This window comes from Zalophus californianus, chromosome 9 (assembly GCF_009762305.2).
Source record: "Zalophus californianus isolate mZalCal1 chromosome 9, mZalCal1.pri.v2, whole genome shotgun sequence".
NCBI lineage: Eukaryota > Metazoa > Chordata > Mammalia > Carnivora > Otariidae > Zalophus > Zalophus californianus.
Window position 1 is genome coordinate 10803682 of NC_045603.1, and position 124317 is coordinate 10927998.

At 57.6% G+C, this 124317-nt stretch overlaps 1 protein-coding gene across 4 annotated transcripts; it reads left to right on the forward strand.

Annotated features, from left to right (window-relative positions):
- The first annotated feature begins 27016 nt into the window (after window positions 1-27016).
- On the forward strand, window positions 27017-94162 carry ELFN2 (extracellular leucine rich repeat and fibronectin type III domain containing 2). Of its 4 annotated transcripts, XM_035721853.1 has the most exons (4): window positions 27017-27176; window positions 75168-78992; window positions 93116-93258; window positions 93591-94162. In XM_035721853.1, the coding sequence occupies exon 2, from the start codon at window positions 75645-75647 to the stop codon at window positions 78093-78095; it is 2451 nt and encodes an 816-aa protein (XP_035577746.1). In that variant the 5' UTR covers window positions 27017-27176; window positions 75168-75644; the 3' UTR covers window positions 78096-78992; window positions 93116-93258; window positions 93591-94162. The 4 variants fall into 4 exon arrangements, 2 of the variants coding, with proteins under 2 accessions (XP_035577746.1, XP_035577745.1); XR_004819326.1 differs by lacking the exons at window positions 93116-93258; window positions 93591-94162 and adding an exon at window positions 36419-36587 and having other exon boundaries at window positions 75168-75293; XR_004819325.1 differs by lacking the exons at window positions 93116-93258; window positions 93591-94162 and adding an exon at window positions 36422-36587 and having other exon boundaries at window positions 75168-75293.
- The last annotated feature ends 30155 nt before the right edge of the window (window positions 94163-124317 follow it).

The window sequence follows — 124317 nt, forward strand, 5'->3', positions numbered from 1 at the left end:
TTATTTACCCTCTGTTTTTCCTTACATTGACTCTTTTGTACCTAAAGACATTTATTTTATTTATTTTTTTTAAAGATTTATTTATTTGAGAGAAAGAGAGAAGCAGAGGGAGAGGGAGAGAGAATCCCAAGTAACTCCATGCAGAGTGTGGAGCCCGACGTGGGGCTCAATCTCACAACACCGAGATCACAACCTGAGCTGAAACCAAGTGTTGGATGTTTAACCGACTGTGCCACCCAGGCGCCTCAAGACATTTATTTTAAAAAGACATTTTATATGATCAATTGGATGGGCCAGATATATTTTAAGTAACACACATAAAAATAAGTATATCAGGGGCATCTGGGTGGTGCAGTCGGTTAAGCATCCGACTCCTGGTTTCAGCTCAGGTCATGATGTCAGGGTGGTGGGATCAAGCCCTGGGTCGGGCTCTGCACTCAGTGCAGAGTCTGGTTGAGATTCTCTCTCCCTCTCCCTCTGTCCCTCCCACTCATAATCTCTCTCTAAAATAAATAAATCTTAAAAAATGAGTATATCATTTTTAAACAAGTTAATATTATCTAAAAAGAAACTTATGTATTGTTAGTGATATTCACACCACCTTTTAGGAGATCATGAATTCATTTATTCATTATTCAGACATTCACTCATTCTTTTATTCATCTGTCCCACATTTCCTGAGCTCCTCTGATGGACCCTGCGCGATACTGGGCATCCTTCCTGCCCTCTTGCTTGACTATGCCTGGTGTCCACCCGCCACCCAGGAGCCTCCATGCTCCCAGGAACGAAGCCATTCTCAACGTCTTCAGGCCTCAGGACTTTGTGCTTCTTCCACAGATGCCCACTCTTCCCTTCGCCAAGACAGGCAGTCCTGGAGGTGTGTGTGGAGTGGGGCTAGCTACACCCCTGGGTGGGATCCCAGTGGGCAGGGCAGACTATCACCACCAGGGGGCACTCCTGCACCACTGCTGGCTTCTTGCCAGGGCAGGCTCAGGGCAAGGTGGGTCGGACAGGAAGGTGAGGATGCCTGGGGAGCTGCTGTGGGGGACCAGGCCAGGCTTGGGAAGAGCCTCATCAGAGAAGGAACATGAAAATGGGCCCGCTGCACTCGGATTCTGAGAAAACCTCCCCTCAGTACGCAGCATATCTACCAGGCTCAGCAGAACATGACCAACTGGCTACAGCAGGCATCAGTGAAATGATTCTGCCATTTGGTGAAGGGCAAGGTCGCCCCACATGCAGATCCAAGTGCACCATGAGCACCAGACAGCATGCCTGTGTTCCTCAGTCTTTTGCTGATTATTTTCAGGGAGAGGAGAGGAGCAGAAAACAGGATGGAAGGCCATTGCGGACCTCACCTGGGGGCGGGGGCCACCCTCGTCCCCAACTTCAGTCAGGAGCACTGGTCCTGTGGACTGGACCCTCTGAAACAGTTCTTCCCCAGTCCCCTGGGCCACAGTTTTCCCTTCTATAGAATGGGACCGAAATCATTTCCGACCCGTCTGCCTCTCTTGAGTGCATTGAGGAGAAAGCCTCCACAAACAGCAGAGAGCAGGTTGAAACAAAAACAAGAGAAGCTAAAACGGAACTTGGCTCCCCCCTCCTGCCCCTCCCTGTTATGGAATTTGTGCAAATCTGTCATCTGTGTGAGTGAGTCTGTGCTTCACCAAGCCTTGCTGGAGCTGGTAATTAGGTGCGGTGGTGGCTCCTGCCTTGCCCTCTGATGACTTTTCTCTAATTGCTCTAATCTCTGTTTTCATGTGCTCACTGGAAAATGAGAAGAGCCTCCAGCGGCTCCCCAAGGAGGGGAAGTGAAGGGTGTGCCCTCGGCAAGGGGAGGGGAAGGCTGCCGCCCTGCCCCTCGGTGCGTAGCCCTGTGCTGCGGGCTGTGGGGACAATGGCAGACACGGTTCCCTGTTCCTGGGTTCTTAGAGTTCCAGGGCTAGGAGGGACGTTAATGGGGGAAGTACGGGAGGGTGACAAGTTTCCTGGGTGGCCCGGAGTGCTGGGAAGGGGAATGGGGGGGGCGGAGAAGAGGACCTGATTGGGCTTGGCTCCTGGGAAGACTTGGGGGCTCCTGTGGACGAGGGGAGCTGAGAGCCTCGGGGGGAGGGTGGAGTGCCTGGCTAGGGGCAGGAATGGGGGGCTCTGGGTGGGGGCAGAGAGACCCTGGTGGTGGGGAAGGACCTGGTGTGAGTGTCCTCTGTGCAGCTCCCTTGTTTCTGGGAGCACAGGGCTATAGCTTTCTCCAAGACAGGACGATTCCGTGTGGCTTCGCCGGATTTGTCATACCTTTGGGAGGACAGTTCAGTGTGTATCCGTGTTTAGTATGTTGCCTCCGACTGTGTGTCTGTGCATGTGTTGGGGGGGGGGAGGGAGGGAGAGAGGGAGGGTGGTTGTGTGTACCACAGGTAACTGTGGGCTCTGATGAATTCAGCTTCCAGCCCTGAAGAGTCTCCTTGCAGAGCCTCTGGGAACCCCACCCTGGGACAGAGGTGGCTGGTGCAGCTGGGGGCGGGGGCGGGCTAGCCTACATAGCCGCTTAAGCCCTGACTGCTGGGATAAAGCGATTATTGGTGTGTGGTGCATGCGTGCGTGCGTGTGTGTGTGTGTGTGTGTGTGTGTGTGTGTGTGTGTGTAGGTGGGTGAGACTGAGCTCACAGCCTTTAGCGGCTGTAGGTTTCTCAACTGCCCTGAGAAGATCCAAAAATTTGCCTGTGGCTTTTCCCTCCCTTTCCCTGCTGAGATTCACTCCCCGCTGCTGACCTGGATACGTGCATTTACTCCCATTTACTCCAAGATGCTATGTTCCTAAATTGCTTCTCCTCCTAGGGCCTCTCCAGCTCTAATGGTGGGATTTCAGTCAGTGTTGGAGGGGAGATAGTTTGGGATATAGGGAGCTCCCCGGCATTGCCTTCCTGGCGCTGCCATGGACAAATTGAGATTTCTGACCTTGTGTTTGACAACTGATTCACCTGTAATCACACTTATTTTTCCTTGCATAAACTGAAGCAAGAGGAAAAGCGTTGGGTTGCACCTCCTGTGCCAGGAGGCTCTTCATAGGGTTAATTCTAATAAGAGCAGTCAGTGTGAAGTCAGGGGATGAAATGTTCCAGAACTGGTGAGTAAATTCAGTTTCCTGTAACACACATGCCTAAAGAAAGAAAGTTCTCAGCACGAACATGACGACTGTGGCTGACAATCAACAGCCCCTCCTGTGTGCGTACCAGGCACCACTGCAAGTTCCTCCCAGGTCAGCCTCTGGAATCCTCACCCGATGGTGCCCATTTTACAGATGAAGAAACTAAGGCACAAGGAGGGCCACAGTTCATGGAGCAGGGATTTGAACCCTGGCTGTCTGGTGCCCTTGCTGAGCCCCCAGCCGCTGTGCCATGCATTGTAGGACAGCAGTATAGGGTGGTCAGAGCATGGCTGAACGGTGCCCCTTCTTTTTTTTTTTTTTAAGATTTTATTTATTTATCTGACAGAAAGAGAGAGAGAGAGCACAAGAAGGGGGAGCAGCAGAGGAAGAAGCAGGCTCCCCACTGAGCAGGGAGTTGGACGCAGGGCTCGATCCCAGGACCCTGGGATCATGATCCGAGCGGAAGGCAGATGCATGACCGATGGAGCCACCCAGGCGCCCCAACAGTGCCCTTCTTGCAGGAGAACCACAAACCTTAGTTTCACTAGGGAACATCTTGCCAACTACCCCATTTCACGTGGCAAAGACGGAGGAGAACAAGCTCAGAGGAGAGTTTTACTGTACCTGGCTGGTGTTCTGTTGGTTTGTTTGCTCTTTGTGATTTGTCAATATTCTGGCTTCTGCTTTATCTCTACAACAGGCTTGCTGTCCAGGTCAGCACTCCGCCGGCTCGACAGCACTTGTGTGATGAGCTCTAGCTGCAGTGATCCGCACAGAGTGCCCCGGATGCCGGGCTGCAGGGCCTGCTCCAGGTCAGGCCAAGGCTGATCCACAGTGTCTGGGAGCTGGGGTTTGACCACTGGTCTTTGGGGCATCATGGCTATCTGAGAGGGGTGCAGGGTGTCTGCGGGTGTGAGAGGTTGGGTTGCACAAAAATTGCAACCTCAGGAGGCTTTCGTGTATCAGGTCAGGATTGCTTCCCACTGCGGATAACAGAGACTGGAAGTAATGGTGGCTTGAACCAGATTGAAGCTTATTTCTCTTTCACACAAAGGATGTCAGGAGGTAGGAGAGTCCAGGGCTGGTGGGGGGGGGGGGGCTCAACAGGGTCATCAGGGACCCAGGCTCCTTTTTTCTCTTAATCCCACCAACTTTAGCATGTGGCTTCCATCCTCAAAGTTACCTCATGTTCCAATGTGGCTGCTGGATCTCCATCATCACATCTGCTTCCTGGGGTGGTGGGTATAGACCGGCCGAGTGTTTCCCTCTGTCCCAACCTAACAATTTATGCTTGCCCTCATTTGCCTTGCCTCACTGCAGGGGAGGCTGGGAAATGGAATCTTTCAGCTGGGCACATTGCCATATGAGTTTTTTACTAAGGAAAATGGAAGACAGGACATAATGAGGGTACTCTGCAGTCTCTGTCCCAGAGTATTGTCGCATCCTCCTATGCACCCTGAAGTGAAGGCTGTTGCTTTTCCAGGTGCTGTGACTGTTTCGGACCAAACAGCTGGAGAGGGTTAGGGGAAGGAGCCCTAGCAGCAAGTGCCAGCACCCAGGCCCTGCAAGGGCTTGCTAGTTTGGGGTTTTATCTCCCCTTAGTGTCCTGTAGTAGTTCCAACCTTGCGGGAGGGGCTCTGTTGGACAACCACGGTGGGGTTGCGGGGCGGGGAGAGGAGAAGGCTGCCAAGTAGGGGACTCTGTGCCTTGCAGGTATGTTCTAGAAGGAACCGTGATGACAGTGGTGATGGTATAGCTTGGCACTGGGTTGGAGGTCTGGGTGGTCCACCCAGGAGGGCAGGATAGGGGTAGCTTGGAGTCTTGAGGATGTGGGTGGCCAGCAGACGGTAGCCTGTCAAGGAAGACCTCTTGACGCTCCTGTAGGGCCAGCCCCAGATGGCCTAAAGTTCCACCGAAAAAGTTTATGTACACACCCCCCTCATTCTGCCAGGCCCTGAGAGGGGGTCACAAGGGTTGTGACAATCCAAGGGAACATTTCATTGCCAAAGGCATCTTTGCCTCCATGTCACACTGATCCTCTCCACAGACTGGTGAGGTTGGGGGAGATTCTTTCATTTTTACAGATAGGGAAACTGAGGCTGAGAGTGGGTAAAAGATGGGCTCAAAGTCACACTGTGGCAGAGCTGGGTTGGGCCCTGGGTCCTTTGAGTCCCAAAGGGGAGGGGGGATGGTCTGAGTAAATGTTCTGAATGTAGTGTCTTTTCATTTCTTTTTTACTTTAACTTAAAAAAAAATTGAGGTATAATTTACACACAGGAAAGGAAAGTGTAGATTTTAAGTGTACAGTTCAATGAATTTTACCTGTTTGTCAAACATTCCCAGCACCCCAGAAGGCTCCTTATGTCCCTTCCTAGTCACCAGCCTCTCCTCTCCTAAAGGGCAACCACGATCCTGACCTCTATCACTAGAGATTGGTTTTGCCTGTTCTTACACTTCATACAAACAGAGTCATGCAGTGTGTTCTTTTTCTTTTGGCTTCTTGGACTTAGCATAATGCCTGTAAGAGTCATCTGGGTTGTGGCATGTATGTCTGTAGTTGAGTCTTTTTTATTGCTGAGTCGTATTCCACTGTGGGCTATGCCACCATTTGTCTATTCATTTGTCTGTTGATGGACATTTGGGTTGTTTCCTGTTTGGAGCTGTAATGAGTAAAGCTGCAGTGAGCATTCATGTTCACATCTTTGTGTAGACATATGCTTTCACTTCTCTGGGGCAAATACCTAGTTGTGGAATGGCTGGGTCAGAGAATAGATACATGTTTAACTTTGTAAGAAACTGTCGAACAGCTTGAACCATTACCACTCCCATGTGTACCCTTCCTATATTTGATATTTTCAGTCTTCTCAATTGTGGCCATTCCTGTGGGTGTGAATGATAACTTGTTGTGGTTTTAATCTGCATATCTCTGATGGTTGATAATGTTGACTGTCTTTTCATGTGCATATTGGTCATTTTGATATTTTCTTTCATGAAACGCCAGTTTGTATCTTTTGCCTGTTTAAAAAAAAAGTGGGGTTCTTTCCTTATTAATTTGCGGTTCTTTATGTATGCTGGATAGTAGTCCTTTGTCAGATACATGTATTGAGATATCGTCTCTGCATCTGTGAATTGGCTTTTCTTCCTTTTAATGGTGTCTTTTGATGAATATAACTCTTCATTGTAATGAAGCACAGTGTATCATTTTTCTTTTATGTTGTTTTGTGTTGCATTTAAGAAAGCTTTGCCTCCCCAAGTGGAGTCATTTTAACACATTACTCCACGTGGCCTCATGCCATCTGTCTGCTCTCTCTGCCGCCTCATCTCCTATTAGAAGCGCCTCTCAGAAGCAGGGGGTGAGGAAAGCAGAGATGGGATGAAAGACCTCTGATAAAATGCGGGGTTAAAAGCCTGGATTACTCGCCTCCCCAGGACATGAGATTTGTGTCCCTCACCCCCTTCCTTCCCCTGTCCGGATTTGGGTTTAGGCTGTGCTGCAAGATTAAAACCAAAGAGATTAAAAGATTACCTCTGGCAGGGAAGGCAAATTCTTCCTCTTTGCTCCCTGAGTCAGTGGGGAAGGTCGGAGAGGAGGTGGGGTGCTAGTGACAGAACCACTCCACCTCTAGGGAGTGGTTTCTTCTTCCTCCTCCTCTGGGGAGGCCTGGCTCGGGCCACCCCCACCAGGTGTGGCCTTGGGCACACACGCACCTCTCTGGGTCTCAGTTCCCAAGTTGAAGAGCAGGTGTGGGAGCTGAGCTGGGTAGGGAGCACCAACGTGAGCTTTAGTGGGTTCTCAAAGCCTGGTGATGTGTTAGGAATGCAAACTTCAGGCCCCTCCCAGACCTGCTGAGGAAGAAACTCTGGGGAGTGGGGAGGAGGGGCAGCAACCTGGGTTTTAAAAGCCCTCCAGGGCATTCTGATGCGCACACTAAGGCCTGGGTACCGGCACCTTTAATTATGGTAACAATGGCTAATTTTTAGAGCATCTAAATGTGCTCATCAGTGACTCTTCTAAAGAGTATGTACCCACTCATCCTGTGATAGAGGTACTATTACTCACTCCACTTTACCCCAGAGGGAACTGAGACACAGAGAGGTGAAGCAGCTTGCCCAGGGTCACACAGCTACTAAGCGGCTGAGCCTGGATTTAGACTTGGGGAGCCTGGCTCCAGGCGCTGAGCTGCCAACCACTGTTCATATGGTTTTGAATTCCCAGCGCTGTGCATCCTGGACCTGCACCGAAGTCCACAGTCTTTATCAGCTGCTCCAAGGAGTGGTTGCTCCAAAGGGCTGACTGCCCTGGGGACCCCTGGCTCTCAAGGTTCTTTCCCTGCCTCTCCCCAGGGTCCGCTGAGTCTGCTTTGACCCCGCAGGGCAGCTTCCCACTTCCTCTTCCTGCTTCCTGGGGAGCTGGCGGCTGGGAAACCCCTGGGCTGAGGTTGGGGGAAGCGGATGTTGTGAGCTGACCCCAGCTGCACTGTCAACCAGACCCAGAGACAGAGGCCTACAGCACGCTGGGTGAAACTCGCTCGTGTCTTGGGTCATTTCCTCGTTCAGTATTTAGTGATCCCAACCAGAGAGAAGTCAGAGCCTGCAGAAAGCCAGAGGCAGATAGAAGGGGCCGAGGGGAAGAGGAAACCTGTCCATTCATTTTATGATTCTTCCTACAAGTCCCCTCCTGCACTAGGGATGGTCGAAAATACCAACCCTGATGCTGGAAAGTGATCAAGGAACAGCCAAGGCCCAGATGCGGAGGCTGATTTATGGGGGCTGTGCTGGGGAGCTGGAGTGAGCGTGCCGGGTGGGAGGGGGCAATCCATCACTGCTTCCTAGGGGAGCAGAAAGTCCCCCCGCCTGCCTGGCCCCTACGGGGGGTGAGCCTGCCTTGCCCTCCACCATATCACCAAGGCCCCTGCTCTCAGGGGGAGGTGGCATTGCCTAGGAGCTTGGGGGGCCCTAGCACTCCCCCCACTTTTCTGCCCCAGTTTTCTTGGGTCTAGAGCCCCTTTGAACCTTTGGGTGGGGGCAAGGGCAGTTGGGAGGGGAGGAAGGACCCCCCCCCAGATAGAACGCTGGTCAAGTCCCTTCTCTGTGACTCAGCTTTCTCCTCTGTAAATGAGGGCCTCAGCCCAGCCGGGCCAGCCGCACAGGGTGGTCGTGGCGGTGAAGGGGTATGGCCGGGAGCTGCCAAGCTCTGTCCCACCTGAGACAAGCAGGAGGTCGGAGCGAGGAACTTGCCTCCGACGGCTGTGCTCCCAGGCGTGTGCTGGGCTCTGCGTGGGGAGATGTGTGTCGGGCACACAGGGGCGGCTGCAGTCCAGGGCCCGTGCAGGCAGGCGTGTCCACCTGTGCAGCTACATGATGGATCCAAAGCTGCGGGTACATGCGTGGTGCATGCGTGTGTGTGCACACGTGCATGTGCAGGCATGCGCGTGTGCAACCACACCGATGGCCCGAGCTGCCTGTGATCCCTTTACTCCTGCCAGCTGGGGAGGACCCCTCTGGGGTGGTGGTGGGGGCGTGGCTGGGTGCTTATGCCCAGGCCCCATCCAGCTGGTTATTTATTGATTAATTCTGCTGCCAGCTGATGGATGCCAAGCCGGTGCCAGGCGCAGGCCCTGGGCTGATTTACATAATTAAAAACCATCAGTAACAGAGCCAGGCCTCACCCGCCAACTGCTTCCTCTGGCATGACAACAAGCTGAGCCTCCCTCCTCCACCCCCACCCTTGCCTCTGCACCCCAGGTCTTCCTCGCCTCCCTGACCCCCTCCCTCTCCCGGCCCGCCCCGGGTCAGCCTCCCGGCCTGGGCCACTCCATATCAGCCCCTGTCCAGTCTGGGATGGAGAGATTGTAGTGTTCTGGGATTCTCGAGTCACTGACTCCAAGATTCTATTAGTCCATGGTTGTAAGGTTCTTTGATGGAGAGTCTCAGATTATAAGATTCAACTGTGATCCTCCAAGTATGTGATTTTTCAAGAGTCTATTACTCTATGTGACAAAGGGGAAAAATGTTTGCTCTCAGCAGTCCTGCCTGCTCTCGAGGAGGTGGGGCTGCTCTCGGGAGAGCCTGGCTTTTCGCAGAGGCCACCATGGTGGGTGGGTTATGTCCATCACTGCTTTACAGAAGGAAGGAGCCATTTGTCACAGCCGAAGGCTCGGGGCAGGGGCGGGTGCTGGGGAGTCTGGGCAGAAGGAAGGAGGACCCAAGGACGCCTCGGGGAGGGGCAGGGAGATATCCCTGGTGGAGGCCTCCCCTCTAAGAGGGACTTCAGAAAATTCTGGATTCTGCGGAGCATGTGATGTCAACCCCCTTGCTGGTATTGCTTCCAGTGTCTTCAGAAAAGGCTCTTGCATCTAGAGAGGCAGTTTGGGGTGACCAACATGGGCTCCTCCACATCCCAGCTGTGTGATCTTGGGAAGCTACTCAGCCTCTCTGAGCTACAGTTACCTTCTCACCTGTGAAATGGGGCTTGTTGTAAGGATGAAGTGTTAATCTGCGCGGTGCGCTTAGTAGTCAGCCAGCATATGGTGAACCCCTCATGAATGGTGGCTGTTATTGTGTGGGAGTCGGTGTTTTGGGGAGACCTTCAGTGGGCTCGTTAGACTTGGTGAAAGCAGAGACTCGCTGGGGTCTCTACACAGGAGGGTTAGGTCTGCTTGTTTCCGTAGGCTGGCTCCCAGTGAGGCAGGTGCTCAGAGGATGTTTGTGGAATGAATGATTTTCTCTTTTCTCAGCCCTTCCCGAACATGGCACTGGCCTCAACCAGCCCTCAGCCGCTTCCCCTCCAGCTACCCTTCCTCCAAAGCTGTTTGGGGAAGACACAGCTGACTGACCCCACACCCAACACCGCGGTCTGAAGGTGCACCCACAGACCTTATCCCACAGTGCCCCACATCTTAGTCTGAGCGTGACAGGACCTCAGCATCTCAGTTTTCTGATCCAGAACTGCAGAACTGAAGACCCACAGAGCAGTCTTGCACCCACCCATGACATCTTGGGCTACATCATGGCACAGGTGAACCACCAATCTTAGGTAATTAAGAAACGATTTGTCATAATTAAAAAAAAATCTAAATAAAATATGTTTAAAATTAATGGTAGAACGTAGGATGGTACAGCCGTTGTGGAAAACAGTTTGGCAGTTCCTCCAGAAGAGAAATATTGAGGGGCACCTGCGTGGCTCAATCTATGAAGCATCTGACTCTTGGTTTCCGCTCAGGTTGGGATCTCACTCACTGGTCTTGGGATCGAGCCCCGCCTGGGGCTCCGACCTGGGCAGGGAGTCTGCTTGAGGATTCTTTTCCCTCTGCCCCTCCCTGCTACTCATAGATGGTCTCTAAAATGAATGAATAAATCTTTTTTTAAAAGATTTTATTTATTTATTTGAGAGAGAGAGAATGAGAGATAGAGAGCACGAGAGGGAAGAGGGTCAGAGGGAGAAGCAGACTCCCTGCTGAGCAGGGAGCCCGATGTGGGACTCGATCCCGGGACTCCAGGATCATGACCTGAGCCGAAGGCAGTCGCTTAACCAACTGAGCCACCCAGGTGCCCCATGAATGAATAAATCTTAAAAAAAAAAAAAAAAAAAAGATTCTCTCTCTCCCTCTTTCTGCCCCTCCCCCTTGTGCTCAAAAGCTCTCTCTCTTAAAAAAAAAAAAAAAAAGTAAGCATAGAATTACCATGGGATCTTAGCAATTCCACTCCTGGGTATAAACTCAAAAGATTTTGAAAGAACTCTGAAAGCGGAGCCTCAAACACACCCCAAAATTCACAGCTGCATTATTCACAAGAGCCCAAAGGTGGAAGGAGCCCAAATGTCCATCAACTGATGAATGGATAAACCAAATACAGAACATATATAAACATATGAAAAGTGTAAAACAAACATATACAATGGCAGATTATTCAACCTTAAAGAAAGGAATAAAGTTCTGATCCATGTTACCACACGGATGAACCTTGAAGGCATAATGCCAAGTGAAAGAAACCAGACACAAAATGGCAAATTCTGGAGGATTCCATTTAAGGTGAGGCACCTGGAATAGTCAAATCCATAGAGACAGAAAATGGAATGACCGTTAACCGGGGGCTGGGGACAGAGGAATGAGGCGTTAGTGTTAAATGGGCACAGGGGTTCAGTTGGGGAGGGTGAGCAAGTCCTTGAGATGGACGGGGGTGCTGGTCGCATAAGGATATGAATGTGCTTGATGCCACTGAATCATACACTTAAAAATGGTTAAATTTCGTTATGTTTATTTTGCTACAATTAAAAAGTGACTTTCTTGCACTGGAAGAGGTCATTATGTTTGTCATCCCCTGTCTTTTCTATTTTTTATTTTGATTTTCCAGGCCCCCCTGTTCCGGGCACATAGTAGGCCCTCCAACATGACTTGCCAAGTGTGTGAAAGAGCCGGGCCTCCCCATCTAGCCCGATGACAAGCTAGCTCATCCAGCAGCTCAAGGCTCCCAACCAGGCAGCTGCTTCTCTTGATTTCACCAGAGCAGACAACCCATCGCTCAGCCACAGATTGGTGGGGACGGGGACAGGTGCCTGATGGTGGTCAGGTGGTCCTGGGCTTTGAGGATTGGACACAGCCCCTGAGCTGATGAAGAAGCGATTTCACACAGAGGCCTCTTTATGGTGCCGTCAGAAGGGAAGATGCCATGCTCGGCACACTCCGGAGCTGGAATGCTGTCAGGCCCAAAGGCCCAGACCCCGCTTTGGTTGCGTTTCACGCCGGGAGACATTTCTTCTTATGCGGCAGCAGCTCTTGGATGTGGCTTTTTTTTTTTTTTAAGATTTTATTTATTTATTTGTCAGAGAGAGAGACAGCACAAGCAGGGGGAGCAGCGGAGGGAGAGGGAGAAGCAGGCCCCCCATTGAGCAGGGAGCCGGACGCGGGGCTCGATCCCAGAACCCTAGGATCATGACCTGATTGGAAGGCAGATGCGTAACCGACTGAGCCACCCAGGCGTCCCTTGGATATGGCTTTTAATTTGCTCATTGCTGCGTCATCGATTTCTCCCCCTGAGCAGTGGAGAGAATTGCCAAGTACTGGGACCGTCAACGGCTGTTGGGGGAACCAAGAAATTTGCCCCCCAGTCAGTCTTTCAAAAACCCTGATATCTTTTTATCAAACGTGAACATTTGATAGAGTCTCATTATTCCAGGTGCAACTGTATAGACAAGTCAGGTTTCTTAAAATCAAAGGAATGGTTTTCATTGGCATTATTGTATCACAGAGAAAGACTGTGAATCTTGGCCCTCATTAAAAAAAAAAAAAACCAACTTGTTGTGCACCTTCATTCAACAGCGAGAGTGGCTCAGGTTGGAAAAGCAGACTTTTGTTCAGCCCATCTCTTTTGACAGCTGGCTAAAAAGACGTCCACTCAGTGGCCTTGGCTTGATTGCACTTATAATAGTCTCAATTTCTCTTGGCACTGAATGAAGATCTGGAAACACATTGTTGTCTGCTAGCTGCTCACGGTGAATAAGCTTTGACCACTGGCATCCCAAGCAAGTGCCTCCATCCACATAACAGTGCCCTTCCTAGCAGCCCACACGGCAACGGAGAGTCGGTCCTGATCTCTGTGGCCCTTTCCGGTCTACGTCGTGGCTCACAAGTAATCATCAACTTAACCAAAGAACGTCCTCCTCTGCAGCACCAATGTTGAGTGATGGACAGGACCAAATACATCGTGGAGGACATTTCCTTCATATATGTACAGATCAGGCTGCGTCTGTTGGAAAAATTCCAACCACCAATGTTTTAGTAAATAAAGATGCATTCCTGAGAATATAGATCTGCTATAAGAAAAGCTTGAATGACAGAGATTTAAGTAAGATAGACGTTTACTTCTCTCGGATATAACAGTCTGAGCATGATGTGACCAGCGCTGATCGGTTGCAGGTTTTCATTGTATTACCTGCCTCCCTCAACTTGTAGCTGGCTCCACTGTCTGGTTTAAGATGGCCGTTCCCGCTCCTGCCATTGCAGCCACATTCCAGCCTGTGGGAAGGGCAGAGAGACAAAGGAGAGGTATGCACTTTTCCTTTAGAGGGCATGAATAGGAAATTGCACTCCTTGTCTCTGCTCTCATTTCATTGGCTAGAATCCAGACATATGGCCACACCCATCTGCATAGTAAGCTGGGAAATGTAGTCTTTATCTGGGCAGCTATGTACTCAGCAAAAAAATTTTTTTTCTTTTCTTTCTTTCTTTCTTTTTTTTAGAGAGAGGGCACGTGGGAGTGCACATGTGAGCGGTGAGGGGGCGGGGTGGGGGAGGGGCAGAGGCAGAGGGAGAGGATCTTAAGCAGGCTCCATGCCCATCGCAGAGCCCAGCATGGGGCTCGATCTCATGATCCTGAGATCGTGACCTGAGCCAAAATCAAGAGTCGGACACTCCACTGACCGAGCCACTCAGGTGCCCCCAGATTTCTATTTCCGCAGAAGAAAAAGAGAGTAGATATTAGGGGACAACTAGAAGTCTCTTCATTCATCCAGTGAATGGTGTTGAGCCCCCACAGCAGTGATGGTTGAGCAGTGAACAAGAAAACGAACATCCTGGTTCTAATGGAGTTGACACTCGAATGGGAGGAGAGCACGAGGAGAGGGTTTCAAGGAGGAAGGAGCAGTCTGCTGTGTCCAATGTGGTTGTTTCCCTCACCCGACAAGGAGCCTGGAGGTGGGACAAGATGACTACCACAGCAGGCTCCAGCATTATGTCAGTGTTCCAGGCGGGGAGAAGGTGGAAGAAAGGCCCACCAGTTGTGTCTGACTTCTTTTAAAAGGAAAAAAAAAAAAGCTTTCTTGGAAACCCACCAGCTGCTTTCTGCTTCAATCTCATTGGTCAGAACGAGGTTGCATGCCTACCCCTAGCTGCAAGGGAGGCTGGGAAATCAGGATCAGAATTCTCAGGATGGGCTGAGTGCTGGGCACATTGCCCATCAAATGCAGCCGGGTTCAGCTAAGAGCAGGAAGGAGGCTTGCTGCGCGTGTCAAGGTCTGAGCTGCCCTGTGCACCAGTGGTTTTGTGCATCTGTACGGGGAGGTACCTGCCAGCGCATCTGTGGGATAACCACCCACCTTCTACATTGTTGGTCGCTGATTTTACGGACCACCCCCACACTCCCAATAGTGTTATCGGATAAGAGAGAAAATAATTTTGCCAGCCGCTAAACCTGTCCGCTCTGACTTGTCACTCACCGTGTGGCTGGCTCTGTAACTGTCTCAACAATAGAATAGCTTCTACCTGGCTTCTCTACGAGGCAAGCACCTTTGAATAATGCCTCTGGGCTTCTGGTCCCTTCTCCGCCTTTAGGGATGGAAGTCATCAATTTTGTACTGGAAAGCTTTATTTTGTGCTTGTTCTAGAAACACTCCAGTGGTTTCCCAGAGTGATGGCTCGATTGTTTTGTTGGGGGGAAAGATGTGCAAACTTCAGAGGCTCCTCGCCGCCGCCAGACGAGCCGACATGAGAGACCCCACGCTGGTCGTAGGTATGACGTGACTTCGGTTTCAGCTATTTAGGTTGTCCTTTCTATTTTTACTTTTCCTCTTTCCCTGTGCAAAATCCTACCTCTCCCAACCAGCATATTCCACAGGCGCATCAAAATCCTCTTCACAGTGGATGTTTATGCCTTTTTCTGAAATGTAAATTTACATTAATATTCTCATCCCTACTTTAGTGGTTCAACAAGCCATTTTTGTCTTACCAATCCATTTTCGTTATTCAGGGCGATAACCCGACAGCAAATGCATTTAAGGGCTTCCTATGTGCCCGGCACTATTCTGAGTGCTTTATATACGTTGTGACAGTTTGAAAACATAGTCCCAATTTTGGGGGACACTTCTATTAAGAAGTGGCATCTATGTCCCTTCCCCTTTAATCTGTGCTGGCATTAGTGACTCACTTATCACCAGTGGAAAGTAGGGGAAGTGATGACTTGTGATTTCCAAGGCCAGGTACGAAAAGGCCGTGTAGCTTCTGCCTGGTTCTCCCGAGACGCTTGTTCTGGAAAAAGCCCGGCTCCCTGATCCTGCCATGATGGAGGTAAGCACTTTGGTCACCAGCTCCAGCAGAGCTAGCTGCCAACCTAGGGCACACACCAGGCGCCAGTTCTGTGAGTGAGCCATCTTGTACATGCTGCAAGCCCAGCTGGGCCATCAGATGATGGCAGCCCCAGAATGTATCTGACTGCACCCCCACGAGAACCCCAAGTGTGAGGTGCTCCGCTGAGCCCTTCCCGGATTCCTGACCCATAAAACTATGAGCAGAATCAAATGGTTGTGGGCTTTTTTCCCCATCACTAGAATTTTTAAGCCAGAACAGGAACCCAAGACATAGAACTAATTTAGTTCTCGAATTTTCAGATAAAGACATTTAACCCCAGAGAGCTTAAGCAAGTTGCACACGTTTTCACGGCAGAGGGAAGAGATGTGTGCCGGCAGGCTGATTCTAATAGTCTGCCACTTGACAACAAGGGGGTGGGGAAGCAAAGTTAACAAACGAGTAGTAACGCACAAAATGCAAAAATGTGTGCCAGGCAGGCTGACAGCACCCTGTTGAGGGAAGGTTGGTCCCTTTGGACCCACCATCCCCGACTGATATACTTTGGAAAACACATACCACTTTTAAGAACCCAGCGATTTCTACAAAAATCGCCATTAATTTTACATTTCAAATTTGCACAATGTAAGTGGATGAAATTCTTCCACCTGTTATTTTCTCCTCTAAAACTTCCACGCTGCCTAGGGGCGTCAGGGTTTTGAGACCGCAAGAGGGAAACCCTGACCCCTCGCCTCTTGGCATCTCAGGTGTGGGAGCTGGGAAGCTTCCTGACAAAAAAATATTAAAGCCATAAAATGAAAGGACATCAAATTTAACTGTTGGAAGCACCTTGGCTTTCATCTCCTCCAACCTTCCACCCAGGGCAAGACAAGGACAAGCCACGTGAGAGCAAAGCAGCTGCTCGGTAGGATGGCCCCAGTGGTGCCCGTAGGCAGCTGGGGATGAATGGCCAAGGAACCGTAGAGAAAATATGGCTGTCAGATCGCAGGGTCCGGGTGGTCACCGAGGGCTGGGAACTGGCTCACCTTCATGGGCATGTGACCTGTGCTGTCACCCCTGCCTTGAAGGACCCCACACTTTAATGGCCTGCCTCACTATCTTGAAAGCCTTAATCATTTTTGAAAAAGGGGGCCCGCAAAGTATGTAGCTGGGCCAGGATGGAGAGGTCTGAGAGCTGGCGCAGGAATGAGCATTTCAGGGGAGCAGGGCAGGCAAAGCCTCGGAGCCAGGAAGCCCGGAATCAGCTCGAGAAGCGGTCACTTGCCCAAGACCACTTGTCAGGCAGTGATAGCACAAGAAACTGAACCCAGTCTTGTTGGATTTCACGGCACCTGGTCTGAAACACTTTGCTCTCCTGTCTCCTGGGACAGACCTCTCACCAGAGCTGCCTTCTCGACTATTCCTACAATCTCAGCCTTCTCTTCCAGGGAGCCTTCCTGGATTGCTCTGGCCTAGTCACACTTGCCATTCCCTCCTTCCTTCATACTTCCTACCTAGCTGAGCCATGGTCCTTGTGTCAGCCTGTGTCCTTTCCCTGTCCCTCCTGGCTAGAGTCTACTGTGGCTTCCAGGCTCCAGGCCAGTCCGGACAGGGCCTCGCACCTGCAAGAAGAATTTTTGGGCTCCGGCTTCTTGCTGGAAACCTCACATGTAGATTCCATGGTGCAGTCTTTCTCACCTTCCCATCCCTAGGGCTGGGCTCCTGCCTCAGTTTTCCCGTCTAAAACGCCAAGGAACTGTGGGATAATGGGAGTCAGACAGGCCTGGTTCATATTTTGTCTTGCTAATCACTCTAAAGCAAGCAGCTCAGCTTCTGCAAGCCTCAGTTTCTCCATGTGTCAAATGGGAGTAAATCCCCACCTTACCCAAGTGCTCAAGGTTGGCAACACCAGTCATGTGGATGTCACCTACCCCCTGATACACAGCAAGGGCAAGGGCATCACAGCTCTGTGCTCTTCTCCCGGTCCTGGGACCCATGATGTGAGAAAACATCAGATAAGCCCCAAGGGACAGGCTACAGAGTACGTGACCGGTACCCTTCAAAACTGCCAAGGTCATGAAAAGCAAGAGAAGAAGTAGAACCCGTCGTAGAGCGGAGGAGACGAAGAGGACGGAATGAGTGAATGTGATGTGGTCTCCGGGACGGGATGCCGGAACAGAAAAAGGACGTTAGTGGACAAACGGGCGAATCTAAGTCGAGTCTGGAGTTTAGTTAATAGTAATGTACCAATGCTAATTTCTTAGTTCTGACAAACATACCGTGGTTATGTAAGACGTCAACATCGCGAGAAGCTGGGCTAAGGGTACACGGCCAAACGCTCCTGCACTACCTTTGCCTTTTTTCTCGAAACCTAAAATTATTCCAAAATAAGATGTTGATTAAAAACCAAACAAAACCTGCACTGCTGTTATTGCTTTTGTCTGCCCAGGGTCCCTCCCCCTGTGACAAGAGTGGGGATACCTGACCCAGGCTGGGCCATTAATTTGCCATCATCCTGGCCACAGTGATTGGTCCAGGGGGTAAGCATGTGACCCAGGCTGGGCCAATCAGAGCCCTTCCCTAGAATTGTTCAGCTTGGAACGGGAGGAAAAGCTCTCTCAGTCTCCCCGTCAGCCTGGGAGGCTGTCAGCCCGGGGTTGTGGGTACTCCTGGTTCCATTGCAGAGGGACTATGGCCCGAAAGAACTAAGCCAGGGAGAGAGAGAGAGACAGAGAGAGAGAATGAATGCTGATGGCATTCAAGATGGCCTCCTTCTCCTTCCCAGTTTTCCTCAGGCACAGCGTTCCCAGCCTGCCCCGTTCTGGGAGCCAATATATCTTCTTTTGAGTTTAAGTCAATTCAAACTGGGCCTGAGTTGGGTTTCTGTCACTTGCAACCAATGAGCCCTGATTAATACCTTCCTCTCAAGTTGCTGTGAGGATTTGACGGGTTGTATATAACGGCAGGAAGGGAGGCCCCCTATACATGGTGAAGGATGTTGGTATCTTCTCCAAGGAGTCTGGGACCTGCCCCGCTTGAACTCCAGCCTGCTTGGCTGTGGCCCTGACACCTGCCTCACTCCGCTCCTGGTTCGCACACAGCCCCCTGACTTCACAGGTCCTCCCACCTCCAGGCCCTGTGTGGGGACCCCTCCTCCTGGTGCTGGGAGCTGAGTGTGCTGCTCATTGGGCTCTGCTCTGGGAAAGGCACCAGAGGGGAGGGAGAGGGAACTGGGCCGCTGGCAGAAAATTTCCTCCGCAGAAGTAGGGGGGAAAGCCCCACATCGGTCTGGCCGGACCCAGTGAAACCAAGAGGTAGCTGGTGTTGGGAACGTGGACGCTTGTCTAGTGCTTGTTCTGAGGATAAAATGATGGAGCTGTGGGGACCTGGTTCCACGGGCTCCAAGCAAGAGGTGCCGGGACGGGGAGAGCAGGAGATTTGAGAGAAGCTTGAGGGAAACCACGGGCAGAACAATCAGAAGGATTTGCGCGCGTGAGCAAGGGCAGAAGTCGCTCTTTTATCTGAGGTCTGGGCTGTGGGCCAGGAAGGGAGAGACACCATCCGGGAAATCCAGGGGATGTAGACAGGGCATGCCGCCACCTTTCCTGGGCACCCAAGCTTGGGCTGGGGAGGACCTTGCAGAGCCTGAGGAGGGACGAGACAGGGTCCTGGGTTGCCTTCCTGGGTCTCAGTTGCCCCCTGCTGCTCTGGCCATGTCACGCGTCTGTGCCTCGTTCCTTCTGGGTGCGCTGCCTGCCTGCCCCTCCGCACCTGTCAGGCTGGTAGGGAGCTGGGGCATCTCTTCCTGTGCCCGCTCTCCTTCTGCCCAGGGCCCCCACCCCTGGCCCCCAGGGCAGAGCTGAATTCACTCACCTTCCCATTCTCCCAGACATTTGCTTTCCTCCTCGGATGACTCTTCGTTCCTTCTTTCCTTCCTTCATTTGTTCCCTCAGGCACGAACTGGATCATTTTATTCCACAAACGTTTTGGGAGTGCTAACTGCATGATGGCTTCTGATCGAACAGAGGAGAAGAGGATGGACCCCGCCTTTGCTGGTGTGGCAGAGACGGGGAGGGATGGGGCTGGGTTTAGGGTACACTTTGGAGGCAGAGCTCATAGGGGTCGTGGATGGCTCCGGTTTGTGGGGAGCCCCGGGCGCCATCAAGGTGGCACCGGGGTTGGGGTCTGAGTAACTTGGTAGCAGGCATACACCCTCCATTCCCCACAGAACCTCGGGAGCACACAGCTACTCTCCTGCCCACAGGGACCTTCAGACACCCAGATTTTAGACCGAGAGCACATTGAGTATAAAGGCTGAGAATGGGACGACCAGCCTCAAATACCCCAAGCGTCCTGGGCTACAGCATGGCTCCCTCAGCAGGAAAACCTGGGCGGATCATGGCATTGCTCCTTCCCTCTGGGCAGCCTTGGTTAAATTGCTTAGCATCTCTGAGCTTCATCAGTGAAATGGGCATAAGAGCAGTAAGTACCTCCTAAGATAGCTGTCATTGCTCGCTGAGAACTTAATTCATGGGAAACACTTGGCATCGAGCCTGAAAGAAATAGTAAACGCCCCAATTTCGAGCTATTATTATGATTCTGGGTAGAATGTGGCCAGGTTGCAGAAAACTCCAGATGCTAGAGTAAGGAGTGGCACTTTATCCCATGGAGTCAGAGCCGGGAAGTTTTTGAACAGAGAAAGAACAGGAGGAAACCAGCCAACCAGCGTCTCCCCGGTCCCTGAAGCATCCTGAGTCTTGGGGCCGGCAGCAGGAAAACGGTGGCGAGCCAGGCCACGAGGCTGGTGGCCTCCAGCCTCCCAGGGGCCTCCGGCTGCCCCAGTTCTGGACCCAGGCAGTAGAATGGAGTCTACCCCCACCCCAGCATCCCTCTGGGCAGAGCCAGATAGATGGTTTAATAACGCACGCAGGCTGCCTGGCTGACCTTGTGGCCGCTGAGCCAGCAGAGACTCACGCCACTCCCCTGCTCTGGCTGCAGGACCGAGGCCTGAGGTGCCGGCAGAGTCCCTGGACGGCAGAATTCTGAGGCCCCATGTAAGGGTGCTTAGACCGGAATGGCAGACACCTTGGCCGCATGGGGCTCAGCAGCCTCTGGCTAGTGGGCAGCAAAAATCCGGTAGATGCACAGTGCCTGGACCCCCCCTTATCCCCTTCTGGATCTCCCTGGGGGGTGTCTCAGAAGTGACTCCTGGCTCTGAAGGCTGCGAGAGGTGGTCTGTCACATGCATGCAGACCCTACCTGTGTTGGAGCAGCCTCAGCCTCTCAGCCTGACCCTTGTGCCACTGGGTGGGGCCGCTCATGAGGGCCCTCCCACCCAGAGCACTCCCCTCTGTGCCTGGTGAGTGCCTGGGCACCTGGGGCACAGACCAAGTCGGACAAGGCCAGATCTGGGAGTTGCTCACCTTCCAGTGGAGACACCAGGTAGATCAATGGGGGTGGGGGTGGGGTGGGGATCTCATTCCTTTCTTGTCCCAGGGTACCCTCCAGGTCTGCTTTACTGAGACTGGTGGGGAGGCAGGCTGGCCAAGCTCACCACCCAGGAATCTCAGCTCCAAGCCAGGCAGGCAGGATGCCATCAGCACCCTTAATGAACTTCCCTGGGGGCCCTCCCATAACTCGATCTGTGGGTCAAAGGGTATCCCCGTGGACACTTCAAAATATCCCCTAGAGTGTGGCCTTGGCCTCTGAGCCTCACAGGCACCCTCTCCTGGGGGATGCACACCCAGCCAGCCTCTAGTGTAGCCTCATCAGGGACTTTATGTACATTCTTCCTGCCCCATTAGCCTTGAGCTGCCCTTGATTCGTAGATATGAGGACTAGAGACTCTCGGAATCATAGAATCCTATGGAATTAGGTTCTCCAGCTCCAGTATCTATACTCCTAATTCTGTTTTCGCCTCTGCTAGTCTGGATGCAGAACACAGAACTTTCTCAATTTCCCCCCAATATAATTGATTGACCTCAAGCCCATTGGCTCCCAAGATGGCTCCCGAGGATACCTTCCTCCCGGAATTCATATCCTGTGTCCTTCTTTTCGATGGTGAGGGGGGCGGACCTGTGTAATCAATAGGAAATTGCAAACATTGAGGATGTGTGACTTCGGAGGATAGGTCATACAAGACCCCGTGGCTTCCTCTTTGCTCTTGCTCTGGGGGAAGCAGCCGCCATGCTGGGAGGATGCTCATGCAATCCTGTTGAGAGGTCCATGGGACACAAACCGAGGCCTCCTGCCCACTGCCTGGCACCAACCTCCTCAAGCCCCAGCCCAGCCTCCGGATGAGTGCGGCCCCAGCAGCAGCCTGACTCAATCTTAGGAGATTTCTCAAGCAAGAATCACCCACTCCCAAATTCCTGACTGCAGTAACAGCACAATAATAACTGTTTTTTTTTTTAATTCTGATATAAGCCACTGAGTTTTGAGGTAATGTGTTAACACAGCCACAGATGGCTAATATGATAAACATGTAGACTTCTCTATTTTTTTTGTCAGTAAATAGTGTCACACCTTTCATAATGCTAAAAGGAAACAGCCGATGACCTAGAAGTCGATAACCATCAAAAAATCTCTTTCACAGCCAAATACAATGAATTCAGATAAACAAGAGTACAGAGTTTGAAAATAGCAAACACTCACTAAAGTAAATTGCTGCAAAATATCCATGAGCAAAATAATTCTGGGTGAAAACGTGAGAGGAAAGAATTAATGCAATATGATTAATATGTAGGTGATTGTAAATTAATACTGACCATACAAAGAAGAGCATGTAGACATCTCTAGAGGAAGCAGGGCAGGGAAGGCGTTTGGGGAGGCTGAAGTGGGGAGGGGGGATTATATTGCACACTCCACGGCAAAATGACTTAAAAATCCTTTTTGGAAATGTGTGTGTTCTCCAAAATCCATTCATGACCAAGCCTCCTCTGGGGATTTTGCTGCATGCCTCCTCTCCTGACCAGTAATCTCCTCTCCCCCCACCACCCACTTTCTCTCAACCCCCAGCTCCGCATCCTCTCATCCTTATTAGGACTGGGAATTTGCCCCCTGCCTTCAACCTTGCATACCCTGACCTGTCACAGTGCCTAGCAAAACAAAACCCTCCCAACGTAAAGGGCCTCCCTTCCCGAGAAGCTCAGTCTCCACGTCTTTATATTCCATCGGGATGGCTCCATGGTGGGCAAGGTGCAGAGATTTTAGGAAGGGGAGCTTCAGTTTTCCCTTCTGGGTCCTGTGTCTCATCACTAGGTCTTGTCTCAAGTGATTGTAGCCTTGGTTCCAGCATCGGAGACACAGCGGAAAATCTGCTTTTTGGTTTGGATCTCAAACAGGAATGTGATGCCTCATACATACTCTGCTATCTGTGTGTTTCACTAAAAGCATCGCTTAACCTAATTTTCTTAATCAACTCAAAATGCCATGTAGACCAAGTGAAAAACAATTCATCTAAGTACAAAGGGTGGATCTTGCTGTTCACCTTAAACAGCACGGGCAGCTTTTAGCATTCCTGTGTTCTTCTGGCTCTTACCGCTTCACTCTCTGAGCCCCGCAGAAAGGAAGAGCTTCCAGAAAAAATGTCCTCATGGCGATGTGGCCAGGGCTGTGGGCTCATTTGGATGTGGTCAACTCAGGGACAAGGGGCACTCAGTGGTGGGCTGTTAGAGGCAGCTCCCAGGCACCGCTGGGAGATTCCAGAACAGACAGGGTCTGGGGTCCAGGATGGGGGTCCAGGCAGCTGGAAACACCTGTCTGTCATCGGGCACTAAGGCTTCTGGGATGGTTCTGCTTCGGTGGTTTTTCCTGTCCACGTGTCACTCCTCTGATAGCTCAACTAGCCCAGCAGGCGGGTTGGGGGGCATCTGGATTCGCATTCCACCAAGACCCCACATGGCGGTGGGGAGAGGGGCCATTGCGGTGTTGGTGGGAAGGGAGCTAGACGCTGGGTTCCCAGAACAAAAGCCCCCTAATGTCCACTTCGGTGGCTTATTAGTGAGAATAATGTATGAAAATCGCTCTGCACAGTGCTTGGTCCTGAGTGAGCCACCATACACAGTAGCTACTATGATGGAGGTGATGGGTGAGGAGTAAGTCGGGGGAGGACACGTGTGAGAATGAATAATAGTACGATAGGATGCATGCTGTCATTCAGACCTACACAGAGTGTTCCAGGAACCAGTGGAGGAAGAAGCAACTTGGCCAGCTCAGCTTAGGGGTAGTCAGGGGAGGCTTCACAGAGGAGGTGGCCTTTGAGCAGTACCTGATGAAAGACTGGAAGTAGAGAGGGGAGAGGGAATATGAGAAGAGGGAAGGCATCCAGGCTGAGAGAACAGCAGCATCAAAAACACAAATGGTATGGAGATTATGGGGTGAGAGTTTCATGGCATGTTCTGGAAGGGGCAGGGATTGGAGTCGCTGGGACCCAGAGCATGTGTGGGGTGATACGAGAGGATGCTGGAGGGGTAAGTAAAGGCCCAACTGCCAAGGGCCTTACTTGGGCAAGTTAAGGAGTTGGGGTTTGATTCCCTAGCAGAGAGGGCATACCACTGGTGCCCATGGCTGCACCCAAGGCAGACAACACCAATTGATCATGACACTGCCTGCAATGGGAGAATCCAGGCAGCTGTTGCCAATCATCTGGCATCGTCATGAGAAATGAAACCTACTGCCTCCCTGCGTAGGGGCTATTGGAGGGTGAGGAGGAAGGTTGTCGCAGGTGTCCAGGTGTCCAGGTGAAAGACAGCAAGGCCTGACCGAGGACAGTGACTATAGGGATGGACATATTGCTGCCCACGTGTGTCTCAACCTTACCTGTCCATCTAGAGAGATTCTAGGCAGTCTCCTTATCACCCCTGCTCCCTAGGCCTGGCCAGGGTGCTGGGGGAGCTGTGTGTGTGTGTGTGTGTGTATGTGTGTGTGTGTGTGAGAGAGAGAGCTCCCTACGGGCTCTATTTTAGCGAGGAGGTCGCTGTCCTTCTGGACCTGCACTATCCAACATGGTAGCCACTAGCCACATACAGCTATTTAAACCTAAATTAATAAAAATTAAAAATTCAGTTCCTCGGCCACACTAGCCACAATTTCAAGCACTCCACCGCCACATGTGGTTAGTGACATTGGACAGTGCAGGTAGAACATTCCCACCATCACATGGCTCTCTAAATAAATAAATAAATAAATAAATCTTTAAAAAATTTTTTTAAAAGGGGCACCCGTGTGACTCAGTCAGTTGAGCGGCCGACTCTTGATTTCTGTTCAGGTCATGATCTCAGGGTCATGTGATCAAGCCCTGCGCAGGGGCAGGTTCCACACTCAGTGGGGAGTCGGCTTGTCCCTCTCCCTCTGCTCTTCCCCCTGCTTGTGTGCACTCTCTCTCTAATAAATAAATAATCTTAAAAAAATAAAACATTTCCACCATCACAGAAAATTCTATTGGACAGTGCTCATCTAGAGAATGCCCAATCGGGTGTCCCAATAGTGTGGTCCACCATGACCCTCGGTGAGCCCAGGCCAACTCTCTCTTCTATTTAGTGGCAGTGACTAAGTTAAGAGTTTGAAAGTCTTTCCAGTCTATGTCTGCCTACTAAGGACAGTCTCCAGGGAGAGATTCTTAGAACATTTTAGAGCTCAAAAGCACCCCAGAGCTAAACCAGCTAGACCTGGAGGTCCCAAGGTAAGGGAGTGCTCATGTAGTGAGCCCAGCATTGTGTTGGGGACAGGGCTGCTTTTGTTATTCTCATTTCACCAAAGGGAAACTGAGGCTCAGAGAGGGGTGTGACCTGTCCCTTGGCAGATGGCTGGGAAAGTCATCCAAGCAGAACCAGAAGAGGCTGTTTGGCCACCCACTGCTTGGTATGTCTTGAGATCATGGCTTAGTTCCTTGGGCCGGAGCGGATTAGGTGGGCCTCACCAGTGCCCACCTCTGAAGAGGATCTGCTCTCAAGAGCCGCACGGAGGTAATACTGGGGTGGGGGGGGCGGGGTGGGGAGCTCTCTGCAGTTGCGCACTCTATCCGCCAGAGGGCGCAGGAGTCGCTGTGTCTCCTCCTGAGGTGAGCGGGCCGGTGGGGGAAGGTTCCTCTCGCAAGGACTTTGGCCTGGGACCCTGCTTCTTGCCCCAGCTCTGTACGGGGAACATGCAATGTGTTCCGAACAGCCCTTGCCCTGTAGGAGGGCTCAGTTCAGAGGGCAGAGACAGCGTAATGACTTGTAGGATCTGCAGTGAGGGGCCTTGAAGGGTGGGTAGGAGTGTGCTAAGCAGCCTGGGGTGCAGTTGTGGAGGGCAGAGGTGCAACCCTGTTGTCTGTCTCCTACTTGGGGAGATAAAGGTGGCCTGCGTTCCAGGTCTTCTCTGTCCTCCCAGTCTCATCCTGGACCTGCTTTCCTGGTCCCCGTTGACAGGAGGGAGGAATTTCTGAGCAGACGTTCTTGTTGCACCAGTGATGCCCAGCTCTGTGGAGATTCCTGCACACACACACACCAGGCTGTTTCACGCCTCTGTGCCTTTGCACAGGCTGTTCCCACAGCCTGATACATCCCTCTCCACCTTCTTCAGCTGACCAACTCTTACTCATCCGTCAAGATTCAGCTCGGGCCGTGGCTCCTTCCCGGGAGTCGCTGCCGTTCCTGGCCTGGATGGGATGCTCCTGCGGCGAGTTCCTGCGGCCCGGATCTCACGTTCTGCTGTGTACCACCTGAGGACAGGCACTGGATGGATGCCTGTCCTCAGTGATGGAGACGCGGAGCGTGTGGGTTTGCGGATCGTGGGGGCCGAGAGAAGGCGCGCGTTCCTTCGTGTGCACGGGACACAAGCCGAGTCTCCCCACCAGGTGCTTGTGTGCCCAAGTGCAGGAGTAGAGGCCCGGATGCCAGAGCTTTCTTTCTGCATCTCCTACCTCCTCCCCCTAGCTTCTACCCTTTTGCGGGTGGCACAGGTGTGTGGGGGTGCTGGCCAGGGAGGGGCTAGGGCCGAAGAAGCGTCTCCGGGGGCGGGGGGGTGAAGGGTAGTGAGCCGCTGCTGAGAGCCCCTGCACAAGGGTCGAGATCTGGAGTCTAACACTGTCTCTGAGGTCAAGTTCGCTGTGTGACCTTGGGCGAGTCACTCCTCTCCCCCGAGCCTCAGTTGGCTCGCCTGTAAAATGGGAACGCAGTAGCCGCACTTCTCGGGTTGCCCGCGGTGGAGCACGGGCGGCGGGCGGCGGGGACGAGGTGAGGAAGGGGTCCCGTGGAGGTGGAGTCGGGGGGTGGGGCGGGGGGGGGGGGGGAGGCCGCGGGCGTCCCCGGGCGGGCGCTGGGGGGCGCTGCGCACCTCAGGCGGCCCGCCCCGCGGCAAGTTTGCCTCCAGCTGTTGAATGCGCTCGCGACGGCGGCGGCGGGACCCGGAGCCCAAGGGGTGAGCGGGGCTGGGGGCCGGGGTGGGGCCGGGGGGGGCGGGCGCCCGGCCAGGGCCGGGGGCTCCGGGGTCCGCGCGGCCGCCGCCGCCTCCCGGGCGCTGCAGCTGCGGCGTTGGAGCCGGGCGCGGCCCCCGCCCCGCGGCCGTGTGTCTGTGCGTGCGCGTGTGGCGGTGGCAGGAGCCAGCCTCGAGAGGGGGCGGGCGGGGTCTCGCTGCGGACAGGCCTGCGGAGGGAGCCGGGCGCCGGGGCGGGCCCGGGCGGACGGACAGACCGCCGGCCGCGGCCCCTGACGCACGCTGCGCCCCGGCCCCCTCCCGGGAGGCGGGCCCCGCCGAGGCAGAGGCGCGGCGACGGGGAGGCGGGGGTGGCGGTGTCTGCGCGCACACGCTCGCTCGCAGACACACACACACACGCACACGCGGGCCACGCCACAGACACACGACACGCACCGAGCCCTGGCCGGGCGCCGCGCGCACTCGCACCCGCGCTCACACTCACACTCACACTCGCGCGCAGGCCCCGCAGCCGCCGCCGCCGCCGGAAGCGGCGCTCGGCCCGGATCCCGGCTGGGCTGGAGGTAAGTCAATCCCTCCGGATCCGAGCGCCCGCGGCCGGCGGAGGCGGTGGGAGTGAGGGCTGGAACCCGGAGGGCACCCCCCTCCGCCGGTGGGGGTGGGGCTTGCCGGGGGACACATCCTGGGGCGTGGGGGGGGGAGGATGAGACAGGGAAAGCCACCCCCAGGGGCTCCGGGGTCTGGGGATCGCTGTGAGACCCCCGGGGGACCACCCAGTGCGGGGGGTACTGGTGGTGGTGGGCGGAGGCGTGGTGTGAGGACGCGGAGGACGGTCGGTGAGGTGAGCATTTTTGGGGGGTGGTGCGGAGGCTCGATGGTGGACGGCTGTACCAGTCAGTGCCACACCGCACCTCTCTGCCCCCATCCTGGCGAATCGGGGACTCTAGCCCCCTCTCTCCCCGAGTGCTGCCGGGGTCGAGGAATTCATCTTCCTAGCTGGTAAGGGGGGGTTTGATTGGTGCTGCTCCAGGGGGAGGGGGGCAGGGTGGGGCTTTACCCCCTTTACCCGCAGGAGGGCGATGGATTTGCTAAGAGGACCAGATGCGGGGAATGGGGTCCCCTAGGTGGGTGGGGATCCTTGCAAAGGCTTTGCCCCCTTCTCCGTGGTGCTGGTGTGGGGCAAGCAGGGAGACAGCCCGGGGAAGCAGCAGAAATCGGCATAGACTGCAGCTCTGGCAGGGAGGGCCACTGCCGGGCTGCGTGCGTGCGTGTGTGTGTGTGTGTGTGTGTGTGTGTGTGTGTGTGTTTGCATGTGTGGACTCCAGCAACTGGCAGAAGATGGGGGCAGGGGGGTGGGCGTGTTGGCTGGGGGGTGGTGGTGTGTGCACGTGGGGAGGGACGTGTGTGCCCTGTGTGTGCACACAGTGCTGTGTGCACGCATGGACCCTGCTCGCTCTGTCTGAACACACACACACACGTACACACGCGCACACATGCACACACACACACACTGTGGCCCAGCAGGATTTTCTTGGAATGTTTGGAGAGGACAGAGCTGGTCTGCATGTCTGTGTGTGCACTCGGGGAGCGTGTGTCCAGGACAGAGGCAGCCACAGTGTGTCAGGCATGCCCAAGGAGAGAGGTTAGAAGGGGATGGTGGCGCTGGCCCTCGGCTGAGCTCGGGAGGAACATGGGACTTGAGGGCACTTTCTGTCGCTGTGCGCTCCGTGCTTTGCCCCTTTCCCCGAACCCTTCCTAGCCCAGTGGCAACCTCTGGAGGGCACTGCCTCCATCCCCCTGCCCCCCCTGCCCAGACACAGGTGTTGGACTGGAGTATGTGTGTGTGTGTGTCCGGGTTGCGGATGTCGCTGTCAGCAGGCCAGGCTGTCGGAGGAGGAGAGAAGCAGGCGGGGGGGCGGGGGGGCGGTGCTGGCAACACCTGGAGGAATGTGGTAGAAGCTGACAGCCCTGGGCTGCCCGATTTAGTCATTGAGGGACATTTTCATACAAGGAGCCGCATCACGGGTGCGGGGCGGGGAGGATTTGCCTGTGTACATGTGTGTCCATGGCTCACACACCTGCGCCCGTGGCCTGGGGGGCACCTGTGGGACAGATTGTGTCTAGGCCAGCGGCAGGGCACATGGGCCTGCGCATGTGTGTAAACGTGTGTCCTGTGAGGAATGCACACACACGCACATGCACACTCAGGCCCTGTCTGTGAACGCCTGTCCGGAGTGACTCGAGCTGTGTACGTGGGTGGCGACCTCTGGGCCATCTGCCCCTGAGCAGCAAGAAAGACGAGTAATTGAAGGGGGAGGGGTCTCTGGGAGAAGTGTGCGTAACGTCAGCATTTGTCTGTGGGTGTGACGTCAGTGAGAAGCTCTGGGTGTGACATCAGCTCCAGGCTGCCAGTGACGTCACTGGGACAGCAGGGTGAGGGGTCACCCTCAGCAGCCGGAGTGTGTGATGTCAAGTGGGAGGGCGTGTGGCTGAGTGTGGTTCTGTGCCCTGTGTTGTGAGCCGTGAGAGGGGGAGGAGGATGGAGCCCCTGAGTGAGTGGTCCCTCTCCAGATGCCCCAAGTGGGTGTGGGGCCCCTCTCCTGAAGGCCTCTCCTCTGCCCCCCATCTTTCAGTGGGATGCCTCTTCCCCTCCCCCGACAGTCCCTGTTCTCCACCAGCCCCAGCCAGGTCATGGAGATACGTGTTTGTGAGCGAGGCTGTGTGAGCAAATTTATGTGACAGCACAGCCAGGGGGACAGGGCCCGCTGGTTCCAGCCCCATGTGGCCACTCTGTGCTTTGTGATTTAGGCCTTCCTGTCACCTCTCCGGGCCTCAGTGTCTCATGTGTAACCTGGGGCAGGGGTGGTTGGAAAGGTGAGGGGTGTCACGGGAGACGGTGAGCCTCCGGGGTGCCGGGTGCCTGGCCCATGTGGGGGCTCTGTCTACCACGTCCCTGGCCTCCTGTCCTCCAGCTCGGAGTCGAACTTTGTAAAGAACTTCTTTCTGCCTCCTCGGATCCTCAGAGCTGTCCTGTGGGGCGGGCCGGCCGGCTGCTATCATGTGACACTTGACAGATGAGCAAACTGAGGTCCGAATGGTAAAGCAAGCTGTCTGTTGATTGATTCCTTAGCAAGCATTTGCCCCCATCTGCCTTCCCCAGCTCGGTGGGTGCGTGCTGGGAGACACACTGGATGGGCAGGTCCCTTCCTGCAGGCACTTTCATTGTTTTTATGGCAGGACAGGGAGCTCTGTGCGGTGGAGGTGGGGAGTCCCCAAGGCGGAGGGTCCACTGGCCACTGTAAGAGGCTGCCTCGACCCCCAGTCCTTCCACCCTACAAGCTTCAGCGATAGGCAGGGTGACAGAAATGGGTGCTTCCGGCTGCTGAGCCTTTTCTAGCACGCTCCATGCCCGCTCCCCAGTGTGGCTTCCTTGTTCCCTGAAGTCTGCGGGACGTGTGCTTTGGAAGCAGAACCAGTTCCAGTGACACCTCGGCTGAGCGGCTGTGTGTGACAACAGGGGTCAGCCCTGCTCTCCTCTGTCTGCGAGGCAGCGGCTGCTGTCTTGCAGGCTCAGTGAGCAAGTGTGAAAGTGTGGCATCCACGCACAGGGCCGGGAGATACCCATCACGGTTACCCTCCCCCATTCCAGCTACAGTGCCCCCCGGGCCCAGCTCTGTCCCCCCACAGTTGGTGGCGGTGCCCTGGGCCATGCAGAGCAGAAAGCCAGGAAGCAGGGTCGCCTGGAAGCCCGAGCCTCCTTAACCGGCAGTCCAGAAGGTTAACTCAATCCTCTGCCTCTCACTGCCCCGTCCAATCCCCTATTAAATTAACCTTCTCATGGCTCAGCACCTGGGGCAGAGTCACTGCCATTATTACCGGAGGCCCTTATTCCTCAGGGGGTGGTGGTGGGGTTCTGGGGGTTGGAATAATAGAGCCCCTCCCCCTCTTCTCTGCAGACAGTCCCCAGGGAGGCCGCAGAGAGGCCCTGAGGGCTAGGGAGCCACCCGGGCAAGCCGAGGCTGCTTGGTGACACTGGCAGCAATAATTACAGTGATAGTAATAATAATAATAATGCTATGAGCTAATATTCACTGAGCCCAAGAGCCAGGCCCGGGGTGAAGCTCTTTGTAAGTGTTTAATCCCCACAGAACCTTCTGCAGCACAGCTATTCTTATTCCTCATTTCCCACACAAGACACAGAGAGGTTGCAGACCAGCTCAGGGCCACACAGCAGCGGAACCGGGACCAGAAGCCCCACAACAGCACCACGAATCGGTGCACTCCTCTGCCAGGGGACCTTTGCGTCTTCGGGTGTCCCTGAGTGAGGGGCCTCTCTGGGCCTTGCCTTGTTCATCTGTCAGCAGGAGAAGCAGTGGGTGTGACGCTGGCTGCAGGGACAGAGGGGCACAAAGGGTCTCAGGCCTGGTCCACATTCCTTCTGTGCTCCCTGTCCCCCAGCGTGACCTGTGACATTCCCGAAGCCAGCAGCACGCTCTCTTGTTGTCCCCCAGCACCGAGCACAGCGCCGGCACCCAGCGGGTCCTCTGGGGGGGGGGCGCCCCTGGGTGATGGAGGGGACACTGCTCCCAGGTCAGTATCTTCCCCAGGCTCGGAGGCTGTCACGGCCTCAGCTGCAGTCCCCCTGGGCCACTCTACCGTCCTCTCCCTCCTGTCTCGCTCGCGGAAAGATTAGGGCCCCAGGGTCCAAATTCTGTCTCTTTTTAATGGTGTGTGTCTTGGGCGAGTAAGTTCCCTTCCAGAAGGCCCTGCTTCCTCAATATAAAGTGGGGATAACGATGCCGGGTTCCTAACTTTTCCAGTGTGGTTACATAAGAGAATGTCAAGTGCGGAGCATTGTGTCTGGCACATAGTAGGTGCCAATTAGATGAGTTCCCTCCCCCTTCCCATCTGTCTCCCTTATTCATTCCTGGTTCTCTGGAGTGGGTCCTGGGCTGTGTATGTGTGTGTGTGTGTGTGTGTGTGTGTGTGTGTGTGTGTGTGTGTGTGTCCCTCCCTCTCCTTTCAGTTTCTACGTTCACCCCCTGAAATACATAGAAACTGTTTCAGGAGCCGGGCTAGGGGGCCCCGCAGAGGTGTGAGTGGGGCCTGGGAGCTGCCTGTCCCCACAGCTGGAAGGTGCAGAGGGGCTGGGAGGGGGCAGGGCATATCTGTGTGTGTACCTGTGCGTGTATGTGACCGTGTGTATATGTGTGATGCTGCATGGGCCTCTGCACGCTGGTCCTCACCTCTCCCAGGGGGGAAGGTGGGGAGCAGTTCTGAAGGGCTGCCTGACCAGCCTGCTCAGGGCCCAGACCCAAGACTCAGGCCTGATTCAGTTTCCCTCCTTGGCCGATCTTTGTCCTCTGTCTCTGAAATTCTCCTGGGATGGCGGAGAGACACAAGTGATGGGGTTGGCAGCCCACCTCCCTTGCTTTCTGCGCTTCTCACTACCAGGGTCAGGGCAGGGGAGGGTGTTCATGGTTCTGCTTGTTTAGCTGTTTCCTGTCTGTCTCTCCTACTAGTACATCAGCTCCACACAGGTGCAGACTAGTAGGCCCTCAAAAATGACCTGTGCAAGTTCTTCTTATCTACGTACTATTGAGGATGGACTGACGCATTTTGCAGTCAGTACACACACACACACACACACACACACGCGCGCGCGCGCGCACGCGTGCGCGCCCACAAGCATATCTCACCCTGCTGGGCCCGGGGCTCAGGCAGGAACGCACACAGAGGAGTCACATGGAACATCTGGAAGAGAGATGGGACACGTGAAACATCTGCCAAGTGCCCAGCGTGGGGCCTACACACAGTAGGGCCTGGGTCACAGGGGGGTTCTTGGTTGTCTGTGGACCTGACCCTGATGGGCTGGCCGAGCAGGCTGCAGGGCAGGTGCTGAGCCAGCCTGGGGAGCAGGATGGGAGAGGCGGGGCCCACTTCTGCTCAGGGCAAGGCCGGATTCCCGTGACCGCACACCTGCTGTGTGCCAGGCGCAGGGCTCAACGCCGGCTATTATCTTGTTTAATCTTGGCTGGAGGAGGGTGAAAGAGGGCCAGCCAGCGTCTGGGTGGGGGCAGGCCGGGTGGAGAGACGGTGGGAGCCAAGGTCTGGAGGTCGGAAAGCGTGGGGTGGATTTTGGGAAGATGAGCCTGGAATGCAGCTGGGGATCCATTACACGGGACAGGAAACTTTGGGCTAAGAAAGGGAGCGTTATCCTTTTTGTCAGGGAGCGCCAGAGTCTCTGGGTGTTTGTTAAAAAATGCAGATTCTTGGGCCTCGTTGGCTGAGATTTTGATTCAGGAGGGTTGATGTGGGGCCCAGGAACCTGCATTTTTAATGCACCTCCAGACTATTAATTCACCCATGTTTGCTGGTTGGAGGGCAGCTGAGGGGGCTGCATCTTCCGGATTTCCCACACAGGTGGGGAGACAGCAAAGGCATCGGCCTTTTTCAGAGAAGCCTGGGCTCAGAGAAGTGTGGCCCCTTGTCTGCGGCAAGACCAGGCCAATACTGACTAATAATCTCCACGGTCACCGACTGCTGTTCTAAGCTTGTTCAGTGGCCCTCCTTAAACCCTCAAAACAACCCTCTGCTTCATTCCTGCTGCCCAGACGAGGAAACAGAGGCAGAGTCTGCGGTCACGGGTTCAAGTTCGCACAGCTGGTAAAGGCATGAAGTGCCGTGGGGATGAAGTGAGACTGGAGAGGGCCGGCCTGGCATCTTGGAGAGACCATGCCCTCCCTGTCCCTTCCTTTGGTGCCAGGGTGCAGGTGGAGCTGAGCCTGGAGTTGTGCATGCGAGCAGAGGCCAGGGGCTGCCAGGCGGTGGAGGTGGGAGCAGAGAAGCCGGAGGAGGACGGAGAGCCGGGAAGGCCTCCCGGAGGCGGCAGCGCAGAGTTGCGTAGCTGTGGCCCGAGGCCGGTCATCTGGAGGGCGCTCTGGCGGAGGCAGGTCCCGATCCCGCGGGCGGTGAGGTGTATCCATCCCCGGTGCGCGTCCCGGACGGGCCCCCAGGGCGCACCCGCGCGCAGCCATCCCTGCCCTCCCACCCCAGCGGGGCACGTGCACGCCGGCGGGTTGGGCGGGAGCGCGCTCACGGAACCCCCTCGCCCCCCGCCCCGCCCCGCGCCCGGGTCCGCCAGCCTCCCGCCCCGCGCCCGCGCCGTGGCCCGCAGCCCGCCGGGTTTCTGCCTTACTTCCCTGTGCTTAGAATTTGCAGCCGCATGCCTTGCCGCTCGCAGCCAATTTCACGGCCTCTGGACTCGGCACGGTGCGCGGGATCGTAAACCCGCGGGGGCCAGGCAGGGGCTGGCGGCAGGCCGCGGCGCGTGCCCCGGGAAGGGGGCGGAGGGGCGGCCCGAGCGAGGGCCTGCGACTTGTTGGCGACGGGGTGTGTGTGTCAGATGGGTATGGACGGGCTGGGAGGGCGGCGCCGCGGGTGTGCAGGCGTGGCCCGGCGTGTGCTGGAGGGGGGTCTGGGAGTGGTTCCCCGTGCGTTGGTGTGCCGGGGGCCCGTGCGCGTTGGCGTGGGAGGCCGTGTAGGGGCCCCCGTGCCTGTGGGCATGTTTGTCTGGGTGTGTATGGCGAAGCCCGAGTGCGTGTGGGGGGCCGTCCACGGTGAGTGGGCGCCAGTGCGTTTCCATGGGTGTGTTGAGGGGCGTGTGTGCCGTGGCCGCGGGCATGGTGGCACAAGTGTGAGTCGGCGTGTTCAGGTGCGCACCGCTCTATCGGGGTTCTGTGGACAGCTGTGGACAGCGCCTCTGGGTCTCTGTGCACGCGGCCGTCGGAGGGGCTGTGGAACTCGGGTGTTAGTTGCTGCCTGAGTGTCCTGGGGGGTGCTGGTGTGCGTGAGGGTGTTTGCTGGCCACCGGGCTCAGGGTCCAGTGTGGAGGAGGGATTCCTGGGGACCTGGGCCTGGGAGCCCTTTCCAGGCGCCAGCTGGTGCGTCCTTGTCCTCTGCTTTGGAGCGGGGCAGCACAGGGCCCCAGGGCGCACTTCTGTTCGCTGGCCGCCGGCTGCCAGCACTAGGAGGGTCTACGTATGTTTATGAATGGCAGTGTGGAGGGGGCCAAGGCCTCCTGCCTGTGCGGGAGGGCTGGGAGGACCGTCTGGGCTGGTGGGGGGTGCGGGCCAGGCAGGGAGAGGGGCCTCTGGGGGAAGAGAGTGAGTGTATGCGTGTGCATGTGTACACACAGATGGAGGAAGGTGGGGTGGAGGCACGTCTGTCTGGAAGTGTGTGTGTCTGTGCCGGTGGAGGTCAATAGGTGCATTACTCTTAGGGTGTGTGAGTGCATATGGCGGCATTACACCCAGCAGGGCACGCGCTGTGGGCACACTGGGAGAAGGCGTGTGTGTGCCCAAGAGTCATCAACGGGAGATGATAAGCTGGGCGGGGTGGGGGGGTGGGGGGCGGGGCGGGGGGGCGGTGCTTGTTCCCTGCAGCAGAGGGGCTGGGGCCCAGTTGTAGAAGGAGTAGGTCGGGTTGTTGTTGGGGTGACCAATAGGAGGGTGGTGTGGTTGCCCATGTGGGAAGGGAGGAGCTGTGTATGTGAGCACCTGCCCACAGGGAGTGGGAGGGTGTGGGGGGCGTCCCCACCTGGGTATGCTGTGCATGTTCGTGACTGAGTGGGGTGTCTGGCTGGGATGTGGGAAGAACCTCCAGGCCCTGGGGCCCTGCGGAGGTCAGGAACATGGGTTAGGCTGGGGTGGGGTGGTAGGAATGGGGTCCCTTCAGCACCCAGAAAATCCACCCATCGTTGTTTGCCCCTCCTCCAGGAACCAGGGAGGGATTGAAAGAAGTCCTGTGGTCCCAGCCCCTTCCCTCCTCTCACTCCTGAGCCCAGTGGGGTAGGATGGGGACCCAGCCTTCCATCTCTCTTCCCCATCATCTTTCTGATTCCATCTCCCAGCCTCCCTCCCCCCCCACCTCCCCACCTCCATCTCCTTCATCTCCCAGCTTCCGTCTCTCCACTTCCCAGCCTCCATCTCCCTCACCTCTCTGCCTCCATCTTCCTTATTTCCCAGCCTCTATCTCTCCACCTCCTAGCCTCCATCTCCCTGTCTCCATCTCCCTGTCTCCATCTCCCCCAGCTCCCAGCCTCCACCTCCCAGCCTCCATCTCCTCACCTCCATCTCCCCCACCTCCTAGCCTCCATCTCCCTGTCTCCATCTCCCCCAGCTCCCAGCCTCCACCTCCCAGCCTCCATCTCCTCACTTCCATCTCCCCCACCTCCTAGCCTCCATCTCCCTGTCTCCATCTCCCCCAGCTCCCAGCCTCCATCTCCCCACCTCCATCTCCCTGTCTCCATCTCCCGCAGTTCCCAGCCTCCACCTCCCAGCCTCCATCTCCTCACCTCCATCTCCCCCACCTCCTAGCCTCCATCTCCCTGTCTCCATCTCCCCCGGCTCCCAGCCTCCATCTCTCCACCTCCATCTCCCCACCTCCATCTCCCTCACCTCTCTGCCTCCATCTTCCTCATTTCCCAGCCTCTATCTCTCCACCTCCCAGCCTCCATCTCCCCACCTCCATCTCTCCACCTCCCAGCCTCCATCTCCCCCATCTCTCTCCATCTTCTGCCTCTATCTCCCTCCATCCCTCCCCTCTCTCTGCCTCCTCCCTCTCTCTCACACTGATATTCATTTGTGGTATATTCGGTTGCCATGGGAAACCTAAGAAAGAAGTGAGTGTACCCTTCAAGACTTCAGCATTTTCCCTCCTCCCTCCCTCCTGCTGCCCCCCTCCCCCTCCTTCTCTCCTCCTCTCCTCTCCCTCCCTCCCCTTTCTCCCCCTCGCTTCCTCGCAGAAGCAGAGGACCTGGGTGAGAAGCTGCTGCCGCCGGAGCTGGACCAGGACCCGAGACCCCATTGCTCTTGCTGCTGCTGCTGCCGGCTGCCGCCGAGGGGGGCCTCCCTGAGACCAGGCCAGGGATAGAGCCTTGTGGGCCGGAGGGCCCCCTTAGCCCTCAGACATCGGTAAGGACAGGGTCCTTCTGACCGTGTGCGAGTGTGAGCAGGGCTCACATGACCTGGCCTTGCGAACTGTGGCGTAGCTGGGCCTGTCTCCCGTCCGGCCCTCCCTGCCTTGCTGGGGGGCGGGGGGGGGGGGGGCCCGCCCCCAGCTGTGGGCGTCCCCACCTGCCCCTCCCCAGCTTCCCTTCCTCAGGGCCTATGAGGCAGCTGGCTGAGTGGCAGGCCTTTCTGGAGGCCGGTACAGGCCCACCGTGGTGGGTGGGAGGGAGTCGCACTGCTGCCCCTTGGCCCGGCGGGGCCTGCCTGCACCCCAGTGGGGTCGGGGTGTCTGTGCCCAGCCTGGGAGAGCACGGTCTCCTCTCCTCCCTGAGGTGCGGTGGGGGGGGGGGCTTCCCACTGTAGAAAGGGGCAGACCGAGGGGCTGGGAGTGAGCTGGGAGCAGAGACACGTGGGGCAGAATCAATAGCGGGTCTGGTCTCGGGCGTCTGGAATTCCGTCGGGAGGGCGGTCAGAAAGCTGGAGGCCTCAGACAGGCTGGAGCTCTTCCGTCTGGGCTGGGGCTGGTGGCTGCCCCCGAGGGGAGAGACTGTCACTGTCACCACGGCTGTGTTGGTGGTGGCCACGTGGAGGGAGCTGTGGTCCGGGCGGGTACCGAGTGGTTGCCTTGGCGAGGGAGCCGCCTCTGTGGCATTGTGGTCTCCATGGAGAGAGGAGGAGACGGAGGGAGGAGGCTGGCGGTCTGGGCACCGTGTTGGTGGTTGCTAAGGAGAGCGAGATGCCGTCTCTAGGACGAGGTGGTCCCCACGTGGAGGGGCTGTGGCTGCCGAGGTGTGGAGGGCCCCGGGGAAGGGCCGGTGCTGGGTGCGCCGCTAGAGGGGCCGCGCAGGGAGCGAGGGGGGTGGGGGGGAGTCCGTGGAGGGGGGCTGGGGGGACAGGGAGGAACTGCGGCCCTGGGCTTGGTTCTTTGGGGAGGACGGAGGCACAGTGGGTGGGTCTGAGCTGTGCCCTTCACTTCCAGGCTCATCCTGCTCTTCCCTCCCACTTCTGCGGCCAGGCGTCCCCACCTCTGCCTCCTGGAGCCTTCCTCCTCCTCAGGGCCTTTGAGTGGACAAGTCCCCCCCATCCGGATGCATGTTCTCGCCTTGTCCCCAAGTGCCTTGGTCCCCGTCCCTCAGGTTTGCTGTGCTCCAGGATACCCGGCATTGATACCTGCCTTTGAGGCATCAGATAGGGGAGGTAACTTGCCCCAGGTCGCACAGCAGGCACGTGCGCAGGGGGGCTGGGATTGGACCCCTGGGCACCTGTCTCCCCAAATGTCCAAACTCACCTGCCCTGACTCCTCCTCCCCTGGGAGCCTGCCCCTCCGAGAGTCATCTCTCTCTCCCCTCAGTCCCCAGGTACTTCTCCGAAGCAAGCATTTCACTTTGATAATTCGAGTAGGAAGCAGCATGGGACGGCAGAGTTCTGGGTTTGAGTCCTGACTCCGGCACTTACCGCTGTAGGGTCTGGGGCCTCAGTTTTCCAATCTCTAAAATGGAGATGACACACATGCATCTTGGGCTTGCTGGTCTCTGGGGATTGCGATGCCCCTGGTGTGGTTCCTGGCGCATCGTGGACCCTCTGTAAGCGTTAGCCACTGCCACCGTCATAATTCCTTTCAAAAATGATCTAAAAATGATTTTCTGACGTGCCTAGGGAGGACAGAGGTGATGTCTCACTGGAGGTCTGCCACCCTGCGCCCTTCCCTGTGACCCTTAAGCCCCGGAGGCGATGACCTGACAGCAGGAAGTGGGGCTGGAGAGGAGAAGGGTCACACGGCACCTTGGTTGCTGAGCCAGCATAGAACCAGGTGTTGCTGGCTCCGCGTTCCATGCTACCTGCCTACCTGTTCCAGGGGCCCGTGTGCGCGCTTTACTCACGTGGGCCTTGGCTCCCCAGCCACTGCCTGAGCCCCCTGCCCCCTGGCTTCCTTCACGGGGCCCGAGCGTCCCTTCACGGGCCTGGGGCACGGCATGTCAGGCGAGTGGCTGGTGGTGTCCTGGGAGTAACGGATTCAGGGCAAGTCCTTCCCACCACCACAGACCTGAATTCAGAGTCTCCCTCTGCCACTTTCTAGGTGGGTGGCCCTGGGCATGTTGCTTAGCTTTTTGGGGGCCTCAACTTTTTTCTTTGTACGATGCATGTGATAGGGACGCGGCTTCACCTTGCCTGCGAGCAGCGGGGGACAACAGTAAAGCCCAAGGTTTGCCGCCTGGGAGGGGCTCCCTGGAGCGGCAGGTGCTCTTTCGAACCGTGAGCCCTTCCTCACCGTTCCAGTGACCTGCGGGAAGTGGGGGGAGACATGTCCGGCATGGCCCCAGATGGCAGAAGGGGGACCAACCAGGCACAGACCTCCGTTCATTCCAAGAGACTTTCTGGTGGTCAGCGCCGTCTTGGGATCGCCTTAGGGGGGAGAGGCAGTGAGCGCTCTGTGACCCGCGAGGCCACACAAGGCTGGCAGGACCTCGGGTTGGGGATGACAAGACCTCGGGCTGTGGGGTCTTGGGAGCCTCAGCTTCCCTACCTGCAAAATGGGAGGAATAAGAATGAATCCACGTGTGTGGAAGAGACAGGCTTCCCTCGAAGCTGCCTGGCATCCTGTTTTCCAGAAGAGGAAAGCAAGGTGCAAGGAGCTCATGGGGTTTATAGCAGCAACACCACCAGCTCCTCTTTCTGGAGCTTCTGCTGTGTGCTGGGCGCTTCCCCTGGGCTCCCATTGCACTGAATTCCTCGGCCTTTGTACGGAGGCGGGGTGGGGGGGTGGGGGGGTGGTTGTGGCCCCTCCTGTGCTCAACACTGCTCCCCAGTGGGCTGGCCCCTGTCCCTGTTCTGGTGCTGTGTCGCCTCCCCAGGGAGGCCCTTCCTGAGCGCTCTGTCTGTGACCCTGGGCCTCTTCCCTCTCTTTGTTCCTTTAGCCCCTAACACAACCGGATGCTATTTTGTTGGGTTTTTTTGTTGTTTTTTTGCTTATTTATTATTCACCCTTCCACCAGCGTCCGGTGTCAGCGTATGAGGGCAGGAGCTTTCTTGATCTTGTTCCCCGCTCTATCCCAAGTGCCTTGAACGGGGCCTGGCACAGAGCAGGCGTTCAGTAAGTAGGTGGTGACTGCATGGATGGCTAACCCTGCCGGCCACCATGGGACGCCAGTCTTGTCATGCCCATCTCACCCACAAGAGCAGCGAGGCTGGGGAGGGAGACCTGGTCACCTGGCCCCGGATATACAGCGGGAAGTGCGTGGCAGAGCTGGCCTCCGAGCCGCGATTGTGTGGACTCTGGGTCAAGGGCTTTTTCTGCTGCTCTATACCACCTTCACCACCTTGCTGGGGGCCTGGCCTTTCGAGCTAGGGAGTTTGGACTTCACTCTGACCGCAGAGGCAACATAGCAGAAAGACTCTAAAGTGGAGAAGGCTCCTGCCCTAAGGAAGAGCTTTTGGTAGCGGCCTGAGTTGTCAAAAGCCATCAGCTCAGTGCTTGCTAGTTGTGTGCCTCTAGGCAAATTACTTAACCACTCTGTGTCTCAGTTTACTTGTTTGTAAAATGGAGATGACGTCTTGGCTTATCTAGATGGCCTTCTGGGAGGCAGTGGGTTTGGAGCTTCGATTTGCAGGCTTGACTCCAAGGCCCTTTCCCTGGGGTAGAAAAACAGCCTCTGCTCAATTACCCCTGATTCAGTCCTGCGAGGCCTGGGAGGCCCCACCGCTCATTCCTGAGGGGACTTGAGCTTCTGACTTCTGAATAGGAGATGTTTAAAGTCCTTGGAAAAGGCCATTTTCTGCCCTGGCAGCCTGGGCTCTCGCCCTGCCCGTCCTACCCCCCAAGAAGAGAAGATCGAAGAAAGAAGAAAACTGGTTTTCTTTGAGCACTTAGTGCATGCCGGGGACATTCCTGTCTGCGTCCGCATTCACGGTCACAGCAGCCCAGGCAGAGTAGGGCTTCTTATGCCCATTTTACAGATGACCTGCCTCAGGTGTGGGGAATTTCTCTATAGGGCAAGAGCAGGGATTTGGACCTGGGCTCAGAGGCTCCTGCCTGCACTGTGTCGGGCAGGGGAGGCACGACGGAGGCGTCTGGGGTTGGTCTGCTCTGGGGTGACACAGGGCGTGGGCTGCTGATCCTAGCCTCACCAGGACCTAGCTTAGAGAGCCCTGGCCCTGATTTTGGAGGCTGGACCTCGAGAGAGGCTGTGGCGTGGACAGCCTGCTTCCCCCCCGGCCCCAGCCCGGCTCCCACCACCCCCTCCACCCCCAGCCTCCTGCTGGCAGCGACATTAGCCCAGGGAATAGATCTGGCCTTGTGTGCGGTCCCAGTGGTTCACTCAAGACCCCATTTGTTTGGGGAGGAGAAAGGGGGGTCTGTGGTGCCCAACAGAGGTGGGATTCATGGACAGGGCCCGGGGGAGGGAGGTAGGCTGCCTGGTACAGGCCAGGCCTGGGGGAGTGCCAGGAGGGAGAGGGAGAGGAGGAGAGGTCCCGCTTGTACCGTCGGGCAGAGGGTTGTACTCTGAGTGGGGGGCTGTGTGGGTGGAGGCGCAGGAGGAGGGAGGTGGGAGTCTCACCCTCATTACTGCCTCTGGTGAAGGAGGGGGAGCATGGTGGCCCTGCCCTCAGGGAGTCCCTAGTCTTCCAGGGCTGGGGCGGATTCTAGACCATCAGTATCCTTGTCTGAGGGAGCCATAGCCGTGACTTCAGGGAGTCCCCCGTCTCCCAGGAGCCCTAGTCTGAGGGCAGAGGCTCAGTCTGCTTCATGAGTGTAGGAAGAAAGCACAGTCCCTCTGAGTGGAGGCTCCCTGAGTTCTGGGAAGACTTCCTGGAAGAGGCAGTCCCTAAGGAAGGGGTTAGATTTAGGGCAGGGGCTCCAGGAGGATGTGTTCTGTGGTTGGAAGCAAGGCACAGTGTGTTCCATCCTGATCCTGAATGGTCCTGAGTCTCTGTTTGCTCTTCGGTGAAATGGGGACATTACCTGCTTAGTGCTGGGCTCCTGCAGGGGATGGAAAGAGACAGGGTTGCGGAGAGGACTGTTTACACGTAGCAGGCCCATAGGGCTGCTGGGGGCGGCATGGTTGGTAAGGCCCAAGGCATTCTAGAAGTTGCTAAAGATCCATCCCCTCTTCCCTTGCCTCCACACTGGGTCAAGTTCAACCATCCTAGCGTCAAGGTTTACAAACACAGGAGAGAGGGCAGACTCTGTGCTGAGCCATGAGGGGGAGCCAAGGGCCATAGTTCTCCTTCCTGCCTCTGACTTGCTGTGTAACCCTGGCTCATCCGACACCCTCTTTGGGCCTCAGGCTAAGACCCAGCTCCTCTTCCCGAGGATACCATCTGAGGTCTGTGGGGAGACAGAGACCGTCCTCTCCCTGCTCAAGGCTGCACTTTAAGGATGGAGGTGGGAGCTCGCCAAGGATCCCGAGCATCCTGGGAAGAGATGGGCCACGGAGGGGTTGGCAGAGGAGAGCAGGCACCCCAGATGATGGCAGCTTGGGAGCCCTTGAGCTAAGCAGAGACTGGAGGAAGGAGGCCCTTCTTGCCTCTGTCCGACACTGCAGGGTGTTGACTTGGGGGTCGGTGGGTCAGAGCAGAGAAAGTCCTGGGGCTGTTAGATGGGGTGACACAGTGGTCAAGCCTGTGGGCCCAGGCCTGGCTTCAGCTCCCCATTCTACCCTAACAAGTTGCTACGCCTCTGCAAAATGGGAATTAAAATAGTACCCACCTCTGAGGATTGTTAGTATAAAGAGCTTGGCCCTACTCCTGGCATACAGTGAGTGCTCAATACATGCTGACTCTGCTTGTTGTTGGGGTTCCTGGTGGCAGGAGCAGGTAGGCAGGACTTCAGCGGCCCTCCCAGCCACCCCCTCTCAGGCTGTTGGGGATACGCTGTGGCCTGCGGAGTCCTGAGGCCTGCGGTGCCGGGTTAGGAAATGTTGGGGTGTCTGCCTGTCCGGCCCCTCCCGCTCTCCCCAGTACCTGCCGGACAAGGTGTGGACGTTGCTGCTGTGTTTTGGAGCAGATGGCCTGGGCTCCCTGCCAGCTCATTCATCTCCTTGCTGGCTGCATGGTTCTGGGCAGGTCATCTCCAAACCTGAGGTTCTTCATCTGCAAAATGGGATCAAGGTTCTTCATGAGGATTAAGTGAGACGAAGCAGGCGGGCAGCATCATTCACTCCTCTACAGGCATGCGTGACATGTGGCACTTATGGCCCTTGTCACTGCCCTGCTCCTCCCCTCTCTGATCCGTTGGCCTTGGTGGCTGCAGAGGGGGAGGGGGCTTTGGGAATGGGGTTCCTGGCTTGGCTGAGACGGCAACTGACCCGGATACTCCGTTCTGGATTCTGCATTCAGGGGGAGCTCCAGGGAGGAGGAACGGGGCTGTCCTCAGAGACCGTCTGGGCCCGTGGGGCAGCTTGCGGACAGTGAGGGGCCGGGAGAGAGGTGGGAGCTGGGCCTCGGCAGGGCATCAGGACCAGGGAGTGCTGGACGGTCAGACCCCGCAGGGTCTCCATCCCTTTGCCCTGCCTTCCTGGGCAGGCTGACACCCAGAGAGGCACTGGCCCAGGGTCGGTGAGTGGCTGGGCTGAGGGTAGAACCTGGGTAGAACCCAGAACTTTCCTCTTCTGGGGCCCCTGGGCCGCTTCTGAGCAGATCGCCCCAGGGCCCGAGCGGAGCTTTCTTGGCCCTGCCTCTCTCTCTCACTCCATCTGTGTCTCCCCGTCTCCTCTCTGTCTCTCATCTTTCCACTCTGCCCATCTCTGGGCAGCTTTTATGTCCCTTCCTTGGGCCGCGCAAGGAAGGTGGCTGGCTGGCTGGGTGGGTGTGTGCACGTGCGCAACTGGGTGATTTTTGTGTGTTCGTTGAGTGTGGCAGTGTGCAAAGGGGAATGTGTGAGTGTATACACCGCTTTCTTTCTTTCTTTTTAAAAATATTTTATTTATTTATTTGACAGAGACAGCGAGAGAGGGAACACAAGCAGGGGGAGTGGCAGAGGGAGAAGAAGGCTCTCACTGAGCAGGGAGCCCAATGTGGGACTCGATCCCAGGACCCCGGATCATGATTTGAGCTGAAGGCAGACACTTAACTGACTGAGCCACCCAGGTGTCCCTATAACACCCACTTTCTAACTAAGGAACTGACCCTGTGCTCTCTGAGTAGAAAATGGAGGGACAAGCTGGTGCCCCTGCTCCATCACTGGTGGGGCCCTTCCCCGTGTTTCTGGGCCCCCGCAAATACACGTGCACCATCTGTTCTTACTCCCATGGGATTCACCTCGCAGCCTCTACCCCTTCACGTGGCCCCTGACTCTACACGCTGGGCCTCTCCCCTTGGGGACAGAGCAGGGGCCTGCCTTGGTCTGCCTTAGCAGAGGGTTCCCTTGCAACTGTTGGCTGAGGGCTTCAGGGAGGACCCCCAGTTGTGGGTGGGATTCCTGCCGGTGGAGCTCCCTGGGACCTGGGCTGCCCCTGGGGCAGAATGCTGAGGACTGGGAATGCTGTAGCAGCTGCGGGGAGGCCATAGTGCCCTTTGCCACCCCCTGCTTACTGTGGCCCAGGACCGTTGGCCGTGGGCCCTTGGCACCAAGGGGAGCTGCTTTGGCACCTGGTGGCCCAGGGCCCCTGGGTGGCCGTAGGAGTGCCTGGGCCTTCTGGAGCTGGGGGTGGGGCAGAGAAGGTGGCTCAGGGGCTCGCTCCCAGCCTCTGCTTACCTCCCGGGGCCCGAGCCAGGGTCAGTCCTGGGACATCTTCGTTCTCTTGGCTGAGCTGAAGCCACCTCAGTGCTGTGGGGAGAGAGTGCTGGGCAAGGAGTCCTAGACCCAGACTTTGAATCTCAGCTGTACCCCTTGCCCTCTGGGGGACCCAATTCTCCAGCTGTCCATAGAGTCAAAGGGAATCATTTATTCTTTTTTTTTTTTTAAGATTTTATTTATCTTTTGACAGAGAGAGAGAGACAGCGAGAGAGGGAACACAAGCAGGGGGAATGGGAGAGGGAGAAGCAGGCTTCCCGCTGAGCAGGGAGCCCGATGTGGGGCTCGATCCCGGGACCCTGGGATCATAACCTGAGCCGAAGGCAGACGCTTAATGACTGAGCCACCCAGACGCCTGGGAATCATTTATTCTTTTGATTTAACAAAGCCCAAGGAATGCTTACTACGTGCCAGGTACTGTTCAAAGAACTTTACAGAAATTAAATCCTCACAACAATCCAACAAGATGTCATGATCCCCGTTTTATAGATGGAGACACTGAAGTGCAGAGAGGTTAAGGATCCTGCCCATGGTCCCGGAGTGAGTCAGTGGTGAGACTGGGACTTGAACCTCGGCCTTCTGGCTCCCGGGGGCCCGCCTCCTAAGCAGCTTGCTGTGGGAGCCCTTGAGAGCCCGCCGAGAGCAGTGCCCCAGCAGGGTCTGGGCCAGCCTGGTCCCCTAGTCTGAGCCTTAACGGTGGTCCAGGAAGGCGGTCCTAGGGCACGGTAGGTGTGGCAGCTTGGGACCAGGCTGGATTTGAGTTTCCAGCTCATCACTTACCAAGCAAGTCACTTGACCTAGCTGAGTCTCAGTTTCTCCATTTGTCAAACAGGGTAACAGTACTTACCTGGCAGGGCTGTTGTGGGGACACCGGGTATGCTGCAGGATCTCAGGACGTGGTAGCCAGCTGTGAGGGTTCCATGAGGGGAGAGGGAGGCAGTTTCAGGGCTGGCTTGTGCCAGCAGAGGTGAGTGTGCGGCCTTGGGAGCCTTGACTGGGAGAGGATGAGCCTCCGGGGGGCGCACGGGTAGCCCCTCTCATCGCTGGGCGCACCTGTCCATCTGGTGCGTCTACTGTGCTTCTGGACTCAGGGCTGGGACAGTCAGCTGTGTGTGTGTGTGTGTGTGTGTGTGTGTGTGTGTGTGTGTGTGTGTGTGTGTGTGTGTGTGTGTGTTGGGGGCATACCACTGCCCCTGTTGTCACCCACATACACGTACCCACGATGGGGAGACAACCAAGTATCCTCGCTTGTGAGGGCTGGGATACACCCTGGAGACCACCTCACTCTGCTCCCTCCATTGTTGCAGATGGGGAAACTGGGGCCTAGACAGGGGAAGGGGTTTGCCCTGGGGCCCATAGTGAGTTCCAGTTATCTGAAGCTTCATTGCTGGGCAGGAAGTTTTCTAAGAAATACAGTGACGAGCCCTGCCTTCGGTGGCCCGTCCTGGTTAGCCTGGCCCATCTCCACGGGGTCAGTGCCTTGCAGGAGGCTTCTCTCCATCCCACGCTGTGTTGATTGGAACAGGGGACACTGAACAGTACAAGCCACGGGCACAGAAACCTTGCCCAGCATGGAGCCTGGTGTGTGCATAACAGGTGCTGCCATGGTAGGTCCTGAATACACATTCACCGACTAAGTGACCCTAACAATCAGCCCTTCCTCCTCTCTCGTGGTAAAGTCTGAATTTCAGCGGGGCAGGGACTTACCCAGAGGAGAGCAGGGAATTGAGCCCAGATGTCCTGGCTCCTGGTCCCAAGCCCTCTGTTTTGTGCGCTCATGGAGGCGTGTAGCACACACGCACACACACACACATAAGCACAAAGACACACACTCAATACGCTTACTCTAGGCCATGATCCAAAAGCTGCACTCTGATCATTGCTCAATTTTCTAGCTTAAAAGTATCCATCTGTCCATCTCTCTGCCAAGGCCGTGGGCTGGACACCTAATGGGACGCCTGTTCTGGGGCCTCCCCCAAGTCTGTGGCTGCCCCCAGGATGGGGCAGGAGTCCTGGAAGGGGGCTCTGGGAGGGTAGGACCTGCCCCTGGCATGTTCCCTGCTGTGTCCCCTCCTTCTAGCCACATCCACCGAGTCCCACACTGAAATCATTGCCCAAGCATCCTGAATCTGCCCCCCCCCCCGCCATTTCTGGGCCAGCTCAGGCTTTGGGGGAAGGGGGTGTCATTCCTGGGGACCAGCCTCCCCCGCCTCCCCCAGGAAGCCTGCCCTAATGCCCGGGAGGATGGTAATTAGCATGAGGCAGGCTGATTAGCTCAGAAATTAAGTCTTTGTTTCCCTCGCTCCCCAGTTTCCCTAATTGAGCAGATGCGGAGTGGGGGGAGGGGAGGGGCTGCGGGTTGGTCACGGGGCTGGGTGGGGTCCCATGTGGCTGTGTGCTTGATGCAGGAGGTGGTGGGGGTGACGGGTGGGGGTGGATAGGGGCACGGTTGGGGTCCGGTGGGTCCGGTAGGTCCGGTGGTGGGGCTGGTGGAGGAATGCCGGGGAGGGGGGGTTGCACCTGGGGTGGGCCTCCAGGCTGCAGCCCTCTGGGGATGTGCTTGCTTGGCTGGTCGGTGGGCATCACTCCCAGGACCCCACTGGAGTGCTTGTGGGCCATCATTCTTTCCTTCAGGTCTTCTCATCCGATCAGTAATCACAACTGCTGTCCTTTATCTAGCACCTGCTGTATGCAGTCCCTGGGCTGAACACCTTTTGTGTATCTCCTTATTTAGTCCTCAGTGGTGCAGGGATAGGACCCCTCATTTTTTAGGGCAGGAACTTAAGGCTCAGAGAGGTGAGGTGACGTGTCCAAGGTCACACAGCTCAGGGCGGCTAGGGCAGGGTTCAGACCCAGGCAGTCTCACATGGCCCTATCCTGGGCTGAGATGGCCACTTTGGCTGGGCGGGGGGGAGGGCCCTGTGATCAGATGGTGGCCAGTCCAGGTCCTGGATGCGAGGGTAAATGAGACCTTTGCCCTTCTCATCTGTTATGGGGGGGGGGGAATCATCGAATTTGCTTTCTCAGGTTATTGGGGGGAATGTTAGCAAAGATGGTAATGATGACCACAGTGATGATTTAATTAGTGCTTGCTGTATGCCGGGCAGGTGACACATGCTCACGTGTTTTCACATTTCACGATCACAATCCCACGAGCCAGGGGCAGATACCCTCCTTATCTCCATTTCACATTCCCAGAAGCTGAGGTTGGAGGGGAGGCGAGGGGCCGCTCCCGGTCCCCTAATTAGTAAGCAGGGATCCAGGGTTCAGCCCCGGACCATCCTCCTTGATCACCAGTCCAGATGGTCTCTAACACCTGTGCACCATGAGGTGCGCGGTTCACGCTGGGTGCTCAACAAAGGTTAGTGTCTTGCCCCTTCTCCCAGAAGGAGCGGGTTCCCTGAGATCCCACGCCTCTGGGGGACCCAGGGGGGAAGCCCTCCTCATAACAACCTGTGAGATAGGCATTGCTTTTATTTCCATTTTAGGGACGGGGAAGTTTAGGCTTGCTCGGGATCTCACGCCTGGTGAGGTAGAGGGGTCCAGATTTGAACCCAGGAGGTCTGGCTCCGAGTGCTGCCTTGTGGAGGGCATGTCTGTCCCGGGGATGTGAGCTTCCCAGCCTGATCGACAGCCAGCCTCGGCTCTTGGGGGTGGCGCTCTACTTCCCCGGCTCCTCCCAGCAGCTATGCATAAGGGAGGGAGGTACTCAGGCTTCCATCCTCCACTGTGCCCTGCCTCTGGCTGGTAGGCATTGGGTAAGGCCGCCTGCTGATTGGACACGTCCTTTGTGGGGTCCCTCTCCCCCCGTAAAACTCAGTTTGTTCCATCTTGGACTCCTCTCATCCAGCATCCTGACTCAGTTGCTCCTTCCCTGAGCCTTTTTGTTCTGGGGTGGGCACTACCGTCTTTCAGCTGCCCCCCTGAGCCCCGGGAGTCATCCCTGAACACCATGCTCAGCCTCTTGTCTGCGTCCTGAAGGGGACCCGTGTGTCGTCGGGCCCTGCTTTCACATCCTCCCATCACCTGGTCACCTTGTCACCATCACAGCAGCTCCTCAAAGGCTGCTGCCTCCCCCCCAGTTCGTTCTGCACCCTTCCATTGGCAGGACTCCCTAGCGTGTCCCTGGCTCCCCATTCTCCTTGGGCCAAGATCCAGAATCCTTACCCTGGCATTTGAGACCTGCAGGGACTTGGCCCAGCCTCGGCGCTCCTGCCTGGAGGCACCCTCTCCTCTCACATGCCATGATCCAGTCCTCCTGGCCTCATTCCAGTTCCTCACACTGCCACCCTCTGGATCCTGCATAGGTGGTTCCATCACCAGGATCTCCCTCCACAAAGCCTTCCCTGATCCCAGGATAATGAGGTCCCCAGGTGCACTGGGGATGTCCCTTTAATTCTCCCAAGAGCCTTTTGAGGGGAGTGGTGTTGACCATTTTGCAGATGGGGAAGCTGAGGCTCAGAAAGTGAAGCTGGCATCTGATCCCAGGGCTCTCTCACTGGAGCTCGTGTTCTCTGTGTGTGTACGTGTGTGCGCTCATGTGTGCACACCACAGGCCTGCTGTCTGTTGTCTATACCAGGCGGTGTTTGGGCTGGGATGAGCCACCCCTCTTGGGAGAAGGGGGGGGGTCTAGGATGGTCTCTGGGGACCAAGCCTGCCTCTTCCTTTGCGGGGTGGGGATGCTAGTGTGCACGTGGGCGGGACCTCAGGCTCTCTCCAGCCCCAGACCACAGCCTCCCAGCTCCAACAAGTAATTTCCCCTCGCTTCAAAACGAACACCAGCGAGCCCAAACTGCCCATCCCACCAAGGCACAGATGGAGCTCCAATCGGAATTAATTAGTTCGGTTGCCAAGGCAACCGGTCCCAGGATCCAGTCTTACCTCTGGGGGGAGACAGCCCCCTACCTGCCAGGCCCCACCCCCGCCTTTCATGGCCCCGCCCCCACACCCCAGGCCCCACCTCTCCTGCAGCAGCTGCGAGTGCCTTGGGGACTTTTTTGAAATCAGGAGGTGGTGGGTGGGAACGTCCAAGAGCTGGGTTTGAGTTTGCATTTGGCCACGCTTGGCTTGGTGGGAGCTTGGGCAAGACCTGCAAAGCTGGGAGCCGAGCTTGGTTCAGTAGGAATGGACAATGGCTGGATCTCTCTGGGGAGGGGCATCTAGGGGGCCACTTGAGACTGGTGAGAGAGGAAGAATGACCGAATGACTGTGGCCTGAACTTGAGATCCCACTGAGGTGTGCCACCATGAGAACCGTTAGGAGTGGCCAACCTCTGTGGTCCACAGCAGTTATAGGACGGCCTCCCAGGCCCCAGGCTCTGGACTCTGTCTTCCTCCTCCATCCCCACTGGGTTCCTCTCATCCTCTGCCTCATCTGGGCTCCCGTAGCCAACTTTGGGTTCTCCATCCTTGCTTCTTGGTCTGCCCATCAGTCCACCTGCTCTTTCTTCCCAAGTAGCCTTGGGCAAATTACTTAGCTTCTCTGTGCTTCTGCTTTCTTGTCTGAAAAATGGGCATAACAGCACCCGTCTAGTAGATTCTATACCCATCTAGCCCCCAGCATGGTGTCTAGTCTATGGTACCACTCGATTGTTCCTTGTGCCACCGTTGGATGTAGGCCAGGAGGTGCCCAGTGAGAGAGGCTCTGGGGAAGACAGAGGGGACAGAAGCCCCACCACCCTCTTGGGAAAGTTGAGGCACATGCAGAAATGACCACACTGACCGGTGTGGACGACCTTCACCTCACCGTCCATCTCTCTCAGAACAGCTCACTGTGTTGGAGCCAGCCGTATTGCCGATGGGCAAGGCAAGGCCTGGAGAGGGTATCTGGCGCAGCGGGCTCTCTGGCATAGGTCTGGGCCCTATTTTCTGGATCTTGCTGGCTGGTGCTGGCTGGAGGGTAGCACAAGACAGGACTTGGAAGGCCAGTCTCCCTTTCTGGAACCATAAGGAATCCATTCCTCCTCCTGCTTGAGCCTCAGTTTCCATTTCTGTGAGATGGGGGAGCATGGGGATGTAGCTGGTGGTAACTCTGACTGAAGAAAGTTGGGGCCACGGCTTTTTATGCTTTGTGATGTCAGAAGAGGGACTAACGTGGATGGACAAGAGTTGGAGTTTCTGGCCTAGGCCATTCCTGGGCGCGCACTCAAGGGAGAGGGTATAGAGGGGCCCTGAGGGGAATGGGCCAGCTCTAGCCCCGTCCCCCGTCCTTGGAGCCTCTGATGCTGAGCTCTGCGGGGGTGGGGGGAGTGGGTGGCACATAAGAGGGCCGCCCTGGCCTGGCACACCCATCACCAGGTTGGGATGAGCCTCAGGGCAGGCCTTGGCTCCTGCTCTGCCACCCACCTGGTCCCGAACACACTGAGCTCATGGAGGCCAAGCCCGTCTCCTGCCACCTGGCTAGTGGGCCATTTGCTCCTCTGTGTGCCAGGCGTCTCTCGAGCTGGCACAGTGGGGCTCAGACTGGTGTCTGGCCCCACAGCCCCTCCCCCAGGGACTGTGGGCCCGTCGTTGGCCCTCCGTGAGCCTGTTTCCTCATCTGTCCCCTGGCCTAATGATGTGTTCGCTGAGATCACCAGTTGGAAAAGCTCTGGAGAGGCCTAAAGCAGGGGTGGCAAACTCAGGTGCCCACAGGGCCAGGTCACTTAAAGGTCGGAATCTGGGCCTAGTGAGACAATAGGGCATGGTGGGGCCTGTGGTAACTGCCAGTGCTCAGGCTCTGCCTGATGGTATGAAGCTCGGGGGTTTTTTATCACCAGGTGAGCCGGCCAACAAAAACTGATCTGTGGGCCGCGTTTGGAGCTGCCGGCTTGCCCCAGAAGGCAAACTCTACAAATGGATTAACTGGGGGGTATTTAGCTCTCCTTTACATAATAACAAGGGCTAACATTTATCGAGGGTTTGTTCATGCCAGGGGCGAACTAAGCACTTTACTGGCATTATCTTGTTTGATCCTCACACCAGCCCAGAGGGCAGGCAGGGTGCACTTGTGATTCGTACTTTGTGGATGAGGCAATTATATCAGAGAGGTTCAGTCAGAGCCCAGGGTCACACAGCTGTAGGGGCCCTGCTCCCCGGAGCGGGGGGGCCTTCTGATTCCTCTGTGGAGGTTTCTCCTTCTAACCCAGAGGGCACAGGGGAGGAAGGGCAGACCCACTTGGCAGGGAAACCCCCAGACCTGCGGCTTTCACTTCCCTCGCAAGGGGAGGCTGGGGGAGCGGGGAGAAACAAAATTAAGCAACTGAAGGGTGTTGTGGAGCTGAGGAAGAATAACTTATTTTTTATGAGCTTGTTAACATTTGTGAAGTTAAGTAAGCAGAAATTTATGCCCTTCATTTGCATGCATTAAAGGGAGGGCTGCCTGGGCCCCGCGTAGTTACCAGGAAACCTCACGCTTCCCAGGGCCGCCGCCCCCCTGGCTCGCGTGAAGCGGTGCCCACATCTGGAAGGTTTGTTTTGGCTGTGTGTGGGGATTTCTTCCTGACAGCCCACTGTGTGCTTGTCCTAGCCTGCGGCAGCTGGGACTCTCCTTGCTATGTCTGAGAACGGCCCACCTGGCTGCCTGCAGAGCAGCTTGGCCCTTAGGTCAGAGGCTGAATGTTCTAGACCCTGTTTCCTGCCTCCATGGGGGGCCTCAGAAGGTGCTGGACGCCCAAAGACCACCCGTTTTGCTGCCCAAGAACTGTGAGGCCTGAGACCTGTTGCTTCCGCTCTCCCAGTCTCCATGTCCTCATCTGTAAAATGGGGACGGTGGTGACACATACCTCACGGGATCGTGTCCTGCTCATGACACGGCTCATCTGAGAAGACATTGGCTTGTGGGGTGGCATGTCCTATTTGCTAGTTGACCTGGCTCCTTGGGGACTCTTTGTTTCCGGTGGCCCTGAGAGCTAGATGGTCCTTCCTCCGGGAGGCCTGACTGGACACCCCTACCTGGCCTTGGCAGCCTCACTACTCCCCCACGTCCCCCCTGCAATTACTGGTCTCCTATAATTACTACTCCCTTCGAGCTGTGAGCTTCCTCGGGGCAGCGTCTTTCCTGATCCCTGCGCATGCCTCGTGCCTGCCCCAGGGCATGAGAGATGGTGTTAAATGAAGGAGCGAATGAACGCTAGTGTCTCGGCCTTAGTTTTCACACGTTTGGAATTAGAAGTCCCTTCCAGGTTTGTTGTGATTTATGGTTTTCTTTTCTTTTAGATTTATTTACTTATTTACTTAGTTGAGAGGGAGGGGGAGAGGCGGGGAGAGAATCTCCAGCCGACTCCCTGCTGAGCACGGAGCCCGACTTGGGGTTCGATCTCACGACCCTGAGATTATGGCCTGAGCCAAAGTCAAGAGTCAGACGCTCAACTGACTGAGCCACCCAGGCGCCCCTGGTTTATGGTTTTAAAAGCACTTTCGGGCTAATGCCCTCATTTGATCTCTACCTTTGGGTCTTCCCTGTAAGAAGGCAGGGCAAGTTACAGATGGGGAGACAAAGGTGCAGGTGCAAGTGGGGGGATTTGAATCCAGCATCCCTTCATTTGTTGGTTCAAGGGAACTTCTGAACTCCTGCTCTGGGCTAGGTAGTAGGGGTCTTGGGGGGAATCCGGTGGGATTTTGCTCTCCAGGGACTTAGAGGCTGCCCTCCGATAGGTAGGTACAGGGCGGGTGGGAGGAAGCTGACAAGGCCTTGGGGCATCACAAAGGTGTCTGGGCCTTGAAGGCTGGAGGAAGTGGCTGTCCCCGCTGTTGTCCCTGGGCCTGTGACCATGGGGGTGGCTGTCTGCACACTGTGGGGGTCTGTCTCTGGATAGAATTTACGGTCAGCCTGGAACTAGGGGCAGGGGTGGGGGGAAGGGGAGCTAAGGGGCCTGAGGGCTGGTGGGATGGGGGTAGATGTGGGAGGGGTGGTCAGCTTCTCTGAATGGGGTTGTTCCATTTAGGGGGGCTCCCTGGGGGGCAGTTGAGACTGCAGAGTAGGGGCAGATCAGCACCTTGGGGGGCTGGGCCGGGCCCAGGGAGTGAGCAGAGGGGCGAGGAAATGAGGTTGGGAAGGCTGTGGGTTTTATTCTGACCGGATGGAAGTCGGCAGCCAGGTGAGGGGCGCGGCAGGGAGGAAGGTGCCGCCCCCTGCTATAGTTCAGGTGTGCAGCTGGAGGCTGGTGCAGGTGCGGAGACGGGGCAGATTCACACTGGTCCTTGTCGGCTCATGAACTTGTCCCCTCTGCCTCCTGGAGCTCAGGGAAGGCACAGGAGGGAAGTGCATTTATTCAGCAGACAGTTCTCAAGCATCTGGTATGAGCCAAGCACTGTGCAAGGCGCTGAGAGTCTGGGGGCCAATGAGAATGGTCCCTGCCGTCACAGACCTAGTCTGCTAAGGGGGAGGGCAGACTAGGGTGAGTGATGCCCCAGTGGGCTGGAGGGCTTCCTGTAGGAGGTGGCTGTGAAAGCTGCATGAGAAGTAGCCTCCATGAGGTGGGGGCGGGGCAGAAGGGGTTGTGGGAATTTCAAGGGGAAAGCCCAAGAGGTGTGAAAAGATTCCATGAGTTCAGAGGAGGGTGAGAGGCTCGTGTGCTATGGTCTGGGGTTTGGGAAGGAAGATTCGGGAGTCTGGGGCGCAGGCAGGGCTCAGGAGCTCCTTTCGGGCCAGGAGAAGGGGTCTGGGCTGTGCGTCTTCCAGCAGCGCGGGGCACGCTGGGCACCTGGAAACCAGGTGTGTGGATGATGCGTCCCAGGACGGGACACAGAGTGAGAAGAGCTGAGGCACTGGGGAGGGGACTTCTGGGCGCTGCTGCTCTGGGGTCAGGTGAGAGGCTGGTGGTGGGGTCAAGGCTGGAGGAGGGATCCAGGGAGGAGCCAAGGAGGCCCAGTGTATGTGTGGGCACCTGCATGTCTCCTCTCTCTCTCTCTCTCATGCGGCCGGAAGTGGTCTGTTCTGACGGTGTCTTGGTTACAGGATGGTGTCGGGGGGCAGATTTGCAGAGACAGGGCCAAGCCAGATCACGAGAGGTCTTGAGGCCGGAATCAGGACGAGGGAGGCAATCAGAGGCTTCTGAGCAGGGCAGTGACCCCCGAGCCTGTTGTGCTTCCGGAAGTTTCCTCCGACAGCCGGAGGCAGGGTAGTCTGGGTGGCCCCGTTAGGAGCCTGCACCTGTCTGGGGGACTTTCATGAGCGGCAGTGGAGACAAAAGCGAGGAGGGAGGGCGGCAGAGCACAGGGGAGGCTCAGCGGAAGAGGCGGCATCTGATCGGGGCTGTAGAGGGCGAGAGAGCTCTGCTCTGTGGAGGTTGGAGAGGACGCAGCGGGTGGTGGGAGAGGAGGCCCGTCTCTTCAGGATGCCTCTGAAGGATGAAAGGCTAGGTCTGAGCCGGGAAGGAACATCATTAGTGAGCCCCCACCCCATGCAAATCTTTCTGTCCCCAGCGCCGTGCACCCGGCTCCGCACTTGCCGCTGCTTGGCTTTAGGCGGGTCCTTTGAACCCAGCACCTCCGTTTTGTTGCCTGTAAAGTGGGGAGACTGTTAGAACCTGCCTCTTGTGGAGTCTTTCTGAGGAGTAGGTGAGCAAATCTGCCTACAGCCTGGGCCTCGGAGATGCTCTGTAGTTAAGTAAATTGGCTGAGGTTTTACAATCTCATTGAGAAGCACACCTGCAGGGGGCGGCCTCGAAACCCAGGGACAGGTGAGGAATGGGCTCCGAGGAGGGTTCAGGCCTAGGCCACACGGCTGGGAGGGGTACAGAGCAAGGACACCCCACACTTGGCTCATACTTTCCTCCGTGGCTGCAGCCTCCCAGGAGTGGGCTGGCCTGTAAAATGCCCAGCCCAGCATGCTTCAGGAACATTCCCTCCCTTCCTTCTGTTTTGAAAGCCCCAGGGATCCAGCACAAGGACAAGTGGGCAGGAGTCTCTGATCCCTCGGTGGGCTGGCCCCACCAGGCGGGAGAGCTCAGGTCAGCTGCTCGTTCTCAGAGCCTCAGCTTTCTCATCTGTTAACGCGGGCCCCACGTGCCCCATAAAGTCAGTTCTGTCAGGCCCCTGGAGGGCTTCTTTCCCTGCTTCTCTGCCCCTGCCTCTGCCCCTGCTGGACCACGCTGCCTTGAGTGGCCTGGGGCCGGGGTAGACACAGGAGCCGCAGGGTTGGTAGAGGCCCTAATGGTCATAACAAGAGTGGTAAGGAGCTGGGAGGCCGTCTTGTCACCAGTAAGTAATAATGAGCACACCTCAGGGATGGGGACAGAGACCAGCTGGGAATGGCGCACCTCTGGGGGGCGCCGTGCTGGTCTTTTGCTTTTTCAGCCCCCACACCCCAGGCACCTCCTCTGTGCCAGTCTCCCTGCTGGCAGTGGGGACACAGAGGGGACATGGTGCTGTCTTGGCTCTGGAAGGGAGACGGTGACTGTTTAGGGGGACGCTGCTTGGCGCTGGTGAGCACGGGGTTTCTGTGGAGTGGTGAAGTCAGACCTAGGGATCAGGGCAGGCTTCCTGGAGGAGGCAATGCCAGAGCTGGAGACGGTAGGGGTTCACAGTGTGGGGGCGAGTGCAGGGAGAAGGGGGGTGCCTGTGCCAGGGTGGGGTGGGGTGGGTGGGGAACGTGAGGAGGGCCAAGTCTGGAGCAGGAGGTGGGGAACGTACAGCCCACCTCACAGAAGCTCCTCACGGCAGCAAGGAGCTTGGCCTCTAACCCTGGGCCTTCAGGGAGTCCTGGAAAGATTGTGAGCAGGAGAGGCAGCGTCAGCATTGCCCTCTGGAAGACTCTTTCGGGCTGCTGTGTGGAGGCTCGAGAAGGCCACGGCGGGCGGCTGGGCGGTGATGATGGTGGCCCGTCCTGGTGAGGTGGGGAGCGAAGGACAAACGTGGGACATTTTGAGGACAGAAGTGGCAGATCATCTACCGGGGAAGGGAGGGAGGGGGCAGTTGAGGATAATGCCGGGGTCTGTGGCCTGAGCAAGCAGGTGGGTGGTGGTGACCTTGACCAGGAGGAGACACGTGGGCAGGCGTGGGCTTGTTCCAGAAGCTGACCTGGCCCGGCCAGTCTGGGGCATCTGAGGGCACGTGGGAGGAGAGGGCAGCTGTGGGTAGATCGGGGACAGAGCCTGGAGGAGCAGTCTCCTTTCTGGGGCTGGGGCAGGAGGGCACCCCCGGAAGGAGAGGCCTCAGTCTCCCCATGTGTCCCACGGCGGGGGCCTGGACGTGCTAGGGAAGCTGCCAGCTTTGACCTTCTGTGAAGTCCCCCAGAAGATCACAAAGTGGAAGGAGCAAGTTTCACTGGGGGGCGGTCCCCACACACAGTGGCTTTGCGCCTGGATCCAAGTGCGCTCATGGAATTCACTTGGGCAGAATTAACTGAGCACCTTCTGTGTGCCGGCTCCTGGGTTGGGGGCGGGGACAGAGCAGGACGGGGGCCCTGGTCCCACCCTCCGGGCTCACGCTGCGGGTGTGGCAAGAAGGCATCCAGAAGACCAGGGCTGTTACCTCCTTTTACAGCCCCAGTCTGTGAAAATTCAGGTTTTTTCTATGAGAAATTAGAGGCTGGTTATTTATTTTACAAAATAATTGGGAGGAGGGTTTCCTTAGACAGCAGTAATCTCCAGTGTGCGTGTGTGTCGGATCTCTGTTTGCCTGAGTCCCCTGCTGGTCCGTGAGTTCCTTGCTCATCTTTGTTTCTTCACCATATGTGCCAGGAATTCCAGGCCAGGCAAACAGTAGGCGCTGAGTAGATGTAGAATGTCTAGTTGGCAGAGTGCAGCCCCCTGCGGGGATCCCCAGCCTCCTTGGGGGGGGGGGCAGCAGGTCCTCCGAGGTGCCAAGCCCTCCCAGTTAATAATCAGCCTCGGCGTCTGGGGAGCAGCGAGCCGCAGCCTTGGCCTCTCTTTGGGCTGCCTGTTGGATCTGCAGTATGCTTGGTGGCGAGGGGCAGGGCCTTGCACCCCGCTTGTCCCCGAACCCTGAATGAACGCCCTGCCCCATCCCACCCTGGGTACCCCACCCCTGCAGAAGGGAGCCCAGTTTGCCAGCCCAGGGCCTGGGCTGCTCTAGGCCCACAGGTGCATGGATAACATGCTTCTGCTCTGTGTGTCTCGTCCGCCCCCTTCCCAGATGAAGAAGTTGGGTCCCGACAGGGAGGGCCTGGCTCAAGTCCTTGCCGCCAGGGAGCTGGGATGGAGATGGAGCCAGCAAAGGGGACGCCTCCCACCCCGCGCGCCTCTGGGCCTGGGAGGATTGGAGCCAAGCTGGAGGGGCAGAATGGCTGCATGGCCGCAACTTTGCCTCAGGCTCTTCCCCTTCTTAGCTGTGTGCCCTTGGGCAACCGGCTTCACCACTCTGGGCCTCAGGTTTCTCATCTCTCAAATGGGTATAATTAACAGGGCCCGTCTCACAGGGCTGGGCAGAGGGTTGACTGAGTTCATTCCTGTAAAAGGCTCATTCGGGTCTGGCCCGTAGTTAGTGCTCAGACACAGGCAGCCCGGCTTGAGCGCCACTTACTGGCAGTGACCTGGGAGGCCACTTTGTCTTTCTGAGCCTCGTTTTCCTCATTCGAGAAAGGGGTCTGATGAGCTTAATCCTCTCATCCTGTTAGGTGTGTGTTGGGGGGGGTGTTGTGTGTGCACACAGACCAAGAGTGGTGAGGTCTTTGTGGTCTACCAGGCTCCCTGTTGGCATTGACCACAGCCCTGTGGGTTTGCTGTCTTCACCGAGGTGTTCGTTCAGACCACAGGATTACTGTGCTGCGTGTGGCAGGGCTGGAGCCCCAGCGGAGAACACACTGTGGTGCCGGGGGGAGGGGGTGGGGGGGAACTGACACCTGCCACAGTCTAGGATGGGGAGAGTTCCTGTGGGGGAGGGGAGAGCTGCCTTGGAGGAACGCTGGAGGAAAGCCCGGCCCAGCCTCATGGCTGCTTTGACCTTCAGGAGGATTTATAGCTTCAGCCTGGGAACCCTGGAAGCTTCTGGAAGTGTTTTAAGAGAGGGTCTCTCCGTGGGTCCACGATAGTTGGCATTTCGAGAGGCTCTCTGGCAGCTGAGCAGAGGGGAGGCGAGGAACGCAGGGGACGCTGGAGACCCTGGGAGGCAGCTGTTGCTGTCTGAATAAGAGATGTACAGGTGTGTGGCCTGGACAGCTTGTCGGATGGATCGGAAGTGAGGGATGGACAAGGCAGAGGCCAGAGTCAGATGTGATTCAGATGATGGGACTGAGCGCCGAGAAGTTTGGTAACAGGCCCACAGTTCACAGCCGGCGGGTCAGGGAGCGAAGCCTCAGGCCCGGGGCTTGTAGGAGGCAGCCGTACCCAGAGGCGCCCCTGGCGTGGAGGCGGAAGGCAGGTCAGAGCCAGCAGGCAGCATCCTCACTGCTTCATTCTCGGGGCTCTGCTCAGCGCCAGGCGTAATGGAGATAGATCTGGGCACCTGCCTGGGAATGGGGGGTCCGGTCTGTGTTGCCCACCGCTCCGTGAGGCAGGGATCGGCAGGTGGAGGCACCAGTCAGGGGAGGATGGAGCCGGCGCGAGTGGTCGCCGAGCATCCCGCCTTCAGGTGGCGGTGCGATGGTGAGGAGCTCCGGACTCCAAGTGAGAGAGAGCCAGGTTTATAGCTGGCACCAACATTCCCCGGAGAGCTGGCCTTGGCCCCACCGGCCTCAGTGTTCCCATCTGTAAAGTGGAGATTGTTTTAAGATGGGTGGGATGATGCAGGGTGTAGCACGAGGCCTGGGGCACGGCCTTTCGGATCTGGGACACGTCATGGCCTGCCAAGCCAGCTCAGTGCAGGGGCAGACCATATGCTTGAGATGTTGGGCAGTGCCTGGACCTAAAGCCCACCGGCTACGAGCATAGGCCCAGGCCCAGGTGGGAGGGGAGGCCACTGGTGGGGGAGGACCAGGAAAACCATAGTGCGGACAGGCTCCTGTTTCGTGGAGACCAGAGAGTTACGTGAGTCATGGGAGCCCGAGAGAGGCACAGAAGTGCGGGCAAGTGACAGAAGAGTCTGCGGAAGGATGGGATGGGGCCAACTTTGATGAGCCTGGGTGGTGCTTAGAGACTGTCCTTTGCCTGGTTTTTACCAGGCAGCCATGCAGGCGGCCCAGAGAGGGTGAGGGCCAGGCTGAAGGTCACACAGCAGCTGGTACTGGGAGCAGACCTGCTGGCTTGGGGGCCCGGGCCCCTCCCCACTCTGTGAAGGAGGGATGTGATCATTTATCAGGGGAGTTTAATAATGAATGAAGTCGAAGTGTCTTTAATGCAGGCAGCAGGCCCGAAGTAATAAGGGGCCCTGTATTAATTCGGAAGTTAATGAATATGCAGGTGTGTCTGAATGATTAATGGGGTTCCCAAGGCTTTGGAGAGGAGTGCGTGAGCTGCTGATGGAAATATGAATATTGCATACATCTGGGAAGTCAGATAAACTGGGGAACAGGTGGTCATTCATGCACCAGGGAGGACTCGAGCAGCCACAAAGGCTGAATTTATAGATGCTCACGGGCAGATGTACCGTGTCATGGCTAAGTGCACTCATGTTTGACTGTGTCATCTTGAGTAAGTCACTTAACCTCTCTGAGCGTCAATTTCCTCACCTGCAGAAGGGACATAAAAATAGTACCTGGTCCCTAGGCCCTGAGCATAGGGGCAGGCACTGTGCAAACATCTCATAAAAACTCGCGTAGCCTTTTTAGAAAGGAAGGCAGAGATGCCTGAGAAAGGCCAAGGGAAGAATAAAAGTAACAGTTAAATTCCCTTGAATATGGACAGCACTTTATAGTTTGTAAGGGGGGGTCTGTCTCTCATAGGTCTGCCCCTTGGCTCCACGCAGCAGTGGCGTGGGGCAGAGGAGATGTGTCCCGGGGAAGCTGAGGTTCAGAGAGGGCTGGTCACTGCCCAGGTCACCAGTCAGCAGGTGCAGAGTCGGGCCTGGGCCCAGGTCCTCCAGCCCTTGACCATGAATCTCGGAACAGGTGCAGGGTCCCACGGGCCTTCCGACTATTTGTTGGGCCTGGGGCCGGGGGTCCCGCACCACCTCTCAGAGCTTTAGTGTCTCTGCCTGGCTTGTGAGGGTCTGTCTGCCTCTTGGGGCTGTTTCGAGGCATTGCTGAGAAAATGGGACACTGACCCTTTGCCTCTGGGGAGTCTCAGGCCCTGCAAACGACGTCTCTTATTGTTTGGAACAGCTGTCCTGGGAGTCTGCCTGCACCAGCCCCGTCTCATATTGGGGGGCTATGGGTGCTGGGCCACTTTGTAGCTTTGTGTCCTCGGGCACACTCCAGAGCCTCTCTCTGCCTCCGTCTCTTGATCCTTCTAGTGGGCATCACAGCGTGGCTGTTGTGTATTAAGTGTGCGGGCCTGGCACACAATTGTGCTGGACGCAGTGAGCACCCTCCCCCCCCCCGCCTTCCACCTCCCCTGGGCCCACATCACAGCCTTGCGCGTGGGTACACTTTTTATGCCCCCATGGCACCTTATTCATCCTTTGAGCCTGTGAACATTTACGGAGAGCCTCCCGGGTGCCCTACTAGACCCTGGGTTTGCAGGGTGAGTGAGACCGCCCTCCCTGTCCCTGTCCTTGACAAGGTCATGGCCCAGGCAGAAGGCAGGTGTGAAACCGGTGTCCCGTGATGCAAGCCGAGATGGGGCATGGGAGCCAGAGGATGGCCGCTACGCAGGCGGGGGCGGGGGCGGGGGAGACGTGCTCATTTATCTTGCGGGCTTCCCCGCTAGGCCTCTCACCCAAGGCTGTGTTTTGGCTATGGGTCCTCAGCTCCTAGGGGGAGGTACTCGCAGGGTGGCAGGTGGAGTGAACGAGGGAGTGAGTGAATGGGTGGCTGCAGTCTAGGCCCCTGCCCCGCCGCGCCTGGGCTCTAGGCCAGGCCGTCCAAGGTGTGCCCAGGGGGAGGCTGTCTTGTGGCCTCCTCTTTTCCTTCCCACGTCTCCGGTCTGGGCCCTGAAAGCCCCCCCCACTGCCCCAACCGGCCTGGCTGGGCCACAGTAATGTAGGCTGTTGGGTAAAGAACCCGAGCTGTCCTGGTCACCATGTAGCCTGTGTTGACAAGAGGAGGAAACTGAGATCCAAGGGTCGGGGGCAGGGCTGTGGGGCAGGACTGGGGTTAGAGCTCCCACTGGGCCGCTCCCGGTGCCCTCTGCTGTGCCGGGCCTGGCTGGGTATTTATAGTCTCTGCCGATCTATATTAACACTGGGGCCTGCAAAAGAGGCCTTTGCATCTGAGGACGGCTTTGAGTCCCCTGGGGGCTGTGGAATCAGAGCTCGCCCCCATGGAAGGGGGAGAACGTGGCTTCTCATCTTTCCCTTCGTGGCCCTGGGGATCATGCTGGGCCTTTTGCCTGGAGAATCTTTGTCAGCCGGGGCCTGGGCTCGGGCCCCCCTTTGGTGGGTTCGAAGTCTTTGTCTGGGGCTGGTTCTACCCCACTGCCCTCCAGGTCTGCAGGGAGACCGTGTATACAGCATGGGCCCCAGGGCATGGGCCGCGTGGCCTCGGGCAAGGCACCCCCCTCTGAGCCTCAGTCTCCCCATCTGTAGAATTGGGCTTAAGTCTCACCCAGCTTTGCGTGTCAGGCACAGAGCACTCGATGCTTGTGAGCTGGGAGTCAGTGTTTATGCTCCTCCCGTCTCTTCTGTTTCTCGTCCCACACGGTCCTCGGAACCTGTAGGGGACTGGAGTGTCCTCTCCGTTGGACAGCTGAAGCCACTGAGGCCCCGGGGTGGCCTGATTTTGTCAGGGCCGTGCTGCCTATTGGGGCACAATTTGGACTCCTCTAAGCCCGAATGTTCTAGCTTCCCAGCCCCCCTCTGCTTCTCAGGGCCCGTGGGGTCCTCGGGGCAGGCTGGACTCCTCACCCCACCAGCTTGGTTCCCACCCCCGTTGCCACGGGGGACAGCTCCACTAACTCTATGCTTTTCTTACAGAGCAGAGACGACTGGCCGCCCTGAGCGCAATTCAATTCAACAGACATTTACTGAGTGCCTACTATGCGCCAGGCCTTAGGCTGGGCACTGGGGTGGGGGAGCAGAGAGAAAGATGGGGTCCCGTCCTCAGGTAGCTCTGGGCTGGGGGGGGCGGGGCTCGGAGAAGACTGGCAAGGGCTGAACGGCTCGGCACCAGGAGAGAGGCCGCATGCAGGGCTGGAAGCTGCAGAGATACCTGGGTTCAAGTGCATCCCTGGAGAGCTGCTGTCCCTTGTCTGTGCCTCAGTTTATAGTCCCTTGTCTGTAAAGCGGGGGGGGGGGGAGAGGTGAGGTGGGGTGAGACAATCTCTAGGATCCTTCCAGGATTCCATGGGATGGAATCAAGGGATGGGGGCAGGGCAGGGAGATCGCTACTCTCCCTGCACAGAGGAAATCTGAAGGCTTTTGGGTGGAAGAGGCATGAGGTCTGGGCTACAAGGGGTGGGGAAGGGTGGGAATGGCACCCCAGGCTCAGGAACAGCATGAGCAAAGGCCCAGAGGACATGTAGATGGGCATCCCCACAGCTGCCCAGGTTCTGAAGGGATGTCATGGGGTATGAGCTGGGCGGGGGAGGGGCCCAAGGGCGACATGTTGGGGTGTGAGCTCTATTCTGTGGGCTGTTGAGGGTGAAGAGTCAGGAGCAAATGGTCCTGCTTTGTCCTGCCCCTTCTCCTCTCCTGTCCCCCGGGGGTACACTTCACGATCACGTTTCCATAGAACCTTGTGGCCACGGCAGCGTCCGCACCGTGCTGGGCACTTTGCATGTTAGTCCCCTTTGCAACCCTATGAAGTGGGCATTCATGGGCCCAATTCACAGATGAGGCTGAGAGAGGGAGGCTTCTCGCCCAGTGTCCTGATCTGATCCCCCAAACCCCCTGCATTTCTCTCAAGGGCTCTCCCTGAGGAATTTCTCTGTCCCATGTGACATCTCCCATCCTAGGACCCCCACCCCCCAAGCTCTGAGAAGTGCCCGCCAGGGGCAACACAGTCGGGTTTGACGTGAGGGTGGGAAGACCCCCAGATGTTATTAGCAGGATGGGCATTCTCCAAGACCAGAGCTTCTGCCCCCTGCAGCCACCCTCTGAGATGGGGGTGAGGCAGGGTTCCTTCCCACTTTACAGATGAGCAGGCTGAGGCCCTGGGAGTCCTGGGGCTAGTTGAAAGTCAAACTCAAGGAAGTGACAGCCTGAGCAGGGAGCCCCATCTCCTATCGTCCAGCTGAGGCTGGAGGGAGATTCAGTTTCCCTGAGATCCGTGCAGAAAGTGACCCCTCCAGCCCTCTCCAGGAAGTGGAAAAGACTGGCATTGGAGTCCAGACCTGGGTTCAAATCCTGCTTTTCGTCTTGCACAAACGGTGTGATCTTGAGCAAGTCGTTAATTACTCTGAGCCTCGGTGTCCTTATCTATAAAGGGAGAGAGCAGGCCTCCTTCGTTCAGTCATTAATAGATATTTATTGAACACCTACTGGGTGCCCGGTGCTGGGCTTTAATGGAGAATCTGGCCTTCCCTCAGAAAACTCAGTCCAGGAGTCAAAAGAATAGTTCCGATTCTGGTGGTAATGGAGAAAACCCTGGAGGCTGCGGACCCCACAGGAGGAACCCTAACCCGACTGGTTTACTTGGCTGAGGAGGCAGGAGGGCACGAGAGGAGAGCAGGAACCGGCTCCGCAGGACCCCAGGGGCTGGCTTCCGAGGTCTGCTGTTGGAATCTTACCAGATCAGTAGGGACCCAGTGAAGACTTTTGAGGAGGGGAGTGCCACACTCAGATTTATCCTTCAGGAGGCTCGTCCTCTTGCCGGGTGGAGGATGGGTTGAAGGAGGCCATGAGATTGGAGACAGACCAGTGAGGATGCTGACTGAGAAATTCATTTTGGGCCAGGAAGGAGGCGGAGGCAGCCAGTGCACCTGGCCTTCCAGGTGTGCAGGGGCTGGGCCGCTGCGGGCTTCTGGCTGGCTCAGGGCAGGAGCAGGAGTGGGGAGTGGGTGGGCATTGGGTTGGGGGTGGTTGGGCCTGGTCAGCACCTAAGGGATAACAGAAGCCTTGGGAGGGGCCGAGATGCTGGGTGGGGGCGGGGAGCAGGCTTGGGGCGCTGCCGAGGGCCAGGACCTGGACCCCAGGGGAGGCCACTGCAGAGGAGCCCAAGGGGGAGGGCACGGGAGGTAGGAGAAGTGAGGTGTAGGGACTTTGGGTTGCCCTGCCCCGGAGAGGGAGGGCAGAAGTCACATGTGTCAGGCCCTTTGCCCAGTGCCAGGCCCACGGGAGGGGCCCAGGAGGGTCAGTTCCCACAAGTCTTTGACCAGCAAGCAGAACCTAGTCGGTCCCCTGGCCATGCCATCCCGAGGAGGAAGGTGTCTGGGAAGGAGGAGAAGGGAAGAGCATTTGCATGCATAACAAGGCTGAAGTGAGGGAGAGAGAAAGCAGGAGCAGGAGATGAAAAGAAATTACCATACGCCAGGATCTTGTTATTCAACCCAATTTTCAAAGGACCACAGCTGTCCCACTGAGATAATCCGTTAATTATAACAGCCATTGTGCTTAGGCAATGGGAGAGAAACCGAGGCTGGGGAGCAGGCAGAAGGCGGGGGTGGGTGCAGGCCTTTGGGGGGCTGGGCCTGTGAGCGGGGGGACAGGGGCAGGCAAAGAGGGGTGTGTTGCCCTTGAGACTGAGAGGAAGACACTGTTGGGGGGCCAGGCCTCCTCCCTTCCTGGCCGCCATCGGTAGGGCAGTGGGTGGTGAGGACCCGCTGTGTGCTGGGCACTGTGTCTCCTCCCCCACCCCCCCCCCCAGCCAGGCCACCATAACCATACCAATGGCAGCTGACTTTATTGAGCACTTACTATGGGCCAGACTCTGCTCCGTAGCTGTTGTCTCACCACCCTCTGAGGTAGTGCCCTTCTAGTCTCATTTTACAGAGGAGGAGACTGAGACTCAGAGGGCATGCTGTGGGTTCTGTGGCAGAGCCCGGATCCGAGCTGAATGTGGCCCGCCCTTCCAGGAGAACATGAGGGGGCACTGTTCTCCGTGGCTTGCCCTTGAGTTTCAGGACCAAGGAATTGTAGCAAGGTATAGGACTCTTGAGGCTCAGCCTCATCATCAGAGACCCCCAAGATGACAGACCCATGCCGTTGGGAGGGTGGCTTGGTGGCCACGCGCCCTGGGCCATGGTTTCTGCACAGCCAGCAGTCATGGGGTGCCCCCCCCGGCATTTCCGGGGCTTTTCCAGCATGGACAGAGCATCCTTGTTCTCCGATGCCACAGCTGCAGGCCCCTGGGTGCTCCCCCACCCGCTCCAGAGAAGCTAGTCCCAGGGCCAGGAGAGGGACCCCTTGCCTCTGCCCGCCTCACACTTGGGAGGGGCTGCGCCCCTGGCTGGCTACAGGCCCTGGGTGCTGGGGTCTGCGACAGGCAGTCGGCAGGTGGGCAGCAGTCCCAGGTGAGCAGAGTGAGGGGAACTCGAAGTCGGGGTGGGGAGAGGGGTGGGAGCAAGGGGCCATTCCAGAAACTCCAGAGCCCTTTGCTGCAGGCCCTACTCTGGGGGTGATCTTAAAGCTGTCCCCAGGATGTGGCTTCTGCAGCCGAGGCCTCGGGCCTCCTGGTGTCTGTCCACAGCAGCCTTGCCTGGCAGTGTTCTATGGGGTAGGAATTGTGTTTGGAGCGAATAAACCTCAAACCTCAACAGGAACCCCAAACCTGACCCAGGAACCCAGGCAGCATCATTGGAGAGCTGGTCCCCTAGGATGACAAGCACATCTGGGAGATTATATGGGTGCTCCCCTGGTTTGGGGTCCCCACCCCAGTGGGCCTGCTTGGAGATAAGTGGGGGGTTTGCTGTTGGGTCAGGGCACTTCAAGTCCTCTAGGACTGGGGACTCACGGAGACCAAGACTAAGTAGACTTTTAGGACCAAGGGATTATAGGTAGGTAGAGAACTCTTGAGCCCCAGACTCTTTATCAGAGGCACACCAAGATGACAGACCCATGCTGTTAGAGTGTCCCAGAGCTGGAAAACTCAGAGCCACAGAACAGGGAGGACAGGGGTCAGAGGGAGGCAGGGACAAAGGCACTCTCGGGCCCCAGACCAGGAGGCTCTGGGATCCCCCCACCCCAAGGCTGGGATTCTAACTGTTCCCACGCTGAGGTTCCCTCTGTGGCTGGTCTCATAATCTCCAGTGCTCCAGGGTCAGCGGGCAACCTCAGCTAGAGAGGCAGGGAGGAGGGCGGGCATTTGGTCTGTCCTTGCAGGGATGCAGATCCCAGGCAACCAGGCCTTCTAGGTTGTTCCGTGGATTCCAGAAATGGGGATTTTTGAAATGAAGTAGCCCCGAGTTTTCACTATTGGCAACTAATTTCAAAAAGTGTTTTTAAAGCACTGTCCAGATGAAACAGGATCCCACAGCATCTCTTGACCCAGAGCCTGGTGCCATGGAGGATCAAAGCCACTGTGTAGGAGTCGTGAGACCTCTGTTTCCTCCTCTGTAAAGTGGGAATGATAACGGTACTGGCTTCTAAGGTTGTGCCGAGGATAAGTGAGCTAACATGAGAGGTGCTTAGGCCCAGCCCGGGAAGGAGCCAGGACTCTGTTTCCGCCTTGCCCCAGGCTGCCCATCCCTCCCCCGCCAGGCTGCCTCCCAGCGGGCCGCACTCGGTGCCACAGGAGACTCCCCTTCTTCCAGTGGGCTCCTGATGTGTCACCCCGCCCTGGGACCGCGCCCTGAGGGTGTTGGAAGGCAGGGAATGTTCACCCCTTGGGGCCCTGGAGGAGGAGCAGGCCGAGGAGGCAGAGCTGGGAGGGCAGGCCTAGCCGGTGCCTGGTACATAGTAGGTGCTCCATAAATGTTTATTGAATGAATGAATGGAGGCCATGCAGGCAGAGGCAGCCGCGCGTGTGCAGGCACTGGTGAAAGAGCGGGTCCAGTGGAGACTGGTGAGTAGCACCCGGGGTTGCAGCTGAGCGGGGCCTGGGGTTTGCTGGAGCCAAGGCCAAGAGGCCAGCAGGGACCAGGTGGGGGGGTCAGGGACTAGGTGGGGGGGTCAGGGGCCAGGTGGGGGGGTCAGGGGCCAGGTGGGGGGTCAGGGACCTGGTGGGGGGGTCAGGGGCCAGGTGGGGGGTCAGGGGCCAGGTGGGGGAGGCAGGGGTCAGGTGGGGGAGGTGGGGACCAGGTGCAGAGGTCAGACAGGGAGGCAGGGACCAAGGGAGGGGGTCAGGGGTCAGGTTGGGGGATGGGTCAGGTAGGGGGCAGGGTGCAGGTGGGTATGTCAGGGGAGGGCAGGGATCAGTTCGAGGAGGCAGGGGTCAGCTGGGGAAGGCAGTCCTCTGAATAGCCTGGAGGATTTTGGGAAAGCCAGAGATAACCCTTGGGGTGGGACCAGGAGGCGAACTTTTATAATACAGGTCACCCTTGGCTTTGGGCAGGAGCATCACATGCTCCCCCCAGTGCCTGGAGGTGGGTGGGGTGGGTGCTGGGCTGCTCGGGACTGGGAAGTGGGTGCCAAAGAGTGGGCCGTGTAAGCTGGGCCATCTGTGAAGAGCTCTCCTCAGCACCGGTGTCGGGTCTCTCTGGTCAGCTGCTGGGTAGTTTTTCAAGACCAAAGCCTTTTGGTAAAAACCTTTCCATCTTCCTGCTTATCTCCTTCCGCCGAGGCCTGGACATGGCGCAGGTGCTAATGACGGATGCGACAGCCCCGGGAGCAGTTGGGTTCATGGGCGATGACTCAGTGGGCAGTTTACAGAGGGCTTTGGGTGGGGGGTCCTGCTAAACCAGAGAGACACCAGTGCACAGCTATTCTCCCCCTGCACAGACGAGGAAACTGAGGCCCAGGGGGTAAGGTGCTGACCTGGCCACGGTCACACGGTGAGCAAGCGGGCAGTGTGTTGTGACAGCCGAGAACCCTGCATGTGAGCCTGAGCCCCCTCCCTGGCCCAGGGTACTGGGCTTGGAGGCCAGTACTTGTAACGTTGAGGCCGTACAAACCCAATTAAACGCCCCCCCCCCCGCCCCGCCCGCCCCGGTAGCTCTCAGTCCTTGCTGCCCGTATAGTGTTGTGGCGTTCTCATTAAGCCCTTCTAGGTAAGCTGGAAGCTCGGTGAAGGCAGGGCATGTGTCTGCTTCGGTGCCAGGCCCCTAGTAGGTGTGCGGTGAATACGTACCAGTGAGTCAGGAATGCGGGTGAGCGTGCAGCTGGTCCCCAGGGGTGAGCAGCCAGCCTGCTCCCCGTGCCCCCCATGACACAGATACGGAGGCAGCCGTGGTCTGCCCGCCCAGCCCTGGATGGCACAGAGCCGGGAGTGGGTGCCAGAGGTATCACGGGGCAGAAGCAGCTCCCCCAAGATGCGGAGCACCTGCCCGCAGGCTGAGCCTAACGGGACACGATTGAACAGGGGTGGACGGAGCCGGGCACCTCGGGCGCAGCCCAGACTCCTACTGTCCAGCGCTGCCTGAGGACGGGCAGGGCACTGGGGCTCCCCGGCGGGATGTGTGAAGGGGCCCGGGGGTTTGGCTGACATCTAGGACGAGGTGAGGACACAACGCTGGTATGCACACTCCCGTTGCTCTAACAGAAGTGTGGTGCCAGAGCAAGGGAGGCAGAGGGCCCTGGTGCCCATAGTGGCTCAGACCATGTTGGCAGGTTGCTGGGCTCCAGGTGACACATTTTAGGGGGGGACCTTGACAGCAAGCATGACCTGGGGCAGCTGGACCAAAGAGCTGGGGACTTGAAACCATGGCGGAGGAAGAGGAGTAGAGGACGTGAGGCTGTGTAGCCTGGAGAAGCGATTGTAGGGGAGTGAGGTAACTGATGAGAAATTTTGGTGGGCCCTTTAAGGGGGGGTGGCTATTGGCCTCATTCTCAGTGGCTCCAGAGAGCACTTGCACCAATGAACAGAGGTACAAGGAGTCAGAGTGGGCTCTGTAATATTAGAAGAAATTTATAACAATCAGAGCTGTTCAGGAAGGGTATAAATAGCCTCAAGATGGGCACTGAGATCCCTGTCATGAGGGGTATGCAAGTTGGGCAATGTTACCTCTGCAGGAATTCCAGAAAGTCTGGTAGTTCTAAGAGCTCAGGCAGGCCCAGGTTCCCCGCTGTGTGGTCTTAGGCAGATCACTGCCCCTCTCTGAGCCTGTTTCCTCATCTATAAATGAGAAGCATAAGGGGAGTCATGAGGCTAACAGGAAGGCTCAGTGCATTTCCTGTACCCGATGAGCACCCCATCAGTGGGGTCCCTCCCTCCGATATGTAACATCCTGACTCAGTGGAGTCAGGGACCCCAGGATCTCCCTCTGCCCTCCGTCCCCATCCCTAGCCCAGAGCGCTCATTCCACACATTGTGTTCTGAGCACCTGCTGCATGTCTGACCTTGTTCCAGGCATGGAGGTTAATTATAGTTGTGAACAAAATAAAGCCTGCTTTGATTTCATGATGAGGGTGGGAGTGGGGAGGGCGGCTGATAATAAAGAACTAAATGATGTCTGGTATTGTTGAGTGCCCTGAAGGGACCAAAGCCAGGTTTGAGTGACCAGTGAGTTATCTCAGATTTGGTGTCAGGGAAGGTGGGCTTAAGGGGAGCAGTTGAGTAGAGACCTGAATGAAGCGGAGTAGTGGCCTGTGCAGACCATTGGAGGAGCATTCTGGGCAGTGAGAATAGCATGTGCAAAGGCCCTGAGGTAGGAATGTGCCTGGGGGGTTTGAGGAGCATAGCTGGCCTGGAATAAGTACTTCATAATGATGGAGAAATTGAAGTTTCTCTCAGCTTGTGGACACTTTCCTGATAGGGAGGAAGGTGCCTACACAAGGGGTAGGAAAGCCCCTGGGCAGCCCCTGTATGTCCAGTCCTTGCCATGGGCCCAGCTCTTTAGAGGAAGCTGGGGAAGAGAGAGCCTCAGTTTTCTCATCTGTAAAAGGAAGCTAATAGCACCAGTCATGCAGGATTGCTATAAGATTCAAGGACTGTACAATGTAGGTCAAAGAGATAGTTATGACTATCTTACAGGAGAGGAGACAGAAGCCCAGAGAGGTTAATTAATGTGCCGTATGTCGCACAGCTCAGCATTCAATCCCAGGATCCTTTGCCTTCAGCATCTGTACTTCTTACTCTCTGCCCTGCAGCTGGGGCTCATTTTACCTGAAATCCAAATGGTTTACCTACCAAACGGTAGTTCCGTGGTGAAGGGTATAATTATCCCATTTTACAGACGAGGAACTGAGGCCCAGAGTGGCCTGCCCCGGGGAACCCTGGTGAGGTGGAGGCAGCGACAAGATTCAGTGTCCAGCCCCCAGAGGTGGCAGGCTTTGTCCCAGGGGGCAGAGGGGTAGTAGCCCATCTCTGGGACCCCTGGCCTGGTGCTGTCTTTCAGCAGACAGAGGTGAGGTGGCTGCCTGCCCCATGAGTGCTGGCTGGGTCCCAGGAGTCCTCAGTCCTCCTAATCCTGGATAATGGCATTGACCCAGACAGTGACAATGGCACCTCAGGGGACCTTGGCCAACCTGGCCCAGGGAAGAGCCCAGGCCAGGGCTTATCAGCTGCTGCAAATGAGATTTCCCCAGTCAACCCTCACGTCCCTGCTCCTGGGAAGTGGGAACATGGACCGCACCCCTTCCCCCACCTGTTCCCCAGCTCCCACCAACGTCCCCTCCACCAGTGTCTCCACGGGAGCCTCCTGCCCTGTACGGTATATTTGTCTCCACCACGGCCTGGGGTGTCAGGGGAGCCCTGGGAGATAGCTAGGTGGCACTCACCATGCCCTGCAGGTGGAGAAACAGGTTCAGAGCTGGCCAGGCCTGTGTCTCGCCTTCCCTGCTGACCATGGCTCCCCCATCTCCGGCCCACCCCGCTCAGCCGCAGACCTCACCCTGTGCCAGACAATATGCTATGCATCTGAGCAGTGTCCCGGGTTAGCTGAGGGGGGCAGTAAGCTCCCAGAAGGCATGCGAGGTTGGCAGATCAAGATCCGCCATTGCCACCCTGGGCCGGAGCCTGACCTGCCACCAGCGGCATGTGACCCTTCCCGGGTCCTGGCGTCCGCTTCCCCTCTGGGAAAGGCTGGGACTGGGTTGAGCAAGGGCCCCTCGTCCTTCCAGCTCTGAAGCTCTTGGCTTCGGATTCCACGGAGGCGCCCCGAGCCTCGTGGCACCTGGAGGAGAAGGGCGCAGAAGACAGCTGGATCAACCAGTGGCTTCTGGGGGAGGGTTGCTGAGGCCCAGAGACGGGGTGGGGGTGGAATTTGTTGAGAGTGACTCACATTTTGTGGCTCTGGACTGAGACCCCACCTGAGCTGTGCCCCTCAGACCTGGCAGGGCTTGCTGACCCTCCTTCCTCCTCACCATCCAAGGGTGTCCCCATGACAGGAGACATCGGTAGCCCCAGCTAGACTGGGGGCCCACCCCAAGATCCCTCTGTGGTCTGCTGCACCCCCCAACTTCGCCACGTTCCTTTTCTGTGCTGGCAGTAGAGAGGGGGGCCTGCCCCTGCTTCGGCCAGAGGTCCCTTGTTCCTGCCACACCTGTGTGCCCCCGGGCGGGGGTGGTGCAGGCCCAGTGCGTGGGTCGGGGAGGGGAGGCTGGGCCAGGCTCCCCCAGGTTTAACACCCCTGGCGCAGGACAGCAAAGGTCTCTGCTTCCGGCTGCTTGCCTCTCCCTCCGAGCTGGTCACCCGCTGCATTTCGGCCCCAGCTGGGTGGGCAGCAGGCTCCGTGCCCTCCATCATCTCCCTGAGCTTCTCTGCGGATCGGTTCCGGTCTCAGATGCTCACTCTCCATTCATCTCCATCCTCTGTCTTTCCCGGCTTGGCTGTCTCCATATTTTGCTTTCCTGTCCTGCTCAGTGTTGGCCTCCTGTTTGCAGCTCCCTCACTCCTTCCTTTCCCTCTGCCATCTCCCCCCGCCCGCCCCAGGAGTGGGGGGGTAGGGCCCTGCTCCTCCTGCTAGCATGTGTGCTGGGGGATCACCAGGACCATGCGGGCCCCCAGCCCCAGGTGGGAGCCAGCAGCCCTCCCCCACACCTTGAGTGGGTGTGCAGCCGGGCAGGAGGCCAAGTGCTGCTCTCAGGCCTCGAGGGGTGGTGGGCAGGCAGCCCAGGGACCGGGACCAAGTGGCTGACGCACACACGGGAAGGGGTGATGGGGAGCCTCCTCCCCTTTGGTCTGAGTCATGGGAGGGGTGGGAGGGTGAGGGGGGCTGGGCCCGGGCCCTGGCCCAGGCCACATCCTGGAGACCAAGAGGAGCAGGAGAGAGGGCAACGGGCAGGGTCACCTTGAGGGCTCAGCTGCACAGAGCTCAGAGTAGCTGGGTGGGGGCTTCTGTCTCCCCTAGACTGGGGAGGGAAGAGGCGAGATAGGAGTAGCCCCGGTCCCTAAGCCTGGAACCCTTCTCCTAGTCCCCTCCCTGCCACCAACCCCCCCCCCCCCCGCCCCGCCTCTTTACATCCCCTCAGCATGGCCTTGGATTTCCAGAGGCCATTTCCAGGTCAGCTTTGCCCTGCACCCCCTGAGCCTGGCTGGGGGTGCTGGCTTGAACAGCTCAGATCTGAAGATGATGGGTGGGGAACGGCGGTGGGGGGGCGCTCTGTATGGCTGAAGTTGCACATGTACGCACATACATCTACGTGTGGAACACATGTGCTGAAACATGTTGACGCATAAGCAGGTATTTGCCCATGTCCCCAAGATGCCCCTACACGCACCCCTTCCCACACTCCACACACAAGTGAGTTCACCTTCACCCAAGAACACTCCCGTTGGGGGCTACGTGTGCACGTGTCCTGGGTGCTTGCTTGGGCGCGTGTGTGCACACACTGCCGCCTGCACATCCGTCTACTTGAATGCGTCTGCTTGCACACCCCTGTGCTGGCGTTCTGAGCCAGCACGCACCTGCACGTGTACCTGCATACAAATGTGGTCCCCAGACGTTCCCAGCCGGAGGGGTGGGGTGCAGACAGGGGGCTCTCTGACAGGGAGAGCTTGGCCACTCAGCCTCCTCCAGTACAACCTTGTGGCCTGTGGCAGGGGAGGAAACTGAGGCCCTAAGGAGCCAGCAGCCATGCCAGATGGGAGCGTCCCTGCCTGCTTTGTGCCCCCCTCATCGTTCCCCCCACCCCCTCAATCCCTGTCCCACCCCTCAGCCCAGACCAGCCCTGCAGGGGACTGGGAGGTATGAGTCTGCCTCACCTAAGAGGTCCTGATCATCACAGCTTCTGTCGCTGTGTCCGCCTTTACTCCGAGAGGTCATCGAATGCCCTGTTCACCTGCCACCTCCTCAACAGAAACTGCTGCCTGGACTTCTTTGGGGCTGTTTCCCTCCCTGCTTCCCTTTCCTCTGTTCAGCCCTCTGGGGCTCAGGGCTGTAAATTGCTTTTGCTTTAACAGCAAAGGTTTAATACGGTTCTTTTTTTTTTTTTTTTTTTTTCCCCCATCTCAACGCACTCTCTCTCCTGGAGTTTCCCAGGAGGAGGAGCATGAGGTAGAGGTGGCTCTTGTGAACAGTCTCCGGCTTTCTTTGTCCAAGGGTGGATTTCTCTGGCCCAGTCTTCATACCCCTGGCCACTGCCCTGGGCGAGGGGAGGGCGCACTGGGCTCTTCCTGCAAATCGAGAGAGCCTTGCGTGGGCGCTGGAGCTTGCTGCCTGGCTTGCTGGGTGATTGGGGCAAGTATCCCCTGGTCCGGGGCTCAGTCCCCACCTGGAAGGTGAGGGTGTGCTGGCTGTGAGCCCTGTGCCACCAACACTGCTCTTCTCCATCTCGGGCGTGGGCAGTGTGGCTCACCATACTTCTTCCCCATCAGACGGCTGGGCAGGGACCTGGTCCCCACTTACCATATGACAGCACACGCAGAGACGCTTCGCTCCCTCTGGCTAATTGGGCTGCATGGAAGGGGCTCCAGGCCTCCTGACTCCTGGTGCCTGGGAGCCTTGATCCTGGCCCAGGCTGTGCTGTGTGACTAGGGGCAAGTCCCTGCCCCCCTCTGGACCTCTGACTCTCCAGCCACAGAGGGGATGCGGGGCTTTGGCGACACTCTTTGGGATGCCGCCAGCTTTTCCGCCTGCCTGAGGCCTGGACTACAGGATCGAGGCCCTCTAATGGAAAACACTTTGGGGAAGTGATATTGGGGCATGTGTCTGGCTTCCCAGACTCGCCCTCTCTCCCGTGGCTCTGCTCCCGCTTGTAGAAGGAGTTCTCCCCATGACCTCCCCCTGCGGGAGACCCCCGGCTTGGGGGGGCTCACAGCCTTGCTGCTTTGCTCCCCCTCCCCCATGGAAGCTGAGACAAGGGAATTATTTTTGGAACAAGAGCGGTTACACAACAAATGAATTATTTATCTTTGGGCATGGAGGGGAGGAGGCATCTTACTGGGCTTCTTAATTCTTTTCCTGGATTGGAAGGTGCCTGCCTTGCTACATGGTCATGTGTATACGGGCCCATTTGCCCAACAGAAGACTGTCCGTGGGCACGCTGTGGTGTTCCGGCTCATGGGAGGGCATGTGGGTCTTTGTGCCGGCAGGTGGACGAGTGTGGACAGGAGTGCTGGGGAGTGTGTGTGTGTGTGTGTGTGTGTGTGTGTGTGTGTGTGTGTGTGTGTGTTGTGTGCACACACGCACGTGCACCCGACCTGTCACTGTCCAGTCTCCCATCTCTGCCCACCGTCCTCAGATTCTGTCCCCCTGCCCCTACTCCTTGTTTCTTCCGTCTCCTTCCTTCCCGACCTCTTGGCCGCCCCCTCTCACCACCCACCACCCTCCCTTCTTTTACGTAACAGGGACCCCAGCGTGCTGCTGGCACCAGGACCCCCAGTGGGAGGGGGTAGTGAGGGGACAGGGGCGCGAGCTGGAGCTTTAGTGGGGCTGCTCTGAGCTTTCACTGATCTGTCATCCCCTCTCGGTGCTGCCTTTCAGGAGCCAGGTGACAGATGGGTCTCTTCCTTCCTGCCCCATCTCTCGCGCTCCCTCCTCGGAGCTTCGCTCTGCAGCCTCCCGTGGGAATCGTGGGAATCGTCTGAAGTTCTGAGCCCAGAACCGGAGGAGGAGGAAGAGGAGGAGGAGGAGGAGGGAGAGGAAGTCGAGTCTCGGAGAGCCTGTGCACCTTCCCAGAAACAGGCAGTGGGGGTGTGTTCCGGTGTGTGTCCCGGTCCCGGTGGCCCACGCCTGCCGCTAGCGCCCCGGAGGACCCCCCCACCCCCCGCAGTTGGCACTGGCCGTGTCTGCTTCTCCCGGGGCCCCTGTGCTGGGGGTCGCCCCCAAGATGGTGGCGGCCCCAGGGAGGACTGTGCCGCCAGCCCCAGCCTCCTGCTGCTAGGTCCCCCCACGCCCCGGCCCCCCTGCCCCTCTGAAGCCCGGCCTTCCCCGGGCGGGGGGGGGGCCGCGGCCGGCGCCATGCTGCGCCTGGGGCTGTGCGCCGCCGCCCTGCTGTGTGTGTGCCGGCCCGGTGCCGTGCGCGCCGACTGCTGGCTCATCGAGGGCGACAAGGGGTACGTGTGGCTGGCCATCTGCAGCCAGAACCAGCCGCCCTACGAGACCATCCCGCAGCACATCAACAGCACTGTGCACGACCTGCGGCTCAACGAGAACAAGCTCAAGGCTGTGCTCTACTCCTCGCTCAACCGCTTCGGGAACCTCACCGACCTCAACCTCACCAAGAACGAGATCTCTTACATCGAGGATGGCGCCTTCCTGGGCCAGTCGAGCCTGCAGGTGCTGCAGCTGGGCTACAACAAGCTCAGCAACCTGACCGAGGGCATGCTGCGCGGCATGGGCCGCCTGCAGTTCCTCTTCGTGCAGCACAACCTCATCGAGGTGGTGACGCCCGCCGCCTTCTCCGAGTGCCCGAGCCTCATCAGCATCGACCTGTCCTCCAACCGCCTCAGCCGCCTGGATGGCGCCACCTTCGCCAGCCTGGCCAGCCTCATGGTGTGCGAGCTGGCCGGCAACCCCTTCAACTGTGAGTGCGACCTCTTCGGCTTCCTGGCCTGGCTGGTGGTCTTCAACAACGTCACCAAGAACTACGACCGCCTGCAGTGCGAGTCCCCGCGCGAGTTCGCCGGTTACCCGCTGCTGGTGCCCCGGCCCTACCACAGCCTCAACGCCATCACCGTGCTCCAGGCCAAGTGCCGCAATGGCTCGCTGCCCGCCCGGCCCGCCAGCCACCCCACGCCCTACTCCACCGATGCCCAGCGGGAGCCCGACGAGAACTCGGGCTTCAACCCCGACGAGATCCTCTCGGTGGAGCCGCCGGCCTCGTCCACCACGGATGCGTCGGCGGGGCCCGCCATCAAGCTGCACCACGTCACCTTCACCTCGGCCACCCTGGTGGTCATCATCCCGCACCCCTACAGCAAGATGTACGTCCTGGTCCAGTACAACAACAGCTACTTCTCCGACGTCATGACGCTCAAGAACAAGAAGGAGATCGTCACACTGGACAAGCTGCGGGCGCACACCGAGTACACCTTCTGTGTGACCTCGCTGCGCAACAGCCGCCGCTTCAACCACACCTGCCTGACCTTCACCACGCGGGACCCCGTCCCTGGCGACCTGGCGCCCAGCACCTCCACCACCACCCACTACATCATGACCATCCTGGGCTGCCTCTTCGGCATGGTTGTCGTGCTGGGCGCGGTCTACTACTGCTTGCGTAAGCGGCGCGTGCAGGAGGAGAAGCAGAAGTCCGTCAAGGTCAAGAAAACCATTCTGGAGATGCGCTATGGGGCAGACGTGGATGCCGGCGCTGTGGTCCACGCCGCCCAGAAGCTGGGCGAACCCCCCGTGCTGCCCGTGTCCTGCATGTCCTCCATCCCCTCCATGATCGGGGAGAAGCTGCCCACCTCCAAGGGGCTGGAGGCCGGGCTGGACACACCCAAGGTGGCCACCAAGGGCAACTATATCGAGGTGCGCACGGGCGCGGGCGGGGATGGCCTGGCCCGGCCGGAGGATGACCTCCCGGACCTGGAGAACGGCCAGGGCTCGGCCGCTGAGATCTCCACCATCGCCAAGGAGGTGGACAAGGTCAACCAGATCATTAACAATTGCATCGATGCCCTCAAGCTGGACTCGGCCTCCTTCCTTGGGGGGGGTGGCGGCGGCGGGGACCCCGAGCTGGCCTTCGAGTGCCAGTCCCTCCCCGCGGCCGCCGCCGCCTCCTCAGCCGCCGCCCCGGGGGCGCTGGAGCGCCCCAGCTTCCTCTCACCCCCCTACAAGGAGAGCTCCCACCACCCCCTCCAGCGCCAGCTGAGCGCCGACGCCGCCGTGGCCCGCAAGACCTGCAGCGTGTCGTCCAGCGGCTCCATCAAGAGCGCCAAGGTCTTCAGCCTGGACGTGTCCGACCACCCGGCTGCCGCGGGGCTGGCCAAGGGCGACTCCAAGTACATCGAGAAGGGCAGCCCCCTCAACAGCCCGCTGGACCGGCTGCCGCTGGTGCCGGCGGGCGGCGGCGGCGGCGGCGGCGTGCACCACCTGGAGGTGCAGCCCGCCTACCACTGCAGCGAGCACCGGCACAGCTTCCCCGCCCTGTACTACGAGGACGGCGCCGACAGCCTGAGCCAGCGCGCGTCCCTCCTCAAGCCGCTGACCCGCTCCAAGCGGGACTCCACCTACTCGCAGCTCTCGCCCAGACACTACTACTCAGGTTACTCGTCCAGCCCTGAGTACTCATCCGAGAGCACGCACAAGATCTGGGAGCGCTTCCGGCCCTACAAGAAGCACCACCGGGAGGAGGTGTACATGGCTGCCGGCCACGCCCTGCGCAAGAAGGTCCAGTTCGCCAAGGACGAGGACCTGCACGACATCCTCGATTACTGGAAGGGGGTCTCGGCCCAGCAGAAGCTGTGACCCTCTCCTTCCCGGTGAGGCCAGAGCGGGGGAGGGCTGGGGGCACCCCCCCCGCCCCTCGCCCCGGGGAAGGGCCCGGCGGCCGGGCAGGGGGAGGGGGCGGCGCCGGGGGGCGGCGGCCGAGGAGCGGACGCACACGCACACCCGCACGCACGCACCCATGCACACACCTGACCACCACCTGACTGTGAACAGCCACCACCCGACAACAACGGACAGGAAAACAAAGACACGTTCTCCTTAAAGTTTACACACTGATACCGAAACCAGTCGTCTTTACTGTGCTGCCCAGGGACTCTGCTGGGGTGTGCGGGGGGGTTGGGGGTCTGGGGGGCGGGGCGCAGGCTGGGAAGCCAGAAGGGGGTGTGGGGTCTGGGGCTCTGGGACTAGGCAGAGGAGTGTGGGGCAGAGAGAGGGTCCTCCCCCACCCCCCACTCTGGGGACAGGTCACTTGGAGATTTAGCACCAGGCAGACATTGGGCCTCATTTCCTTTCTTTTATGGCTGGGGAAACTGAGGCCCAGAGAAAGGAGATGATCACTCCAGGGCCACGTGGCAGGTTAGGCAGTTTCCCAACTTCCCAGGCCAGTGCTATCCCCCCCACCCTTCGCCCGCCACCCCCTTCCAGAGCTGTGGGTCTCCTGGGGCTGAGGGACTTGAGAAATCAGGCAGGTGCTTTTCCTTTCTAGAAAGCCCCATGGCCACGCCCCCGAGCGTGGAGCTGTGATTCATCACGCTGGGGGTCGTTCGCCCCCCCCCACCCCAACGCCAGCACCCAGGAGAGACGGGAGGTCTTGCTTGCAAGAGAGGAGCAGAGGCACGGGGCCGTTCCACCAGCCCCCTTCAAGTGTCTTCCAAGTAGCCTGGGAGCTGCTTCTGGGGTCTGAGGAGAGAGCAGGTGGGCGTGCTCCCACCGCCTCTCAGGTGCAGGCCCCCTTGCCCCAGCCCCCTAGCTTCTCTGGGCCTCTAGGACCCCTACTCATCCCAGAGGGCAGCAGTGAACTGTGATGCCTGGGAGCAGTAGGGAGGCAGGGTATAAGGGGGGGGTCTTCCTGCCTGGGCCCCCCACATCCTGGTCTCCCACCTGCCTGACCCCCATCATGGGATTTTGGGGCAGCATCTCGGCCTGCCCAGGGGGAGGAGGGCTTTCCCAGGCTTACTCACCCACCACCTCTTGGCTGCCCCTCCTTGCCCCACCCCCTGGCCAGAGGGGCTCCCATGTTTCCATGGAGATGGCCGCTTCCCCCCTTGCTGACCCCCATCCAACATCGAACAAAGCACAAACAGTGAGCATCACCCCCCTGCTGGGGGTGGGGGGGAAGCAGGCAGGTTCGTAGGGCCCCTCCCTCTCCCTGGCCAGCTTCTGTCGCCATGGCAACCCAGGGCCTGGCAGTTGGGACTGTTGGGCTCCTGGGGTTTCTCTCTCAGTGTGGGCAGCAGAGGGTGGTAAGGGAGGGCAGGCCCAGGCGGCCGCAGCCTTTTTCAACAGCTAGGGGCTTTCAGGGTCGAGTCTGGGGGGGTGCGCAAATCTGGGGTCCTGAGACTGTGGGGGCTTGAACACACTGTCAGGGTGCTGAGGGGCCCTTCACCTTTGATTAGGACGTGGGCCAGTGGGGGATGGGGACACCTGTAGCCTTGCCCACCTGCCAACGTGCTCCTTGGCTCCCCACCCACCTCAGGATGGGGAGGAGCCCACTCAGCTCCCCCCCACACCCCTGCCGGAGACCCCCAGCCTCTGGCCTGTCACCCCCTTGGGTTTCTTGAGATCCGGGGAGTGTGGCTGTGGGGTGAGGGCGGGCACTGGGGTGGGACTAAGACCTGTACTGTGTGTGGGGGGGTTGCTGACCAGGAAAGCTCGGGCCATCTCCTGGGTTGGGGGGTGGTCTAGTGACCTTCCTTCCCGGGGTAGAGACTGGGGGAGGCCTGCTGGGGGGTGCTAGGGCTCAACTGAGCACCTCTCTTACACCCACTTGGGGGACAGACCAAACCCAGGGCTCATTTGGGGGGTGACATTTGCCAAGAAAGGACTGTTCTTCTGGGGAGTAGAGAGGAGGGGGCCAGCATGGATATGCAGAGCAGACCTCCCTCAACTCCCGAAACCTGCCCCCCCAACCCCTCCTCACACCAGATTGGCAAAACTGAGAACAGCAAGCAGGCAAAGCCAGTGGTGTGAGAAAGCAGATTCCTGTTATATTTGCATGACGATTTTACTGTATTTTTCTGAGCAAACATCTGTCGTGTATGTGCCAGTTTGTCCAGACTCCCAGGCCCCCCTCCCCGCCGCCCCCCCTTGCCCACATTCCCTCTGTTGTGTTCAAGCAGCTCTTGAAACCTGGGGAGGGGCCAGCTCTGCAAAAGACCCAAAACAGGTGCCACTGAAACGCAGCCCCTGCCCCATACCCGTTTCCTTTCTCTCTGAATGTTGGACCCACGAGTGCCACCTCGCCCCGTGGGCCCCCGGTTTCGTGCCCTCGCCCTTTCCCCTCCTCCCTGCCAGGGAAGGGTAGCACCAGGGAAGGGAGTGTGGGGGGATCTCTTTGTCCCACTTGCTGTCATTTTTCAGATGAAGACGTTGGGGACCCCCGAAGAAGGAAGGGGGCTGGGCGACTTGGCTACCAGGCTGGGGGGCAGTCACACTGCTGAGTCCGGGGGGCTAAGAGCTCGGGGGTTCATGGGTGGCTTTATGGGGAGACTGGGGGTCCTGAGGGAGGAACCCATGGAAGGAGCCGGGGCCGGGGTTGGCCTGGTCTTACGGGAGATGACGCTTCCCACAGGGAGGGTTCCCGGCAGCGGGAGCCCCCCACCCTTGCCATTCCCCCATCATTCCTGGTTGAAGATGACCTATAAAAACCTCAGACCATCTTACTTCGGGAGCTTTAAGGATAGGTCTCCCTCTTAACAGCGAGGGTCTTGCCACTCCAGGAGGTAAACGACCTTCCCAACCTAGATCACACCAATCTTTGAGGCAGAATAGGATCTAACTCGGGCCTCTGGCCTCCTGGCCAGGCTGGATCTTCAGCTGCCCGGCCAGTCCCCTTGGATCTGCGAGAGGGGCCAGTGCACTGTAGCCCACCCTGGAGGTTTTCCTGCCTCTGTGTCCTGTGCCCTATTCAGGACCATTCTTCCTCGGCAGGGAGCAAAATACTCATGAAAGACGAATGAACATTTGTGTCATGGGGTCCGGCCGGCTGAGGCCCCGTGTTTGTAATGGCCATGAGCACGGTGGGCCTGGGCCATGGCCTGGGCAGACGGGGAGGGCAGGCAGCCAGGAGATAAGGGAAGGGGGCTGAAGGGGGGAAGGGGGGGCAAGCCGGCTGGAGGAGGTGTGGGTGCCGTACCCTGGACCTCCCGGGGGAGGCCTCCTTGCCTTGGGTCATGCGTGGGCTTTGCTGTCCCTATCAGAGAATCTCCAGAGGAAATTCCTGGGTGCCTGTCGCTGGAGAGTGGCATCAGGGGGGGGGCTACTCTCCTCACCTGGAGGGCTCGCCCTGCTAACCCTCTGTTGGAGCTGATGGCCTTCCAGAAGTGAAACGTGGAGGTCTGGAAGGGGGGAAAAAAACCCAAAACAAAACTTTAGTCTGATGTGAATACCTCCTCAGGGGTCCCGGCGCCTGCCCCTGCCTGCTGGAGGCCCCTTGCCTCCACACCCTTCTTAGGCTGCCTGGGTCCAGGCTGGGCGGGGTGGCGCGGGGCGGGGCGGGGGGGTTGGGGGGGTCAGTAGCAGGTAGGGCTGTCTGCAGGGTGGTGGGAGTGGAGAGACCCACTTGGGAAGAAGAGTAGGCCTGCGTAGCCCCAGAGACCAGGGAGGCAGAGGAGAGTCTGGGCCTGGCCAAGGGTCTGTTTAAGGTTTTCGATTGAATGTCGCTCACTGTCCCCACTCTTGGAAAGTTAACAGAGGGGAAACAGAAGTTCAGGAAAAGGAAGGAAAGAGATCTTCTAGGGTCTCTAAACCAGTTAGGGACAGACTGACTCCAAGAAGGGGGCCAGGCATGGGGGACAAGAGTAACATGCCCCAGTTTGTAAGGGGCCTACATACTGAGAAGGGGCAGCCACAAAGAGACAGAAGGACGCTGTGCAGAGAATTAAAACAGGGTGACGGAGGGGGGAGGGACGAGCTCAGCGGACTAACCACGAGGGCCAGACTAGAGGGAGAGGGTGACGGGTGGGTGGCTGGATGTCCCAAGGAGCCTCCTCAGGTGGCCCCACTCTGCGGCCCCCACCCCCTCCGAGGCAGCCTCCCTTTCAGCAGCGTCCTACCCCATTCCTGGCTGAGCGGGGCTCTTTCTGGGGGGAAGCACTGGGGAGGGCGGCCCCCAGGGGCTTAGAGGGGCAGGGCTGACATGGGGCTTGCCTGATCCCAGTGCTTTCTCCTCCCCACTGAGACTTCTGCTCCGCAGCGCCCTCTGCCCTCCGGCCCGGGAGCTGCCATGCTCCTTGTCCATCCTGACCCTGGGTCCTCGCACCTTTAAGACAGAACCAGTATTTACACTTTTTGCCTCCCCTGCCTGCCTCAAAGGCCTCATTGAAGGTCCCTCAGTGCTGCTGAGCAGAGGGAGGGGAAGGGGGTGTCGAATGGGGTGGGCGGGAGGCTCTGGGCCTCCTTTTGCTTCCCTTGCCCCTCGCCAAATAAGCACAGGGCTGGACAGGGGCAGGGGTCCATCCTCGCTGCCTCCTTCCCCCCCCCACCTTCGTCCCTCCCTCCCCTCCTTCCCCCCCTCCCTCCACAAGAGCCGCCAGCCCCGTGGGCCCTGCGGCTTGGCACCTGGTTTGGGTACTGCAGAGCTGGTCGCCCGGCCCTGGGCTATGAACCTGTGAACCCTAGCTGTGTGTGGACCTTTTCCTTCCTCGGGGGGCCCAAAACCTCTCCTTTTCTTCTTTCAGGGGGGTAACTTCATTTATTTTTCTCTTCCCTATATCTGCCTCTCCCTCTTCCCGATTTCCTGTTTTAAACTGAATGGCACGAAATTGTTTTCCTCAACTCGGAGATTCCTGTATGGAGAGAATCAATTTCTATATTTGCAATAAATTTCTTATTTAAAACAATGGGGCCAAGGTCTGTGTTGAATGTCAACCCCCTCCCTCCCCCCCGCCAAGTGGGAGTCCGGGCACCTCCAGTTTCCCTTTCTCACCAGAGCCCCACACGCAGGGTTGAGGAATGGGGCCCCCTGGATGGGCAGTCACCACCCACGGTGTCTGCCGGAGGGCAGGGGATGGCAGGAGACGAGAGGGTCACGGTCCCCCCACACCCCACAAGCTTGGCAGGCTGGGGGCCTGATGGCGTCTCTTCCCGAAAGCCCAGGAGGCCCTCCACCAGCTGCCCGTGTTCCCCTCCGGGTACCCTGGCCTCCATCGTCCCTGCACTCGGTCAGACCTGAGGAGACAGACAGGGTGTGGGCATTATAAGTCTCGGCTGATGCCCAGGGATTATGTCCCCTAGCCAGTGGCCAAGGACCCCGATTTCCCATAGGCCAGCTTCTAATTGCTCTGTGCCCTTGGAGAGGGGTGATGCGGGGCCCAGCGGGTCTCCTCGGGGCTACTGTCAGGCCAACTTCCCGGCAGCCTGCCGAGTCCCATCCGGTCTCCAGACAGGTCGGCTGCCCTTTTCTCTGTAGTTACAAACCACCCCTGCTCCTTCTCCGGGATCAAGAGATATGGCTTGTCTCTCTGGTCAGGCATGGGGTTCGGGTCTTCATCCAGGGAAACCCTTGCTCAGGTGGGGCCTGGCGGCCACCTACAAGCCCCAACCTCCTTGTCTCCCCAGGCCGCCCTTTGCTCGGACCCCTGCCCTCCGACTGCGGCAAACCCCTCCTCGGGGCAGCCCCTGGATTCAGCCTGCATGGCTGTGGGGTCCTTCGAGTGGCCTCCCTGACACCGAGCTGTTCTCCCGAGAGCGATGTCACACTGTGCCATTTGGCAGCCCTGGCCCATGGGTCTGTTGTGATCCCTTTCACCTCCCTGAGAGCTGGTGTGGATTGGTGGGGGGGGGGTCCTTCTGCGAAAGCCCCTGTCCGAGCCCCAACTGGCGTCCCGTCTCCTCTCAGCTGGCCTCAGGCCCCCTCCATGCTGCTGTGTCAAGATGGCTACAGTCTGGCCCTGGGTCTCCTGAGACCTCTGCTTACTGGCTCTTGTCAGGCAGCCCATAGCTCACGTCCTGTTTTTCTGAGGGAAGGTTCAGGATGAACTTGCACCGTGGGATGGGAAGAGAGAGGGGCATGTCTGCGGGAGGGGTCGGGGGGCAGAGCCTGGGGTCTCACAAACTCTGTCGTCTCGGGCCTGCAGCTGGGGCTGCCCCGGGGTCCCCCAGCCTGGCCGAGGCTCAGGGCCACCCCGCCCAGCCGCCTTCCTGTGACACTTTGCTTTAGTGTCTCCATCAGCATGGGTCTTTCCTCTTGGAGGCTTCCCATTATTCCCGAGGATATGAAGCCATGACCAAAGGCTTGAGCCTGTGGGGCGGGGGGTGGGGGGGTATCCAGGCCAGTCCAGGTCCTTCCATTCCTGCTGCCCTGAGCTCCCCAGACCCCCAAGTTCCTTCCCACAGGGGTTCGAGGGTCATCTGCAGTTACTGGGAATTTCGAAGCGTCTTCAAGGACAGCTTTGCTTTTGTGTACAGAAAGACTCCTTCTGTTATTACTCGGGTACAAATGCAAAGACCTTTAGCTTTTCATTTTGGCACAGAAGTTATTCTGTTTATAAATCTAGTAAATTTTCACGTTCATATTTAAGGGGATTTGGGTTAATTTAGGTCCTGTTTACAACATGCAATTAATCAAATGTCCTTAACTGCCCCAAACTTTATCCAGAAGTTCAGTCTACCTAATTTCCTTTTTAAATACTTCATTTATTTGAAGAACAAACAAAACCTTACATTCTGACAAATTTCTCCTTGCTCCTAGGGTGACTTTGGTTTCTTGTCGTGTACCAATCTTCTTATCACATGAGTGGTATTTTCAAGGAAAATCACAATTCTGAATTAATTCCTTCTATACAAACAATCAATTTGAATTTCACGGACATTGGTGCCTTAAAGAGCAAACAGCACAAATAACCTGAAACACTAAATACACTCAGATATCTTAACACAAACATTAATTATACAAATGTGACATGTGGGTTTTATAACTACTTCTAATCCTTCCTGGGGTGAGGAGGTGTTCTTCCAGTGACAAGACGCATGTCAGCCAGTGGGTCTGCCTTGTGGGCACTTTTGGGTAAGAGCTTCTTGCTAGCTCCCATGTACTGGAGATTCCAGCGGGGGCAGGGATCTGGACACTACAGACGGAGGAGACCCTACTTGTACAGTTTCTGGGTTGTGCCTTCTAAATTGGGGCTCGCTCAAACCAGAGGTGACCCTGTTCTTCTGTCTTCTCCAGGAAGTCTACAACCCCATCATGTCCTCCTAGCCTTGAGCTGTCAGCTCAGGACTGCTGCCTCCTCAAGATTCACGAACACTCCTCCCACGTACGGGGGCTCCCACTCTGCAAGGTGCTCCCAGGATGGCACCCTGGGCTCCACCCGGGCTTGGTTTGAAGGTGTTCACAGTTTCAAGGTTATTCTGTGACCTTCTCAGAGCTGCGGGCCAACGAACTTGCTCTTTTATTCAGTTGCTTAGCTCAGTTCCCCTCCCCTGGGGCTCCCCCCTTCCCTGACTTAGTCGCAGCAAAATCTCTTCCTCTGGAGATGTCTGCAAGATCAGCCCTTGTGCCTGAAGGGCAATGGGACGTCACTAGGTCTCAGCTGGTTCTCAGAGGCAAGTCTTGGAAGGCAAGGTCCTGGGCACCCCAGCCCCTGGTCCATGACCCCCAGGCTTGCCTGCTTCGTGTTTCTGCCGTGGGTGGTCGAGGTGTCTGTGGGACCTGGAGTCCTCCTCCTGCGGGCCACAGCCAGGGCAGCGTCAGGCCGGGCAGACCCCTGACCTGGGCTCCTGCCGGCCCCACTCCCAGCTGCCCTTTTCTCTGTAGTTACAAACCACTCCCGCTCCTTCTCCGGGATCAAGAGATGTGGCTTGTCTCTCTGGTCAGGCACGGGGTTCGGGTCTTCATCCAGGGAAACCCTTGCTCAGGTGGGGCCTGGCGGCCACCTACAAGCCCCAACCTCCTTGTCTCCCCAGGCCACCCTTTGCTCGGACCCCTGCCCTCCGACTGCGGCAAACCCCTCCTCGGGGCAGCCCCTGGATTCAGCCTGCATGGCTGTGGGGTCCTTCGAGTGGCCTCCCCGACACCGAGCTGTTCTCCCGAGAGCGATGTCACACTGTGCCATTTGGCAGCCCTGGCCCATGGGTCTGTTGTGATCCCTTTCACCTCCCTGAGAGCTGGTGTGGATTGGTGGGGGGGGGGGGGTCCTTCTGCGAAAGCCCCTGTCCGAGCCCCAACTGGCGTCCCGTCTCCTCTCAGCTGGCCTCAGGCCCCCTCCATGCTGCTGTGTCAAGATGGCTACAGTCTGGCCCTGGGTCTCCTGAGACCTCTGCTTACTGGCTCTTGTCAGGCAGCCCATAGCTCACGTCCTGTTTTCTGAGGGAAGGTTCAGGATGAACTTGCACCGTGGGATGGGAAGAGAGAGGGGCATGTCTGCGGGAGGGGTCGGGGGGCAGAGCCTGGGGTCTCACAAACTCTGCCATCTCGGGCCTGCAGCTGGGGCTGCCCCGGGGTCCCCCAGCCTGGCCGAGGCTCAGGGCCACCCCGCCCAGCCGCCTTCCCCTTGTCCTGCCTGAGGCCGCCACCTGCATCAGAAGGTGGCCTCAGGCAGGACATTATAAGATGGAGTGCTCCACGGGCGCCTGGGTGGCTCAGTTGGTTAAGCGACTGCCTTCGGCTCAGGTCATGATCCTGGAGGCCCAGGATCGAGTCCCACATCGGGCTCCCCGCTCAGCGGGGAGTCTGCTTCTCCCTCTGACCCTCTTCCCTCTCGTGCTAGCTCTCATTCTCTCTCTCTCAAATAAATAAATAAAATCTTTAAAGAAAAAAAGAGATGGAGTGCTCCATTATAAGAATGGAGCACTCCTAGCCCCTTCCTCCAGGAAAGGCCTTGAAGTCTGCTCTCGAGCAGTAGGGGACTTAAGGTGTTTTCACAGCAGCTGAGGTGTTCTCGAATTTTTAGACAATGGGGTTGGAGAATCCAGTTCTGGGTTTGGACATTTTTTTGGCCCCAGCTTACCCCATTTCCTGGATCACAGGTGCCGATCTGTAGTGTGTTGGCCCCTGTGTTTGCTGTCTTCCACACAGGTAAATGCTCAGCCCCCAGGAGCCACCTCCCCAGGGCCTTTTACCTGCAAGAAAGGAGACCTGGTGCCAGACGCAAGGCAGAGGTGAAGGTTCTGGGCTCCCACATTCACTGTGTCTTCTTCCTCCTCTTGCGGGTCACCCCTGGGGCCTGTTGCTGGCCCTGCACCAGCCTTGTCTCCAGGAACTCAGCCGCGGTGTCCTTCCTCGGGCCCCGGGCTCTAGGAGCATCCCCTCCTTCATGCTTGTCTTGGGTCCCAGGACATCCTGACGTGAATCCCAGACAGCAGGGCCTCTGGCGCTGGGGCCCCTGGTAGGTGGTTGCCTCGGGGCTGTCTGCCTCCCTTCCACTCCTCCCTGGAGAGTTCTGTGACTTGATCTGCACAGTCCACTCTCCAGGTGAGGCTTGGGGCTGCCTCTCTGGCCTGGGCTGGTTCCCCCTTCTCCTTGCCTAGGCCCGGGGGGACCCCAGCCTGCTATCTGTGGTCCTTTCTCCTCAGCACCAAGTCTGCTGTACCCAATCCTGCCCAGCTCCCCTCGAGGCTGGAAGGCCTGCTCCAAATCCTTCTTGGGTTAGAAGAGCCCTTCCCTGCATCTCTGACAGCCCGTCTCCAGTCCTCTTGGGTCTTCCGAGCTAAGCAAGATCGTGTGTGTGCGTGTGTGCGTGTGCGTGTGTGCGTGTGCGTGTGCGTGTGTATGGGATGGGGGGGTGTTACACAACGACAATGGTGGGGACAGGGGAAGTTGTAGCCTCTCAAAGTCCCTGACCTCAACATTCTTGCCTACCCCTTCCCCGACCTTCTGCTCTGGCATCCTCCAGTGCCCTTCTTTAGAGAGCTCCTGGAATCTGGAATGGTCCCGGTCCTCCACCTCGCTCCCCACCCCTTCCTCTTCTTGCTTTGGCAAAGGAGACTTCCATTTCCGAGGCACAAGAGTGGGGAATGTGTCCACTCTGGCATGGGCTCTGCCGCAGGGAGCAGAATTCTCTAGAGCTAATTGAAGCAGGGAAGGAATCACGAGAGGCGACCAGCCAGGGGTTCAAAGGACCCAGACTGGAGTTTGTGCTTTCCGGATGGACTCTCCCCCAGGCCACCCGTGAGGCGGCTGCTGCCCCGTGGGCCCTTCGGAAGTCCGGGGCTGCGGGCCCCGGGACCCCAGCAGCTGATGGACATCCTTGGAAACCGGTGACGGGCTGAAGCCACCCCTGCTGAAGCAGGGGGGAAGGCACAGAAGCAAAAGCCTGCCCTCTGCCTCATGATCTCCTCCCACACCTCTCTGAAGCCTGCAGGGCCAAACCACCTCTGACCCTCAGCTTCAGGGTGGTCTTGGCAGGTGCCAGCAAGGTCTCCTGCAGGAGGGTGGGCTGGTCCCTCCCATCTCTCCCATGGACCACGTTGCCTATAATTCCCATGGCAACCGTGTGAAGTAGGTGCTTCAGCTCTGTTGTACGTTTTGGGGGACAGGATCTGAAATAGGAATTTCCTCCAGCTGGTGCAGCACCTCAGGGGCAGGCTGGGATGGAGCCCCACCCTGCGGCGCTCCCGAGCTTTGCTTGTTTCTCTAGGTAGCTTCGTCCAGATGTCCCCTCAGGGGCAAGGGTCACAGGCCCAAGGCCAAGGTAGGGGGCACTGCAAGACCTCCCAACCTGTATGCCAGCAGAGAATGGAGGGAAAGCCAGCTTTGAGAGGCCCGGGCCTGGGACAGTCCCGAGTCTTGAACTTCTGCAAAGACATCCTAAAGCCCACCAGACCCTGTATTGTGATTCTTGCTGTTAAAATCCTGGTGACTGTCGAGCTCTCTGTTATGGATCCTTCATTTAAAGATGGGAAGACTGAAGTCCAGAAAACAGGGGATGGGGGAGAGCCTTCTCAGGTCACCGGGAGCATGGCATGACCTGGGAGGATGGAGGTCAGATCTCAGAATATTTTGACTTGGCCGCAGAGGTGGGAAGGGGAGGAGGCAGATGGGTCCAGGGTCCAGAGGGGCCCTAGCTCGGGCTACGCACATCAGAGGGCCTGCTCTGCTCCTCTAGCCCCCAGCACAACAAGTCTGCAGGGCCTCCCCGCTTTTAGACCCTTCTCAGAATACCTGGGATCCTGACATTTTCCGCCTTGTTGGCTCTAGACCTGCTTCCAGGCTCTGTCCTTCCAAGGGCGGACTGTGCCGCCCCCAGCAGGAGAAATGGCTAAGGGTAGCTGTGTGTGTGTGGGGGGGGGGTGTGGACAGAGCTTGGAGGTGTGGGTTGGGGGATTATAGGCAGCCGTACAAGATCCCTCAAATTGTGGGCTAGTGCTGAGGGAAAGAAGGGAAGGGGGTGTGCTCAAGGCCAGGAAAAGGGGGCTCCCTCTCCTGGGGCCACCACATTCGAAAGTCCAAGAATTTGAATTTCACATTTGTCATAGGTCATGGGGAAGGTATATTTGTGTCAAGACAGGAGGATGTGCTCACAGTTTTTTAAACTGATTTCTAACTGTCAAATATTTAGACTACGGGATCTGAGCTTCCCTCTGTGCTCTGGCCCAGGCCTTGCCAGCACCAGGGGCCCGCCTGGGCTCAGGGCTCATGGAGCCCACCGAGGGCGGTGTATGGTGCCGGGATGGGCCCACTGTTTGGGGGAAAAGGCTCTATGAATGGTGTCGGATGAGGAAATGGTTTTGCTTTTTTGTGTCTGGGCGGAAGCAGGTGGGCTTGCAAGTTGGTCACAGAGGAGGGAATGCCCGTGCAAGGAGGGGCAGGGTTGGAAGCAAAGATGGCCCAGCTTGGGCCTAGGACTGGGGGGCTGGATTTTGTCTCCCAGGGGAAGAGGGATGATGGAGCTGGCTCCTGAGGGAGGGAGGGGCAGGGAGAAGGGGAGATCATAAAGGCAGGTTGCATTCACCGTGTTGTCCTCATTGTGCCTTTTTCAGCTAAGTAAAAAAAAAATGAATATTTTATCTTCCCTCTTCTGCTGCTCAGCAGAATCCCGCAGCCCAAGGTTTGCCTAGTTTCTTACTCCAAGGGTCAATCCATGAGCCTTGCTCTATGTGCCATCGGGGGGCACTGGTCCTCGCTGACATCTGCAGTGGAGAAGCATAGAGGAGACACGGCCTCATCCCTTGGGAGCCGAGAGATGCCAGGGCAGGACAGTGGCCTTGGGGGCAGCACAGTGGCGAGGGCCAGGGTTGGGGTGCTGCCTGGATGTGGCCATCCCTTAACTACCTCTAAAGTTCCCTTCACATTCTTTAGGTGAGGATTAAAGGCAAAAGGTAACCCTAGTACCTAATGGGGCCTCACGTGGCTCAGTCTCTGCGGCAAATGTCATTCCTCAAAGCCCAGTCCAACTATCAAATAGCAAGGAAAGGCGACGCCGCTCTTCCCTCACTCTCTTGAAGAACATCAGGATTGCATTTAGGATTCTAGCAATCCTTTCCAGAGGCCCCTCTTTAATCTGCTTGTTTGTCTCCTGCCCAGAAACTGCTCCCGCACCTCCTCCCTCCACTTCTCTGATGTTGTGGCTGTCGCTCTGCTCCTGCTCCCTCCCCTCCCCCAGTTTTGGTCCGTGGGTTCCCCCCTTCCCAGGCCTTTCTGGCCTAAGGACCATACTGGCTTTGGAACTGAAGTCGCCGCACCAGTGTGTCGTTAACAGTTGCCAACCAACCCCTACAGTCAGTGCCAAAGCTGTCACTGTGCCAAGCCTGCTGTTGGCTGCTCTGGTGGGGGAGGGGGTGAGCGGTCCACAGCTCCTGCCCCGGAGGACCTCCCTTTAGGGACAAAGCACCTACTATGAGTTTGCACACAATGCTAACCATTTAACCCTCACAGCAGTGCCACAAGATGGGCATCATCAGGTCATCAGATCTTTGCAGTATGCTAGTGAGATACAGAGCTATTCTTCGTGTATAGACCAGGGAACCGAAGCTCAGCAAACGCTGATTAATATAGGCAAGGCCAGACTCCCACAGCTCACGCCCCTGCCTCAGGCCTGGCTGACCCCAACACCCATCAACAGATGATGACTTGTCCCAGGCCAGGCTCTGAGCCAAGGGTGGAAAGGACCACCAGGGGTGATCCTGAAAAGGGAAGGAGTATGGTGGCCCAGGTGCTGAGACTCGGAGGGCTCATTGGAACTCCAGGGCCTCAGTTTCCACCTCCGTGAAATGGAGCTAGCCACACCTACCCCAGTGAGCAGGGGAGTGCCGAGAAGCACTCCCACAGGGCTCAGCCCAGCGAGGCTGTCCAGGAATATCAAGCCGAATGCAGGAAGGTGTGAAGCAATGATGGAAGCATAGGTTTTGTCCAAAAGAAACGGGCCCCAGAGCTGGGGAGGCCGAGAAGCTGGGGGTAGGATAAAAGGAAAAGGGGAGCGCTGGGGGCGTGGAGAGGTGGGGTCTGACAGCTGCCTGGCGGGGGGCGCCCCCCGCCACCCAGCTCCTTCCTCTTCTTGCCTGCCTGCCTCTGGCCGGGTCGTGAAGTCCTACAGATTGCATCTTCGATGTTGCTGGAGTCAGTCCTCTCTGGTGGGGCCTGACTCCGGGCCTCCGGCTCGCTTGGGGCTCCTCAGCAGCCGGAGAAACGCATGCCTGCGCAAAACGTGTCTGCTCACTGCTTCTCTACTGCATGGGCTCTCCGGGGCCCCAGGGCTTCAGACACCATCCATATATCGATGACGCTGAGCTGCAAGGTCTGGCCCAGACACCCCCGGCGGCCCCCCAGACCTCCTGCTTCGACAGAAGTGGCAGTACTCAGCCGCCCCAGTCACCACCGCTGGTGGTCTTTACTGAGTTGTCCCCTCACTCACGCGTGCGGGGCCACAGACTTTACCTGGAAAGCCCTTCTCCGAGCTGACTGTTCGTTCCCTCCACGTGCACCATTCCCCCTGTGGGCCTCCCCCTGGGGTGAGGGCAGCAGCCTCCAAACTGGCCTCCCTGCCTCTGTCGTGAGCCCCAGTCCCTCCGCTTGCAGCCACCGGAGGGACCGTGGTGGGCATGCATTGCATCCGGCTGTGCCCTCATCTGGTTAAAGAAGCCCACTGCCTCCTTCAGCCAGGCCGAGCAGGCTCCTCACCCCGTCATGCTGTTCCCTCTGCTGCGGTTTCGCCACAGGATCTCCCTTTCTCCTGTCTACCTTCCTGTAAAGAACCCTCCTTTTGTTCAAGAGAGCCCCCCGCCCCAAACAACACATGGTGCCGCCGGGCTGGATAGGGCCCTGTCCCCAGCCCGGGGGCCAGGCTGGATTGGGCTGAGGCCACCGTGGTGGTCCTACCCCCCTTGCCAGTGATTGGTTTAGGAATGGCCATGTGACCCGGGTTCCCACCAAGGAGGGGAAACCCGATGATGAGGAAGTGAACGAAGGTGTAGAGAATTCTGCTAACAACTTAGGGCAAACTCAAACTTCAGTGGGCGTCCTTCCTGCTGGGGGAACTTGGTAAAAGCGCAAAGGCCCAGGCCCCCCCCCCCCCCCCCCCGCCCTTTTAACGAGCCCCGCCTCTGAATTCTTAGCATTCCAGGAGATTGTGAAGCCCTCCAGCATCAGGGGACCCCTGACTTAGAGGAAAGGAAGCCAGCATCTGGTCTGGTGCTAAGCTGTGCCCATCTGATTTTGACACAAATCCTCAGGGCCAAGCATTGTTGTTACAGATTGTTTTGGTAAGCAGGGAGTCCCCCCTATGAGGCATAACTACAACTAAGACAAGAGTGACCAATGCAATAGGAAAAGGAAGGTACCGGAAAGGTGATTCTTAGGTGGTGAAATAAAAATGGCTGAGAAACTTTCCAGAGCGGTAGAGATCACTATCTGTCCTCCAATATCCACCCTCCCTTCTTCATAGGAGCAGAATCCTTGAGTTTTGGCCGGCCACGAGTCACCTAGAATAAAGACACTCCCTAGCCTCGCATCGAGGTGAGGCCATGTGCCCAAGTTCTAGCCAGTGAGAAGTAGCAGATTCCCGGAACCTTCCTGAAAAGACAGCTGGTAGGTGCTCTTTGTCTCCTTTTCCTTTATTCTTCCTTTCTTCTGCTGGCTGGAAGACAGGACATGATGGTCGGGGCTCTGGCAGCCATCTTGGACTGTGAGATCCTGGAACAAGAGATCACACACAGCAAAGTAACAAGAGAAAGAGGCTGGGTGATGCCACCGTGGAGTAGAGCTGCTATGTCAGCCCTGGATGGCCCACCTCGAGATTTTACTTGAGCAATACATTTCTGGCTTAGGTCTCTGGTCTTTGTACCCATGCCTAATTCTAACTGATAAAATGACTATAGAGAAATGCAAAGTCAGACCATGAACTGTCTTTTTTCATTCAGGAGATTGGCAAGAATGAAAAGATGATTGTACCACTAGAGACTGTGTGGCACCGTTGTTAATAACCCACCTGGGCTAGACTCCAGCCGTGGACTCACCAGCTATGCAAGCGTGGAGCAGATCTGTCACTTCAGCGCCTTGTGCCTTTTTGGGGTGTTTCCTTACCTGAAAAAAAAAAGACTGGGGGAAAAAACAGCATTCATCTGTAGAGTCTTGGCGAGAAATAAATTCGGAGAACAGTGCCCGGTACAGGCATGCACGCAAGTATCTGCCTTTCCTGTTACCGCTGAGCTACCCTCCCGCTGTCGTGTGCGGGGGTAGATGGGCCATGTTCACACTCGGTCCAAGGGAGTGTACAATGTAGACAGCCGGTTCAGAGGGCTCTTGGCCATATCAAAACTTCAAAAAGTCCATACGGGACTCTTTTCAACGTGGCCCCTGGAACCTGGCAATCTGCCCTAGGAACCTGAAGCCCTTGGGGCCAGATGTGTTCCAGATTTTAGCCATGTGATGCATATGCCCCACTCTGGGGCATTCCCTCACGGGGTCTGGGGGTGTTTCATGCTGTGGACTCCTTGCGGTCTTCAGACCCCTCTGATTTCAGCCTCCTGCCGACAGTGCCCCCCCCCCCCCCCGCCCCGAGTGCAGCTGGGAAGTTCTGGGGCGTGAGTGCTCATAGGGGCACCCTCGCCTGATAGGGCCCAGGTGCAGGTGGGTGAGTGCTCAGCTGCCTTCAGTCCTTTCTCAGGAGGTCCCAGAGGGGTTGACTTCCCTGCTCGTTGCCCCATGACCCTCTGCAGTGACCTCAACAATGACCCTTGTTTGGGCTTTCCCCTGTTCCTCTCCCCATTCCCTGCCTCCTGCTTCCTGGCATCATCTTCCAAATAAACCACCTGCGCCCAAGTCCTTCCTCTGGCTCTGCTTTTGGGGAGCCCAGCCCAAGACCGCCCCTTAATGAAACACCCTATTTCTTCAGCAAGCTGCATCCATATTCACAGTAAGATAAGCAAAGACTTCAAATAGTCTATCAACTGGGGTTGGGTTTGCTGCCAAATAGGTAAAGAAAAGGGGTTTGGTTTTCTGAGTGTTTGGATTTCGTAGCTGTGGGTATGGGACTAGCCTCTACTCACCTGGTACACAGAGGCACAGTCTCTCCTGCTTGGTTCAGTCGGGAATGGAGAACTTCCCATTGCCATGGACTGCTCCCAGAAGGCCCCAAGGACACAGCAGTTCCCAAGACCTTGAGGTCCTGCCCCAAGGAACTGACCTCCAAGTGGGAAGAGACAGTCAATAAGCCTAGGTACAGAAGGTGATTTGGCCTCTGGCAACAATGGGAAAGGAGATCCCAAGGTGGGGAGACAAGGTTGCATTTAATGGGGTGTTCAGGGGAGGCCTGTTGCCAGAATGATGTCTGAGCAGGGACCTGACCGGTGAGGAGGAGCCCTGGACACGGATCCAGGGACAGGGAACAGCAGATGCAAAGGCCCTGAGGCAGAGTGGGGTTTGACTTGTTTGAGGAGGAGCAAGAAAGCCACGGGGGGGGGGGGCGGCGCACAAGAGCCAGCAGGAAGATGGGAGCAGGCCTGGGTTAGAGAATCTCTAGTGTCTAAGAGCAGAGGGGTGTACTGAAGGGCTTGGGGTGGGGGGAGGCGGGAGAGGGGCCCCCACGATCTGATTTGGAAGAGCCCTCTGCTTGACACTCGCGGAGTATTAGCAGCAACAGGGGGATTCAGAATGAGCTGCGTGGTGTTCGCTGTCCACGCGAACCCCCATGTCCTCTCCAACAGTATCCACGCCCTCTCGGCAGGAATGAGAACCGCCACCACCACGGGTGCTCCTGATTGGTCTAAGGGGACGGCAGCTCCTGCCAGTGATAGGTCGGGAGTGCGCACGTGACCATTCCCTGCCAAAGAAACATCAGGAAGAGTCAGCGGGGGTTCTGGGGGAGGCTTTGGGACGCAGCTGGCTTGGGGGTGACACCTTGCGAGAAGATGGGGAGCCCGCAGAAAGAGGGAAGAGGCTGCTCCTGCACCAGGAGCCCAAGGCGCTCCATGCTTCTGCCCTGCCGAACTGGGGATGTGTTGGTGGTCCATATGAGACTGAGCCAGGTTTCAGCTCCCCGCCGCGGAAACTTCCAGACGGACAGCAAGCAAAATGTCCATCGGAACGGAGGGTCCAACAAATCAGGGCCGGTTCTGTGCTACGGAATACAACAGAGCCATCGCAAAGAATGCAGGGTAACCTCGTGTCCTGAAAGGGACCCAGCCACAGGAGATGCTATTGGTTCTCAACCTGAATGATTCTGTCCCTAGGTAAGTTGCCAGGTTAAGCAAATAAGAATGCAGGGCAAGAAGTTAAATTTGAATTTCAGATAAACAATGGATACTTTTTTTAAAGTCAAAAAAAAAAAATCTCAGATGGTGACTATTAACTGGATGTCCTGTATTTTATCTGACAACTGTACTCCCAGGGGACTTTCGGCCGTGCCTGGAGCCCCTTCTGACTGTTGCTATTGGGAGGACCGACCCTGGCAGCTAGAGGCCGGGGACCCGACCCTACTGAATGCCCTCCAGTGCAGAAGACAGCCCACAACAAGGAATGATCCTACCCCAAATGTCGGTAGTGCCAAGGTTGAGAGCCTCTGTATTATATGAAAAACAACAACCCAATAGGATATGGTAGAATCCCGTGTATGTGTGTGTGTGTATGTGTTTTAAATCCAACCAAGCTATACAATCGCATAGAGAGAGGTTTGGAAGGTCCCACACCAAAGTCATGTGGGGGTAAGGAATGCCTATTTACTTCTCCATCTAAATACTTCTTCAGTGTTTTCTTCTTTTTAAAGTTAATACATTTGAAGTTACCATATACGTACACACGCACATGGATCAAAATGTGAGGTTTTCCACAAAGTGAACATGCTCATGACACAGCCCTCCAGGGGAAGACACGGTCTGTGAGCAGCCTTCCAGGAGGCCCCTCGTGTCTCCTTTGGGTCTCTGGCTGCCCTGCCCGGATCGCGGCTCTCTGGACTCCTAACCTTCGAACAGACCCATGCAGTATGTAGTCATCTGGGTCTGGCTTCCTTCCCGCAGCAGTGTGTCTGAGAGAGTCGCTCACGTTGAGTGTGCCTTCGCTTGTTCTCACGGCTGTGAAATACACCACCATTTATCCGGCCCTTCTCCTGTTCACCGGCACGTGGGTTGTTTCCAGAATGGTCCCACGAGGAATCAAGCTGGTATGATCGTCCTTCTGCAGGTCTTTGGGTGAGCATATGTGCTCACTCCTGACGGCTACTCATGGCAGCAGATATCATTCAGCCCGAGGGGGTGTGTGCGTTCAGCTTTCTGACCAGAGAGCTTCCCAAGTCCTTGCAATGATCTCCATGTCCGCCAACTGTTCGTGAAAGTTCTCGTTATGCTGCCTCCTTGCCAACCCTCCATACGGTCTAGCTATTTCATTGTAGTTCCTCTGGTGGGTGCACACACTGGTAATCCGTGTGATCCTGATAATGAAGCTCAGCACTTGCTCCCATCTCTGGGGACCGCGTGGATATCCCCTTCTGTGCAATGCTCGTTCAAGTCGCTTGTCCACTTTGCTCTCAGGTTGTCTCCTTTTCTCTCCTTGATTTGTAACTGAGTCCTGTTTGCAAATATCTGTTCCCATTGTGTGGCTTGCCTTTTTCCTTGCTGCCAGGGCTGCATCCTTTTCTGGACCTTGACATCACCCAGACCCAGGTAATAGAATGGGGACTTTTGTGAAGTGACTCAAGGCCGAGGAGGTCACAGACACTCTTAGCATAATAAGGTCCCGGGGAAAGAACAGCTGGAGGTCAACCTTTGCTGTGTGAAAGGTCTGGTTGTCCTTTTATAAGTGCCACTGTTGGACTAGACCCCCTCCCAGGGCGGGGTGAGGGAAGGCACTTCCCCCAGGACCTGAGCGCCCCTCCGCCTCCCCTCCATTCCCCACCAGGGCAGTGGCAGAGCTGGACAAAAGCTGAGAAGGACCTGACAGCCCCTGCTGAAGGCTGGATGCAAGCGGAGGCAGAACTTCGGTCGGAGGAAGGAATTAGAAAGAACCAAGGTATGGAGCTGGAGTGGGGGGGGGGGCAGGGCAATGGAAGTGTGAAGGGGGCAGAGGGTCCTGGAAAGTGCTTCCCGCTGTCACGGATTGGAACCTCACCCCATGACACTCTATGTGCCAGAACCACTTCGGCCACCAGTGTCTCTTGCCTGCATCATTGCACATCCCTCGTACTGGCCTCCCAGCTTCCATTCTTGCCACCCCATCCCTAACTACCCACTTTGTGCCAGCAGCCAGAGTCTCGAGATCATTTAAAATGAACAAAAGAACACATTTCTCTTGTGCTTAAAACCTCCAGGGGCTGCTTTTTGTGCTTAGAAGGCATTGCCCGTAATTTCTAGGGTCAACCAGGCAAGAAGTGGTCTGGCTTGGACTGTGTCTTTTACTGCCCTCAGCCCCAGCTGCACTGGCCTCCTGTGGCTCAGACAACCACCTGTTCAGCCTCAGGGCCTTTGCATGTGCTGTTCCTGCCATCTAGAAGGATAGGCCCCAAACGTTTGCATATTGGCTTCTGGTTGTTCGGGTCCTTCCTCAGTGTCACCTCCCCCCTGGGGCTCTTCCCAGAGCTCTCAAATCTGACCCTGCCCCAAATCACTGTCCCCTCACTCTTAGATTTCCTTCCGTTATACTCACTCTGAAATGATTTACTTTTCTAATTAGAGGACTTGTCTGTCGGGTTCCTCGATATGTCCCCAGTGTGTACCCAGCACACAGTCCGTGCTTGATAAGGATTCTTTCCTGAAGGCTGCTGGAGTCTGGACTGATGGGAGGTCCTCTGGGATCCTGCGAAGGCCCCACTGGCTGAGGGAATGTGCGTTCTGGGGAGGACACTAAGAGGCTACTTGTTAGGGTTACTTATTACCTGGGTAAATAAACAACCATTACAAAAAGTAGCATTGATTACTAAAGAAAACCACCGAGCCGGATGAACCATCAGCGTCCTCCACCCTAGCCAGTGTCCGACACATCCGAGGTCTGAGGAGCCCGCACAGGGCCGGGCCCTTGAGATGGGGGTTGGCTTCCGATGGGAGCAGGTGGGGGGAGGCGAGAGTGCATCTTCCAGTTCCAGCCAGAGGTACCCTCCCGGGCTGCCTGGGAGGGAGGAGGGGGTGCTAGGCTTACGTGAGTGCCCCCCACCCCGCCCTGGATGACTGCCAGCTCAGAGTCAGGAAGCCTAGGGGCCCCAGGAGGGGCAGAAACACTGTCTGCTCAGGGGGCCAGGCAGGAGCAAAGATGCATGAGGCGGTCCCAAGGACAGAGGGAAGATCTGTGAGGAACCCATTCATAGTAAAAACAAAAACATAGTAAAAACAAAACAAAAGAAATAATGAGGCCAGCCACCAGAGCAGGTTTGGAGTGAACTGTTGGCAGCCTCTTGCTTTGGCCGAAAAACTGAAAGGTGTGGAGGCCATGTAGCTGGGCTTCGAGGAGAAATCTCATTTTACAGAGGGGCAAACTGAGGCCCAGAGGGGGATGGGCAGGGATGCCACTCTCTGGACTACCAGCCCAGTGCTCTTTCCTCCAAGCTTTGGATTCTGCAGATGGCCAGATAGCCAGAACTCAAGGGAGGGGATGGAGGAGCTTGGTGGGGTGCGAGGGAGTGGGGTGGGGGCACTGGCTCCCATTCGGGGAAGTGAACGGTGCCTGCAAGCCTCGGAGGAGGGGGAGCAGCAGGGGAGTGGGATCATCCCCAGCAAGCAGCCCTGCCAGCGAAGGGAGAGGTGAGGGAGGAGGGGGAGGAGGGCAGGGCTGGGGGCATTAGGATTCCAGGCAGCTGCCGACACCCAATTTTCCAGCTGGGTGCCCTAGCCTGTTCTCTGAGCACCCTGCCAGAGCCAGTCTAATTGACAGGGAGAGAGGAGGCTGCTGGTGGTGGGGGGAGCAGGGGTGGGCAAGGACAGGGGGAGGGAGGGAAGGGGAGGAGGGAGACAGAGGGAGGAGGGAGTGGAGTGGGGGGGGTAAAGGGGAGAAGGGTAGGAAGCAATGGGACCCCTGAGGCTGCAGGGGGACACGGACCCTGGCGGAAGAGGGTTGGCAGGCTGATGCAGCTGGAAGGCAATCAGTTCCACCCCGTGGTTTAAGGGAGGAGGAACTGCCCAGAGAGAAGCAGCAACTTACCTGGGGTCACACAGCCAACAGGAGACAGAAGCAGTATACCAAGGGGCAGGGGCAGGTTTCCTGACTCAGGCCACAGGAGGGAGAGAGAATCCTGGGAAGAGAGGGAGAGGCTTCTGGGGCAGTTGGAAGGGGTGAATCCCCAGGAGACTGGGGGTGACCCTGGCCTCCTCCTGGGGTCCTGGGGATGTGCTTCGGCAGCGGCTGCCTGCCTCCCGCCTCCCCTACCACGGGCCTTCTGCCTGGCGATGCCAGGAGGGCCTAGCAGGGATCATTGGCCTTCTGACACGGTGGGTGGATGGGTAGATGGCCAGGGTGGGTGCCAAGGCTGCCCCCTCCAGCTCCCCTGGTGCCGACTGGAGTAGTTAGCGCTAATGACAGGATTCGGGGCTCAGCCCTTGGGGCGGGCCATCATGGGAGGGGCTGGTGGATGGTGGGAAGAGGAGAGTGGGGAGGGGAGGGACCGCCCAGCCCCTGCAGCCCCTCAGGTGACCTGGGCCTGCCTCAGGATGTGCCCCAGCCACGCTGGGTCGGTCGTGGGCATCCATACACTCAGCTCCTGGGCCCAGGGTGTCCACGCTCCCCCTCAGCCCTCAGCTGAGGTCACCGTGTCCCGGCAGAAGCTTCTTCAGGCTGTGACTTCACGTGGCGATGACAGGAACTAAACCTCATCTATTTCTTGCCTCCACCCCGTTCCTGCTTTTTCCGTGTTTCAGCTACTTGGCCCCTTCTAGACAAGCTCGGCCCAAACAGGGATTGCGCTGGTGCATCCCGTTCTCCTTTGAGCTGCTCTCCTGGGCTGTGTCTGGGCCCCGGGCTCTGGCAGGGACGGTGGAACAGCAGTCCCCTGGCAGGGCTGTGGCCGGTGGGCGCTGCCACGCCCTCTGGGCGCCGTGTCCTTCCACTGGGGGTGCTCTTGGCTGCCGGCTGCTGCCCCCGGGGGGATCCCAGAACCCCCAGCGGTATCTCTCGGGGGGGCTCCTTAGCTCTCAACTGCCTGTCCTCCCCCCTCCTCCCGATCCCCTGTCTCAGGAAGCGCTGGCTTCCTCTGTGCCCACTGACTGGGCGAGCATCTCCTTCCTCCCTGTGCCGCGCTCAGACACACGCTTCAGACTTTTATTTAGAAACTTGAAATCTGAGCCTTAACTTCTGTGGGCATAATCACACCCTGAAGGTGGTGAGTCTGGAATGTTCCGGGCTGGAGAAAGCCGGTAGCATAAGTTGGTAGTGGTGAGAGGGGGATGTAAGCCCAGCATGGGTTGACATGTGTTCCCATGCAGAGCCTCACATGCATTGGTGACCCCCCCCCCCAATGCCAGGTGATTCTCTGGTGGATGAGGGAGAAGGGGAGGGGACCGAGGGATCCAATGCACCTGGGAGGGAGGAGGGTCCGTGAAGGGGTCTCCCCTTCCCTGGGCTTACCCTGTGCCAAGCTGGGAGTCAGGCGTGTGGGTCTAGGATGGGGTTGAGGCCGGAGGTGGAGGTGGGCAGGGCCCCTAGGGAGCTCCTCCAGAACCTCCAGGCATCCTTGAGCAGAAGTAGGCCGGTCTGCCAAACTGGGGCAGGAGCAGGGAATCTGGGCCGAGGGCCTGGTTGGTCCCCAGGGCTATGCCTCGTGCTCTGGCACCTCTCTGCTGCCCACCCCTGCTGGGGCAGTCCAGGGCAGGGCCGGCTGTCCACCCACTGGTTAGCCCCTGGCCCTCACCAGTGCATAGCCCTTCGCTGACCCTGGTTCCATCCTAAGGAACCAAGGCCCCAAGAAGGAAAGTAGCCCATCTCCAACTCCAGGACAGCTGTATGGCGGGGCTGGGATCTGGACCCTGGCCTCTGTGATGGTAGGGCTTAGCCTTTTCTAGGCCGTCACACTGCCTGTGGCCTTCAGAGGAGATGGGAGAGGGCAGGTAAGCTCTCTAGTCCTGGACTGCAGGCCCAGTAACCCTAGGCAAGGATGTTGTAGAGGGGCTTTGAATAGTAGAGATGTTGGATTTAGGGTTTCTTCTGGCCCCAGACTCAAGGAATTTGGGAGTTCTCTGCCTTAGAGTATCAGACATCATGCCTTTTCTGGGGGAACCTGCATCTTCAGAGAGGAATTTTCCAGATGCAAAGGAATGGATTGATAGTGGTAGGTCGGAGGCCTGGTGACTAGCGTGTGTGTGTGTGTGTGTGTGTGTGTGTGTGTGTGTGTGTCTGTGTACTGCCACCTACCAGTTGTGTAACATTGGGGGAGTCCCTCAGCCTCTCTGAGCTCAATGTGTTCCCGGATGACACAGGCCGCCGGCCCAGGCCCAGGCCCAGGAGCTGCCTGGTCTGTTGGGGGCCACTGGGGCAGATGGATATTGAGAACAGCTGGGCTTCAGTGGCCGGAGGTAAGGGTTGTTATGTCCATGGCTTGGGTCGTGATCTTTGTCCAGCCAGGCAATCGGAAGCCCGTGTTGAGGAATGAAGCAGAGCTGTCTGACAGTGAACCCCTGCACCTTTGGAATAAACGTGGAAGTCAACCCCTTCTAGAAGTAATGAAGGTGAGGATGGTTCCGGAGCAGGATGCCTGGGGGTTTGGGGGAGTAGAGGCAGAGAGAGCCGGGGGTAGAGGTGGTTTGGGCTGCAACGCCCCCCCTCCCACCACACAGTTGAAGGGGCTGCAGAGAGGTGGCCGAGGCCCCCTGAGGGGTGGGTGCAGGCTATTCGCCGAGTGGGGGCTGTGTGGGTGTGTGCGGGTGCCTCGTGTGTGGGCATGTGGTGTGCACCCCTGTGTTGGTACCCGTGCCTTCCCGGACACACCTGTTTTCTGCTGTCGCAGAGAGAACTGTCCACAGGCCCTGCTGTCTCTGGCCAAGGGCAGAGGAATTCTTTATTTCCACGGCCTTCCACGGTGATTGTCTCCAAACTTTTCCTTAACCATCATTTCTTCAAAATGAAAAATCAAATTGCATCTCCAAGCAGCTTGGAAATCGATTTCTTTCAAAATGAACTTTTGAAGAAGCGATTCCAAAGAGAAATAAGAGGAGGAGGGTGGGAGGGTTGGGGGCAGGGACAGAGCAGCTGCCAGGGCCTCTGAGGGCCCGAGGGGGGGCCCTGGCCAGGCTAGGGCCCCCCCTCCTCCCCCTCCCCACCCCCCTGCCCAGCCACAGCTTGGACAGTCTCCCCCACCCCTGCCGGCCCTCAGTCCTGACCCTGCACCGGGGGCCTAGCGGCCTGGCGTGGGAGACCCAGCAAGTGCCCACCTCACGTGCAGGCCTAAGCCCTTCGGGGGCAGAAACGGGGCTCCACAGTCAGCCCAGGAAGGGTGGGCTGTCGTGTTTGCCTGTAGAGGGTTCCAGTTCAGGTAGATGTGAAAGGCTCAGCACTGCACCAGCGTCGGTGCGGGGTCAAAGGAGGGGGGCAGCTCCGTGCCAAGGCGAGTCACGGCCAAGTCCAGCATTCAAGGAAGGATGGGTGGTGGTGGGGGTGGTGGTGGGGGGAGACCCTTCATGGGGGAAGAGGTGTGTGCCTCAGGGTTTGTTTGCGTCCCTACTGTGTGCCAGGGACTTTGGCATTTATTAATCCATTTTACACATGAGGAACTGAGGCTCAGAGAGGTGGAGCAACTTGCCCGAGGTCACACAGGGAGAAAACTCAGATCATCCTGGGTCCCCAGCCTGTACACCACCCAGGGTCCCCACAGAGAGCGTCTCCGGAGGGCTTCCCGGAGGAGGTGGCTAGTGAAGGTGATGGAGAGGGAACGGCAGAGAGGGTTTTCCTGGCAGGGGAAACTGCACAGTGACAGGCAGAGGGTGCACAGAGGGGGGATGGCGAGGCAGTGGCTCACATTCTGGGGGAGCAGGGAGGCGGGGTGGACAGGTAACAGGCCAATTCCGCCCCTGTGAGGGGGGAGGGGGAGGGGCTCCTGGTCTCAACAGGCAAAGGGGGTGGATGAGGAGGGCTGCCTGGCAGAGGGTACGGCGGGGGGGGGCGGGGGCGGTGATAGTGGCGCCCACAGCGAGGGCTTACTAGGGGCTAGGTGCTGTTCTAAGGGTCTCACATGAACGAATCTGTCAGCCCAGTGAGGCAGGTACCAGGACAATCCCATCTTAACAGATGCGAACGCGGAGATCCGAGAGGTTGAGTCAGAGCTCAGAGGTGGTAACGCTGGGACTCCCACGCAGGCTCGCCCCTAACCCCCCCTGCTCTGCTGGGGAGAGAGAGCAGGGGAGCAGCGGGGAGGGGGGAGGGCTGGCTGCCCCAGCGGCTGGGCTGGGTGAGGCCCCGCGGAGGAGGGCAGCGGAGGCCTGTGCGGGAGGACCCTCGAAGGCCGTCCTAAGGAGCTGGGGCTTCCCCTGAACGCTGAGGGCCTGTGGAGTCTTCCAGGAGCGGGGTGGGGGTGATGGTGTGACCAGGGCTCCCCCCCGCCACCCTCCCCGGCTCCCGGCAGAAGCACGGGCATGAGGGGCAGGAAAGAGAGGCGGCCCACAGGGAGAGGCAGAGGCAGAGTTTCCCGGGGTACGACAGGAGGCACCCTGGGCCTGTCTGTCTGTCTGCTCCCGACGCTGTTCCTCCTGGGCCCCGAGAGCCCGCAGCACTAGGGCCTTCTGTGGCGGCCTAGAGCTCCGGGGCGAGTGGGGTACGTGTGCGTGTGAGGGTGTGTGGATTTGCGTGAGTGTGAGGTGGCTGCTGGGTTTGTGGGGGGAGGGGTTGCGTGCGTGTCTCGTGGTGGTGATGGTGGCGGGTGCGGACATGGTGCAGCCAGCCCGGGGCAGGAAGGTGCCGGGAGAGGGTGATGGGGTGCTGGCTGGGCTGCCGCGCACTGCAGTGTGGGAGCTCAGTGTGGCTCTCAGAGAGCCTGGCCCGTCCCGTGGCAGGTGCTCCTCTGGTCCTCGCCCCTTCCCCGCGCTGCTCTGCCCACCCTCTGGTTAATGCCTGAGGGAAGGAGGCGGAGGCCGGAAGGAGCAGGAGGACTGGGGAGATCTGGAGGGGGCAGGGAGGGGGGCAGCAGAAGGTGGGGCCCGGAGGGTAGTGGGGCCCCGGGGGGCAGGTTGGGGGGGCCCTGGGAGAGAAGCGCTGGCAAGGCCTGGCTCCCTCCCTCCCTGTCTGGCAGCTGGGGTCAGCAGGAGTGCTGGGGGCGGGTGGCTTAGCAGCAGCGGGGCGCTGGCCAACGTGGAGGAGGAGGAGGAGAAGGAGGCAGAACCACAGGCTACCGAGGGGAGCCGTGGGGGCTCTGACAGACAGAAACCTGAGGCCGGAGACAGCCCTGGGGCGGCGGGGGGGGGGGCTTGGAGGCGGTACCTCCTCTGCGCCAGGCCCCGGGGAGCTAGTCCTCACGGGAGGCCAGACAATGGGCTGGTGGGATGCCCCGTTTCCCTGGGGGAAACTGAGGCTTAGGTGGTCCCGCAAGTGTTCAGGCAGAGGGGGGATCATAGAGCCCAGGGTTTTGTAGAGAGAGGGTGGGGAGGGGAGGGGGAAAGGGAGGTGGGGGCGAATGTGGGGTCTAGACCTTTGGGCTGGGGCTCCCTCATGCCTGGGGATTCCTGGACAGAGGGAGGGGGCTGGCCTGAGGGCGGGAGCTCTGAGATCTAGTCTCCACCTTCTGACACCTCACTGTGTGTCCTTGGCCAGTCACTGCCCCACGGTGGGTCCCAGCCTCTCTGTCTGTGAAGTGGAGGAGGCCTTGAACTGCATCGTCTGCCGTATTTCTTTCAGCTTCTGTGACTTGAACCCCACGAGGCCCACCTTGCTGACATGCACGGAGAACCGATGGGCACAGCTAAGCTCCCTACCCAGGACTGTCCCTTAGCTGCTGTGGGAGCACTCTCTCTAGCTCTCTGTGCCTCAGTTTCCCCCTGCTCTGATGGGATGGAGGGGCTTGAAATGGATCTGTCTGCCCAGGCCTGGCACAGACTAGCTGGATGAATGCCTCCTGTCTCCCCTCCCCTCCCCACACCTAGCTTCCCCAGCTCTTGAAGCCTCCGCAGGCTGGCTCTGATGAAAGGTTCATTTTCCTTTCATTGTGCAGGTGACAAATTCTGCCGCCAATAATCTCTTGTGAAAAATCAACAGTGAAGCCCAGCGGCTCCCAGGGCCCCGGAGAAATTTGAGTGGATTTCCGGAGAAGCATGGTGGAAAAAACCCAGGGACAGCTGTGGGATCTGGGGGCAGGGGGACAGGGAGGGACAGGCACACTCAACAGTGTGCGGCCGGGACTGGACCGCACCGGCACCTCGAAAGGAGGGGCTGCCCTTCTCATCACATCGGGAGCCTCTGTCCAGGCCGACCTTTCCTCTCCTCGGCTCCCACAAGGAGATGGGCCAGCCTTGTGGGCAGCAGGAACGGTCCGAGTCAGCCAGGGTGGTATGGTGGGCTTGCTCTGAGGCTGCGTGGGGTGTTGGGGGGGGAGGGTTGGGGGGGAGTGTGGGGGGCGAGGCAGGCCCTACTCGAGGGGAAGACAGAGGAAGATGGGAGGGGAAGACAGACGGAGAGAGGGGTCCCGCTCTGAAGGGCCCGAGAGCCCAGGAGAAGGTGGGCTCCCTTGGAGGACATTGGGAGCCAGGGAAGGTTCGGAGCAGGAGACAGAACTGTGTCACCTGATCCAGTGTGCCACCTGTCTTCTCTGCCCTCCTTTGGGATGGGGGCCTTCAGTCAGCCTCCAGGGACTCAAGCCCAAATCCTCTGTTGGGGGAGGGTGGGGAGTGCCGGGGAGTGGTAGGGCAGAGGGCGGGAGGCTGGGGGAAGACCCACCTAACACAGATGGAGCACCACCCTCGTGCCAGATTATCTCAGGGCTCCCTGCAAGGCGACGCAAGCTGTAAGTGGCTTTGTCTGACCGCAGAGCGCCAGCAGGAAGGGGACCCTTGCAGTGACCTGTCTGTGGGGGGAGCTCTCCTAAATGGTCTCATTTGTGCCTCTTCCTCCTCCCTGTGAGGGGCTCTGTCCTCACAGGCCCACTTTACAGATCAGAAAACCGAGGTTTTGTTTTGTTTTTTTTCCAGAAAACCGAGGGTTTCAGAATTGTCAAGGGTTAGTGGCCATCAAAGAAGCCCATATTTCTGGCTTCCAGACCAGTGTTTGGCACAGAGAAGGTGTTTGATGAATGGATGGGAGCCAGGATTTGACCCCTCCCACTCTCTGGACTCCAGAATGGGTGCTCTCCAGATGGCACCATAGAGCTTTCTCTGAGCTGGTGCTATTGTCAGAGAGCATGACAAGCCCAGAAATAGAACCATCTGGGAAATGTTCAACCATCTTGGAAACATAGCCCAGAGAGGGAAAGTGATTTGTCTGAGGCCACACCGTGGCAGAGCAAGGACCAAGACCCAGGTCCTCAGACTTGCCCCCCAACCCTGGGCCCAGGCTGGTGGGCACTGTGGACTCGACCCTGAGCTGGGCAGGAAGTGTGGGCGCTGTGGCAAGCGCTCCCTGGCTCTGAACCTGGGCCCAGGATGGGCAGGGAGAGAGGGCGAGGGCCATGGTCACCAGCCACAGTGTTGATGCAGCAGGCTGCAAAGTGGACTGTTGTGTAGTGAGCTGGGGCCGAGCCTCGTCCAGCTGCTGGGGGGCCCCCCTCCGTGGCAGCCAGACCCCCGAGAGGAAGGCCTGGCCCACTTCTGCCCTCCCTCTCTGCCTCCCTGCACCCCTTGGGACCCACTCAGCCCCAGATTCCCATTTCTATCATTGCCCCGTGGCCACTTGTAAGGACAGTGGGTCTCCTCCCTCATGATCCTTCTTGCTCATTCTTTCCCTCCATCCGTCCTGATGTCTCAGACGTCAGCTTCAGACTGATGTGGTTTCGGAGGCAGGCATCTCTCAGCTGTGTGACCTTCGTGAAGCCGCATCCATTTGCCCGTGGCCTTGCCCGGGGCCTCACTTTCTCATCCGTACAATGGGTTTAGTACCCGTGGTGTCGGCCTCTCAAGGGTTTCCGTGTCCAAAGAGGCCCCTGAGCATCAAGCAGGTGCTCTCTCTGTGGTAGCCGCCAGACGGTGATGGGGATTTGTGGTAGAAATCATTGGACTCCAGGCGCCTCACCACCCACTTGCCACCTGACAGCCGCCTTCCGGCTCTCCATCACGGCGGGGGAGGCCAGGAAAACTCCCCACTCCCTGCTATTTCTCCTCTCAAGCCTCCTGGGAGGTTAATAGCAGCTTCTCACCGGGATAGTTGGCTTTTTTTCCCAGTCTCCTCTGCCCGTTTCTTCTCTGGGAGGATATTCTCAGGCTAGTCTCGGTGAGGAAGGGAAGGAGGGGAAGCATTTGCCCATTGAGGGGACCCTTAGGGATGGGAGGGGGGCTGGTCCAGGCAGGACTTGGATCGGGCAGTGCCTGTTTCCAGAACAGTCCCCAGGCGCCGGGCCGGGTTTAAGTGTGGCAGAAAAGACTCCGGAGTGGGCTTGCACGGTTCACTTCCCTAGCCCAGGTTATTTGACTGTGGGGGTGTCTGAGCCTGTTGGGGCCCGAAATGAACCTGGTGGTTCCTCCTCAGGAGGGACCCTCCCCTTTCCCTTCCTCAGGAGGAAGGGAAAGAGCTTTGGCAAACTGCAGATGGAGAGTGGGGGCCAGGCGACACGCTGGGTGTTGGGGCTGGCCGGAGAGCCCCTGGGATCCACCCCCCCTCCCCCGGCTCATCCCTGGGGCCTGGGGCTCCTCCTGCGGGTATGCGCCCCAGCCAGCCTTGGCGGGTAGGGGCCGGCCACTTTGTGTGTGTGTGTAGTTTTTAAAAACTGTGGTAACATAACATAATGTGAAATGTTAACCGGTTTTAAGCAAACAATTCGGGGGCTCTAAGTGCATTCACACTGTTGTGCAACCATCACTACCGTCCATCTCCAGAACCTTCTCATCTTCCAAAGAGAAACTCTGCCCATTAGACAATCACTCCCTTCTCCCTCCCCGCGCCCCCGCTCCCCCAGGACCTCCTTCTACTTTCTGTCTCTCTGGATTTGCCACTGCTGGGCATCTCACAAAAGTGGAATTAAATATTCATCCTTTTGTATTTGGATTATCTCTTTCAACATACGAGGAAACTGAGGCCCGGAGAGACCACGGGGCTTGCCCAAGCTGCGGGCCCTAGCCCCCATCCCTCCATCTTGTCTCTTCTGTTTCCACATATCTGTGAGTCTCCCAGTTTGCCTGTCACACCTCCAGAGTCCCGTTTCCTGGAGGAAGAGAGAGGAGCTAAGAGCCCCTGGGTTGAGAGACTCTAAATGTGGCGCCCACATCTTCAGGGGGCCACCTGGCTCTGCCTAGGGGAGGCCTGGCAGCCCCAGGCTTGATGGGGAACATGCCAGAGACCGCTAGGCCCCTTGGAGGTGCCAGTGTTTCTCTCTTGATGCTCACCCGGTGACCAGACAGACCTTGCCCATCGCCTCCGGTTGTGCTCACCTCACCCCTCCCCAGGGCTCTCTGGATAAGGGAGGGGACAGGCTAGAAGGGCCACCTGAGGCAAAGAAGAGCCTGATCCAGGGGTGGCCCACACTTCCTGACACAGTTCCCATGTCGTCGTCCCAGGCCTTCCAGGCTCAGGGTGTGTGTGTTTGGAGAGGGCCAGAGTGGCTGGGAAGCTTATAGTTACTGGGAAACACATTTATTATGCTCTCAGTGTGTGGGGGGACATAAGCAAGTCAGGTGTCTGGTGAGGGAAGGGAAGGTAGAAAGAGTTCCCCCATACCCTCCTCACCTTCTTAGTCCAAGACTTAAGACCCTATGTGATCTGGCCCAGCCCACGTGTCCATCAGCAAATTCCACAGATGCCTTCGTTCACTCAGCAAGTATTGACTGAGGAGGGCTATGCCCAGGCACGGTGTCAGATGCTGGGGTCACTGCCACAGCTGTGCCGAAGGCGAACCTGCCCTGTTTGCCTGGAGTTCCCGAGCTTGTGATCCTGTAACAACACCTAACATTAAACAAACAATCCAATGACGTGGGGCCACAGGCAGTGCACAGGGAGCTCCGAGGCCTCGTGAGGGACCTGAGAGCAAGCTGGACTCAGAATGGGAGCTCGAAGAAGGCTTCCTCAAGAGGCTGTGGGGCAGAGGGATGGATGGACCAGCCGGGCAAAGAGCTTCAGGAAGAGTGTCCCAGGCAGAAGGAACAGCACATGAAATGGCCCAGGGGTGAGCTTGGGGACCGCGGAGGAGGCGAGAGAGCAGCAACCTTGTTGAGTGAGTGGAGGGTGGGGGCTGTGGGGCTGGGGCCTGCACACTGAGGGCTCACCACAGGGGACTTCATACCCAGGTGATCAGAAGTGTTAGTAGGGGACAAGGAGGAGAGATACCCTAGGCCGGGGGATGGAGTTGGGGTCGGGTGGTGTTACCGGAGTCCAAGGACCATGGAACCAGGTCGGCAGCTGGGGCCTTGGAGGAACGGGAGCCATGGGCAAGCAGTCAGAGAGGGGAGAGCCCTTGGGCACCTCCCTTCCTCTCTCCCTCCAGGCTCCCGGTAGGGCCTCTGGTTGGCTGACTCCAGCTGAAAGGCAGGTGATATGGAAGCTCAGGAACCGTGGCCTGGGTGGCCTTGGGCAAGTCTGCCCATCTCTCTGAGCCTCAGTTCCTTCATCTGTTAAAGGGACCAATCCCACGGACCGTGCAGGTCTTTAGTAAAGGCTGGAGGTAAAGGCAAGGGGGCCGTTTCTCTGCTGGGCACTGATAGCACAGAGTATGGCCGGGACCCTGCTTGGCTCTCTTCTGCCCGAAGGTTGACCTGCAGGCCCCACGGCCTGTCATTCCTCGGATCCGTCAGTGCTCACCATGTCCCCGTGGTCCTGGAGCCTCAGAGCTGTGTCAGACCCCAGCCTCTACGCCCCCAGCTCAGGGCCGGCCGATGGTTGCAGACTGCACAGGGCTGCTCCCACAGGTGCAGGTGAGCACCATCAGCTTCCAAAATGGGGGTGCGATGGTGGGGTTGCACCTTCCGAAAGACCTCCTCGCGGTAGGAGGCTGTGCCTTGAAGGCCTGGGAGCGTATCCCAGGCAGAGAAAGCACACAGCACATTCCAGGAAGCAGGAATAAGCTGGTCCGTGTGTGAACCTCAGAGGCAGCACCACAGGTGATGCAAGGGAGCCCAGTGGCGCCAGGTCTGATGGGCCTTGAACCCCAAGTGGAGTCGTTTGACTTGATCCTCAAGGCAATGATGAGAGAGAGAGAGAGACAGACTGGGCAGCTCTGCACTGGGAAAGACCTGTTAAGATCCAGCCCAGCATCAGGTCCCTTAACACCTGCCTTGTGGGTGGCGGCCTGGAGGGAGTGAGGCTCAAGACAAGGAGACTAGCGAGGGGGGTCTTTCTAGGGGGTCCCAAGGTCGAGTCCCCTGGGTTCCCAGCCAGCCCCACCCCCACTGCACTGGCTTTCTGGGGCTGCCAGGCTGATCCCTCTCCCTTGCCCCAGAGCCCTGGGAGATGCTGTTGCCTGGATTCTGGAAAGCTCCCCAGTCCTGGGCCAGCCCCGCCCTGTGCCCTGCATTGAGGCCATACTGCCACATCCGAGACCGGACTCCGACGGATTACTTGTTGCCAGCTTGGTTCATTCTTGCTTAGATCGGGAAAGGGAGAGCTGGAGGAGGCTGGGGAGGAGATGCGAGGAGGAGCCTGTCAGTGAGGAGGGGGAGGGCAGTCGGGGGCTCTGCAGGGTGCAGTGTGATGGGGTCCTCCCAGTGCTGTGACGGGTGTGTGTGTGGAGCTGCGGGTTTATGTCTTGGAAGGGAGGGCACGGGGAAACCTAGCAGTTCACTGGGGCTAAGCCTGCTGCTTTTACTTTCTCCTCCCACCCTTTCATGACCCATCAAAGGTTAAATAGGGACCCTACCACCACCTCCAAGCTCCAAGGGGGGTTATCGCTGAAGTCAGGCTGGGCATCCCTAGCCAAGGGGAATCCTGTGGGCTGGTGGGCGGCACAACTGGTCCTCTCCCTTCCCCTGGCTACACTGCAGCCTAGCTCCACTGTCACACATCCTCAGCTCCCTCCCGGGAGATAGGCTGGAGGTGGGTGGCAAGGTGCTTCAGCGCAGGGAGGGGCTTCTGGGAGCAGAAGATGAGGGGAGGGAGACTGAAGAGGCAGGGAGCTGAGGAGACTGGGAGAAGGTGGGGGAGGTAAGGGGGGCAGAAATTGAGAGCAGGCAAGGGAGAGCTGGCAAACCAGCGGTGACAAAATAGGGGTGGTTGCCTGAGTCCTGTGTGTGTCTGTCTGCTTCATACACATTATCTCATTTAATCCCAACATCTCCAGATACTGGTATTATTTCCAGAGTTTAGTTTTGTAAATGTTTGCGTTTTATTTAATCTGTTCATTGGAATTGCTAATGCATTCATGCATTTCAATATTTAAAAGACAAGTGTGCAACATCAGGTCTGCGTCTCCTGGTCCCTTCCTCCAGGGACCAGGCTCCCCTCCCTGGAGTCCCACAGCTTCGCCAGCAACTTTGATTCTGTGCCAGGGTATCTGCGCAGAGACATGCAAACACATGCATAGGAAAACAAATATGTACACAGACATTTCCCCCCCTTTTTAACCCATTAAAGGGCCACATTCCATCACCAGGCTCTTCTGAGTTTTTCCCCGCTTAAATCTATTTTATACCGGAGGCCAGCACTAAGGCTCAGGGAGGTTAAGACAGTCGTCTAGGGTCGCACAGCAGGGCTGGCGAGGTGGGCAGCGACCACGGCACACTAGGGGCAGAGGGGAGAGGATCGGTTTGGGGTGGGGGAGAAGGGGAGGAGCTCTCCTGGCGGAGGCAGCGGAGACAAGACAGGGCTGGGGTGGGGGGGGGGACAGCGGAGAGCGGAGGCGCCAGCCTGGGCGGGCGCGGGAGGCGGAGGAGGCGCTGGGGCAGGCGAGGCTCCGTCTCCTGCGGTCTCCGCTGCGGCGGGGGCGGGAGGAAGCGGGTGGGGGCGCCGTCCTGGATGTCCTCCTCTGCCCCCTTCCAAATCCTGCACTTGGGGCCGTCAGGTCCCCCCCCTTCCCAGCCTCCGGATTAGGTCTGGGAACCCGGCGGAAAGCAACCTGGTTCTGGTCCTGCTCCGGCCGTCCGACCTAGGACAAGCCACCTGCGACATGGGTCGGCGGGCGCAGGCAAGGGAAGTGGACGAGGTGACAGATGAGCCTCGTCCTTGGACGTTCCGGGGCTACTCTCCTTATAGGTCCCGCCCGTCCCCTATTTGGTGTCCCCCTCCACCCCTGTCCCAGTGCACTCGCGCCCCTTCCCCCACTGCCCAGGCTCGGAGGAGAGGTGGTCCCCGAGCGTTGGGGGCCGGGCAGACTGTCCCCCTTCCCGGCGGATCTACGTCTGATGCAGCAGGTCCATGCGGGGAGCGCCCAGGCGGGGTGGCCGCAGGTAGCGTCCCCATCGCTGAGCTTTGGTGAAGGCCCCCTTCGGCGCCAGCTACTGAGCGCTGAGCCCGGGGTACGTGCCGCCGGGGCCTAGAGCGTGGCCTCCACTGCTGCACAGCGGAGTTCGAGTCCCAGAGCCGGAGCTATCTGCTTGGTTTCTGTGAGATACCTCCCCGAGCCTCTCTTGGCTCCTCTGTAGGGGTTGGGGGTGCGGTGGGGAAGGAAGATAAGATCTTAGCATGTCTGAGAGGGTAGAAAAGAGTAATCCATGGTGATTGCTTAGCTCAGCGCCTGACTTAGTGAATGCCCAATAAATGTCTGCCAGGATGATGATGGGATGGTGATGGTGATGGTGATGGTGTTAGGGATTCCAGATGGCCTGGCTGGAGGATTCTGGAGCCAGAATGGACCTTAGAGAGACTGCATGTAAATCCCCAGCCCCCTCTACATTCGGGAATAAAGGAGTAACTTGTTCAAGTCTAAAACCAACACTGGGAAGGGAATGTGGTTCCCAAGTGGAAATTTGAGGGTCCTTGACCCCCCAGTGCTCAGCAACACTTCCTCTCCCTGACAATGGGTGCTGCAGCTGAGCTCCCCTTCACTCTTCGTCTTTACTCCCTTCCTTGGAATATCTAAACTGGAAGGGCAGTTGGGTCATCTGGCCTAACCCTCTGGCTCACTGTGTGACCTTGAGCTAGACACTCACCTTCTCTGGGCCCGCTTTCATCCCTGATAAGTGAGGGAGTTGGGCTAACCTAGCAGTTCCCAAACCCTAGCCATGCATTAGAGTCTGAGAGCTTTTAATAAACTGTCAGCGGCTAGACCCCTTTTGCAGACCTGGTGAGCCAGCTCCTCTGGGATCTGAACTGGGGAATCAGTACCCAGCCGAGTCCTGGTCCTGGGAGGCACAGACCAAAGGGCCTTTGAGCTCTTGACCCTGAGCCCCTCTGCAGCCCCCTCTGGGACAGATAAGGACCCTGAGACCCAGAAAGGGAAGGTCATCTGCCTCCTTCTCAGTCTCTTCTCCCACTGGGACCAGACTGACCTGGGGGAAGTTGGCGGTGGCAGGTGCCACCTGCCTGTGGCTGACCGTCCTGTTCCCCCTTGTGCCATCCTTGGTCTAACCTCATGGCCAGGGGCCCTGCCTCACTTTTCTGAGCCCACAATTGTAAGAATCTCATGGGTGCTCCTTGAACACTTCAGGTCCCCGCAGGGCCCCCTCCTGCAGGGGCACCTGGGAAGGACAGCAGTGGAGGCCCTGGTAGGTGGCGGCAGGAAGTAGGCTCATCTGTCTTCCTTCTCCAAGAGCTTGTGTTCTGGTCCTGGCTCCTCTTAGGAGGGATGGTTTGGGAGAGGAACTGATTTAAATGTACTTTTCGTTTTGGGAAATTAAAGTCCTCAATTTGAGAGCATGGCGACAATTAGTGTTTAATCATGGGAGGGTAGAGCACAGGGAAACGTTCCCAATGCATGGCTGGGTGGGCTGATTATCAGCCCTGCTTCCCCTCCTGTGGGGGCTGAGGCTCATCCTGCCCCTTCCCCAGGACAGATTAAAGGTATAATTTGATGAATCAATTTGTTTCCTGGAGGAGGGAAGAGGGAAAAGGGAAGCAGAGATATGATAATACCGGGAACCGAGTTGCTCCACCCTGTCCTACAGGAGTCATTAGGAAGAGGTGCAGGGAAAAGAGGCAGATCCAATCAAGGAAGCCCCAGGGTCTTCCTTCAGGTAGCATGCTGACAGAGTGGCCTTTGAGGCCTGGAAGAGCTGAGTTCAAATCCTGGTTCTAGCATTTATCAGGTGTGTGACCTTGAGAAATCCACTTAACCTCTCTGTGCCTCTATTTCCTTCCTGGTCTCTAAGAGAGGCACAACCCAGCAGGGTGGCTGGGCCATTGGTAGATGTGTCTCCTGTGGTTTCTGGCACATAGTAGGTGCTCAGTGAAGGTGACAGGAGAGAGAACACTGGCTTTGGGAGGGAGGAAATGAAGCTGAGACAGGGGGAGGGGAGGCCCACAGATCCTGGCTAAGCGTTCCAGGTGGGCCTAGCACTAATGGACACTGTGAGTGGCAGGTGCAGATCTAGTGGGAAAGTGGGAGCTGGCCGTGACGGGGCCAGGAGCTCTGGCCACCTCTTTCCTGCTCCCACTCCTCTGGCCAGGAAGGAAGGGGTGGAGATGGGGGGCTCCGGGAGGTGGCATGCGCCCAGCTTCCCTTCACGACTTCCCTCAGCTTTCCCTTCTGCCCAGTGGGCTAATGATCCCCACCTCCCAGGTCTGTTCTGAACCCTGAGGGCAGTAATGTACCGGGGGCGGGGGGGGGGGGAAATTGTAAAAATCAGGAGGTCAGCTAGACTGGTCCCTCTCCCCACCTCCAAGAAAATGTTCTTTCTTTGGGACCCCAGAATCTTGGGGATGCAGGCAGGTGCCTGCGGATTATGCCAGGTAACCCCTTGTCCGCCCCCCACCCCCTCAGCCTGGCCTGAACGGGTGGGTGGGTGGCTCTGGCGCTACCAAGAAGTGCCTGCCTCTGATTGGAGAGCTGGTTTCCATGGTGACCGATTGATTGCCCGACTTGCAGAGACTCAAGGGGAATGAGCAATGGGCCTTTCTCCCAAGCTGGACAGCTCAGGGTTTGGGCTGGGAAGCCCAGGCAGGCGAGACACCTATGACTCCTGTCAGATCTGAGGGCCCCTCGGCTCAGCCTGGGAGCCATGGTTGGGTACCTGCTCTGTGTGTGTCCTGAGTGAGCTACGATGCAATGGGAGGGGGAGGGGACGTGAGCTGGCAGTTAGGAAGCACCAACTGTATGAAAACGAAGCTCCTGGGACTCAAACCTGGCCCAGTAGAGTCCCAAGCTCATCAGCTTAACCACCAGGCTATGACGCTTCCCCATGATGTTTGTGAGGACTCAGCCCGTTGATGGGGACATGCACCCCAGCATGCACCCTGGACCACCAGAATGGAACCGGTGGCGTTGAGCCCTGAGGGCGAGGGAGGGACTAGTCACTGCTGGGGAAGGTCAGGGCCGGAGTGTACAAGGGCTGAGGGCTGCGAGAGTCCGTGAATACGGACATGAGGGATGAGTTGGGGCTGAGAGGACCCCGTTCGGAATGGGGAAATAAAAGCATCCCTGGTGGGGGCACCAGCCTTCACAAAAGGAAGGTGTGGGATGAGCAGGGCATGTGGCAGGGGTCCGATTCTCATTCCGTGGCAGTGGGCTGTCTGGTTTGTTAGCCCCCAAACCCTGGCCCCCATCTTACTCCTTCCCACTCCCCTCCCTCCTGCGCTCTCTCTGGGTGGGCAGATAGGCTGGTTGAACCCTGACTGCCCCCTTTGCTGGGGTCTGGATGCTTCCTTGGTGCCCCCTGCCACGCCCTATCTCCATCCTAAACCCAGGCCCCCCCCCTCCCGCCCCCCGCTCTAGTCCGAAGATTCCTGCCCCAGCCTGGCTCCTCCCCAGTGCCGGCCTCCACCCTGCACTGCCCTGGCCCCTCTCCTATCATCATCTTCTGCCTCATCTTCACCCAGGACTCTCAGCCCAGCCACTGTTCCTCTCCTATCTCCGCCTGCATTCTGCCTGCCCCTCTCCCCTTCCAGCCCTGCCTTCATCCCGAGCCTTGTCCCGGCCTCGGCTTTGCAGATGGGCTCGCTTAGGTACAGGCCTCATTGGCATTCTGGCCACAGCAGCATCCGTCACTGGCTGCAGGCGCGGTCGGGGTGAGGGAGAGAACGGCCCGCTGTGGCAGGTGTTATTCTCCATTTCACTTCAAGAGGTGAACCAATGTCTCTGTGGTAGACATGGACAGGCTTCACCCTGGACCCAAGTCCTCCTCATCAGAGCCCCCGCTCACAGTCTTTGGCTGTGGGGTTGGGGAATGTGAGAGTAGTTGGCCCCTGACTTCAGGCGACCCTGGTCCCCGAAGCCCCATGAGATCTCCAAGGACTGTCAGGGCTCCCATAGGCACAAAAAGGGGTGAGTGAGGCGAGGGAGGAAAGGGGGGAAGGAGTTGCAAGAGCAGATGGAGACTGGGACACTTTAGGGAGGACAGGCCTGGGGGATGCAGTTGGGGACAAGGCCGGGCAGTGGGTCAGAGGCACTTTATATAGGGCTTGGGGACTTGGAGACCCGGCGGGGTGGCTGGCCCTGGGGAGCCACTGGTTGTTGAGCAAGAGACAACTTGCTCAATATCATCTGTATTGATTCCTCTCTTCCTTCGTTGGTTCATTTATTTTTTTATTTTTATTCTTTAAAGATTTTATTTATTTATTTGCGAGAGAGAGAGAGAGAGAGAGAGAGAGAGAGAAACAGCATGAGAAGGGAGAGGGTCAGAGGGAGAAGGGGGCTCCCTGCTGAGCTGGGAGCCTGATGCGGGACTCGATCCCAGGACCCTGGGATCATGACCTGAGCCGAAGGCAGACGCTTAACGACTGAGCCACCCAGGCGCCCCTTCATTGGTTCATTTATAAAACAGGTACTAGGGTGCCTTCTCTGGCCATGCCTTTGCTGGGACTGGTGATACAGAAATACCAGTCACACTCTTGGTCCTCAAGAGGCTCCAAGGCTCACCAGGAGAATGCATATTCATGCCTTCATATCCATGTATATTCATAATGGCCCCGAAGCCCCACTGGTGCGAGGAGAGCTTTGGTATACTGGGGGCAGTGGAGGTGGGTGAGAGATCTGGAAAAGTTCCATAGAGTCAGGGTCTGAACTGAGTCTTGGGGGGGCCAGTAGAGGATGCCAGACCCACTGGACTGGAGATAAAAAAGAAGATTCTAGGCAGACGGGAATAGCATGAGCCACCGCCTGCAGGCTTGATCCAACCTCTTGGATTCAGGCGATGGCTAGCTAGTTTGGGTGTTCAGTAAGACTGCACTGGGGAGCATGGCCTGAATGGAGAGGGCAGTGAGGAGCTGGGAGCAGGGGTGTCGGGAGGCGTGACAGAGGCAGGTCACACGACACAGGCAGGTCACCCCATTTAGGGTAGAAGACAAAATACAGAGAACTCCAGGGGGACAGAGAGACCTGGCAGGCGATGATGAAGGTCAGAACAGAGGGGATGCATGCAAGGAAAAGACAGCCAAGTATGCACCCATCCATCCATCTAGAAAATGTTTGCTGAGCACCTATTGCATGTCAGGGACTGTGCTGGGCACCGGAGGTGGAACCAGTGGGGCTTGCTCACTGATCGGGTAGGTGGCTGGGGTGTCAGCTGGTGAGCGTGGAATGAAGACAAAGGACAGTAGAATTAGGAGGTGGGCGATGGACACTTTGAGCTCAAGGAGCATTCCTCCAGACACTGTGATTGGGGACGGGGGAGGTGGCGAGGAGCAGGGCTGGAAGAAAATAAATGTATTTCCGATGGGGGAGTAGAAAGGACTAATTGCGTGTATGGTGCTTTGCTGGTCTTTTCATTTAATAGTGTTCCCATTTGTCCGGATGAGGAAACTGAGCCCCAGAGACTTCATCACTTGTCCCCTTAGTGTAGGGGTGGGCAAACATTTTCTGGAAAGTGCTAGGTAGGAAGTATTTCCAGCTTTGGGGACCATACCTCTCTGTCAACCAGACTCAAGTCTGCCATTGTGGTGGAAAAGGCAGCCGTATTCAGTAGCAAAAGTGAATGAGTACGGACGGCTGTGTTCTAATAAAACTGCATGAGTGTTGGGATTTGAATTTCTTATAATTTTCACGTGTCAGGAAATCGTCTTCTTCTTTTGCTGTATTTTTTTTTAATATTCAAAAATGTAAAAACCATGCTTAGTTCCAGGTTGTCCCAAAACAGCTGTTGGCCTGTGGGCTTAGTTTGGCCACCCCTGGTTGGGAGGTGGTAGAGCTGGGTTTCCAACTTGGATCTGCAAGTCCGTGGACCTCCTGCTCCAAGTGCTGTGCCCACCTCCGCCTCCTTCCCATGGGCTCTGCTCAGTCTGTCCCGTGGTCCAGTCATCCGGGATGCCCATGGGCACTCTGCTCCCAGGCAGCTAGTCTTGGGGGGGAGGCAGGGTGAGTAGGTCATGAGTTCTGGGAGGGGGTCCCTGCCCCACCAGCTGGGAAGACCCGAAACCTCTCCGGGCCTCAGTTTCCGCATCTGTAAAGTGGGGCTTAGCAGAGAACCCACTGTTAGGCTCACTGTGAGGCCACCGTGAGAGTAGGCCTGGAAACGTGCCTCTTCCCTTGGTGGCCTCAGTTTCCCTCCTCCGCCCCTGGTCTCCAAGCCTGGTCTCCTCTGCTCCGCACCTCTGCCTCTGCCTCCCCCATCGGCAGCCCCGTCCTTCACGCCGAGAACAACACCCCAGGTGTCTCCCAGCTGCCTCCAGCGCCAAAGGGTTCTCGAAAACTTTTAAAAATGAGGCTCCCTCGGGGCCGGCAGGGCGGTCAGGAGGGGGCGCCCCCGGGGGAGCTTCCCCGGCGGCTGGTGGCAGTGGCTGCTCCTGGCCTTTCAAAGGAAGATCTGTGGCGGATTATTATGGAAATCAGGCCCGAGCAGCGTGCCCGTTGGCGCGGGAGCCGGGAGCCCGGGGTGAGCGCCTGCTGGTGGCTGGGGGAGGTGGGCTGGGGTGTCCCCAGTCCTCACCACGGCCCTGCCCCAAGTGTAAGCGTGCCCTATCCTCGCCCTGGGCGGGGGTGGGGGGTGGTGCGAGGGAGCCTCGGTGGCGCTGTTCCCTCGCAGGGCTGATGGGCAGAGTTGCAGCTGGAGGGTCTGGGCTTTGAGGCGCTGGGGACTGGGGCCTGCGGTGCTGGTTATTTTCAGTCCAAAGGGAGGAAAAGGCTGTGGGGCCACCGCCCTCCCTGTGGGAGTAGAATGGGGCATAACAAGTCCCTCTTATTCAGGGTGCACTTTGCACCCAGCACCCCACTCTGCTCAGCGCACTGTGGCTGTTAACCTATTTAAAATTTTTCCATTGATGTGGCCGTTATCACTCCCATTTTATAGACGAGAAGATAGAGACCCGAAGAGGCAAAACTCATAGGGCAAAGACCTGAGAAATCTGAACCTGAGGCTGCTACCACCTGTGGTCAGTTCTCACACCCTTGGTCCTCCTGTCTCCAGCTGGAGGATGGGCCACTTGAACTTCCAGGGGCGCCTTCCCGCCCTGAACTCCCCACGCCTCTTCAGAGGGGGACTCTGCAGATGGGGAGACAGACGCTCTGCCTATGTGTGGGGCAGAGCTGAGGGTGAGGGGTCAGTAGTGCTGAGATCCCCAGTTCCTGCCTATGCCCTGTGCCCTGTGCCATGACCAGAGGGTTTGAGGTGAGCCGGGAGGACACGCTCCTCTCCCCCTGCCAACCGTAGGTGCACAAAATCCCATCATTCCCCCAAATCCAATTCCTTTATATGTTTCACATTCTGGAGAAGGGAGACCATCTCGGCTTAAAAGTGTTGGGGAAATAAAACTAGGAAAGTCAGATGGATTTGGCCACTCCGTAAGCCAGAAAAATGACCCTAGTTAGAAAGGCAGGCAACAGCCTTGGAAAAATCATTGTAGCAAACAAGAGCTGCTAACGAGGCCAAGAAACCCACAGGTACACGGGCAAAGGGCAGGAGCCGACAATTCACACCAGCAAGGAAACACAGGGGCTTAACCATCCCATGGAAAGAAATCCATTCCCACTCAGAGACATGAAAGGCATGCAAACTTTAATAAGTGTAATTCCATTCAAATTAACCAATATTTTAAAACATGAAGTTATTTATTTATTTATTTATTTTTTAAAAGATTTTATTTATTTGACAGACACAGCGAGAGAGGGAACACAAGCAGGGGGAGTGGGAGAGGGAGAAGCAGGCTTCTGCGGAGCAGGGAGCCCGATGCGGGGCTCGATCTCAGGACCCTGGGATCATGACCTGAGCCGAAGGCAGACGCTTAACCATCTGAGCCACCCAGGCGCCCAACATGAAGTTATTTAATACACCGCTGAATCAAACTCTCTTTAACTGAACTCTAGTGTCACGCCTTCCAGAGCTCTGCAGATGTTAGCTGCTCTCAGTCCTTACAATGGCCCCAATTCACAGAGGAGGAAACTGAGGGTAAGAGCGGTTAATTATGTAATTTGCCCCTGGTTACACAGCTGCAGAGTAACTGAGCAGAATCCCGTCACACTGCCAAGCAGGGGCGTTTAGCCCTAGGCCAGTGGTTCTCAAAGGGCGGTCCCAGGTCCGAGGCATCAGTATTACCTGGGGACTTTGTACAAATGCTGGTGTCCAGGCCTCACCTCAGAGTTACTGGATCAGACTCTGGGGGTGGGGCCCAGCTCTCTGCATTTTAACAAGTCCTCCAGGTGATTCTGATGCTAAGATTCAAGAATTAGTGCTCTAGGCTCCGGGCTCCAGGTGAGCATTCAGCAGTGGATTCTTGCTCCTATTACAAAAGATAAGTTAGACTGGCCCAACCCTTTTGAAATAGCCAGTAAATGGCCAGTAATTGCACTCCTGAGAAGCCCTATGGACAAGGTTTTAATCCTGATGCTATTTTATTTATTTTTTAAAAAGATTTTATTTATTTATTTGAGAGAGAGAGAGCACATGAGGGGGGGGGAGGGTCAGAGGGAGAAGCAGACTCCCCGCTGAGCAGGGAGCCCGATGCGGGATTCGATCCCGGGACTCCAGGATCATGACCCGAGCCGAAGGCAGTCGCTTAACCAACTGAGCCACCCAGGCGATTTTAGACAATGTATTTATATATGTGCAAAACTGGAAACAATGTAAGTCTCCAACAATAGGGGATTAGGGGAGAAAAACTTGGACTCATCTACTAGATGGTCTTTGGTCATTGAGAAGTGAGTTTGTGAAGAATGGACAACATGGCACAGTGAGGGTAAACGACGTGTTCTGGTTTGCCCAGGATGTTCTCAGTTTTAGCTCTGACAGTCCTGTATTCTAGGAAACCCACTGGCCCCGAGAAATGAGGACAGTTGGCCATCCTAGTTGTAACTGGGACTAGTTCTGCAGTCCAAGTATTTCTGTTCTCTCTTCTCAAAGGGCAGGTGGCAGGATGGTCTTTCTCTTTCCTCTTGAAGTTAGGTGGCTAAGTGACTTGTTTTGGCCCATGAAATGTGAGCCAAAGTGATGCGTCATATCCAGACAATGCTCCTGACAGCCTGTGTGGGGATGACACCTCCTCAGCCCGGGGTTCCTGAGTGACTGATAAGCAGAGGTCCCTGGCCACCAACCCCGCGCCCCCGCACTGGGCAGACAGTGTGAGCCAGGCATAAACTCTTGTGTGTGAAGCCACTGATATTTTCGGGTTATTTGTTACCATGGCATAACCTAGCCTGTCCTGACTGCTACACGTGGGGGAATATGAATTCCACGGTGTTAGGAAGACACATGTTACAGACTTGTATATGCCACAGCATTGCACAGATGTAACACATAAAGCTTACAGGTGTGCTGGGAATAATCAGAAGTTTTTATATTAATCAGCTAGAGGAATTCTTGAGCTTTTTTCTTCCTGATCATTGCATGATCCAACTTTTCTATAATGAGCATGTTTTATTATTTTTTTAATAGGGGACATTTTATTCAAAAAATACTTTCTTTGGGTCAGAGCAGGGTCCTCTCTGGGCTCTTATTCATTAAATGAAAATCTGGAGGAGGAAGAGAGGGGAATTAAGCTTTCGCTTCAAAGGATCAAAGGGACTGTTAAGGTCAAGGAGTTAATCCTCTCTGGCATCTGCAAACTCCCTGCTGGCTCCCAGGTCCTCTTGGCCTCAACCGCCCAGTGGAAACAAGTTGAGCAGATGCTACTTCCTGGCCCTGTGACTCTGGGCAAGTCACAACCTCACTGAGGCTCCACGTCCTCATCTGTTAGTTGGGAATAACCCTGTCAACCTCTCGGGCTACTAAGAGAAGCAAACGAGAGAAAGCATGCTCAATACATGTTGGTACCTTCTGCCTGCCTCTGTCTTCCTCGTGGAGCTTCCGTGGTGGGGCGCCCCTTGGACATGTCCCTTAAGCTCTGTGAGCCTCAGTTTCCTCATGAGAAAGGAGAAGGATGATGTTACAGGCCTCCCTGGCATCCCTGGATGAGGCTGGAAGTCCCTGTGCAGAAGCTGAGAGATGGGGAGAAGGAGAGGGCTTGGGGAGTTTGGAGTCCAGCGGCAGAACTAAAGCTTATACCCTCCCTTGAGACTTCCAGCCGCCAACCACAAGACCTGTACACCAAAAGCCAAAACTGTGAGCACTTAAGATCAGGACAAAAGCAGGCGCTGGGTCTCCTTTGGAGGTTTGGGGCTAGCACACCTGTTTTCTGACATCTCCGGAGTCTTGAAGGGGCTGGGGTGGTTAGGTAGGACTTCCTGTAGGAGGAGGGCTTCAGCTGGTCTTGGAAGGATGGTATGGGCAGCCCCAGGCACCTGTGGGGGTACCCTTGCTCTTGGCCTTGTAAGGAACCCCTATCAAGAATATAAGAGTGGCAGCTAACATCTGTGGAGGGTATATTGTGGATTTGGCTCCCTGTCCTTGTGATTAGCCCACACACTAGCACTGGGGCAGGACTTGGGGAAACTCATGAAGGGGAAGAGTTCCAGGGCATTGGGTGGTGGTAGAGGCCCGGGGCCCAATGTGTTCTGGATAGAACCTCAGCCCTTTGCTTCTCTAGGATTTAGCAGCCATAGGTCACATCCCTTCTGGCCCACAGGGCCACCTGGATGTCCCCAGGTGGACTCCTGTGGATGTGACCAGTCTTTTGGGTGAGCACATGTCTCGGGGTACCTGGGGCAGCCTGGTTTACTCCTCCTGTGCCGGCATCCCCTCTAACCCAGCATTCTAGTATTCTCTGATGGGTCCCACTTTGGATGCTGATTTTGTGGCCGCTCTAAATCTACATGGTCTCAAACCGGGCAGCCTTGGTTCCATGCTGGCGCAGGCCCTCCTGTCTGGGCCATGTGGCCCTGGGAAGTGGGGATCTGTAAGGTGGGGACGACGGTGCTCATGCAGAGAGCGCTGGGAGGTGGGCAGTCAGTGTGTTGGCAGAGGTCCCAGCGCTGTAGCTAGTGTTCCGTGAGCGGTGGCCCCGGCCATGAGCTACCGATGCTCGGCATGGTGGGGTGGCTGGGTGTCTGGGCCAAATCTGGAGCATCGGGTCTTTGTGGGCTGCTTTTGAGCGCCAACTAAGAACTCATAGGAGGATATAAAGGGAGACCTCTGTAAATACTGCCCTCGAGGGCAAAGGTGATGGAGGCCTTAGCTCCTGCTTTGCGCGGTGGGTGCAGGAGATGCCTGTCAAGCCTCTTGGCTCTCTCCG

Excerpts from the sequence above, each read along its gene's own strand:
- ELFN2 (XM_035721852.1), top strand. The coding sequence starts at position 67,139 with ATGGAGGCCATGCAGGCAGAGGCAGCCGCGCGTGTGCAGGCACTGGTG. Across the intron at positions 67,211-75,167 it reads AGCGGGTCCAGTGGAGACTG|GAGCCAGGTGACAGATGGGT; the intron begins GTGAGTAGCACC and ends GCTGCCTTTCAG.